Here is a 144,179-nt window from a genome sequence, read left to right on the forward strand (position 1 = left end):
CTTCTACAAAAAAAAAAAAGGAGGGGGGGACACGACATGGCATTCCTTAAATACTAAAATACTATTACATCACTACAATATGATGATAACAAAAAAGAATTTGTTACTTTTACAATATTCTAGAAGCTGAGGTCATTTTATACAGACTAGCCCCAAGAGGGCGGGCAAGAGAATGAGAATAAAACCAGTATATAAAATGCTATCCTGGCTCTCCAGTTAGGACCAAAAAACCCAAACAATCCAAAACCAAAACAAAATAACCACTCTCAACAAAGTAAAACCACCTTTAATTAAATTCCTACATAAAACAACATTTCTATGCAAAACAACCGTTTAGTCAAAAAGTAAATATATATGTTTAATTCTCTTTCAAATGTCAACAAGAATTGAGAGCTACCAGTGTTCTTTGGAGAACAAGCAGTAGTTAAAGTCTATCTTGCTGATGTTCAGAAACAGTATGTTACATCTTTTAACCAGCAGTTCCTATTGCACGTAACAAATTTGCTCTCCATTTAAGCACCTAAAAGCCTGGTACCTCACTAAATAAATTAAAACAAATCCAGTTTCTTCAGTAACCATCTTCAACACAGATATCTCGGTAAAGCAACATTACTGCAAGCTTTTAATAAATACAGAAAGATTAATGACTTCTCATTGGTGTTTTATGGAATTATCTTTTTTCATAGACACTTGCTTTCCAAAGCATTGTGGTTTTTGGTATGTATGCTCTAAAATTCACTGTACTATATTTAATGAAAATTTTCCATACATGTTTATAAGTCAGTACGTTTGCATGGCACACCTAATCTGAGGATAAGAATTTCTATGTATGGCTGTAAGGAATTTCTTGTTGAACCCAAAATAAATTCATCTCCTAAGGAGCTGAAAACAAAGCCCTACGGGCTGAATGGGAGACCATTATCAAGGGGGGATTTTCAGACATGTCTGGAATTGGCCCAGCTTTCTCTTACTGAAGGACTTCTTTTGTGTGTATTATGTCAGGGGAAGAAAACTGCGCAACCCTGAACATTTGGATGCTGCACCATTTTCAGAGGTGTCTCCCCTTTTATCACCACCTCCTCCCCCCATATTACAAATGCCTGTCTACTCTTTTGGCAGCAGTATAAGACATTAAGCAGCTCCCTGTAGTACAATGATACCGTGGTTGCTATTTACAGTAGAATTAATGCATCTGTGCCACTATGGCAGAATTCATATGAAAAATATACACACGGTCATTTTTAGCTAGATTAGAATATCAACAAAAATTTACTCTTCAAGTCCTGATTTTAAAACAAAAAACAGTTCTGTCAGAGGTCTTCAAACCTCCTAAGTGTGTTAGAGTACATTACCCTAACATATCAAACAAATATTTACATCTCCATAAAGTACCAAAGAATATTTAAAAATGCCTAGTAGCTCTCAGCGTGCAAAGTCAGCAGGAACTGATTATCCATGTTGTTCACTATTTGTAGAGACAGTCTTGGGATCAAGCATTCAGAAGCAGAGTGCAAAAGAATCAGAAATTATTTCAGCCCATTTCTTTTTGTTGTTGCCTTGTTTCCTTTCTTATTTAAATAAAGTTTCGGTGGTCCCTACTACAGATCCCATTCAAAAACACTTATCAAGGTAACATTCAGCTTAGTGCAAATCCAGAAATCTTCTAGGATCTGTAGTCTTTCCGAACAGTGTGAGCCATCCAGTTCACTTTAGTAGTCCAACTTTCCCGGAGTGCTTCATCAAATTTTTGCTTAAATTGCTTTAGTGCCTCTTCCTCACTCTTCCCTAAGGCAAGAGAGTCCTAAGATAGTAAAACAAGACAAAAACACACATGAAAAAAAAACTCTTGTTAGAAATTTTAAAACCATAGTTAGATCCTCCTTCACCTCTTAACACAATCCATGTTCTGCTTTTTTTTTTTTTTTTTTTTTTTTTAATATTTTGACACTTTTGCATCTATTATTCATTTAACAATGCATCAATGACATTTTCTTGGTTTAAAGGTAAAACTAAAAAATAATTAAGCAAGTTTCACCTTAACAGGTCTATGCTTGTGCATTGAGCCACGAGGCAAAACACCCGTGAACTGACTACATGTAAGATGCAGGGATGCAGAATTCATCATAGAATGGCTGAGAGGAACATATATTCACTGTTTCCTTTGACTCAGAGGACAAAACACAGACTTTGTTCTACAGAGCTGAAAAATAATACTTTGAGAACTCTATGGGAATCTTGAGAGAAATGGAAACCAATTAAAATTTATTCATCTTTGAATCAAAATTCATATACTGGAAAAATGTTAGGTCCTGATAAGTTATAAATCTTATTTTTACCTTGAGATACTGGATGTCCTTGACAGAGGTTAGCTCTGGAAGCCCTGCAGTTAACATCAGTGCAAAGAGTGTTATAAATAGATTTCCATGTTTTCGTAGAATCAAGTATGCTTCTTCACAATACTGGCGGAACCTTTATATGCAACCACAAAACACATGCCATCAACACAACACGAGAACCTACACAGCTGACAAACATGTAATCATTTCTAAAAACTGTTATCTGGACTAAAATATACATCCTAGGAACATGGTAGTAGAAAGGACAATCAACATTTATAGGAAAAAGTGCAGAGATGTCTAGAGAACCTCCAATGCATTACTACAAAATATCACATACCTGTCTAAAAAGTCCTTATAACATTTGTACAAAAGTCCAAAAGCTTTACAATAAGCAGAGTTCTTCAGAAAGCGCAAAAAAAGCCAGAGGTAATGCCAGCATTCTACCTCCCTGATAATTTGGTAGGTGAAATGCCCTGGTGATGATATGTAGTGGACCTATGGTGGAAAGTCAAAGGCTCTATAGTAGCTCCTGCCGATCCAGCCTATCCCTGTAAAGTAATTCCTTCCTGCTACCATGGTCAAAATTGAACTGACTGCCACATTTGGCATCAAGAACTATCATACAGACAGCTGAGAACTGTGGAGGAATTGTTAAGTGAGGCAGGACATGTGAATGTTGAGCAGTTGGGAGACAATGGGCTGGTGAAGCACCGTACTCAACTCACATGAGCCTTGGCACGTATGCAGCTGGCTGAGGGCCAATCAGGCTCAAGAACACGATGCCCTTGGGCCATCGGGGAAAGTCCCTAAGGCGGGACAGGTAGCCAAAAGAAGGAGGACCAGACTGAAAAGCCCGGGAAGTGTTAACCAATCCTGAGCTTAGTTTCTGCAATATGTATGAGTTGATTATGTTCAAACTAGATAAAAGACGACTGAGCTATCCATTAAAGTTGAAGTTCACTGTTCACTCATATTGATGTGCTGGGTCTTCCTTCCGTCGGCAACAAATTGGCGCCCGAACAGGGACTAGTCTGAACAGGATTTGGACACTGCTGGCAGTGATCCAGGGCCACGGTTGGACGGAATAAAGGAGAAGCCGGTCCTGCAACGCAGCCCAGGAGGTGAAAAGGACAAGAATCCCTGCACCCGCGCCGGGAAGGTGAAAAGGACGTGGAGTCCCCGCACCCGGGATGAGCCTATTTAGGGTCCCGCCGGAAAAGCGCCGCCGAGGTCTTTGCAAAGGCTGCAATCGACGTATATAAAGGTATGAAAAGATAAGCGGCGTATTATTTGCTCAAATGCTTTTTAGAAAAGCGGAGCATTTTAGATACAGATTGTAGAAAAAGATTTGCCAGGGTTATTAGTATATGGGCTAGCTAAGGGTTGTTTTACAAGGCCTGATACAGTTTTTTGAACAAACAGAGTGGCGTAAATTTGGAAATAAATTGTTTGATGATGTTAGGAACGATGTTAAGTTTACTGGGAGATTTGATGAGGCCATGGAGAATAGTGGCTAATGCATTAGCCACACATAAAGATGAACAAACAGTTGCCGCTGCTGCAACAGAGTGGTCAGGACCACCAAGAAGGGTTAATAGTGTTAATCCACAGCAAATAAATATGGAAGGAACAGATTGCCCGTTGCCACCTTCCGTTAGAACTTTTACTATTACACAGGGGGCCTCGGGAATTTCGGGGGTGCCTGTGACAATGTCCTCTGTAGCAGAGGAGGAGCTCTCACTACCAACAGCTCCAACTGCTCCAATAGAAAGTGAGAAAGGAGCAAGTGAAAGGCCATCAAATATAAATCCCTTCACAACGGGGGTGCAGGGAAGAGCAGGTCTATGGAGGCAAATAGCAAATGAGGCACTGCGTGAAGGGAATTATGAAACGGCAGCACAGTTAACACAAGCATTTCCGGTAGTATACTCGCCACCAGATACACAGGGGAATGTGACCGTTAATATGACAAATTTAGACTGGAAACTATTAACTCAATTACGATCTACAGTAAATGATTCTGGTTTAAAGGGGGAACCTACTCGGCAAATGTTAGATTATATTTGGGGAACTAATATATTGCTCCCCGGGGACATACGTGGTATAATGAAGCTGATCCTAACACAACATCAACAGCTTCTTTTTAATGCGCATTGGCAAAGTGTTTGTCAAGAGGCAGTAGCTGTGATAAGGGCACCTGGAGATCCGTTGTATGGTGTCACGTTGGAGGAATTGATGGGACTAGGACCATATTATAGATTAGAGACACAAGCGTTGCTGGGTCCAGACAAAGCTAAAGAATCAATGAGATTGGCTCGAAGAGCCTTGGACCAAATTAGAGAGCCAGGGGGGATACCATCCTATATGGGCATCAAGCAAGGAAGGGAGGAACCATTTGCGTTGTTTATTGATCGAGTAGCAAACGCAATAGAAGCGGCTGGGGTACCTGATTATCTAAAGGGCACTATTCTAAGGCAGTGTGCAATTCAAAACTGCAACCCTTCAACTCGTAGTATATTAGCTACGTTACCGGGGACATGGACAATTGAGGAAGGGTTGGAAAGAATGGCTCAGGTACCAGTAGGCCAACAGGCTATGTTAGTAGAGGCAGTAAAGCAATTAGGTGACAGCATGCGAGAACAGGCACAGGCTGTGAAAGAGCATGTTCAGTCTAGACAGAGTCAGGTCCTTGCAGCTCTTGCTCCTTTGCAAACCGCCGGTGGTCCAGTACCACCCCCTAGTAACCAATTACCACACCGCTGCCGATGTTATCGTTGTGGTGCTTTTGGACACGTGAGACGACACTGCAAAGCTGGGGCAGTATGGTGCTCAAATTGTCAGTCGAACAATCACAAGGAAGCGGCATGTCGACGCAACGTGCCGGGAAACGGCCGGAACAGCGGCAAGAGTCGCAAACGCCTCCCGTGGCCGCTCCGCTCCCAGCCCCGGCCCCGGCGCCAGCACCGGCCGGGGCAGCGCGGCCGCGGGCGGCCACAGGGCTGGTCCCGGTCCCTGTGCCCGAAGTTTCCCAAGCCCGCCCCGCCGAGGATGGTGGAGGCCGTGGACAAGACGAAGGAGAAGCGGCTCGACAGGCTGACCGGGGAGCTGGCCCAGAAGACGGCGGAGCTGCTGGAGGTGCGGGAGGCCTTTGTGCAGCTCTCGCAGAAGCAGCAGGAGGTGCAGCGGAGGGAGCGGGTGCTCAGCAGGCAGGTGGACATGGCAATGGAGATGATCGCGGCCTTAAAGCAGCGCCTCAGCAAGTTCGAGGAGGAGACAGAAAAAGAATTGCAGGGAAAAGCCAGGCTCCAGCACTTCATTGAGAACCTGCTGCAGCGCATGGACCTGGCAGAGAGGCAGCTAGAGTATTACCAAAACCAGCAGATCGCCTGCAGCTGTATAGCAGATGTTACACGCTCTTTCCTAACTAGTAATCATGTGTCTCATCCATTTGTGGTGAATGGTCAGTGGCAAAAAGAAAAGGGGGAGAGTAAGGGGCGGCAAAGACAGAAACGGTACCAGGAGGATGCCACTGACACTGACGGCACGGGTAATAGCAGTAGTATAAGTGACACAGGTGCGGGGCGGCGGGCACCAGTGTCCTGGAAATGTGATGGTGAAAAGGACTGTGACAGTGCAGAACATGAAGAGAATTGTGGCATTGTGACTTGTAGTGCAGCAGAATTTACATGCAGTAGTGGACAATGTATTTCCAAAAGCTTTGTCTGCAATGGTCAAGGTGACTGCTCCGACCACTCGGATGTATCTTTGGAGCAGTGTGGCTGCCAGCCTGCACCTCTGGTGAAGTGTTATGTGAGTGAGGTGCAGTGCGGCTCAGGTGAAAAAGACTATGACAGAGATCCTGATTGCAAGGATGGAAGTGATGAAATTAACTGCCGTTCTCAGACTTGCAGGCCAGACCAGTTCAGATGTGAAGATGGGAACTGTGTTCATAGGAGTAGGCAGTGCAGTGGTGTGAGAGACTGTCTGGATGGCACTGATGAAGCAAACTGTAACGATGTTATTCAGTGCTCTGGACCTGGCAAATTCAAGTGCAAAAGTGGAGAATGCATAGATATCAATGAAGTGTGTAACCAGCAGAGAGACTGCAAGGACTGGGGTGATGAGCCCCTGAAGGAATGCAACATAAATGAATGTGACTGTCCAGCTGGGTTTGAGTTTGTAGACAAGAGAAACTGTGGAGATTTTGATAAATGTCAAAACCCTGGTATCTGTAGTCAAATATGTATCAACCTGAAAGGTGGCTACAAATGTGAACGTAGCTGTGGATATCAGATGAATCCTGCTACAGGAACCTGGAAAAGGCCATACTGGTACAAAAATACAAATAACACCTGTGATTACAATGACGCTGCTAAGCAGGGTTTAGGGGTTCATAGCATGGAGATGATGAGGAACCACCCGCGACACGTCATTACATTAAGTCTGAAAATGATAATAAATGTATTATGAGAGTACTGTACCGAGATATGAAAACGGGACAATGGCTGGGGCCTGCTGATGTGATTTATATGGGGCGAGGTTATGTGTGTATCTCTTCCCCTACAGGGCCAACCTGGGTTCCTAATCGATGTGTTAAACCAGCCATTGAAGAAAAGTCAAAATCGATCCTCAAACCAATATCAAATCAAACCGGACAAAGTTCATTTTGCCTATTCCTCGCTTCTGCGTCTGATCCTTTCGTTGATGAGTTGGTTATGTTTGAAATGGTAAAGGGATCATACGCAAAAAATTGTAGTACGAGATAGTTGGTTTGAAGGTTGGTTTAAATCTGTTTTTGGGAACATGGGTGGATGTTTTTTTTCTTCGTCAAAGAGGAACTTCGTTTTCTACTTATAGTTATATTGATTATAGTTGCTGCAAAATAAAAACGGGGGAATTGTGGAGGAATTGTTAAGTGAGGCAGGACATGTGAATGTTGAGCAGTTGGGAGACAATGGGCTGGTGAAGCACCGTACTCAACTCACATGAGCCTTGGCACGTATGCAGCTGGCTGAGGGCCAATCAGGCTCAAGAACACGATGCCCTTGGGCCATCGGGGAAAGTCCCTAAGGCGGGACAGGTAGCCAAAAGAAGGAGGACCAGACTGAAAAGCCCGGGAAGTGTTAACCAATCCTGAGCTTAGTTTCTGCAATATGTATGAGTTGATTATGTTCAAACTAGATAAAAGACGACTGAGCTATCCATTAAAGTTGAAGTTCACTGTTCACTCATATTGATGTGCTGGGTCTTCCTTCCGTCGGCAACAGAGAACTTGCTCAGTATCCCTAGACAGGTCACTGTATTCTGCCCACTGTCTAATCTGTAAATTTCCACAGGAAACTGGAACACCCCTTCAGACTAAGGAATTACACTTCAAAGAAAAATTCTCTTCTGCAGCAATTTTCAGGCAAAAGTGGAATCCTCCTGCCATTTAAAGTACACCATATTCTGTAGGTCTTGCAATAGCACAGTCACCTAATAGCCTTTACTTTATGCTTTTAGAAATGGAGCTATGGGTTGATTTGGTCACTCTCCAGGAGAGAAATGGTTCACTGGCAGATTTTTTCCCATTCATCCTAGACACACCATTACAAATGTATGCATAGCTGCATCTTCCAGAAGTAGCCATTATATTTCTCAATCCATATCTAAATGCTTAATTTTATTTCTCTGACAGTCAATTCCTTCTGTGAAGACTGATAGCAAAGTGAGAGCAAAACATCCAGAATGACTGTCCCATCAGTTGGTGGGAGTGACACAGAAAGGAAAAAGAAAAATCTGCCTTAACAAGTGGGATCTAGGAGTGTAGTTTTCCATCATCACATGCCTTTGTTTTCAATTGTAGGTCTCTAACCCAAGATGGACTAGCACACTGAATGCACACTGATGGACAGAAAGCGGAGAAGGGAGTTTGTCCTTTAAGAACAGTGCTTCATCTTGCTTGAAAAATAGTCTGTGGAGTCCCTCCCAGGTGCCTAGTGCTGCTGAAGGTTTGAGTGGGAAACAAACAAACAAAAACAACAACAAAACAAGCACAGCAGAAGCTGCCATCTCCTGCATCATCTACTGAAGACAAAAAGGGACTGTACCTTTCCACTGCAAAACCGCAGTTTCTGATGCACAAAGTAATCTTTATACATATTCCAGTTTAAGTACAGATGTAGATTGTAACATAAATGTGTTGACAGTTACATGGGAAAATTAGCAAAACCAAATCCACAGAGGTTCTTGCTGTGCTGTATATTATCAGTGGAGATCATCTCAGTTACAAAAGGAAGAGATCAAATAATACTCACCGACCAAATTTTTCAGTGTTCCCTGTTTTTCCTTGTTGTATAACATGAATGAAATCATAGGTGAGTATGAAAGGTACCCGTTCCCTTTTAATTCCAAACTTGGATTTGAAGTTCCCAAGAATATGCCCAAAATCTATGTGAAAGAGCTAAAAACAAAACAAAACAAAAAACATAGAAGTGAATAACTTCTCCAATGAACAATTTCATTTTTCTAATACCTCTGCAGGATGCTGGTATCAAGAACAGTTACCTCATGATGTTATTCTCCATAGCCCATGGCTGCAACACTTTTGGGGTGTTTAGTTTTACAGTGTTTCAAGATTTATTTTAAAAGTCAGTGATATCAACACTTTTATGAGCAACCACTGCTACAAGTTAACATGGAAAAGACTAACTCAGTTTCAGGCTTCTGACATCTTACTGGTAATATCAGAAAAATTAGCCCAGCGATCATTGTATCCAAGGGCTTCCTACAGGCAGAAGCAAAGCTAGCAGAATTTATATTAACCCGAAGGAACATGTGACAGTTTCCCCATTTCATAATCAACGATAAGGGCATTTCAGCTTTCTTCTACTAGGTAAAGACTTAAAAGAATACTGGAAACATCTATAAAATTCTCACTTTTATAACCATTTCCAGTGTTTTCTAGGCAGGAAAAAAAAAAAAAAAAAGAGTAGAAAGTAACAATTCAGCAAGCAAATGCATTTTTATTTTACCTAGTTTCTAGGTTTTGAGGTTTATAGCCAAAGAGTAATACTGGCACTCAGCTGCATATTGAAAATTTCTGCAGCAGTAGGCTGTAGAGACTAACTTCAGGAGAAATACATTGCTTGGAACTGTAATTTGTGTATTTAAGGATGATCTTCTGCAGGATATTCTGAGAGGACTTTTATTCAGTGAATCTGAACCATTAACAGGCCTTTCAGATGCTCTGAAAAATTTCTACAGAACAGTCTCACAGACAAAGAATAGCTTACTAAACAGGCATTGGTTGTTCCTTCAACTAGTCTTACATTTAAACCTTTCTTTAAAGCTCTCCTCAATGCTCAGTAAATGAAAGAAATCCAACAGCTTTTAGACATAATTCTACTGAGACACTAAAGAAATCAGAGTTTTCAAGGTAACCCTTGTACAAAGGAGATGCTGTTGTTATTCTGCCTACAAAAAGGATTTTTACCTGGCCATTTTTTCTGACCATGATATTGTCACTGTGTCTGTCACCAATCCCCAACACGTAAGTAGCTACACAGTAGCCAGCACAAGACAGAGTGAATTCTTCAATGGCTCGATCCAAGTCATCTCTAAAAACACCAAAACAAATATTAGTGCATTCTACTAGTAATTCATGTCATGCCTTAACATCAAAAAGGATGTGAGAAAATATTGAATTGTGAGAAAATATTGAATTTGAAGAGAGAATACTGTAGAGAGGGGCTGCACAGCCACAAGCAGCTATGGAGAATGAGAGAAATCCAAATACTGTGAAAGGCAATGGCACCAAGATTTAAGACCCGTGTCGTTTTCTTGGGGTTTTTGTTTGTTTGGCCTAGTCTAGAATAACTTATTCAACAATATGAAACCAGAATGCTTCAAATATCAGAATTACGTCTGGACCGCTCTTTGAACTCCAAGGGCAACCTGAATCTGAGTCAGAGTTTGATATACTATAAAAAAAAAAAAGCATACCTGACAGAATAAACACACATTCCTTAACACCTATAGCTTATAGAAACACTTAGAGAAAATATTTACAGAAATTACCCTAAATTGTATTCCTTCAGCCAGTTTAAGAGAGCATCTTTGTTGAAGGCAGCAGCAGCAGCAACGTTGCTACTATTTAACTGAATATCAGCAATGGTTTCTGAACTAGAAACAGCCTCAATAAGGCCAGAGTGATCTCCAGTTGCTAAACAGCCATAGGGCAATATCCTGAAACAAAATGAAGATTAATGTTAAAAACAAAAATAGTAAGAATGCTTCATTAGTATATAGATACTTTCAGAGGGTTGAACATTCACTTAACTTGAACATTAAACTCTAGAAGTTAATATACATATATTACTTGCAAAGTTAAAACATCAGCAATTAATTTAAAACATTTATTTTTCCTACTGCATATATATATCTAGAAAAAGAAATTATGAGCAACCCTTATTTTTCCATTTTACTGAAGAACATAGTTACTTGTAATTTTATAGGAGAAACCATAGAGGGAGCCCTTTATTTGCATTTAATTTCCGAGCTAAACGAACAGCTGTTACACTCAAGTTTATTCTCAATTGTGTAAATGGAAACCAGGGTCTTATCCTTTTGCCCTATTCTTCCTAACTCAACTTAAAATGCTAAAAAACACTTTTGAAAATATACGCACAACATACTATTTTCCTGGTATCGCTAATTTTAAAGTGTAGAAAGCTAATGAAAAACAGGAATACATCTTTTGATTCACCTGATACATAGGAATATTCCTGTGCATTTATACACTATCTCTAATAAAAAACTCTACAACAATATTGTTGCATTAAAGACATACATAACCATTTGAATCAAGTGGACGTGTCTAAACAGGTAAGTGCATTTTTCCAAAGCTTTTTGTTTGTTTCTGAGGAGTAAAACCATCACATTTGCTTTCTTCAAAAGCACTGCACCACAAATAGAGGTGTCTACTTTCATTTTAGGCATCTTGGGTCAGGAATATTCTCTCAACTCTGGACACAGATCCACATATTTAAAAAAAAAAAAACAGATACCTATGCAAAATCTAATTGCAGTACGCAACTATAGAGTAGGACTATAAAGATTTGCAGGACATTAAATTTGCATGTGTGTATAGACAGAAGGCACTGCTGGAGGAGCTATTCTCATCTGTATTTATACACAAAACAGGTATTATGTTTGATTGATTCAGAGAAGAAGCACATCTCTTCACTGAGACAGCCTACTATCCCCTGCCACAGAAGAAAAATAAATAAAATTCCAGAAAATTTAATTGTGAAAACACAGCTGAAGGGGTATAAGCAGTAAGAGCCCTAGAGCTGGGGATTCTTTTCCACTGGCAACAAAACAAACAGAAAAACAAATTCAACAGGGTTTTTAGAAGACAGTTAACTTCAAACCACCAACAAAAAAGAAGTGCAGATTTGGAACCTTCTTTCCTTTAGTATTCTGATATATTTCCCAATTAAAAACCCCAAGTTTCTGTGCTGAAGGGTTCTTCCAGCGAACAGCAGGGCGAGTGCAATTACGGAACGCCAGCACTCAGGACACGAGGAAGCACTGCCCATCCTTATCACGACACGACAAACGTAAGCCAAGTATTGCCAGGTTAAAGTGCACGCTGGCCCTCTTCCATGGCATTTCAACCCACCCTACTTGCAGCTTAACTGGGCACCCGTCCAACAACTTCCCCTTCAAAAGCAAACAATGATGAAAGCCTTCGGCCCCTTGAGGACTGTATGCTTACAACTGGAGGAAAAAACATCCTTGTCAGAGAGACACTTTGACAGGAGTCAACTTAGGGACAAATCCTCTGGGTCCTTTCCATCTCATCCTGGTCTTTCTGACTTTGACATCTGTCAGCAGGATACGCGCCCTACTTTTTAATGTCGTATAAAGACCACTGACAGATCAATACAGCGATTCTGGATTGATAGATAGGATAATTTTCTTTCTCCGCTTCATTTTTTGTCAAGCACCATAAATGGAGGGGAAAAGATGCTTTAATGCTGATCTTTATTTCAAGAATTTAATTATTTCTAAGTACAAGCCCAAGTTCTGGGACTTGATCAACACCTTCTCTGAAACTTCGTGTGCAGCAGTTTCAAGACAATGACACACTTTAAACTTGTAACAAACATATTTTTCAAAGCTTTTGTGAACTCTGATTTCACTTGCACAAAACCACTTAATATCAGACTTCACACAAATCGAGGCAGTGAAAACAAGAACTCATTACAGACAGGCAATGAAATGAAAAAGTTGTTGGGAGAACTCCCTCTGTCTGCCCAAGAAGTATCTAGGTACTGAATACTTTTATGACAATTCACCACAGTAAAGATCACTCAACAACAATTAAATTCCTCAGACTTAGAAAAGCAACAGAAAATTCTAACTTCTCCCTTAGCACAATTTCAACGCTGCAATACAGGTAAAGCAACAGCAACACCTTTTGGTGCAAGGTCTGCTCTCAAAGCTGCACACTGCAGACCCCCCAGCATGCCAGGAAGACAGGCGTTCTGCTCCTCTGCAGTGACAGGTATTTGTAATAGTCAACTTTCCATTATTTTTACGAGGAATGTTTATGTCATCTGCTATGATTATGCCCACATGCATGACTTCAGACTTATTTTTGAAGCACAAATAACAGCTGTAGTTTTAACTTTTCAGGGGGTTGAACCTCTGAAAGTCTCCTTCTGTCACTCTGCAGCTGCAACCTCAATATAAACATCGTTTAAGTGAGTAAATTTGTTCCCTAACTGCCTATACTTAGAGTACAAGAAACAGGTAGAGAAACTACACAAAGAACCGAGGAAGTTTAGTAGCACATACCTTGCTAACGTCAGTTGAAATAGTTTGCCTAAGAAATTAGTTTGTAAGGTTTTTGTTTGTAATTTATATTAGAATTTAGTATTAGAATTAGTAATTTATATTATTATATTATAGTTTGTTTATAATTTATTCCCCCCCCCCCAATTACTCTGGTACTTGACTGACTAATGCCTAAGGTGAACTGAACTCTGAGTCAGCCTTCTCCAAATGACAGAGTAGTGTTCATCATTGCTGATGGCCTTTGCTGTCTAACGGTTGGGTATATACTCAGGAGCAGATGCAATTTGCACCTGAAGTTTTCTTCAGCTCTGCACTCCACAGTCCATCCAGTGACAGCCCAGGATGAAGGACCTACTGGAGAACACTGTTGCATCCTGCTGCACACACACAAATTTCCTTTTCTGATACAAACCCTGGTCTTGTTCCAATATTTAGTGAGAATGCACACACAGGAACCTAAACAACAGAACGTACCATGTGTGAACTTTACCCATGAGACAAATTAGTTGACAGTTAAAATCAAGCAAACAAAACCAAAATCATTCTCCTTCACCTTTGCAGATCTCAAAACCCACATATATTTGGTGCCCCTCTCCAGAGCTGAGAAATCCCACTGGGAATTTTGTGCTTGCTTTACACTTCTAGTAGCACACACAGACTGGTCTAAGATTTCATATTAAATTACTAATGAGTAAGTGATTGGGAATTGCAGCACAATTATAAGGAAAGTGATCCTACCCCGAATCCCTCAATGGCAGCATATTGGCTGCCATCTGATCCCTGCTTCAGAGAAGCTATAAGATCTGCTGTGACAAGATATTCTTGACTGGGAGTAACTTCTCGAAGAAGACAGAGGCAAGCAGCCAGTGTTTCTGCACTTAGATTTGTAAAACAAGTTAGAAGCCCTGCTTTTGCTTGAATGGAGTTATCAAGCATTCTGTAGTGGAAGAAAGCTGAAAAGCACAAAATCCATTATGCATCCACAAAAGGAAAAAGGGAAGCAACAGCATCAGGGAAATGTAAACCTCAAAGGATGATAAAGAGCAAGAAGAAAAGACTCCACTCATTGGCACTGATGTATGAAGTAGGCTTTTTCAGGAAATCATAAATATTTGACACTACTTTTTCACTTGATAGAGATGTCTCTTAACCTAAGCAAAGAGAGGTCATCCAAAAGTCCTGACTCATGAACAGGGCAACAAAACTCATTACTACTGCTGCTGATTCATAGATTTTGGACTCATCTCTTCTTAATAAGTATGTAAACTGCAAACATAGATTAGAGATCAAAGTCATAACTTAGCTGCCCTGTCATCCTCCAGGTGGTCAGAGGGCTGTTTTGCCCAATTCTGTTGCCAGTTAATGCCATTTCTGAACCTCTCCTTGACAGTTGCCTCGTTAAAATCTTTGTAAGATGTAAAACTATAGCCCTACCTCAATGCCAGGATTTTATTTTATAATCAGAACTAAGAAAGGATGAATGGAAGGAAGATGCTCACAGTTATGTAAATAAATGAAAGAGGCCAATTTTAGAACTGCCATTCTCACTATTTCCCCTTTCTACATTTTTCTTCTTATGAGAGTTTTAAGAAAAATCAGAGCCACATTTTGGTTTCCCTTTGTTGAGTTTAAAAAAAAATGCATTAGTCAGGAAAAGCACATTTGATGACTCCCAATCACTATTCCTGTTTGCTAGGCACAGTGTGTGGCCCTGGCTGGAACCACAAACTAAGCTTCTGGGAAGGCAGCAACTGAACTATGCCTCATCTGGGATTCCACAGCTGCCAGAGGTTGTCCTTGCCCCTAAATGCTGGATCAGTCTCCTCACAGTCTATTTATAATGATATAAATTATCTAGTTTCCTCAAATCAGTGTTCAACTTAAAACACACTCAGCTACCTCATAGCAAACATGCACTTCCAGAAACAATCTTTAATTCACTTTCCTATTTTATCCCATACTTCACTCTAAAGAATATTTCCGCAAGTAGCACATTTTCCTGAAAGGTTAAGAGATTATCTGTGGGCTGCTGTTACGTGCTTTGTGAAGCACGTAACGCTTGAACAACAAAATTTGAAAAAATGAGATGAAAAAATCCAAATGAAGTATTTCAAATGATATTTAAGGATTTCTAGCCTTATAAAAAACAGTTACAATTACAATTAATATAAATGATTTCAGCTATCTCATAGGCATACAAAATTGACCTTATGGTGTCCAAACAGTTTGTAATAAAATATGAATCTGATACGAACCTATCTTCATTAGAACTATTTTTCTATCAAGAAGTTAGAATTTGACAAGTACCTTAACTAAATCTGGTGCATAGATTGGCTGGAAAAGCTTCCCTCAGACTGGAGGGAAGTATTATAATGTTGAACAATGCCTCATACTCTTCGGAATAGCATTCCTATAAAGAAGACAAGCTTATCCTATCAAGTATATGAAGGTAAGAAAGCTGCTTTGGATAAGACTTCAAGATTCAAAGATATTCCTGGTCTGAAAAATGTTTTCTGACATCCAAATGGTGTTTTAACAATAGAAGAATGCTAAGTGAGACTTCAGAACGTATGTTAAAGGTGTTTACAATGCCTGCAAGCAGGAATGGAAGCTTTAACACAAATTATTATTGACTTCAACTTCATAAAAACCTCTTTAGTACTAAATACACTAGGACACCATGTTTATTCTCCACTGATTTTTATAATATTAGAACTACATCATTGAAATGGCATCAAAAATACATTTTGAAGTACAAATTTTGAGGAAGCTGCAGAGTTGTATTTTTTCCCAATATAGCAGTGGCTCTAAATATATCACCTTTCCTGCCAGCCTCATCTTACTACAGAATCTTGTCTTACACATGAATGATCACCTGTTATTTATCAGAATTCAAAAATACAACCGAAAATATGCAGTAATTGGGAATAGCAGGTAGCAAGCATAAAACAGATGGAAATACTTTTTCTTACCTAGAAATAACAAGATTTTCACCACAGGCTATTGACAAGGCTAAGAATATTAAAATGTTTAGACTCCAGCAACCACTTATTTGTTTTCAGCCTTCAGGCAGAGTATGTAGTTGCCCACCCATCCAGACCGTAACACCCTAACTCAGAGGCAAGAATAGCACAGCAGGCAGACTCAAAAGCATTGCTAAAGTCAGGGTAAGGACATCTCCTCAAATTCAGTCATTTTATCACAGAAGGCAGTCTGATTAGTCAGGCACAATTTACCCCTGGTAAATCCATATTGACTGTTCCCAATCTTCTATCCTATATAGTACGTAGAAGACAGACAAACCTGTTACATTTGGTAGGAAATTGCAAAATAAAAATAAAACAAAAACATACTTGGACAGAAATGTATTCATTTATGGCCATGGCTGTACAAACCATACGTACCATTAAGAAATAAGACCAATAGAAATAAGAAAATGTTAAAAAAGAAGAGGTTGATTGTTTGGCTATTCCACAACTCTGGTAATTCTCAACCAGATAGCGAACTTTTATAACAAACAGGCCTAACCTCCTATTACCCCACTCTCAGGTTAGAATGCCTAAAGTTGACTAATTTCTAAAGCGTGTTTTGCCTGCTAAAAAAGCCTGTGTATTCCAAATGCAAACCTCAATGACTAACTTTTAACCAGTACTGCTCAAACACCAGATAGATTACAGAAAGCCTTCACATAAAGATCTTTTCATTGGACAGAAGATTTGCATTTTACATTGGTACCTCACTCGCACACGCGCAGTAGAACCTAAGAGCTGTAATTCCCATAAATCACAAAGTGAACTCCCATTTTTGCATACACCTGAAAAGTCTATGACAGTTAATAGACACAGTAAAATGTTTTCATTTTCATTGCGGAGAGTGCAATTTATAATCACCATGGCGACTTAGATACTCTGTGAAAGATACAGTGCACAAGGACAAATATCCTGCTTGATAGTAAGTAAAAATCTCAATGCTTAACTTCACTTCTTACATTATTTCTTTTCATGGCTAAATTATTTTGTAATGTGGGCCATCTGGGGAATAAACTGCAAAGAGAAGCCATGCAGTTAGGTAAGTGCCTTCTATAGCCTGCTCACCTTGGCTATGACAAATGAAACCTTTTGGCATCATTCCAGATGTTTAGGGGAAAGCATATGAACAGGAAAGCTTTACTGGTAAGAGTGGACTCTCCACTGAAATAAACAAACCCTTAAGAGATCCTTACCGGAGATCCAGGCCAGCTTCTTTCCAAAGTATGTCCATCAAACGCAAAATCTGGAGTGTCAACATGTCCTGCCGGAGATCTATAATGGAAGGTTGAAATTGCTACTTCAGTTTCTCAAGAGTGTTGTAGATAAACCATCTAATATTTATAAGGCTTTCAGAAAAAGCTATCTAAAAATCCTCAATCCTAAATGTGAAAGCAGGATTAACCGTATCATTACGACTGATAACATCTGTAGATTGAAAACTAGTCAAAAAGATGCTTAATTTGTTTGCTGATGCAATAGTAAGCCCTGTTTAATTTATGGCAATACAGAGCAACAAAGCTTAAGTGCAAGTGTGAGAATAAAGAAAGAAGTGCTCAGCACTGCTTACCATCACCATTTTTAAAGATGATCCCTACAAGATCTCCTCCAAACATCTTATTGTTGTATACTATCCATAGAGGCTTCATTTTAGAATCCATATATCTACACTTCTCAACGCTAGAAGAAAATATAACAAATGCTATAGTCAACTAAAAATAGTTCAGTTGAACAGGACTAAGCATTGTTCAAAAACACAACAGAAAATGTAGATTTCCAGTTTGGAATTACTTAAACATTACCTCAGCTTTCATTCAGCTACTATGCTATCAGCACATACTGAGTTATGGATGAATCTGTCAAACATCAACTATGTTGAACACCACAACTGGCACTTTTAGACTTATATTTAAATATGTTTAGCTATGGTAATACGTTCACTAAGAGAGTATTAAGTTTCCTTGTGGATCACAATAATCTTCAGACTTTACTGCTATTTAACCTCGGGAAGATTGCCAACAGACCTTCTCTCACCATAGAAAGCGTTCCCTGTGACAGCATATCTGCTAAACAATACAGCCAAAGGAAGTTCAAGCACATAGGCGTTTCTACTTTAGTGTTCCCACTCAAAAGCTACAGTGAAACTTTATTCACTCATTCTTAACTTACTGTAGTTCTGAAAGTATAACAGAAGGATTCAGAGGAGACTGGAGGTCAGAAAGTGCTTCTCTGTAAGCATTTTGTTTCAAACACGTGTGCATTGCATCTTTTCCTTTTGCTTTGCTTTGTTTCATGGCATTCAGCTTAATTAAGCTGTTTAAAGTCTTCATTTTATTAAGGGCTTCCACCTGAAAGAGATATTTTATCTTTAAAACTTACTGGTTTGACTTTGCATGTAATACAATATAAAATTGTGTATGAAAACAAAAAGCAGTTACCTGAAATATAAAGCAATTTTACAACATTCTATAAAAAGGAAATAATAATCAGAAATTAAGATGGCATTTCTGAAACAAATGACAATAGACTTTTGGAAATTATTTATGTCCTGGAAGTACCATTTCTGTAACAAAAACATGGATGGGATGAAATCTCTGAAACCTCAAGTCACTTTTTAAAGCAGGACTTAGTATCTCCAACACAGTGACATTTTAATGTATGACAAATTTACAAAAAATCCTCCTTCAAAATTCAGTTTCCATCACAAATTAAATAAGGCATAGCATAGGTGCCTCAATCAATACTAAAGTCAACAGAAATTGAGTGTTTCATACTTCTACAAAAATCAAACATTACTTGAAGCAATGGATGAAGATGCTGCATTATATGCATCCAGTTAGTTGCAAACAACATATGGCCACATCACAAATTGCAGACATTTGTCACATACATAACTACACATGTTCAATATTTAAGACTCTGCTCTGCAAAAGTTTGTTCGTTAAAACCCTGCTGAAATCAGGCATAAGTTAAATGCTCTGATCAGTTAGGATGCTCCAAATCTGCATGCATCACCTAAGCAATATTTACTTTTAGAATGTGTAAAGAATAGTTTAGCTTTTTTTTTTCTTCTTCTGTTTTAGAAAGTTTTCTAAAAGTTTTCTACCAGTACAGTTTGTAAGAAAACAAGTAAACTAGCAATGTAAATATACATAACGTTAACAGATAAAAGCCCTTTGATAACAAACCTACATAGCATATACAACGAACATAGTTTCTACGCTGCATCTACATCTAAGCAACTTGTTAGCAGAATACGAAGTATACAACAATTCACGGTAGCCATAAGTTAACATGCTCAGCAATGTGCTGCAATATTCTCTAGCAAACTGCATCAATTTAAATAATTGTAAAAGATTATTTCTATTCAAGGAAGCCTCAGTCTAACTTATAAGGTGCTGAGTCAAGACTTACCACTTTTACAGACAGACTGAACCCTGTTAAGCAGGATGCTGTGGAAATTGTATGGAGTTTGATTATAAAACTGAGGCAATGGAGACCTGCCAGGTCAGCCATCTGTCAAAACTAAAAGCGCTCTGCTTTTCCACTATTCTAGGAGCTGTACAAACATCAGTGACAAGGGAACAAAATGGAACCTGTGTTGTACAAACAGGAACTTTTTGAAGTATTTCTACTTTGAATTTCTTCCGTGTTTGCACAGTTGGAAATTTTTTTGCCCCTTCTTTGATTGTACTGACATTTGTTTCCTGTGAAGTGCACAAAAACTTTACTGACCTTAGGTCTATTGCTTAAGCATTTCATCACCTAATCTTTTTATGATTTTGACAATACTAACAAGCACTCATGTAAGAGATGGTCTTTTCAATGGTCTGTGAACTGCAGAAATAAGGAGCACAACAGTACATGCCTGTTCTGTTTGTTTCTTGAAGTACATTTTCAATATTGACAATATCAAAACCGTTAGAAATAACAAACATCAGACTAACATTTACTGAGTTGCCTTTTCTGTCCTTATTTTTCCTTGATGTAGCAAATACATTAATTCCAGAGCTACAATTTTTAAGGATTTTATGTTAGCAATCTAAATTTTCTTGCTAAAATTGCATTACAGCCTTTAGAACATGATTTGCGAGTCTCTATTATTGATCTGCCAATAAACTTATTAGTCTGTTTAAAAGTAAATCTCTTTTTTTTTTTTTTTTTTAAATGGAAAATCTGTATTAACACTAAAATGAGTATTTGGTTTGCTTCAACACCTGTTTCCAGGGAGTACTGCATTATTCTACAAATAGAATAGACTTTCGCATTACTTTTTAGCAAAAGCTGTAAGAAGCAATCCAGGATTTATCCATATAAAGTTTAGATAGAAATGTAATAGTTTATATTAAACAAGCTGCTCTGATGGGATGGGGTGGAGGTTGGGGGTGTCACAAGTTTTAAGTGCATATAAACCCTTCCTCACCTAATAATCTGGACAGTCTACTTTTCTGTCTGGTTCGTATGCATAGTGCTGAAAGTCCCTGCACTTCTCAGAACACTATAAAAACAGGGCGCTGCCTCGGAGGCCCCACAGCACGAGCTGCCTTCTGTACCAGAGAAGACTGCTCCATAATTACAGCCATCTATTCAACCCACTCATTTCTCCCTCTCATTCATGCTTCCTTCTCTCCCCCCACATTCCCTCCTCTCTCCTAAACAGATGGACTTTGTCAAGGTAACCAATATGACCCATAGGAACACTGGAACAAGCATTTGAGTTACAAGCTAGACTAAGTCAAGTTTTAAAGAAGGAGGGAAGTTTATACCTGTTTAGCAAGCACTTTCATGTGAGCAACACTTCCTCGGCAGTAAGCTTCAAGTATCAAACCAAACTGTATTGAAACAGCAGGTATGTGAACCTCTGACCTATAAGGGAACATCACAGACGAAAAGCATCTTATCTATCAAGACAGACCACATAATTTTACAGACTGGCATTTAAAGCAAATAAAGTGGAAACAAAAAAAAAATGCTTCATGGTCATTAGAAAAAATAAAAAGGCAGATTTCAAAGGAATTAACAAAACACTCATAAGGAATGGTGAGTTTCAACACATGCTACTTGATTTTAGGTGATTTTAGGTCTAGGACTGTTCTGGAAGCAATAATGATAAGAGGTAGTTACTGGGTATTTGTTTTCAGGAACCTCTTTTATTAAAGAAAGTAATATTGATGGAAGATGATATTGAGAGTCAGGGCTGATGTTACACTGTGTGTTCTCAAATCTTGGTAAGGAAAAGCCAAAGTTTCCCTGAGGGGTACACTTGGAAAGAAACACTGAACCATATTTGCAGAACGAATTATTCTCCAAAACATTTTCATGTAGTACTTGCTCTTGTTATTTAGAAATATTAGAATAATTTAGTTGTATTTTGAAGACATAATCAACCTATAAATCCATCCTGCAAGATACCTGCAATTCATAGAACTGATCATCAAATGTAGCAACAACACGCAGAATTATTTTTATTTTCTGTTAGTCTTTGAAAAATAGTATTTTTCCCTGTTAGGTATAAATACTGTATTTTTACTGCAAGCACACTCAAAACAAACACTAAACTCATACACAAACCTAACTTACCAGTTAGCTAGAGCTGACTGCAGTTTCAAGTATTTTCTTCAAATAGTGGATTACAAAGCATAGTAATATATTTTAAATAAGAGTCTGGCTTTGATCTATAAATGCCAAAGGTAAAAAAAAAATCTTGATCTGCCTATGAGAAGCCTAATCTGGACCAACAGTTTCAGAAAGATGTAAGGGAAAAATTCTTACCTTAGATGCCAAAACAGCATCTGTCCTATTCTCCTATTAGCAAGTGCTCTCTCTAATAGAAATCTGGAGAGAGCGCAATCAAGAAAAGGTTCATATTTCAGGACTTGCACAAGTTGAAGAAGATACTGAGAGAGCTCTTCATCGCTAGAATGAGGTACATAAAATGAGTTGATAAAAAGGTAACTAGATTAATGACATTCCAGAAATTCAGATGCATATGCCAAACCCAACTATGCAAATCTAGGTTCAACAGGAAGTTTATCCTAATCTTTCAGTCACAAGGAGAAAAATAATACACAACTTAGTGCAATTACTAGATTGATCAATTTATCATTAAGTTAAGAGAATCTTAAAGTCAAACCTTTAAGTAAAAATGTCATTTAATCACGGGCCTTTACAAGATCAACATCTCAGCCTGAGCTCTAGGTTAAGCATCTAAGAGATTAATTATTTCATATGTTTCCAGATTGGACATTGGCTCCACTTCGACCCCTCAAGCTCTGATTGAGGAGCTGTATCTTTGGAATCACTGAAACCTAGCAGTCAGCTAACTCCTACAGGCACGGGCAAGAAGGGCACTTGAGGCAAAACTAAGAATACTTGCATACCTGTTCCAAAATCAGGAAAGCAGTATTCATTCTACTGAATGTAATTCATTGACATGTCTTAAGATGTTAGTGCCTGTTACCTGAAAGGTGTTAATTTATTAAGATAGATTCACAAACTGATCCATTTAGGTAAAATATTGGTGGTGCGTTACCAAAAACATAATGTTGTTTAGAGTATGAGAAAAATCAGAGACAAATCTTTCGGACACCAAGCAATGCCCAAAGAACTTATATTTCAGAAAGGCAAATTTAAGCACGTAGCGACAGTTCTTAAAAAAAAAAAAAATAAAAGCTTCTACGTTAGTTAACTACTGTAAGTAATACTGACAAAATAAAAATAATTCCAATAATGTTCTACGAAGGCTTGTACCTACCCCCTCCCACAAAAAAAAAAGCCAAAACAAACCTCTTAACATTTGACAGTTATGTTACTCCAGAACAAATCTGAACTTTCCCTGACTTTTTACATTCAAGTATCTTTCCTTTTATAAATGGCCTGAAGAATTCAGATTGTCTGCCTAGGATGAAACAGGAACCTTCTGCACATCACGGAAGGATTTCAGAGATGCAAATACTGGACTCTTTTGTTCTCTTTATCTTACTCTGAAACCCTTCAGTAACTTGGTCAAAATATTCAATCACACTGCATTGTATTTATTTTTGTCTACCGTTTTATTTCAGCTAATGGTATCACCTTTAGGTTAGAGTGGTTTTGTTTTTTGTTTTGTTTTGTTTTTTACCAGCTGCCTTTTTAAATAAGGTGGAAACTGATTTCTGATACCCAACTGAACATAATTTTGCTTCAGAACCAGAACTAAGAGTACTAGAAATAATTCCAGATGTACAAATTCTGTATTATTTGGATAGCCCAGCAGTTAGAATTCTTGTTTATTTGAAAGAAGTCAAAATATTTTTTTTTCAAATATATAGCCTTGACCATTAAAAAAAAAAACAAACAAACAACAAAAAAAAAACATTAAACTATCTACCACAGAGACTTTAGAATTCAAGGACAGGAAATGCAGTAATGCTGCAAATGATAATGTTAAACAACACATGCCCTACGTTACACTGAAGGGCAAAATTATGTGTGATAAAGGAAGAACCACAGATAGTACAGGCTACTATCGAGATCAAACAAATTAGTAATTTTTTAGTTTTTTTAATTGTATGCTAAAGCTTATGTTTCTATTAAATGATACAGCTAATACTTGACAAAATGACAGAGTAGATAGATAGCACTTCTTGTAAATATTTGATTATTATACCGTTTTGACTTTTCATCATTAAGAAGTTCTCACAATATCTGGTTCTCCCTTTGTCCAAGAAAGGAGTGAATACAACTCTCTCTGGGACAAAGGTACACTATTTTTTTCTTAGCAGCGTGGAAAATAATAGTCTTTGAATATAAGATGTCAGAGTAAAGGGGTTTTACGTGGCTTCCAATTTGTGTATCCAGAAAGACTGCTTAATGTGGTCATTATTCACAGCAGACAGTCCATTTAAATCTTTCCTCTTGGGGTTCTTTTTTCCTGTAGACATACAAAATTAAGTTTCTTCCCCTCGAGAACACCTTGTATGCTGCACTAATACGATATACTCACCTCATTTGCTTTAAACATCCCACTGCATATTCTCTCACGTACTGGTCTGGATAATTGAAATCCAACAATTCTAATGCTTCTCTAGGCAGCAGCTTGGGCCATATCTGAAGGAGAGCCTGAAGCTGTTTTAAAAAGAAGACTATCAGGTTACAGGTAAAGTAACTATTTAAGAAAACAGATGGGTGTAACTGCCCATGAAAACATTCATACTAACAGAAGAAGAGAAACAGACTGGTCTGACTGGATAAAAAAAAAAAAAAAGTGGGAAAATGGTCCCACTTCTGGCTGAGTTTAACAACCTTTAAAATTATCCTGATGATTTTTTGGCAGTAGACCTCATTCACATTTACTCAAAAAATCTGTTTCTTCATACATAGACAAGATGCACAGTAAACAATAGTTAGGTAATGCCAGATGTGTATTTTAGAAACTGAGTTTCAGTAAAATTTAGAGAATGTTGTATTAACACTCTCATAAATATGTAAACATCCTGGTAAAAATACAAGTTTGCTCTTAATAAAGGTTTTAAGATCATTTTTGTTAAGAGAGATCCTTACCAAAAATATATATCCATCTCAACCAACGAAGCATTTTCTTACATATACACAGTAATGGGCTTAAATGCAGAAAGGATGATTCAGATAGATATTAATAATTAAATAATAATAATTAAAACCCCAAATCCTAAAGACAACGATGTGCTAGAAAAAGTTGAAGAAAAACTAGTCTCTTATTTTGAACTAAGAAGAAAAAACATCTAGAGGTCGCATAAAATAAACTTACTGCATTTTATTGAGGCTACCCACCAAGGATATGTTTTAATTATATATATATATATATATATATATATACACACACACACACAGATATAGCAATAAAACTAAGAATACACTATTAGTCAAAATAAGTCTGAACGTGTAAATACAGTATAGAGTGTACACTTTTTCTTTTCTATGCTAAGAAGCCGTAAGTCATGATAAAATTTCTATTCAATCGTTAGCCCATGAGGGTCAAACACCACCAGTCTTTATATCAAGAAGCACTACAGCCATCAACACTTCCATATCATGAATACTTGTACTGAAATTCTCAAATAAATACTAACACTGAGCAGACACTTAATACCATAAAAGCAGATGTTGAAAATGCAAACAGCAGCTATGCCTGCCAGACACACAATAAGAAACTTCAAAACAAATGTCTCAGAATTTCTAGACAACCTACTTTAAATCAGGTGCAGAACCCACATAAACATAGAAATGTTTTGTTAATAATGAATGATCAAAATGAATGAAGAATCTGAGTTACATTCTGAAAAGACAAGTGTAAGTGGCATTACTTGCTTCAGAATCAGGCAATGAATTTTGAAAGCTGTGGTCGGCAGTACGTACATTCACTGTGAATTACATCTCAAGATACAGACCTCCTAACTTTGACTGCAGCAGTACTCAATTTTTGAAATAATTTCAGAAGTTAATAAAATGAGAAAATGTTAACTGATGTGACCTAGAGGAAGTGGGATCTAACTGGCCTATGACACAAGCAAGAAAATTCACCAAATACGCACTGCTCTGTTTACATTCTTCCTCGGAACTTTTATTAAGAGAAGCACATTCCAGCCAGCTCCATATCCCAGGTGCATTGCAACTGGCTCAAAAGGGCAGGTCAAGGGACATCAGAAACACTCATTGCATTTGGAGAAAAACTTGGATTATGAAACGCCCTCATCTGGTTAGACAGCAGAGAGGTAGCTCTGAAGAGCTTCCAAATGCATCTGATTTTTAAAGAACTTTTATATTTCATATGTTTCAGAACTTTTAAAAGTTCTCTACAATATCAAACGTTAAAATGCTACACACACGAATTACTGCATAATTCTCCTCACATGTGGGTTGAAACTCCTGACAAACTGTGAGAAAACGACAAACATTGAATTCTCAGCAATGATCTAAAGGTTTAGAGAAAGCTCAAGTCTGACTGGCCTTGCCGTATCAGTTCCACTCCCCCAGTGAAACAACCACAACTTCTTCCCTAACAAAACAAGTTTCCTATAAGAGACAACACAATTACAGAAAGGTCAGTAGTTTTCTTCCAGTTATTTCAAATATTTAAAAATTAACTAGCCTTTCTCTAGTTAGTGCCACTTCAGCAAGGCATCTAATTAATAATGTCTAATTTCCATTTTGAGAATAAATACTGTCTGTGAATCCTGTCAGACAGTTCTGCCATCCCACTACTCTGCTGAGTGAGGAGGTGATGGCAATATAAGGAAAACATATTTAGAATATGTTCAGTGCAACTATTCTATAATAAATATTGCAATACAACGAGAGCTTGGATGAAATCTATGTGATAAATAACAGAAGAAAGCTCCTTTGATCCATTGTACAAAAATTCATGGACCACTGAACTAATAGCTTAAAGATGGTTTAAAAATCAAACATAATACTCCATTTCTAAGAAAATTTACTACATTTGAGCTGCAATAAAAGAACAGGAAGATCAGAAAGTTCATTTTAGTTGTATAAACCAAAGTTCATTGTACCATTTCAACAATTTCTACACTTGAGGAAAAAACAAAACAAAAACTATTTACTAATGATTTGACTGCTGCATTTTTCCACCCCATCTTTGCCTTTTCCCTTACCTGAGCAACATCTTCAAGTTTGTTCCATTTTAAGGACAGCAGCAGTTTTGGCAATGATTGTGGAAAATTTTCACGACAGTCATATCGCAAAGTCCAAATAAGATCCATTTCATTTTCACAGAGCTGAGATAAAGGATCTCTTTCCATTATTTCTTTTAGCACAACAAAAAACTTCTTACCACCTCGACCCTAGAAAATGAGAAAAGTATAATGTTTTGATATATTCAGTAAGATTCTTATTTTTAGCACAAATGCTATACCAGGCAGAATATCAGATAGAAGTCATGAAATACAGGGGAACAATGATTACACCTTTCTTTCAGATTTCTGAAGCTAGTTCTAAGAACTGCAACTAGTACAGTTATTCAAAAATGCAGTGTACAGAAGTTTCTGAATAATAAATTCAAAATTAATGACACTAGGTGGCAATATTTCTATTTTCCAACTCCAATGGGGAAAACTCTTGTTCAGGATACATACACATGCTTTTTCCTTTCGTATTTCAAATGAGCAAATTTTATTGATATATAAATAATGCTTTTAAATTTTTACGCCAAAAGACACTTTTCCAACAATAACCAAAGGGAAGTACAGTTGCTAAGTGTACAAAGAGATATTTTTTGTCTTCTAATCCAGACTTGTCTTTTCCAGACATTTATCTCTGTTTCATCTCTCTGAAACATTAACATAACATTTGTATGAATACGTCTTCACACTGGCTCAGTTACTACCTCTATCCTCTTATACTCTCATGCAAGCTGCTGGGGCAGAAATTAAAGGAATAATATCAGCAACAACAGAATTCCATAAATTAAAGAGAGATGAAAAACTGCTGCATCTGAGTAAGGATGTAGCAGTTGAAAGGAGTAAATTAGTTTCAAGATAATATTCTGAAGAAAACAAAAAAAAAAACAAAAAAAAAAAAACCACGGCAAGCTTTTAATACCAAAGCCAACTTTATCTTCACAAAGCTAAAGGAAGTTTGAGTAATTTCAAGAGGTTGGCCAAAGGTCTTTACATTAGTGGAAAATGAAAGTTGAAAAAAGATGGTAGTAAAATCGGGACTGATAGCAGAAACAAACAGCTATCGTTAAAACAACGTTCTGTACAGGTTTTCCACCTGACAAAAATGTATATTTATGCACCTGTTGTACATACAACTTATTTAAATTTTAAAATATTGCCTTTAGTAGATGCTTACCGCCATTGCAGCATTGTCACTGCTTCTTGCAATCTCAGCTGCCTTTTCAAGTATCTGCAAAAAGATGTTTTTAAATACATTAGATTTAAATACAAATCTGACTGCATTGAAAGAATAAGTATAAAAATGAAGCAAATAAGGAAATTTCGCTATCTTTTAAATAATTAGAACACTATTAAGTTGTATATACAGTTGTATAGAATGAAAAAAGTATTGCTCCATCTAAAATTGGGTAAAGAGGGAGAAGACTTATATCAGCTTTAATCAGGCAATATGGGAAACCACAAAAGACTCAGTAATCAGAGACCAAATATCCAGCAAGTAAAATCGTGAACAAAGCACACATACCTGTCGTTGCCATTGCAGGTATTAAGTTCCTCTGTATGAAATGCTTATTAATGTCATAATCTGCTACTTGGCTTGCAAAGCCCACTCACATGTGCAAAACTGTGCAAAAACTTAAGTGAAGGAAAGTTCAGTGCCCTAATCCTGTTTGATGCTTGCCCCCCTGTGCTTCTTAGAGTTTTACTCTACTTGCAAATAAACTTTAACGTTTCTGCAAGTTCATCTTGGTTCAATTGAACTGAATGCCCCTCACTGGTGGGGCAGCAGCACAGATCAGCCCAATACATGACTCCTGCATTAGACAACAGCTTTCTTCTGAGTTGTTAACAGCACTTCTGCTCACTCAGCCCCAATACAGCTGTTCACTGCAAATGGATTGATGCTATGATCCAAAGATTCATCTATTTTTAGACATTATGTTTCTTAAAATAAACATTTGGTATCTGATTCTCTATTATCCTGGCAGAAACAAGAAGAAACACGGGGAAAATTAAAAGCAGCCATACACCAAGCAAGTCTCCTCTAGACAACTCTGAAAAGCAGATTCTCAGATGACATAATTTAAGCAGCTGCAACGTTGCTCCTGATTTAACTGCACCTTACACCAAGAGAATCTGAGACTGGGTATCTTGCCCTCTTTTCCAAGGGAGAAATCTCAGTATACCCACAGAAATGGAATGAAACGGGTAGTTTAGTGCTCTGATTTTCCCAGTGATGCTAGAGTTTATTGCTTAACAGTTTCTTAACTCTAGGGAATTAAAAGAAGCAAAAGCTACTGGGAAAAAAAAAAAAAAAAGAAAAAAAAAAGAAAAAAGGAAAGGAGCAGAATAGAACACATTTTGTAGCAGTTCCTCAAATGTGAAAACTTTCAGTGAATGTTTTGTTACCAGCTCTGCAATCACTTCATAAAAGTGTTCTGGGATTTTACTCTGATATACAAGATTTTTCAGGTAAGTTCAGGTAAGGTTCAAGAGGCAGCCAAATGAAAGTTACAATGGATAGTTAGGGCCATCAGACATTACCTTAAGGTTAACAAATAAAATAACTTTGTAAAAACTTTTGTCTGTGTTCACCTTAACGCTTTAACATCCTTGGTAACTCAGGTACAAAGCAACTAGAACAAACAAGTGTTAAGAAATGCTTTCACATTCCACTTCTGTATTTAGAAGGAAACAGCATAAAGTATTTATTTTCTAAAGAAAAAAGCTAGTGTCATGAGCAAAATGAACCATAAAGTATTACAAATAAAGCAGTTACAAAACTGAGAAATAAAAAGGCCTGTGTGAAGAGTAAATTGGCAAACCAAAACGAAGAAGGCAATTAGTCAGCACTGTTTTAGCTCTTACAGTTCGTTCAATCCTGTTTTATTACAAGAACATGTATTGCACCAACAGAGGGCAGTATTATGTAGCGCAAGTTCAAACAACTGCAGGAAGCAGGGAATTCAGCGGAAAAAGCAGAGCTGAAAGTAAGGAAGAAATAGCTATTTACATACAAGCATTCATGACTAATCTGTCACACCTTACCTTATCAAAGGGAGGGTAATTAATAGGATGTTTTGAATATTCTTGAAATTTAATGTGCAAAGCTGTTGCATTTTCAATGTAAGGGTTAGTCTGGACAGTTCCCATTGGATTTAACATTTCTTCAAGTTCATCTAAAATATTAGACAGAATAATTAATACTACAGGCCAGGCATCTATTAAAATAAATAAATAAATATTGAGTCATTGCCTTTCAGAAATTGCTTACTCTACACAGTAAACAGAGACATATTTTGCTGCATAGCACTTCTACAATGCACTGCATTTCTGGTACACACAATGTTGGATTATCACCAGTGAAAAAAAATGATTTTCCCTTTCCAAAAGAATCATAACATCAAGGGAAGCTAAGACATTGCTATCTGAGCCAAATCCCTAACTGCAGTCCCAAGATCAGTCTCTGTAAACCTGTATATTGACTACCTCTATATCAAATAGTATGGAAAAGAGTAAAAAGTTTTAAGCCACTTTTTTTTTCCAGCAATAGAGCCAGGTTGATACAGTATTTCTCAGGATTAAATTAAGAGTGACTTGTAGATTTCAGACTGTTGTCCTAATCAATCCAAATCATTTAGACCCTGTTTAGTTTAATATACATAGCACAAGGAACAAAATGAAACCTAAAATGCATTTAAAAAAAAACAACAGATAACAGATATAAACATGGATCTCTATTTTCAGGAGATTTTCTTTCCATAATAAAACACTGCGAATACTATTTTCAAAAGCAGGCTCTCATCTTTCCTCTTTCCTGATAAACAGGACTTTTATGAAAGACATTAAGACTTTACATATTTATCCACATAAAAAAATGTGCGTAGCAAAGAGATGATGACAAGAGAACTGGACATGCATGTAGTAAATATTCTACTATTTGATACTGGTCTTCTTTAGTCTCAAATATCTCAAACAGAAGTCTTAAAAATTAAACTTTACCAGGAAATGATGACCAGCTGTGCAGTACAAATTCTCCATTCCTCAGTTGTCCTTTATAATCAAATACCATGGTATTTACCCAGGCTACAGGATAGTGCTGTTAAAAGAAAAAAAATATTACATGGAATCAAGAATAAGAATCATTTTAATATTAATAAGAATTACTATTAATAAAACATTAATTAATAAGAATTTTAAGGATGCCACTCTGCAAACGTAAAAAAATACGTTTCCCTGAATGTGAGCCAAGATGCTAATTTTTTTCCTCATCATAACTTCTCAAGTTCTATGAGTTAGAACAAAACTAACTTTTAAAAATATAATTTGTTAAGCAGCCATTTGCCAACTTGCTTATAACCAAAATGTTGACGCCTTTTTCAGCGTCCTAGAAGAAATAAAAGGTGTTTTTTCATAGCAACATGGGATTTTTCATACATATGATTCTTAAATACATACATTTTTTTCATCTTGTATTCTTGAACACTGAAGAGAAGACAATGAAAGATTTTTCAATATTCAGTGAAATATAATTCAGAGGTACACACAGGGAAAAAAAAAAATAGACATACCACTTTTCCTGCTTTCCTAATGGTTTGGTATTTGGAGGGATTCATTGCCTTAGTTGACTTTTTAGTTTTCATCTTATCCATCACAGCATAAACTGCAAAACAGAGCCTCGCCATTCTTGGTAGATCACAGACATTTATTTCAAACTCCAGTACTTCATTCCAAACGTGGTCACTTCTCCCAGATATTTCTGTGCTTACAACTGTTTTACAAAGGAGCTCCGTACCATGGAATATACCAGCCCTAACATGAACCTGCAATAAAGAAATGAGAGAAAAAAATATTACAACTTGCCACCAAGCCTACAGATTTCTGCACAGAATACGACACAGAACATACATATATACGTTTATTCAATATTTCTAACTTGAAAACGAATGATAATTTTAAGATTTTAAAATTAAACAAGCAGTTACTGAGAACAAATTCTTTTTTCTTTGCTATTCATGTTCCTGGCCACCATGTCATGGAAGAAGAAATTACTTGTACAAACTAAAATTAGAAGATTGCCTCTATTAATGACAACGGAAACAGCCAGCACACTATTTAACAGATGCTGCTTTGTACACATGACAAGGAGTAAGACATACTTTGGAAAATAAGAGCTGTCATGGCATTTTTTCTATAGGAATTTTCCATATTTTTATAGAAAATTCTTTCCATAGAAATTACCTCTGCTGAAAATAACCCCCTCCCCCCCCCAAAAAAAAAAAATCTTTGTTCTGAGATACTTTTCAACTTACTCAACAACAGGCATAAAAAATAACACCCGGCTTTTCACGACTTATTTCCTCCAGAAAATATTCCATGCCTAAATCAATATTAAATTGCTTCTATATTGATTTCATCTAGAGAACAGAAATTATAAATAGTTCACGTGCTAAAATGGTAACTCCTCTTTGTTTCATCATTGAATTAGCTATGCATCCTCATCAGGACCTCTCCTTTTCCCATCCCCGTGTATTCTCACCAAAATATTTTAGAAACACAAAAATACTGGAGTACACCTCAAAATACATTTAATTATTCTTGCTCTGAGGACATTTTAAAACAGGGTAACAACAGAGATAACTTGAAAAAACAAAGTCCAGATTTTAGAGAAGCTAAAACAAGCAGCTACAGAAGAGATTTTATACCTATTTTTTAAAAACAAAGGTGAGTCACACTTAATTGGAGTAGAATAAGTTAGTGGCAAATCAAACATAATTCAATAGCAGAAGTAACAATGAATTACACAAAAGATTACTCGCTTCCCATCTGACAGTTGATATAGATAGAAAAATTGCATTTTGATAGCCAAATCAAAATATGCTGTTCAAGTAACATTGACATAAATGCAATAAATTAATATATAAATGCTTTTAACATACCTAACACTGAAAGAAAGCATAGGAAACAAGCAACAACAACAGGATGAAAAAGGTAAGACTATTTGTGCAAATCTAAATTCTAATCTCCAGCTAGAACCAATTTGTACTTCTAAGAAGAGAAAAGTTTGGGGGTTTTCCAACTTAAGGAAAAAATTATTTTTGATTTAAACTGTTTATAGACACATATGGAGGGATACTGATGACTGACATCAGAAATCACCTGAATGGTAATAATAACGTACATAATTCCCAGGAATTCTGTTTTGTCTTTAGCACCCAGAAACCAACAAGACCAGCTAGCTTGAACTATAAAAACAAGGAACGGAAAAGGTGAAGTGAGAGAAGAGAAAAAGATGGAGTTATTGGCACTGAAATTAAACACATTTTAGGTCAATGCTAAGATGCAGCTAATTCCTGCATTTCTGTTTAATAACATATGTACACAGAAAACTGCACTTTTCCAAGTTTCCACACTCTTGGATAGTTTCAATAAGAATGACAAGGAGGTCTTCATTTTTTGTTGCCAAAACGACAAAGTAAGAAATATGTCAACTTCTTTTAGGCGACCTTAGAAAATATCAATGGAGAAAGATAGGCAGTGAAGGAGAAACAGTCTATAGTCCTTTGGTCACCTTCAAGAAGAAGTTATCAACGTTACACCTAGAGGAGTAAAAGGTAAATTGGTTTTTCAGGTTCCTTATGTTCCTTAAACAGCCTTCCTAACATTCACTTTAAGCTATCGTTATTTCTGAGCACTGTCAGAGAAAGTGGGAGATGTTCATAATTTGGTATAATTTTTGGATAAAAGTAATTTAAATTACTATCACACATCAGGAGGTTGCTGTCATAGCACAGGCAGAGGTATTAGGTCTTGGAGGACACTGTAGGAAGTTACACTCCTCCATGACACAGGAGCTACAGGAATGTTCATTATTAAACTGATTCAGTTGACTTGCATATACATGTATACATATAATCCCAATTTTATTCCCAATCACTTAAAAGAAATATTCAATTTAGAAGACATTCACTTGATTCCCAGTGATACTCATAAAACCCACTTTTACCTATTTTTGGCATGCTTCCCCACTGTAAGTTAGGAATAGCTACATGAACATCCATGAAACAGAGAACACACTTTGAAGAAATCTTACTTCAGACAATCTAAGATGTATACAGAGTATATGTGGGCATGCATACATATACATAACTATGTATGTATATATTCATGCAGTCAACATTCCTGTTTACATTTACAGTTCTTTTCTAAATCTATTTACAGATTGCAACCTTATATTCTTCAAAAAGGAAATACTGTCTGTGGCTGATGCCAGAGAACATATTAAAATTGGTTTGCTGTGTTTTTGAAACAAGTCACCAGGCAGTCCTTTACTAACAAATTTGGAGATTTATTATATGTTCAACTCAGTTTACAACCAAATTCCTTTGCTGATTGAAAGCTATCTTATGGCACTATGATTACATTCAGTGCATTATCTGCTTGTGCTTTAAAACCAGTTAACAGTAAATGTTCTAGAATCTAGCTGATTTATTTAAAACCGGGGTTTTAAACTCACATTTGCATAGTTTTTGATATTGTTCTTTGACTTCTTGACATCTGATATTATCACTTTGTACGCCACCAGACTTCCCTGACTGGGGAAGTTTTTTTCATTTTGTAATTGTAAAAAGATGTTTTAAAATGAAAAATTCAAGTCATCAAATACAATTTGATAGTAACATAGCAGCCTGGGTATTTCTAGAACACACTGCTGTTTTGCCTGCCCTCGAGCAGTAATAATTTTATGATTTCCATTCCTACTAAATATAAGGGATTGGATTTTTTTTTCTTGTCACCCTGACACTCCATTTTTACTAATGAAACAGTGTTAGAATGGTGCAGCCAAATAGCAAGACAAAAAGAAAAGCGATTTCAAACATCATGTGTTTGGAAAATTGGGTGTTAGCTGAATGAAGTCACTGGGGCTCTAGGTGAAAATAACACAGTTCATGCTGGCAGAGTGCTGCCCCATCTAACAAAAATTTTGTTTCCCCACTACAAACACTGCGTGTATGAATTAGTGGTTTCAGCAAAAGTGAATATCAGTTAGTCCAAAGTACAGTGAAACTGGGGGAATAATAGCAGTGAGTTAAACATTACATTCTAAGGAATCAGAACTAGGAAACAAATACGTTCTCAATAGTGAAACAATTCCACAACAGCGTAGGTAGACAATGCAGAGAAATATGCACAAGCTTGCAAGATTAATGCATGACATTTGGTAACTACAGCACTTAGGTTTTCAAGACTACAATGCATTCAAAATGCTAAATACTCCTTAGATAGCGTCCACAAGAATCAACACTAAGGAACTATTAATTTTCATTGTTTCTCCTCAACATATTTTCTTTTTCCTCTAAATGCATATTGAAACTAATCAAACCTCGTATTTTATAAGCGTGTGTGGTATATACACATCTATATTTAAAATATATAAATGTACATATATATGATAGCTACATCACTTGTGGAATCCACCTTCTTCTCCTCCTTCCCTTTTATTTTAAAGCTCTAAGAGTCTAAAGAGTGTAAAGCTAAGAATACTAATACATAGCTAAATTATGGTTTAGATATAGAAAAAGAAAACTTCTGATTTTGCAGACATCCATTTCCATAGCCATGCTGTCTAATAGAGTAAAACTGTTCCATTTAAGTAAGGTCCATTTAGCTATGTAGTAAAATGGAGGTTGTGACAGTAGTTTTGAAGAAAAATGCACTGGGTGTCTTGAACAAAGCATCTGAACAGCAAACATCAATGGCTAATTGAATTTCTCTTGAACTTACTCAAATAATTGTTTGTCAAACCAAATAAAGGAAATTAACGCTGTTCTATTTCAGAGGCAAGTGTCTTTTGAGGTTTTAAAGTAATTGTACAAAAAGCTGCCACATGTTAACAACCTGTGGTCTGTAAAACAGTCAGTAGCCCAGTCATGTACATTTTACAGGAAGTGCTACTACAGCTTTCTTTTGTATGTGTGTGTGTGTGTGTGTGTGTGTGTATACTCAGCATGTTTAGACAATAAAAGACAGACCATACAGAAGCATGCTATCAGTGCTTAGACTCACAGAGAATTTATTCTGGAGTACGAAATTTCTTCAATTTCCCGTGGAAAATGTTTAGCATTTAATCTACTTTTGCTTGTCAGATGTTTATGGCAGTTTAGTCTGAATAAGCTTATTTCATACCATATCAGTACTTACAGATATCATCTTAAAAAAAATAATCAAGTACCCCATGAACACACATTTCATACTGTCTGTAACTATTAATAATGTTCAAATGTGCATATCCAACTTCAGACAATAAAGCAATACTTTCAGCAATAAATCAAGATCTTAAGCGATAGCACCAATATAACCAAGTGAAAATACACTTTCACTGAACTTAAACCGGTTTCATTCTGAGTTCACTACACATAGAAAAGCATTAAAATTATGAACAGAATGTCTTCTGAAACTAGAAGTAATTACTTACTTTGGCATTTTCTTCTGTATTTAGTTTATTACCCTTTAACAGAGTAATCTTGAAAGGGCTGCAAACATCCCACACACTCTGAGAAGGGAAACAAAGATGCAAGTTTTCTCATGATCAGTGTAACATACTTGGACCTATTTTACAAACTAAACATTTTCAGCAAAGCCATACATACAAACTAAAAAATACAGATTTTTTTTCAATATGAATTTGAAATCCTAAAAAATTAATTTGTTATCATAACTACACAAACATACCAGATGTTCTAAAAAGAAAGAAAAGGAGAAAAAACACTAAGATGAAGATACTGGAGGAAAAAAGAACATTCATTACATATTATTAGCTGATAATCCATAATAACCCTTCAAATGTATTATTCACTCTCAGTATATGCTAAATATTTAAGAGCAAAGCCACTTTCTTTAGAACAGCAGTACAGAACTTATAACTGGGCCGTAAAGCCATGGTATGTTTAACAATAAGGGAAGCACCACATTAAAAGAAAAGTTAGATTTATATGATGACAAAAGTTGCCGTCATTGAAGTGGCAACAGCATGCAAGACACATGGGCTAATATAAAAGAACAGCGACCACCACTGCCTAAGCTACTGGAGCCTGTGCATTGTGTTGAAGCTGCAGAATACTGATCTCTGAAATTCTCCAGTTGCTGGTACCAGATTATTACCTGCTCTTCTGGCTTATGGTTAAAAGTAGAAACAACAGCAATGAAAAGGGGACAGTGGGTCTTTAAGTGGAAGAGGGCAAGAAGGAGGCAAGAGTATGCAATAATTATCCCAAAAGGCACAAGGCCTGCTATTTCTGACAAGCAACTGGGGGCTCTGAGTAGACCAAGGAGACGTATACTGGGAAACAGAAGTAACAGCTGAAATCCCAGGCATTGTGATTTATATTCCACAACTCTCTTTTCCTTTTGGATACTGCATACTCTCCACATCAACTTACAGTTGTTGCTCTTGTTTTTTTTGGTGGCAGAGGAAGAGGAAGGTTGGATGATTTTCGGTTTATGGCAGCTTCTATGGCAATCATCTCCTGCTCACACATTTTCTTTATGGTACAACATTCAACTAGAGTCAGCTGAGGAAGAGTCCTGTTCATCACACAGTTGCGTATATACTAAAAGACCATGGAAAACAGTTATTAACAGAATATTCCTACAACTACTTTTAAATCAAAGAAGCTGTATTATATTACAAAGATACTAAGGAAATAGTGCATAATTATTTTACAATTGGAAAGTGCAGCAGACATGAGGAGGAAGCACAGCTTTGTTCACCATCTGATGGCATATGATATATGGTGAAATTTTGGCCAAGGCTCCAGAAACTAATAATTATATTAAGTTAGAAAGAGCTTTACGTACCTGAAACTGAATTAACGGGTGATCACCGAAAACGTACTCTAGCCTCCCACTAACTTGCAGCACATAATCAGCAGGATCAATGTCCTCATCTTCTTTTCCATGGATAGTCAAACGTTTTCGGATTGCCAGCTCATTCAACTTGATGGGATTCATGTTAGGAGACACCTGAAAACTAAATACATCCTAACAAAACACAAACAGGGATGCTGAATATCAAACTCATCACCATCAGACATACATGTACAAGGCTTAAACTGTAGCATACATTATGAATAAAATCTTAAGTTTTCAAAAATATCTGAATATATTAGAAATAAAGTAATTCAGATGATTTTTAAAACAGTTTGATACATTTGGATAAATCTTTAAAACAAGCCTCCAAGAAATATATAACTGATACAGATTTGTGCAACTTTAAGCTATCTTAAAGTTAAATATTCTCATTATGTATCTCTGTTCCAACTTGAGCATTCAGTGCTCAGTTAAAAATGGTCTACTTGAACTTTTTTATACTGTAAAGTGTTAAAATAGGCCGTTTTTAACCTCGACATCTTCAGTGCAACTGGAGCTATAAAAGTTCTCAAGACAGCCAATTCCCAAACTATTTTATTATCATAGGTATTTTTAAGAATGCAGGACTTTATCCAAATTCAAATAAAACAAATCCGAACAAACTATTTCAGATTTTTGTGTTATTTTTAGATTTTACTGAAGCAGAATCAATAGCACATTTGGGGAACATCTACTGATAAGAATTACAGGTACTGTACAGGTACTCTTTACAGGTACCTTAAAGGAGGCTGTAGCGAGGTGGGGGTTGGCCTGTTCTCCCACGTGCCTGGTGACAGGATGAGGGGGAATGGGCTAAAGTTGCACCAAGGGAGTTCTAGGTTGGATGTTAGGAAGAACTTCTTTACTGAAAGGGTTGTGAGGCATTGGAACAGGCTGCCCAGGGAAGTGGTGGAGTCACCATCCCTGGAGGTCTTTAAAAGACGTTTAGATGTAGAGCTTAGGGATATGGTTTAGTGGGGACTGTTAGTGTTAGGTCAGAGGTTGGACTCAATGATCTTGAGGTCTCTTCCAACCTAGAAATTCTGTGATTCTGTGTGAATTTGATCTTAATGTTAAACTTACTGTATTTAGCCCACTCTGGCTTTCAATTTGTGATTTTGCATGCTTTAAATTAAGCTGCAAAGAGTTGTTTCAAATTCATAAAAATAAATTTTAGATTGCTACCCATCTTATAATTTCTACTAAGTTACTGTCGGTTGTACTTGATGCATCATGGAACAATTCCAAGTCAAATGTGCATGCGGCTCATGTATATGCTTAAAATTCTTGGAAAACAAGTTCACATTCACAGGATTAGTCTCAATTATTGAAAAAGATAACTGATTCAACAGTGATTTAAAGGCTTCTAAATCAGGATGTTGATCTAGATTGATCTAGAACCTTACATTTTAGAATGCGAATGAGAGAAAAAAGTAATGTATAAATTTAATGGTATTTATCAGGATTAGATGTGTCATTTTTTCTCTTTTTTGGCCACTGCCTAATTATCCTCTATATATCACTGTACTCAGAAGAAAAATAAAGTTTCAAGTAATAAAGCAGAATAAACTGTTAATGTGATTTATGTACAGAAACACCGTCTTATCTGAGGGCAGTACAGAAAACAGGCATAGCAGCAAATACAACCATAGCATTCTGAATACAACATGGAAAAACTCTGCATTTCCAAAGCAAAATTCTAATCAAGCTTTTAAAGGCTATTTATGTATTTCTATAGTATCATTAGTTTTTGATTTCTGATTTTAAAAAGGTAAAGGTAAGAAGTTACTGCTTTTTAAACACTAGGGGAAAAGACAGGTTTACATGCATTTAAAGAAACATAAATGAAGGTCCTCTGTGAATCTTTTTTCTCCATTCATCTACCATATTATGTTTGCAAATATTGATTTCATCAAGTTCTGGTGCTTGCTTTTTATTCTTTTCGTGCACACATTCATGAACATGTAAATGTGCTAAGAGCAGTTATTTACAAACAAAGTGTCACCTGACTCTCATTCTGATTACTCGTGTTTTCTTTATATAGAAGATTAGCTGTAAGGAGCCAAGCAGCCCTAATGGAAAAATCTAACTGTGTAAAGACAGACAAAATTCGTTTTTTATTTTCTCAGTTTCTGCACGGCTCACAACAGCTTCCCCTGTTCCAAATTCTGCCAAACAGTGAAGCCTTTCTTCTCCTGTCATAATTGACAGTGAGTAGACAGGGAATGAAACCTTTTCTTCCCAGGAAATTGGTGCCCTGTGACAGCTGCTTTTCTTCCAACTTGTAGGTCTTTACATGTGTATCACAGAAATGGGGATCAGCTTCTTTCTCTTGCTCCAGAGCTGATTAGATTGGTTTTATATTGTTCTTTCTTTCTTGCAGTGTTCCTACTGAAAGGACACAACAGTATCGATACTTTCCCATTTAATTCTCCTGAGATGATTTTTAGTAGTCAGTGCAAGTAGTTTGGAACAGAGTTTACTGCTCTAAAAAACAGCTCTGATTTGAACTGCTAATAGCTTTGAAGGTCAGAACTGGCAGCAGAAGCATCTGAAACATTTGAAATGTCAGCAGCCTAGGCTATTACAGTGGCAGGCAAATGCATTTTGTACCAGCATGAACTTTTGCACTCCTTTTGTACCATTATCATGTGTATACATACACAATATTTTCATTAAAAGCTGACAAATACATATGCTTGTTCTTCCTGCAAAACTGCAAGTCCTCCACTAAGACGTAGGGGTTTTGTTATGTTGTTTGTGGTTTTTGTTTGTTTTTGTAAAAACACCTACGCACCCAACATCAGCTAGCCTTACTGGTTACCAAGTGTAGTCTTCATCTCCGTGCTTAGTGTTTCCGGAGCCAGCTATCATGTATTATTTTGCCTTTTTTTTTTTTTTTTTTTTTTTTTTTTTAGCATTAATAAAGACAGTATCAGAAATAATAAAGCTTCGCAAATCAAATCAGCTTAATCATTAGAACATCAGTACCTACCAACTAGGTCAAAATGGACAATATAAAAATAGTCTGATATATCGTACACTTCACTGTTATTAAAAAGAAGTGTAAAAATGTGAATGAGAATTGGTAGACTCAGGTAGAGTCAGAACAACTTCATCATCAAAACAATTAAGTACAGTAGTTTTACAAGGAAACTAATTTGTTTTTTCTTTCAAAATTGAGCTATGGGGTCTGTTAGCTGGACTACAAGAAACAAAAATGTAACTCTTGGTTTCAGTATTTATTCATTTTGGGAATAATAATTAATCTTTTTTTGCACTTACTTCTCAACGTAATTAGCAGATTAACCCCAAAGATGTTAAAAAATGAACCATGCACATAAAGAAACATTTTAAATACAGTGTCTCCCAATTCATCAGCATCTCCTAGACCAACAACTGATCCCCAGTGAAGTCACACAATAATAGTTGGCCAAAAAAATGTGACAACTTGGAAGTATGTTCTATGTTTTAAATGAACATGAAATAATACACAATGTAAGAGCTGTATATTTTCACTTTAAAAGCAAAAAAGCAGAACTACAATTTGACTTCAGAAGTTCAGTTCGTGACTGGCCATTGGCTTCCTCCCTTTCTTTTAAAAGTCAATCAACCTGGTAAAAGAATTTGCTTTCTGGATTAAAAAAAAACGTACCACTGATATTCTATTTCTCTTGCATGGTCAATCACATTCTATCTCAGATCAGAATTAAGAACAGCACGTTAAACATGATGAATAACCATTCCTACCTGGCAGTTATCAAAATGAACGGCCACTACAAGATTTCCACTATACAGCTTATCTTGGAAGTTCTCTGGGATAACAGGTTCCTGTTCTGGCGGGTATGTGTGCTTTAACCAGTCCATCCAGGAAAGACCCACGAGTGACTGAATTTTTTCCTCACTGATTCTCCGCATTTTAGCTCGGAAGTCATTCACTTCAGGATCTTGTAAGGCATCAAACTCATGAAGACCTAGAAGAGTAGAGTCCAAGTGATTTGTACCTACCTGTACAGATTATCTATTCACCTCCCCTCTCCAAACCTTTATTATCTTAAAGTAAGGTTGTGTAAGTGTTTTCTTCAGGTATTTCATCTAAAATGAGTGCTCAAAAGTGAGTTGGGTTGTACATTCTCCTGTACATCAGTGGACTTGCAAAGTTATTTCCACAATTCCCATGCATCCTGGCATGATTGCTTAAACAGCAAGAACCAATGCCTTGCTTAACATTAAATGGAAAATCCAACCTCACCGTGGTTTTGAAATAGATTGGGAAGTTTAACATCTCTCCTGACAAGAGACAACGCAAACAAAGCGCAGTAAATGCATCATAACAAATGCACATGGGAGGAAGTGTTTTTAAGCTATCATTTTCCCCCTCTGCCCTCTGAAAGATGATAGCGTCTTTTAGATTTTGTTTAAAAGGCAAAAAAGGAGAGGGGGCCTGCAAATAGATAAATTTATTCTTGATTTTTCCAAGTGATTAAAATAAACCTTCTACTCAAGTAAAAGTGACAGGACTGAAAATTCAACCAACCCAAGTCCAATAAAGTTTGTTTTCCAAAATATATAAAGGAAGAATATGCAGTGGAGAGCCCCCACAGCTGTGGTTTTTCAGTACTTCAGGAAGTTTAGGACCTGCAAGAGTGTTTCTTTCATTTCTCCCAAACTTTGAAGGACATTGTCCAAATTGCAAAAAACACTAAACACCTTTTGAGAATGAAACACTGAGTTTATAAGCTTAGACTGGAAGACTTTTTCACTACTGAGGTACAGAATAGGGGTTGCTGAAAGAAGGATCCTGTGCAGCTACAGTAAGCAAAATATGCAACCAACAAATATCAATCTCACGTCATCTGTCAGAATACGCTTGAATGGTTAAACTATCTAACTGTTTCCATTGTTGGTTTTAACAAATAGGCAGACAGCGTACTGCTGAAATCTAAACAAAACCTGCAGTATCTATAAAAGAGCTAACAATGGTTCATTGTCTTAAAACAAGAGGTATGACCTTACATGACCCTGTCAATCTTTACTGTATAACCAGACTAATTTAAAAGCTGAAAATTCTGAAATAACATCAAGAACGAGTTACTGTAAAACCTTTAAAAATAGCTTTTCATTGTTTGCTGAAAATCAGCACTACAATTCAGAGCAAAACCAAGAATTACATTGTTAACCAACTCAGAAAACATGTATACCAAACCCATAGTAATTTCTAGTTCCCTCTGTGTATCTGTTTGTTGTTAGATGATAACACTTCTCAGGGATTATGCTTTCCATCACTTAATATTATAAATTTTTCTCCCACCGTATAAGATAAGATTTGCTCCTTTTGTGTAGTAATACCATACAGTGCTGAACTGCAATACAGAGTAGCTTTCACCAACTTTCAGACATCTCATCTTTAGTGTTTAGTTTATTTTAAACTTTATCAATACTTGTTTGAGAAAGGGAAATTTTGTCAGGGACAAAAAGAGAAGGAAAATATTTTATTTTTTCCATTGTTAGCAAACAAGACCCTCTTACAAAAAAAAATAAATAAATTTTGAAAATGAAAAGCAAATGTAATTACCTTTGCCTATGAGGACACCTATTTTGGAATCCAACTTTTCTCCCGGATCACAATTCCTTGTCACTAGTTTAAGGACAGGAAGAAAGGGTCTAACATCACAAAGTCTTCGTGTTTCATCCTCTAATTCTTCATGTACTGCAGTTTGATTCACACATGAGAACATGTAAGAGTCAATCTCCATAAGGAGATGGAAGAGTGGATAGCTATGTGCCTGCTTCCATAACAGCTGGAAGGAAAAAAAAAAAAAAAAAGTAATGTTTTTTAACTTGGTTCATTTTTATCCCTACATATCATTATACATTTGCTTTGTCTTGGTTTTAGTTTCTATCTTGTGGTTATTTATATGCAGTAACTAGTATGCATAAACATCCCAGAGGTTAAAAGTACACAGGGACAAGTAATGTGAGGTGATGAGAAGGGCAACGCTAACCCTCATTCTGATGCTCATCCTGGGACTGACACTATAAAGTCCCATTTCCAAAAACGTTGCAGGACCGTGGCTGTCAATCACTAGGATAATAGAGCATTACTGATTTTGGAGGCAGATGGTTTTGGTGCCAACCAGCAAACTGTCATTCTCCTCCACGCATTCCCCACCTCCTATCAAAGATCCTCCCCTCCTCAAGACACATCTATACCTGATTTTTACACACAAACACAGCTGCACCCAGCTTCGTGACGATCGTAATGTATGGTCAATGTGTTCTCACTATAGAACTGATTTCTAAATAAGAAATTCCCCGTTGTCTGTAGAAGCTCAGAGTAAATGTACTGAACTGAGTGCTTACGTAGCAGATTCCACCTTCAGTAACACCAATATAAATCATCATAAATTCTTCACAGAAATTAAATTAGGAAATAAAAAAGAACTCTTTTACCTAAATACTATTAAATTTTGTCTGTGAGAATGTTTCTGTCCTACTTTTAAAGGTTTAGATTTTAAGGATTTGTTTCTAAAACTTATTTTGAAACAGGAATTGCAGGATCAATAACGAACAAAACCTTTCTTGATAAACCTTAAAAAAAAAAGTTGAACTGAACTCCTTTTGCCAATCTGAAAACACCTGCATATGTTTTAGAGATTCATACAATCAAGTCTGCCTTCCAAAAACGTATCTCAGTACACTGTGCCTATCTGTGCAAAAGCTTTGTTTGGCCTAGAACAAAAATTCCTATTTCAAAGATATCAAAAGACACCAAATCTATGATTTCCTCTGTGTTATCCTCCATTAGCTAATTACATTAGTTAAGGATCTGTGGTTTCATTTTTGTTTGAGTTGCCTACAATTTCCAGATACTAGTACTTATTATAACCCTTAAGCATCATAATATTTATAAAGAGGAAGTTCCCAAAACTGACTCCCACTGAAAGCAGCCACTGTCCATCACCCACACTACAGTTCCTGATAGAATTACAGTGTCTGCAGAAACTGATATATATGTATTTTTTTAATTCCTCAGCCCTCAAATAATGGCTATTTTTCATTTTTCCCCCACTTATTTTAATCTTAACAGTTCCTCATACAAGACAAATCCCCTATAATCGCTCTCAAATCCTCTGTTTATAAATCCAAATATCCCCAAATTAGGGTTTGTCACAGCAATGTGCTGGGAACAAAGCTGTTAAGACACCATGCTAGGTTTTCATTTTTGTTTTAAATTCAGTGATTTCTACAAAAGTCCTCCTTTTCTTTCCAAAACAGCTAAGTATCAACAGTACCTGTTTATAAGCACGTTAAGGTTCGATGTGTCGCAAACAACAAGAAAACCAGACAGGTCCCTTATTGTTGGCACTTACATACGTGTTTCTTAATTTTTTTTTATCAGTTGCAATTACTATCAGCTTTTTCACAGTTTTACTCACAGATTGTTTGACCAACTAAGCCGTTGTTGCCCAGGTTAACCTTTTACTACAACAACGTCATTTTTCTAGTTGGAATTATTTCAACTATTTGAGTATAGCACAAAACATAGATCACTTCAATTCCTAGTAACATTTTCATTCCTTCTACAAAACCAAGCGGTCTGCTGCTTAAAAAAAGACATTTTACCATCTAGAAAGTTTCAAGCCAGGAGTACAATCAATTACTTAAAGCTACTACTTATATAAAGAAAATGATTTCTATCAAGAAGTGATCACCGTCAGACTGAATAGGAATTAACAAACAACATGTTTGCTAACCAGGCACTGGATTGGAATGAGAAATCATCTTTTTCAATTTTCTTTTAGAAGTTTATTATGCTCAAGAAGCAGGTTACTTGTTATTGTAAGTCATCTACTACCTTTCTCCAAAGTTACCCCCACTTGGCCACTATCCAGTGAAAGGTCAGTCGATTATTCTTTAAACCTGTGATTATTTCCTTACATACCACGCTTCCTTCGCTTCATTTGGAAGTATTCCCTCATTTTTTAGAGTCAGCTTTTAAGACAATCCAAAACAAGAGGAGCTTTTTGTGAAGACAAATTTAGAGGAAATTCTCCAAGCAGTTGACTTGCCATTTCAGCTACAGGCTTCAGTTTTAAAGAAAATTTCATTTAACCCAACCCCTAGTTGAGCTGTGAGTCAAGCACTCCTACTTTAAGTAGTAGGACTACTATTAACTGCAGGAAAGACAACAAAGCTGGAAAAAAGAACTAGTTCTCTGTGCTGCTGACATGAAAAACAGAGAGACAGCCACTTCTGTGTCATTTTCAGTGTCACTCTCTGGTGTTTAGTGATGTTCCATTAACATTTATTTTTGATGCTGAAGTCTAATGTTTTCCCCCAGCAAGCATCCTGCTTGATTCTCACAGCTAGTCATGCTGAATCTTGATGTTGAAACTTGAATTTCCGTCCTTCTTATGCTTACCAAGCCTAGAGGCAGTTTTCACTTGGAAACAGCAAAGTGATTCAACTCTTAATATAACTCTTCATGAGGAAAACTGCAAGAATTTACTTTCAGTATTTTTTATTATTATTTTAATGAAAAAACTAAGTTGGTACAGAACAAACAAAACATTATTTTCTGTGCATAATACACACCTGTTACTAACCTGCCTAAGTTCAGAAGTTCTTCGTGTTTATTAAACTTGAAGGAAAAAAACAACCCTGTTACTAAAAGGCTTTAAAGCAAGTATTCTCACACATGTCAAGCTTCAATAACAAGCCCTTTTTCAACAGTCTGTGACTTTATTACTAGATGGCATTACCTAACAGCAAGACTCCAATCTCAATCTGTATCAAAGGAAATGGTTAAAAGTAACCTCTTACATGCAAGGCAACCAGATATTTACTATACCACTTAAGAAAAATAAATTATTTTAATTAAGGAATTCCATGGAATGCTATGCCTAAAATCCTACAAGTGAAATTTGTACTAAAGGAAGAATTACGAGTGATGTGTCTAAATTAAAGCTGAGAGGAAAGGAAGAGCAAAGAACCTGCAAGTCAGTAAAACAAATTCACACTATTTTTCCATTAACAATATATTTCACAGGAAAAAAAAAAAAAAAAAAGATAAATGCAAGCATGAGATCATGAATATTCTGTAAGAAGTTAAATGGAATCAGCCTGAAAAAGGAAGACAACAGGAAGGTCTAAGAACCCATAGTTAGGTGAGCTATTTTAATGCTAGCTTCATATTATGAACATTTGCCTGGCAAAAGGATGTTAGAGTTGTGAGAAACTATTTTAGATTCATGACTTCTAGATCTAGGAAGCTACAGTTACATGTACACTTTCAAGATTTAGGTTAGAAGTCTTTCCTTTATCCTTTCAAGTAATTTTTACTGCCCAACTTCTGTCTTTCACATAGTCCAGAAAGGAAAGATGGGCTGAAGGCTAAAGGTACCACACTCATCCTCTAGAGATCTGCTTCCCTGCGCAGCACTGCCATGAATTCCCTCTGTACCAGAGGGTACACCTAGCCTAGGCATTCTATTGCCGTGCATTTTTGACCACAGACGTAATTCCAGGAAACGTAACTGTGATAAAATGATAGAAGTATTTCTTCTAATAAAATAAGGGATCAATAAAGAGAGATCATAAAGCGCTAATATGTGACGGGCTCAGATAAGAATGCACATAAATTTGTACCTCCCTCTTGACTGTAAGTTTTGTAAGCTCCCTGTTTGTCCTCATCAATTTTATTTTGAACACTTTCAGAGTCAAAACAATGCACCAAATTCACCAAATTTCCATAACTTCAGATGTATGTTAACAGCACATAAGTATGAAAACTAACACGGAAGTACTCTTACCCAGTGTTACAAACATGGGCTTATAGAGTGCAGAAGATGTTATTGTTACTGTGCTATCCCCTGCTAGGCATTTGAAACACACCAAAAACAAGAACAGATCAAATCCACTGCTCAAATTTGAACAGAAAAAAAAAAAAACTTGGAATTTTAGCAGCCAGATTTTATTAATTCCATCCTTTTACAATTACACAAGATATCCTCTGGGTGAACTGTTTGTAACACTGTCTTTCAAAATACAAAATCCACAGTGCCATGTCCCTAAAGAATTAAAAACATTAAAAAAAATAAAAAGGTCAGTGCCCTTCTTTGGTAAAGAAAATTGTTTCCTTTGAATAAACAGACAAGGATTTTTCACGCTCATTTTAGAAAGAGACCTTTCGCACAGCAAATAAATCAAAGATTTCATTCTTTTTTTAAGTGATGCCCCAACTAGGCACTTGTACACAAACTTAAGAAGTGGCATATGTAGTTTTTAAGGCATCCACCTTTGGTGTCAATCAAACAAAACAGGAGCACAATATATGACTTCTATATTAAAAATCAAATCAGACACAACATCTCCTGTTTCCACACTTATCAAAGAAATGTTAAATAAATGTACAATGAATTAATGGTATGTTAAAAGTTTAGATGTAGCAATTCAGTATTAACATAGAACTATCATGGTAATCTCTGCTGAAGTGTACCATCAGCAAGAAGTTATTTTTCTGAGCCTTGACATCTGCCCCAAAACATTCAGAACCCTCAGAGACATGCATCTGTATCAATCATTCTGCTACGAATGCACCTTTAATTTCTTTTTTATGCCTACCCACATTCACTACTTGATTTGCCAAAAGGCACATAAAAAATCAGAAACAGAACACATTCCGAATTATAAATTAATTGGCCATTTGGTATTACCTGTTTAATATGAGATATGGTGGCATCTCGAGGGACATCCAGGTTGATGTAGATTCCAGTGGGCAATAGGAAGTCCACAGATATTGAGCCATCAGCACCAATCTGTGAATCCACTGCCCAGATGTCCAGGCTGTCTGTCACGGCAGGAGGCATTATGGAATCTCAACAATATCATAACCACATGGCCTTAGGGAAAAAAAAAAAATCAGTATATTTAACCTTCTATAATAAGACACACATTTTAAAGCTTTTGGAAAGTTTACATAAGTCTGCTTGTGCAGCTCAGCTTGCAAGTCTAGGGCCTCAAATGCCAGTATTGCAAACACACATTCACAGTTTTACTCATTAATTCCATTTAGTATAATAAGAGCACTTGCCTGATAAAGCACTTTTGTTGTGGTGTTTACATAACTTATACTAAGCTATAAGAGAAAAAAATAACTGATTAGAGGCTAATAAAACGAAGTCAGAAAATAATTTTAGATAATCATCTCCTTTAAATTCAACTCACTGTGTAAACTACACCCACTGCAGGGTAGGGGAAAAGCCTTTGCGTCATCTTCTTCAGTTCACTTCCCTGGATTCTTGATTTCTTATGCTTTATATTTCAGTTTTTCAAATTACAGTTTTCAATTACTCTTAATAGTATTAGTAGTGTTTTGGACCTTCCAAGTCTCATCTTTTCAATTAATTCTCTACAGATGAGTGAATAGTGATTTAAAGGGAAACACAAGTATTTAGGTTCCTCTTCATCCAGACCATGTCCTTCAGCTGACAAAGAGGTGGGAATTTGTAAAAGATTGTACCAAAGGTTTTTCCAAGAAGGACAGAAGAATTTAACTCCACACCTGTCTAACTCTTGTTAGACAACAAGAGATGAGAAATCACCACTCACTGAAAAAAAACAAACATAAAACAAACCAACCCAAACCACCAGATTGTGGTGCAACTCCACTACTACTGCAGCTTCCCCCTGCTTTCATCACTCCTTCCCGTCTCTTCTGGATCCCCTCCCTGCTCTGAAATCAGGCCTTCTGCTTAACAGAAGCTATTTCCCTCACTGCAGTACCAGCAGAAAAAGCAAGATGCAAGCAATACACTGGGCTGCTCTTTACAGCATCACAGAGCATCATCGTGAAAACAGAAAAAATAAAATGAGCACAATGACCATATGAAATCCGGTCACTACCAGTGATTACGTGGCAAAGAAGTCTGCTTAACACTTCATTTTTACTTTTAAGTCACTATGCAAAATCCTTCTTTAAAAAGAAATTGTTCTCCAGGTGCTAAATGTGTATGTATACCTTCATCAGTACCTAACTGCTTCACTTGGTCATGCCGTAGGGCTATAGATAATTATTGTGCTGTGCAACAAACTTCCCAACGTCTATGCAACACATTCATGAATACAGTTTTCCAATCCCGAAGCAGCTTGTTACTGTTTTTCTTCCCAAAGCAAGCAACCAAGAAACCTTAATAGCATACAGTGGAAGCGGCCACCAAACTGCACGAGGCGGACTGTGTCATAACAGAGGTGCTTCACTCCCCTCCCTCTCTAGCTTCTCATCCTTTTTCTTTGATAAAACAGCTTCATTTCAGAAAAGTCACAGCACCAGTAAATAAATCCAGACGTTATGAGGCACAGAAGTTAATGCTTCGTTAAGCTTGGTTTGTTGGATATTCTTATTTCACCGAAATTCAACTCAATGTAAAGCTCTTTAAAATTGCTAGGCCTTTAAACCAAACAATCTGCTGTCGCATGCATCGTGGTCCTCACTGACAACAGGGATGTGGAAGTGCTACTTCAGGAAGTCTCTTTGCAGACAGCTTGCAATGAAATAAATCAAGCAGAGCCAAGGCTGAACGTGCCTACAGCAGGTAACGCCATACAGCAGCAGCACAAAACCCACTACACTGCATTGCTTGTTACTGACAAATAAGCTGTTAATATTTTGTACACGTTACCAAGGGCTGCTCAGGGGTATTTTTACTGATCATCACTTTTAAACAACTAGTACCATTTGAAACCACCACTCCAAAATATTCCCAGTCCATATCTTAGAACTGGTTTCTATCCCTTCAGATTCTGGAAAATTATAAGACGGGTCATTGTGACATTTGGGAAATTTTAGGAGATGAAAACCTCCAGGACAGAGAGACTGTGCTGGCTAGAGGGAACTGAAACCGCTGAAAGCTCATCAGTCACCAACGGAATAGCAAATCTAAGCCCCGCATGGTGCCCAGCTAACTCCTGAAAGCAGCTCCTTGGTGCCACGGCTGTGCTTGCAGCTTGCCTGCTGAAAGCTGGCGTAGGTACGAGGCACTGCACGCAAGGCTCACCGCAACCTGCCAAGTAAATACACTGAGCAGCAAGACCCATTTGAAAGCCTTTCTGTTCAGCCCTCCTGAAGCTGTGGAGACGTTCACAAACGTGAATGCTACCAGCGTATTTTGTTACTACGCTAAAGATATGGAGCTCAATACTTTGCTTGTACTAGATAAAATTACAGTTCATTTTTTAGTAAAAACAAACAGGAAAAAAACTTTTAACTTTCAGAAAACAGAAATACGCAATTAAACATTTTTACTCAACAGATGCAACAATTCGGGAGCTTTTATTATCATCATCATCATCAAACCATACTTTATTATCATTAGGTTCTTATTTCCAAAAAAATAATAATAAACATTAATTTACATGGAATCAAAACCAAAGATTGGGGATGAGTGGGAGCAGGTAGACCTGGTGACAAAAACAAGTCAGGCATGAAAATACCTTATCTTAATTACTAGATCTTTACAAATCCATCCCTTCACTCATCCACGGACTTATCTCAGTGAGTGATCTCTTTAAGTTGGCTAAAGGAAAGAAATAAAACTTAACCCCGTCATGCAACACATAACACTATAAAAAACAAACATAGAACCCAAAGCCTCAGGAAATGTGTAGTTCCTCATTAGCAGTTAGTTTATCTTCAGTGAGCTACTCCTTAAACGGGGTATTATTATTCAACTTCTTCTATCCACACCTTTGCTTCAGTTTTGTTGCAACTGACAATAGCAGTCACAGAAAATTCACTGGAATGATCTAAACCTAAAGCTTTTTCATACTTGTGCTCATACTGGTGTAATCACAGCCTGCTGGCAGCTGCTTTCCGCAGCCATCACGGCAAAGCTGACTTACAGAACGTGTAGCTTGCTGTAAAGCACCAGGTTAACAGGAGAAGCAGCAAGGAGAAACAACGTTAATCTGTTCTATGTGGTTATTTCACTTGTAATTTCTATTTTAACTCAGCATGAGATATTACATATCAGAATCCTCCTCTGGAGGTTCTCCTAAGCCATCTGTGATGGCTGCAAGGTAGGTGCACCAATGCAGGTTGAAAATCCAAAGCAGCAGGACTTCAAAACGCCACTACGTACCTCTAACCTAGGCAGCACGAAGCAGAGATAGAAAGCTCTTCTAAGATACCTGCTTACTATTACCGACTTTCAACAAAGAATTTAAGAAGCCTCTGATGTCTATTTACATTTTCAGCTAAAAAGGGAAGAGCCATCGTTACACCAATCTGAGCACGCTGGGAAGCTATTCTTGCCTTCAGGCACTTACTTAACGTTTCCTTCCTCAACGAAACAGGTTAGTGCCTTTCGCAGTCAGCACCCAGTTTCCACCGGGAGCTGACATCACAGGGGTGAGGAGAGAGCAAGTACTGATGTGGAGCAGAGCGCTGACTGCCAGCCCGCGGTGGCTGTGAGCGTGAGTCACGGACCAAGCTGCAAAACGCCCCGAGGCACTGCTGCCGAGCCAACAACATCCCCTCCAGGAACCGAAACAAAGGCAGAAAGCCATCTGCGTTGGGAGCAACAGCACACAGGACATCTTAAACAACTTCCAGCTAAGGGGAAAAATAATCAACAATCAAAATAATACTAAGAAGCTATTTCAGGCTCTTTACCTCATAGCTATTTTTGTCTGCAGTTGCTGTAAAAACAACTTCTTATACAAAAGAAGGAAGTAATTAAAACGGTGCTTAATCTTGGCAACAAATACCTAATCAATGATTGCTTTGATTCAACAGGGGCAGAGCTCAATACTAAACGTTTTTCTTATGTCACAGGTCTGTAGCACAGACAGCATGCAAACTGTAGATCTGCTCTGAACTTTGAGTTACACAATTCAGATTTAAATATATGTTTATGTGAAGATAAAGCTCAAAACTGCTCAGTCTGTATTTTACTATATCAGAAGAAAGAGCTGCTAAGGCTAATGGAAAGAAACGGAACACAGTTCAGTAGATCATCTCCAGAACAATAAGAGGAACAAAATTTAAGCCTCATCTTTGTATTTATGTATTTAATGTCCGCAAACAAGAGGCCCTACAACCAGGGTTATCAAACCAAGACAACTGCCTGCAATTTTTCCATCTGTAAATATGTGTATCTGGTACGTGTATCAAGCATTAAGACTGAAGCAGAACTAACCTAGATGCTGAAATCTTGTAGGATAAGCCTCCACACTGTGCCATGAGATGGTTCATACACACACAGCATGGCGTGGTCAATACAGGGGCTGCGCCCCCCCTGCTGCCCATGCTGGAGGGAACACTTCACCTTCTGGGGCAGCCCAGACTTAAGCCATGCACCAAATAACATTTCAGTTGCTTTCAGCAGCGAGAATAATTCCCAAACAAAAAACAATTAAAGTACTAAATGCCCACACTAATAATAACAGAATAAATAATAACAGAATTCTAAATACCTTATTTATGAATTCCTGCAGAGCGTGAGAATTTCTTCTGTGAAATCAGTGTGAAAGTTACAGAACTTAATTTTTTGGCCTTTCTCTGCACTATGACCTTGATCACAAGATAATCAGACAGTTCAAGGAGGCGAAGACAGACAACAGACCACAAGCTCTGAGCAGCTAACCAGAATGGCTGTGTGTTCCCAGGCACTTGTGTTCTTTGCTGTCGTTTCTTTGTTTTCAAAGGACTTACCATGTCTAGGCAGACAGAAGAAATGGCTTTAGAGCTAAGTCTTATTCCAGAAGCCAAGAGACCTTGTGGACCTTGCAGGTCCACCCCCCCGCCCCTCCCCACTCTCCAAAAAAAGGCACCTCTCATCATCTAACAACTTTGAAAGGAAAAAAAATAATAAATGGTTACCACAAGCAGGCTGCTTCTTCACTGATTCCTAAGAGAGCTTCGGGAAAGATGACAGTCAAAACCAAGCTACGTATCTTTCTGTAAATTGCTAGCCACATGTTTTTTCCCCCCCCTAAGCAAAACATGGAACTAGAAAAGTGCATGCCTGGGCTATACAATGAGGGGTCTTTTTAAACAAAATACAGACAACGCTGTCAGCAAGCGTCAGGCACCAGCAGAACCACTGGGATGTTTCACAGTATCAGGTAACAAAACCCACACGTTTAGAACTTCCTCACGCATTACAAGACTTATATTTTAGACTAGAGGATCAGTAGGATTTGAGAAGGTAGGCGAGATCAGCTTGCAGCAAACTCAGTTCCCTAGCAAGTACTTCAGAGAGCCCCAAAGCACCCAGCTGCAAAGGTTTCACACCTCTGCAGTAAGTGATGGTAAGCTGAGTTGTACCTGTGTCATGCAGTTACCTTGCTCACGCAAAGGAATTAGAACCAGGAGGTGCAAATAGCTGACATGAAACCAAGTGCCATCCAAGAAGATATGAGGGGCAGAGTGCGTTTAGCAAGGGAGTGGAGATTTCACAAGGCTATCCTGAACCAAAGAGCTGAACAAGAGTCCTAGCACACTCAGAGGATCTGTCAGGAGGCACTGCAGAAGGTTAGAAAAGGAGTAACAATGCAATGAACTTGTAAAATGTGCCCAGGGAATGTCTAGAAAGCCACTACAGGTTTTTTTGTTTTGTTTTGTTTTGTTTTTTTGATGAGTGTCATCAAATACTAAAGCAGGCTGCCCAGAGAGGTTGTGGAATCTCCATCCTTGGGTATGTTCAAGACTGCTGGACAACTGCAGGCATGACCTGCATGAATACTGAAGCTGAAATTCAACCTACTACTTTAATAGCAATCCATGCAGAACAACAAAGGTAGCAGAGAACAGACCCTTATCATTACCCAGGAAAATTATAGCTACTCATTTAGCAGAAGAAATTTAGAATCACTTCCAGTTCTGAAAGATAGGCTAAAATTAAAACAAGTGGATGGTTTTACATGCTTTTATATTTTCTTCTCTTTCTATTGTCACCTCTGAATTTCTCCATACCTCCTCATTCCTCAATCGTATCTCAGAGAAAACAATGTTTTATGGTCTAAATAATTCCAGAAGTTCTTGGTGTTCATTCAGCACAATTGGATCAACATCAGCAAGTTGTCTTCTGAAGAGTGAAAAAGCTATGTTGACTTATAGATATGGAAAAGAAAAACAATTGATAAGATAGGAGACAAGAGGAAATTATTGGTTTTGTTTCATCCATTAGATAATAAAACTAGTCTTACTTCTCTTTAAAATACATTGTCACATCAGCTAGAGACCTAGACATTCAGAAGTACCCACAAATTCACATGGATCATAAGCAACAACCAATATTAATCCGCGTCAGGTAAGTTCTTCTAAAAGTGACGTACCGAAAAAAGCACAAGTTCTGAAATGTCACACTATGCCATTAAGTTAGAAACGCTCCTTTATCCCTGTGACCTCACTACTAATCCCTTAAGACCCATCTTTTGAGGTGTATTTTTCTGTTATTTCATATTAAAAGAGCACCAAAGTAAAATCTAATGCAACATTTGATCAATTGTCCTGAAGCATAAACAAAAAGAAACTAGTAAAAGACAAGTGAAAGAAGCTGTGAGGAAGCTGCTAAATATAAAAACCCACATGACAACGTTGGAGGAAAATTCCAGCACCTTCAGTTACATCTCAGAGAGTCAATTCCAGGGCTGCCTCCTAGCACCAAGCCAAGGGAGGGTTTGGGGGAGAGGAATCTCTCGTGTATGAGGAGGGCGGTTTCCATATGGAGAAGCTTTCATTTACTTACTGCTCCATCTACTATTTCAAACACAGGCACATTTTAAGAGCACAAATACACACAGCTTCTCAGGTTAAAAGTCATTTACATTTGCTAAGCTACAAAAAAAAAAACAACTCCTGAACATGGCCTTATTTTTTTCTTTTCACTATGAATATTAATATTTACGTGGATGAGGGGCAAAGCAGAAACGAGCTTATTTCGATCATGTAAAATCTAGAGAGCACTCTGCTCATCCAGCTTTTTGCTTTATATACAGTTATTACAGCTGCTGTGCACCACGTTCCAAGATGACCATCACTGTGATCAATACTGCCTTTTATCTGCTGCTTGCTCCATCACATGGCAGTCAAGGGGCTAAAAAAAAGGCTTGCAGTAGTGAAAGCAGTTGAAAAAGGGCCACCCCATCCAGACACACAAGAACAGTGTTGAAACAATACCTTACTGTCCCAAACAGACTAGATGACAATCTGACCACAGTAATTTTCTAGGAAACAGCAGCAGCATATCACGTAGTCTAAGCAGAAGAAACACTAAGCGCTTACACAATATAATCTTTGTAATCATTTTTCTAACTACGCAAACATCTAGTACTATAAAAAGATAAACATGCTACAGAGGAAACATTTGAGAACAAATAAGGGAAAAGAATCTACCAGCAAGGATGTAAAAAGAGTAAGAACATGCAGGAAGGCTTATGTCCTATGAAATTTATGAAGAATTAAAAAAAAAAAATCAAAGGCAAAACTTCTCCTTTATATTTGAAAGAATCCAGGTTTCTTCTGGAGACTCAGGTGAAGTCAAATACACAGAGGAGGTCAGTGTGCCTGTTGGTGGCTCTGGAGAGCAACATCCTCTCCTGCTGCAATGGTACCAAGCTCCCAGCCGCTGCCCCCGCAGAGCCGGTGTGCCCCAGCCGCCTGCCCTGCAGCTAACAGGCCGGCACCAGTGCCAGGCAGCTGCACGGGACTCCCACGTTGCCGATTTCCACTGTATTTGCACTGCCTGGAACAGGATCGCCTCAGACACCTCTTTGCTCTGCCAAGCCCCTTTCTTTCCCACGTGCAATCCCACCCGATGTGTAGCTCGCTGGGAGAGCGGTGCACGGTCAGACCTTCCCAGCCCCTTGCCCACCTCCCCGGCCACACACCACCACGGCTCTGCGGACAAACACCGCTTGTTTGCCCTGGAATCAGGGAACAACCTGACTCCTGTGGCGTTCAGGCACTGCAGCTGAAGCAAGGGCAGCATGAGAACAGCGCTGCTGCCTTCAGCAGTAGCCAGAGATGAAACAAAACTGCAGCCTGTTTGTTTAGAGGTTTAAGGGACGGGGAAAGCACCTGTGCTGAGCAATGCATGAGCTAATGACTACTTTCTGTTCACTGGAACTCACAGTTCACACCAGATTACCAGGAGCCCTCTTTTACAGATGGGATCTGATCCACAGACAGAATCACCACAGATGATCGCAGAATGGCCTGGGTTGGAAGGGACCTCAAAGAGTCCCTGGCTGCAGCCCCCTGCCCCCAGCCCAGGCTGCCCCCAGCCCCATCCTGCCTGGCCTTGGGCACTGCCAGGGATGGGGCAGCCACAGCTGCTCTGGGGAAAGTAGAAAGTCACACAATAAAAAGTTAAAGTGTATTCCATATATCATGTAAAACAATTCTGGCCTGCTGCAACTGGACAGTCCAAACTGCTTACAAATTTAAAAATAAAATACAAACAACTTGATTGTAAATACAATTGCCTAAATTAGCAAAGCTAAGATTTTTCCACTCCAGGAACGTCATGGTTATTTATCTATAATAGCAAAGATTTTAAGAATTTAAGATATCTACATTGTACCATGAGAAGTTACTTTTAAAGAGCATGCATTACTATAAATATTTCCCAGCAGTTTATTTCAATGCTGGCCCTATGGAGTGGAAAATTAAGTGGCAATTTAGCCAGGATTTCTTCAGAAATCAGAATAAAAATATCATTTCATTTTCTAAAAATATCTACATATAAAAAACATAAAATGCCTTATTTAAATGTCTTTCCCTCACAGTGCTCAAACTGGTAGCAAGAGAAATCTCTTAACTATTCAAGTCTCGATTCTCTCGTTCTCCTCATGAAATATAGATAATTTTCCACCAATAAAATATAAAATTACTGGTTTTTTTTTCCATAGCCATGAATTATTTTATCCGTTCATCTTGTGTAACTTCATTTCTGTATCAGAATTCCTTTGCTGTACCCACAGCAGCATACATTAGATTTTAAAAATTGGAGCAAGGGTTTTAAAACCACCACAGAGTTTTTATTATGATACTAATGCCTCTAAATGAAAGTGGGCCCACTTTAAAAAAAAAAAATGCTGAGTGCTTGAATTTGCAATTGACTTCAGCAGGATTTAGAGACAAGACAAAAAGCGAACATTAACTGACTCCAAATTAAAATATAATTTAATTTTAAGCAACCTGATTTGAGCAGGTGGTTATTCTAGATGACCCCTGGTTGTCCCTTCTTATGGAAATTATTCTACAATTCAACGACAGCATAATTTTTAAAATAGCACGTAAATGAGATTATCATCATCAGAAACTTTTTCCTGCAAAACAAGCGTACAGGTAGAGAATGGCATTATTAAAATGGCATTCCAGACCTGGAGACTCACCAGAACTGGCAGGAACAATGAAGATAAGAGGAAATTGCTCCTTTATGCTCAGGTAAATAAGCTTTGTTCCTGCTCCCTCTAAAGGTTATTCATAATGAACCAGACAACTGAACAAAACTTTAGTCCCAGGCTTTTGATATTGACTTCAGACAATTCACAGGGAGTACAATATTCATGAGTACAAAAGTAACAAAGTTGTTTCTCTCAGCTAATTCATGGCTATAGCTCGTTTTATCTTGAAATTGGTATATAGATGTTTTAGATCTATAAAATTTTAGGGGTGTGTGTGTATAAATATATATATATAAATAAAATGAGCTGCCGACCATCTTTTTGTATTGTACAATTAAAGTCAGTTGCAGAGAGAAGAACTTATTTCACCTTTAAATGCTACTGTCTGAAATTGTCTGCAGGTACATTTGATCACTGGATCACACTGAAGCTGGGACCACTACAAGAAAACATCCTTCCTCTTTCAGTGCAATGGAATCCAGTTCTGAATGGTCAAGAATGGAGAGAATATAAAGAAGTGGAAGAAAGCAGCTGATTAGGAAAGCAGCATCATATAAATAGCAGGTAACGTGATAGCCTTGACCAAGTCAGGGAGTTGGATAATCCGGTGTTCTGTGCTGGTAAGAACATATGTGGACATTCACCTTTGGGAAAATTAGTAAACAGCTCTCTTCAGAGATTTCAGGTGGTTTCAAGAAAAAAAGTGGTAGACAGAGTGGGACCTGACGTGAAGGCCAGTGCATTCTGTACTAGCGTAGTCCAGCTCAGTAAAGCGAGACTACAAATTTGGCAGATTAGACCTGGTTAGTTCCAAACCTAGGTAATTTGCTTTTGGTACTCCAGAACAATGTAAGCATTTTATGTACCAGGGAAAGGTTAGCATAAAGCGTTAGGATATGTTGAATTCTGCTTAAATGTCCTTGAATTACTCAGAACTGCCTGTTGGTTCTGTTTTATAATATCTGTATTTCATATAGCCCTATATATATGCACATATACATATTTATATATATATAAATTCACATATCTATTCTTGAAATACAAATACTTTCAAATTAAAGCCACACACACCACCTGTGTGTATATGTGTCCATATGTATATAAATACATATGCAAAATGAAAAATCAGACATAACAAAAAAGGTGAATGGAACTGGCACACGAAAAAGAAGGACTGGGCAGTCAGACTGAAGCAGGAAGGAGGAGAAAAAGTTGAACCTTAACACAGAAAAAAGATGTCATTTTAATACAGGTGAGACTAAAAAGTTTCTCGGGTTGCATACCTGAACATAAGTTTTTTTTTTCTTATTTCAAAAGACTACATAATGTGTCTGTTGTAAATCTGAAGAGATGCATTAAAATCTGGAGTTTTGATTTTATTGATTTATCTTACAAAGCAACTTGTAGCCTCCCCCCTTCTTACCCTCAAGTTCTATTGTTATACATGAATTGTACAAGATCATTCTTCCTAATCTAGCAAAAAATAGCAAATAGTAAATCAGTACTAATTCTGCTCCCTGGTGTTTTCTTGCCTGTTCTATCATGCAGGATAATTACTTGTTCCACTGTAAACAAGAAGGAAAGGGAAAGTAAACACTCCACTTAAAAGGCATTCAAATATATAACTGGTTAATATTTCATCTCAAATTGTATAAATGGACCTAGACCTTCAAATTTCACCAGCAGCCAATTGTTTCCTTTAGCTATTAAAATGTTACATCTCTAAATTATGTGCTAGATGACTTCCTACTATAAAAAAAGACCAGAAATTGAGGTTTTCCTATATATAGATTCCTCTTCACACAGGGATTAGAAGATTCACTTCTCAATTATTTCTGATCTTTCAATCAAAACCTCTAGGAAAGAGGGTTATCCTCCAGCAGACAAACTGTATGCATCAGAAAGAGGGGTTAAAAAAGTAAAATAATTAAAAACAGTGGGAAATTAATTAGGAGTGAAATTTTCTCCAAAAAGGAGGGCACACATTAAAACACAAAACTATCACATAAGCAGACTGTGCTTAGGATTCAAATACGGAGGTGCCATGGATTCTACAGGTTAGAAAGATGCTCTGTAAGGGGAGGAAAACAAAAATAAAAGAAAAAAATCAGACTAGACATTTTTCCTGGTGGGATCTTTTTGTTCCAGAGATCAATCTGGTCTGAATTTCTAATTTGCCTCAAGACGCAGGTTCTCTTGCTGTACCAGCTTCATTGTCACCCACTGCACAGATTCAGAGCTGGCTCTTCACAGCCATTTGTTACATTATCGGGACTGTTCATGGCTGAACAAGCATTGAAAGAAATACAGCAATTTGTGTCTAATGCAAACAGCTGGATATATTTTATGTACCTGTTGTGACATCCATAAAGGCAACTTGAAATATCATGCCAGTTGGAAACATCAAAATTCCATGCAATCAATATTTTTGTCATGAAGTTAACAGAATAAAGCTGAAAGAAGCCCTAGCCATAAGGACCAAAAATAATTAAGATAATTAAGATTGTCAAAGAATCACAGAATAATTTAGGTTGGAAGGGACCGCTGGGAGTCACCATGTCCCAAGCTTGTTGCAATATCCAGTGTAAAGCACAGTTACTTTGCCAAGTCTCCAAGGACTGAGGCCCCCCCACACACATGTTCAGGTGCTGACAGCCTTGTAGCACTCGCTCCAAGTTCAAGTACTCAGAGGACGGGAACTAACATGCACATCAAACACTTTAAACACTTGTTTATTTGAAACTTTAAAGTTATCAGTACGTATGTGTTATTCTGGCAATTAAAACCACTTTGGAAAAAATATCGAGTAGGAAAAGTTGAGCTTGTCTGACAAGGTTCACAGACACTTTTCTACCCCTATACACATCCCTTTTTTAAGAAGTTGTGAAGAGTCATTTCCTTTTGGCAATAAAAGCAAGATGCCAAAATACACTTGTTGAAAACCAAAATAAACCACTCCCTTTCAGTTCTAATAGCCAGGGCTTTTTCCTTCCTGACTATGCATTCAAGTGTACTTCCAGCAACTTTCACAAAATTACATTCACATCACACAGCGTGAATAAACCCCGTCCCTCCAAAAAAAAAAAAAAACACAGACAAAACATTATGCAGATTTTTCTCCGTTTCTAACCTGTACAATGATGTTTAAACATCCCCCATCTGATGCAAATAAGTTGATATAAAAAATACTACAGTCCCATTTCAAGCAACTGAAGCACACAGTAATTAAGAATTATGCTTTGTCAATTATCTACATTTTTAGGTTTCTGGTACCAAAACATGCAATTCGCAGTCCCAAAGGTAGGTAGCTAAGCTTCTCATACCATAAATGAGTCAAAGTTGAGCTGGAAGTTAATGTGACACAGTGCAGAAAAACATACATCTGAGATTCATAAACTGAAGACTTTTCCTGGGTTGATGGCTGATGGAACTGCAATACAGGATGACACTGCCACTGACAGCTAGACCCATTCTTCCTCCCAGTCCCAGCCATTCATTCCTTTCCTTGGACAGTCTAAGAGTTCATGTTGTACTGATACAGACCCTGTCTAAAAACTGATAGAGACTAAAAGCATCTGTTCTGCCAGGTTCGTTATAACTTCAGTTGGATTCACAATCCATTTCACTGCATTGACACTTGTAACAGCGGGATGGGAGACACAGAGAGCAATTACTGTCCAGAAGAAGGAGGGAAGATGCAGCTATAAACAACCAGGCTGGCTTAAAACAGTTATCCAGTGATAGTGACAATGGCAGACTCGTATCACTGGCTTGCAGGGAGGCTCCTATATCACACTGCTACATATATAACTTTCCCTTCCCTGGAGTGAAGTACATAAATACACGTCCTAGTGTTTTGTTTGTTGTTTTTTGTTTTGGGGGTGGGCAGGTTGCAAGGGAGATGACTCCCCTCTCAGATCTTTATGCATTCATCAGTCAGTGACGGGATGAAGACACCAAGGTGAGGGGCAGCAGACATCAGTGACACTCTCCATGGTGTTCAGATCACCAGGTTACACGCTGTTCTACGGTGGAAGGACTCTGTCTCCTCTACATTCAATCTGTATCACTTTGCAAATTAGAATTCAAATTTACTTGGCATAGAAAGCCAGCAGAGAAAACAGCACAGCTATTAAGGGCTAACTGAGAAAGGAAATATTTGATTCTTTAATCTAATTCTAAACATTGGTGCCTACCAGAAATTTTTAGCGTAAACACTGCAAACCTAGTAAATTTTCTTGTGCCTCCTTTACATTTGAAAAATGTATACATATTATACTATATTATACTATATATAGAGAAAAATACAGCTTCACTAAAGATGGAGCATGTTTACTCCCACCGAACAATGTTATCTATTGAAAAGGAAAAAAAAATTACGTTAAACATGAAATACTCTGAAATATCAAAGCCACATACAGAACTCCAGAAGTGGAAAGTTACAAAAAACAGTTTTCAAATTCTATTGGAGATGCAGGCAGGGCTTTAATATTTGCCAGCAGCTCTGGGTTTATACGCAATAGCCTCTGCAGTAGGCCACTTCCTGCTCAAAACCATGCCCAGAACAGACAGGATCCTAGAGAAAAGTAGAGATGAAGCCTATCTGAATTTCATAAGGTACAATTGCTACCAAGATGGCAGGTGCTTCAGTAGGAGTCCAAACGAGTGACCGTTAACAACTGACTGCAGTGAGTATGGAGTCATTCATTTTTTAATGCAACTTCAAAGTTAAATACAATAATAGCCCAATAACTAGGCTGACTTCACAAGATGAAAAAATTAACTGTAATACTTACTTCAGAGAACTTGTTCCTGTTTCAGTCCAACTGTGTAGTGAAGTTACTTCTATTAAACATTGCTTTCCTACTATTTCCCTTGTTTTCTCGGAAGGTTATTCAAGATGACCCAAATGTAACCTAAAAAAGAAAAACAGAAGATAATGTAATTCACATTTAGTTTAATGGTGTCGTGAACTGTTTGTGCAGAAATTTCTAGTTAATCACATTTTCATTCTTTTCAAATAGTATAATGTCATACTCATGTCACACAATCTATTTACTAAATGAGTGATGAATCCTCAAACTCAAAGGAAAGAAAAAAAAAAGGAAAAACATAGAAGAGGCCATTTCTTCTAGCAATATAGGTATAAGAATAACTGTATCATCTGCACATATATCCAGGGTCGCTCCAACCCAGGAGCAGAATCTGGCACTGAAATGTAAACCAGGCTCTCAGCAAAATTAAACAAGCAAACAAAAACATTTAAACTGGCCTTGGCAACAAAGTGGTGCTACCAGTTTGCATTGATATTATCTGCAGATCAAGCCACAAAACACCAGGCAGGTAACTAACTACCTTCCTCCTCCCATGAACGGTTCTTCTAAAACACCCTGACTAGTCTGTCTACGTTGTGCTTGTAAGAACTCAACGCAACTCAGCGATCAGGGGCAAGGGCTGCCTTTCCCCTGTCCCATGCAGGGCAGAACCTCAGTAGGAATTGGCACTGTAGAGCCCTGGGAAGCAACTTAGCTTTCTTCAGCGGCTTGGGGGCAAAATCAGTTGCTGCCTCACCTGCCTACATATGAAAAAAATAAATTACAGCTCCAGACACAACCTTTTGAAAGCAAAGTTTTGATATGAAAAGGTGTGAACTAGTCCAGAAACTTCCCATGATTAAAGCCTAAGCGCCTACAACAGCCAAATAGGAAGACTAGAGAAAAATGAAGGTCTTGCAGGATATAAAACTTGTAAGGACACAAGAGCAGTGTAAATGTCTTATAACCAATGCTAACGTACCAATCAGGCATTAGTGGAACCAGATCAATCAGAACTAAAAACTAGGGGCCAAAAAGCAGAAGTTTGTGAGGGAGTGTGAAATTCATCCCACTACAAATACAAGACAAAGAGCAGTTACTCCAGAACTTCCTCCTGAGGAAACAATCTTTCAGCATCTGTGGCCTCCCAAAGGGAAGACGAAGCACGTGCATGCAGTCCCACGTGCTGGAGCAGAAGCAGGTTATTTTTAACTAAAAACTGGTTACTCCAGCATCCCAGAGGGCTCCTGTCAGGTGTTTACAGATCAGATCGTGTGAGCCTGACATGCATCCTACATTCATGAGAAACCTTTCACGGGCTGCTTGTCAACAGCAACACGGCGAAGAGCAGTGTTTTGAAACTGCACAGGTGACAGTAGTGGGGTACGTGATGCACGGTGACCCTGACAGCAACAAATGTTTCCAGAGAGTTGGCAAACCACAGCGAAGGCTCCCAAGTGGAATGTAGGAGCCAGAGGCCAAGTGCACAATACCAGCTTTCTGACATCAGCCATGATACAAAGGAAAAACCTGTGACCTTGCTCCTTCCCTAGGGTGTATTATCCACCCATGTTAAGCTTGTAAATGGAAAGGAATCAAGTTTGTAAAATGGGAAGTTTGTAAACGTACATAACACCGCAGTGTTGTTCAATTTGCTGATTAGAAGATTATTTGAAAAGAAAGTAAGCCAGAAGTTTGACACACAGACAAATAAGGTGCACTTTGCATTTTTTCTGGTGCATCAGAATTTTTCATTTTGCATCAGAATTAAAAGCAGGCAGCCGTATCACTGCTGCTCTTCCTACTCCGACTCTTCTGTCCCATTCTTCTCTTTCTCTTCGCACCAGACTGCGGACTGGGACCCGGAATGAGATGGCTGCTCGGCTCCTGTGATGCTCCCAATCATTCCCACCTCAGAAAGGGCCGATCTCCAGCACCTCACTGCACAGGCAAGGAGGGCCAACACCCCTCAGATGCTTCCAGGAGGCAGCAGCCAACACGCTGGTACTCAGGCCGAAGACTGTCCCGTGGCTAAGTCACAGAGCATCTGGGGCCCACAAGCCAGCACTGTGGGAATTGCTCCTGTCAAAGTTTATCCCCTCTCATCCTTCTCCAGAGTCCCTCGCTTGCTAGTTTCTGTTCATTTCACTCCGATGCCACCCTGGTGTGCTTTCTGCTGCTCCTCAGCCAGTTGCAGGCTGCCAGGGGGTTTCTGGCCCTCCAGACCTCAAGGCACTGCTGCTGCACACAGACCCTCTGCTCACTGCTTTTTCAGGTGTTAGGCCCACGCCCTGCCTTCATTACAGTTTTATTCTGCACAGCTTTATTTTTCTAGCCAAGCAACCTTTCTCATTTTCAGGCGACGAGAACAGAGGTTACAAGAGATGGTTATCGGCACAGACGCAGATCCCATCTGGTCACGACCTTTCAAGCAGCAGTACGCACTCTGCCTTCAGAGCACAAGTGGGACGCCTTCCACAGGCCGGGGGCTGCAGTGCCTACAGGCCGAGGTACAGACTGGGCCTGCCAGCCAGGGAGAGCCCCAGGACCCCACAGACATGGAAACAGCCTCTGGGGACACAGGAGAGCTCAGAAGGACCAGCAGGGAGACTGAAGCAACTGCCTCGAGCAGGGAACATAACCTGGGCTCTGATGAACACACACCTTTTCCCCCACTGTGTCTCCCTGGGGAATGTGGAAAAAATGGAGTTGTCAGCAGGACATCAGCACTGGGCCTCCCACATCCCACACGGCTCTGTCAACCCTGGGCTTAGCCAAAACCACAGCACAACACCTTCGGCACCCCCCTGTGGGCCCACCCAGAGCACGCTGCAGAAAGCACTGGGGACCCAGCAGGAAGCCAGCTGTTTTCCCTTACACATGAACACTTTGCAAAATAATTGTTCGTGTGAATCTTTTCATCACACCCTTCTTACACAGATACATTTTTTATGTATCTTTATGTATCTTTATTTTTTATGTATTTTTATTTAAAAAAATGCCATCTTACAAAATGTTTCAGCAATCACTAAACTGCTGGGTGGTGATCAAGATCTGTGGCCATACAGTGTAACTTCCTAGAGCTCCACAGCCCTCCATACTCTGTGATGTCCACAGGAACATTTCCAAACGCATACCAAGAAATTGTACCAGAATGGAAGGGAGGAAATGTACAAGCAACCATTGCTTAAAACTTGTGTTGCATCTAATGTAAACCCAAAGCAACTGTAAGCTGAAGAAGTGATCCACTCAAAACCAAGTAATAATAAGAAAAATATAAATAAAAATCCTTCAGAAGCAGCATAAGATGCCACCCAGGAGTTACTGGGCTAAGCTCCTGGCCCTCCCAGTCTTCTCCACTCTACCAAGTTCTTGACCTGCCAGGCAGCCTCCCCTCTGCATTCTGCTGGAGCACAGGAAGGCAGCTTTTGTTAGCACGCTCCAGGTGTGCTTTAGGTAGCGGGACTCTGCGGGGGCTGAGTGGGTGACACAGGACAGCAGTTTTTTGACCGTTTTCCTCTCTATAGACAGCTCTCCTGCTCCAGAGGAACATGCTGAGGAAGGTGTCAGGACATCTGCTGAAAGCACTGGCAGCTGCTTTGGACAGTTACACAGATTGAAACAAAGAGCTAGGCTATTTAGCAGCTCTGGGTTCACATCTTCAGCTACCTCAGAGCTGTTGCTTGCATTTCATGCTCTCAGTAGCACTGAAGACTGGACAAGAGAATGTCAAGCTGCATTAGGTACCGTAGCATCCACAGCAATGATGAAACTCGCTTTTACTGAATGTGAGATGAGGAGATTAGCTATCAGCAAATACACCAAACAAATACCTTCCGGTGAACACAACACTGAGAAAAATAAAGCAACATTTTCTCCTCTCTTTCCTAGTCCTATGTTTCAGCAATGACACCCAGAAAATTGTTCAAGAACTCTCAGAAATTAGGCTATTGTACCACAAGTTCAGGAATTAAAGCAGTGAGAAAAAGAAGAGCTTGTAGAAGGCACATTTGGTTAAATCCCCGCAACCTCTGGCTTCTACACGCTGCACATTTTAACACGAACATCGAAAATCCAAGTTAAAGCCTGAATTGGATAAAATGATGTCCAAAAGCTTGCATAGTATTGTGCACAGACTGATCCAAGCCACAGCACTGTAAGCATCACCCTAATTATGCAGTGACTGTGGTCACTTCAACAGGAGAGACCACTTTGCCCTTCTAGAGGTGGCACTGTTACTTCTGCACTAATACCGTGATAAAATATTTCAATCAACAGCATGCTGGTTCACACACAGGAGCGCTTTGCCTTGTGTTCTACTTTTGTTGGCATTTGTAGTTGGTCAAAAACACTATTAAAAAAAAAAAAAAAAAAAACAGCTCAGCCTGTTCTGAACTACCTCACAATCCAGAACCACCGGCTGTTCTGTGAAGCCCACCTATCTCATGCAGGATCTTCTTAACCAAACCAAAATAGGCGTATTTGTCAAGCTCTCATCATGTGAAAACAGCCACAGAAAATAAATAAATAAAATAATAAAAAAAAAAAAGCAGAAACGGAAGCTTCAGGATACCAAGTTCTAAGCCAAATGAGACGAACAGGAGATACATGTCCAAGCTACTGGGCAATGACAGCCTTGATCCGTTTTTCCTCTCTTAATATGGACAGAACAATGACCACAGAGTTATCATGAATAACTTTAAAAACTATGGGGCAGTGTTCCTCTGTAAGCTACACAGATAACAGCCAGAAGCGTGATGTGAAGCGGAATTCAGTTATGTGTCTTCATTGAGAATAAGTTGATGTAGTGATTGTGTTTCTCGGGGGGGTGATTCAGAGCGGGAGCCCTGCTCAGGCTGCTCTGACTCACCCCCATGAGCAACCACCCTCACTTTACTCAGAGGGCCACAGCCTCCTGAAGCCACGGCTCTGCTCTGGGAGCCCCCTGCAGCCTCCAGCAGGTGCGTTTCAGCCTCCACGCGTTCTAGCTCATAACGAGGTGTGACCGAAGTGGAGGGCAAAGGATGATCTTTTGCCCTTACAATAAAGTCAATAAAAAAGCAAAAGACACAGGGTCCTTACTCTCACGGGGCAATGAAGGACCTTCAACTACAGGAGAAAAGGACAGTGACATTTTTGACCCTAATCTGACATCTGAAACAAAAACCTAAACAAACAAAAACCAAGCTTTTTTTTTTTTTTTTAAGCCGCAGACAGGGTTTTTTTTCTGTTTTGTGTTTCAGAATGATTCAACTGTTTCTCTTCTGCTCTGCCACCTTGAAAAGAAATGCCTCTGGGCAAAGCAGAAGTGGAACATACCACTGTTAATGAAGCTTAACTAAAAGACTCTAAAAGATAGCATGTTTTTTCCTCTCTGGCTCTGTTTGCCAATCTACTATTCTCTGAATTTGAGGGCAGCTTGCTGAAATCAAGATTAGCAAAGTCTCTGCAAGAGTGGGAGAGCCTGCAGATGCGCTCCGTGTTAGAGAGGGCTGGTGGCTGTGCTGGTAGCAGCAGTCAGCGAACACCAAACAATCCCAGGAGAGATTCTGGGCATGAGAGCAAGCTGGATGTAGGGTACTCTGCAGTTTAAAACACACAAAGTTCTAGGCTGCCTGCGACCGTTTTTATGATTTCTGATGACTCACAAACAAGTGCTTAGATTTGCTCTGTATTGGTTCATGAACAGGGGGGTCATATGAGTAACTTTTTCCAGCTCATTTCCAGTTCCAATCCAGTTTAGGGCACAAGTGGTTACTCAACTGGTTGGCTCAGCAGCTCCAAAGCTGGTGACAAAGGAACAGTTTCAGACTCATCCGCACAAAAACACAAGCTCCTCCGCCTCCCGCCAGAGCCCACACCTCACCTGCACCCCCAGGCTGCAGCATTTCTCCAGTTCTCTAGACCTGGACCATGGGAGTGACGCATTCGAGGCCACGGTCGCTGAAATGTCACCAGCAGCGCCCCTCTTCCCACGAGTCCATACCTGTACCCGTGCGCAGAGCGTGAAGCTCCAGGGCCTGAGGCTCAGTTAACCGAGCCACTGAGGAGGAGTTGAGGCAGGTGCCAAAGGACCCAGTGCCCTGTCACAAGCCCCTGTACCACCCACGGAGGTGTCTGCAATAGTCAATGAGCTGCCAATGACTGCTCTGCAGTCACTGCGCACCCTCAGCGCTCACAGCACCCAACGTCATCTTCCTGAATACTAAAATAGATTGAATGCCATAAAAAAAAGTTGATTTTGTGTTGATTTTCATTACACCTAAAGCAGTATTTGAGAACGTGCAGAAAATCACTAAATACAGAAATGTTGGGGGTGGAGGGCACTGCCAGCAGCACGGCAAATCCAGTGCCTGCGAGACTTGGAGCGATGCACTGCGAAAAAGTCTGCAAAAGACTTCTTAGGTGCATAGCCCTCCCTGTTTAGGCAATTCATCACAATTTTGGATACCTGAATATGACCTTTACGGGTAATGCGATTTCTTCTCACTGCTGCATCACAGATGTAAAAACACTGCAAAATAGGTCCTATTAGTCCCATCTCAAAGTTACCACCAAATCAACAAGGATGTACTTGCATTTTAAACAGAGAAACTTAACAATGAGCCTTCATCTTGTCTCCGCAGAGATCTTGTAACAATTAATTAGTTACTTGAAAACGTTATTAAGAATAGGACTACTCTTGATTTCTATTTCTTGTGATCTCTTCCATGCACTCAGTTTTCTTCAGTACTCCACATGCTGATGTTTCACTTCCCAATTACATAGTGTTAAATGCCTAATATGGTGAAACTCTGCAGATTTACTGTTGTTTAGTTCCCAAATTCTGCTTTTTGTAGTATATTTAATTTTATCATAAATGAGAACACGCTAGCAGAGTTAAATAGGCTAAACAACTCATTTTTCAGTAATTGTTAGGGGCCGTTCTGTGAAGCTACCTACTTCCCACTTTGCTCCAGACGCGTTTTAAAGGCTTTGTTCTCTATGATTAAAACAAGCTCCAGAGTGTAGATGGCAACAGATTTTGAACGTGGTAGTGTTTAAGTTAACTTCAAAGACACACTGCTGCAGTCTGACTTGCTGTTCCAAACAGTATTCATGGTAAGTGTCAACGGTGTTTCATCAGTAACTTGTACAGTGAATGTGATCTGAACTAGAAGTAATCACTAGCAAAGCTTGTGATGAAGGAGGAAAAATTCCAGCACCTCACCAACGCCATTTACCCTCAGCTCCATCCAGCACTCCAAAGCAAATCTGCTAAGCTCTCCTGGGCGCTGAACTGCAGTGCATTTTCTTGTTCCCCACTTCATCCTCTTTCCGTTAGTGAGACTTCTTCTATTGCTTCATACTCTGCTGCTGAAAACCCAGGGCGTCAAAGAATGACACGTTATAGGCCAGAATGTCCAAATTGGGCTCTCTGTGGGTGTATAGAAACCCTCCAAGAGCCTCAGCTGTGATACAGCACAGAAAGGGGAACCTGGAAGCAAGATGAGCAGGGTCTGAAGAAAGCGAATAGAGCCATGCTCCCGCTCACACCAGCTGTTGGACAGAAAACCTGACCTGCACTTAAATGGGTGGGGAAAACAGGCAAAACTGAACAGAAAACTAGTAGCAAGCCTGAATACAAGTTTGGGCTCTGGCTTAGTTCTTACATTTTCTCTGAAACATGGAAATGACAGCAGCTTTATGATCTCCCTTTTCTTTCTTGTCCTTATGTATGAATTTACAACTGGCAGTACAATGGTAATCAGTGCACCATTAACAATACAAAAACATAACTGGAAGTGATTTTGAGACCCAATTTTCTAACATAAATGAACACAATCACATTTACAGCTTCTAGCAGAACCCTTTGCATTAATAATTTTGTTTACAGCAGATTATTTTATCCTTTCATTAACTACTGTTTCTTCAATACAATAAAAGCTGCAAAGCAGAATATATTGCTAGGCTATCTCCCTTAAAGCCTCTTTCCATAAAAGATCTGATCTCAATCAACTGGCACATCCATTATTTAACAGGAAAAAGTGTGTGATTATCAGAGACTGCTGTCTTAGAGCAGACAAATAACTCCTAGCATCACCAACTTTTTTCTTTTTAAAAAATCAGCAACAAAACAAACCTAAAAAAGCTACAGAAGTTGTCCCCTGCCCCTTACACCCCAATACTACTAGATTTAATAGCTCTCAGGAATAAGCCTGATCAATTAAGTACCAAACACAGGAATAATAACTCAATGGCTATGTTGATACCAGGCTCACAGTAGGGGTTCTGTTTGTTTGTTCTCATTTTGTTTTGATGTACTGTTAGCGATTGCTTTTTCCAGGTGTCTGCACAAAGAGCTAAGCAGCTACGCCCCTGCGTGATGGCAGCATTGGTGCCCCACAGAACTGCCTGGGGAATACACGGCCCTCACGAGAGCAACCTGCCTGGCACAGGTGGATCTCCAACACCAGTGAACTACTGCTGCAGATGCTCTGTTGGATGAACTGCTCTAAGCACACGAAGAACAGCTCTGTATTCAACAGGATCAAATGGCAAAGCAGTTCTTGACACTGAGCTGAACCACAAGCAGTAAGAAAGAATAAAACACAGCCTTCTTAACTGTCTGCATAACATCTCTAAAACCATAAGACCAAAGAGGAGCCCAAGGAAGGCTGGACTGAAAACAACGCACCCAGGGCCATTTCCACAGCAAGGTGTAGGAGGACTAAGGAGAGGAAGCAGTGAATGCCTTGTAGCAAACATCTTTATCCTCCTCCTAAACAAGATTGACAATAGGTCAGTTTCTGGCAACAGGCACCTAAATGTTCTCTCCTTCTGGGACAAATGAGAAAGAGCTCCTTCCTCCAGAGCAAACAAGGAGAGCCCTTCTCTAGCGAGCTGCTCTCCCCTCCATCAGAACAGCTTCCCCTGCCACAGCCTCACCTCCAAAGAGCAGCAGCAGCACACCAGGGGTATGAACCTGGGAGCGTAAAAGAGCCCTGCAGCAGCAGCATGTGCAATCAGGAAAGGAATTCTGATAATATGCCATAAATTCAGTAATCAAAAAAAGCGACCCTTTCAAACAAAAGCAAGGGCTTTTCCATGTTCACAGAAAAAATAATGGTTTGGCTGTAATAAAAAATCTCCACCATGCTTGAGCAAAAACTTGATTTACAAAAGGGTGCAATTGAAGACTGAAATTCAAGTTCTTTCCCATGATAAGTCAGAAAGAAACCCTGGAAGTCCCTCCATAATCTGATTTTACTTCCCACAAGTAAGTCACAAAGTAAAGCACATCACAGACCAACAGAAAATTACACAACTCTTGGACCACTTCATTGCCATTGCATCCCAAGAAAACTTTCTTCAGGGTAAACATGTGTTAATCACCTACATGCAGAAGCTTGGGCTTGAAGTTTCAGGAATGTCCTTATTTCTGAAAATTTCTCCTTACAAAAGGGGTCACACCAATTACCTACGCAGCAACCCCTTATTACTCCACAAATGGAGTTAGAAAACACAGCAAAAAGTATCATGCTACTTTCCTGCCCAGCAAGGCCCAATTAAATTAACAAGGAAGAATCACCTCCTGGCATCAAGAGGGTGGGAAAATTTCGCAATAATTGGTTTGTATTAGGTCTGGCTCCAAGACACTTTTTATTTTCTTCACTTTTATCAGTCTCCAGACTATCAGCCTTGTGTTTGAGCTTTATCAGTATGGCACACAGTCAGCCTCTTTCATTCCCATGAGCCAGTAATCCCAGAAGATCAGCCTTAAGCCGCAATGTAGCAGTATTTTAAATATCAGCAGGTATTGACGGGAAGAGACAAGTATCCATCAAATGCTGAAGGCCTCATCAGATCCTGTACTTGTACACAATGGAAGCTGATGAGTGATCAAAGTGCAAATAAACCTGAAAATACAGCAATTTGATTTGTGAACTTCACATGAAGAACGTAACTTAGGGACCCTATAATAATTCCCTGCACTGAGAGGCGTAGGCAACAACTGCTCTGCCTTCTCAGAAATTTCCCTAGACTTTAACTGGAACAGGAATATTGCAGGAAATGGCTATAAATAGAAGGGGGTTAATCACTCAAATGTCTACTCCCATGACAGCAGTACACTAAATATTCCAACTTCTAAATCTTTTAATATGATGCTTTAGAGACTTTAGCTTCTGTACTGCTGTCTGCTTCTCCCTGCTTTTTATGAATAATTTCTCCTATAAAAATAACAACAATACAATGAAGGAGGTTTTCTTTCACCAAAAGCATTTCCCCAGAGACCAGGCAAAGTCAGGCTGTGCATCAGCTGGGACAATTTGTCATTATGGGGCAACTTAAATGTTGTTTGGTGGTGCTGGATGGTTTTAGATGAGGCCACTTAAAAATACATTTACAGTTTCTTCATCCTAATATAAAGAAAATAAGGCTTATCTGCTATTCATTTCAACTATCAGAGCTGCTACAAAGTATTTCTCAATTAAATGTCTCCATTTATCTTAAAGTAGCATCTCAAGCACTTTACGGTCGGTGGTAGCAGATACCATGTATCTTCAACAACATAATACAAGAGAAGTTTATCAAGCGAGACACTAAAGAAAAAAAAAAAAAAGAAATAGTCTCATCCCTGACGCACAGATGAGAACATACAATGATAGCCAGGCTTTTCCAAGCCCAAACTGCAGCTGTGTGACACACTTAGAAACAAAATCTAATTATTACAGGTCCCCAGCCAGTACTTTCCCCACAGCATTTCTCACCCAAGAAAATTAACGTTGAAGCTTTCACATTAAACAAAATGGAGTAAAGGAAAAATTACAGAGACCAAAGTTCTTTATTTAAAAGGTGGAAATAGATGAGGTCTTCTACTACTTGATCATAAATAGCGAGACTGACATTTTATGATAAAAAATGAGTGATTTGAACCCAATGCATTTGAAGTGATAGAAACAATGGAAGCAACCAATACGTAGATTCAATTTCAGGAGACAAAGAGCTGCTGCAAATCTCGACAAAATTATTAAAAATTCAGATAAGAAATTATGAGGAAAAAAAAAAAAAACTTGATTGGGGTTTTAATATTACTTCTAACTTTTTCAGTGGTCTTCACATTCCTGGAAACTTTGCTTTTGATGAAAAGCTTAAATTCCTACCAAATAATCTTCTCTTTTTATACAGTACCTGTCTGCTATTCTTATCACTTTAGCTTTTCATACACCCATCTTATTTACATCATCAGAAGTAGAAGCTACCATAGTCATCAAAACAGACTGCTGTATAAAAAACATTATATACTTGTAATGCCTGAATTCCAACTAGCTTGGCAGAATCATATTTGGTAGTAAAAAAAAAAAATGGTAACCCAATACCTTAGCAACAATTCAGTGAAGGAAAATATTTTTATTATTACTTAGATAAAGAATAGTCAGATCATTACCTTGCACACAGTAGAATTGTCAACATACCTACGTATCAGTATCACCTAATTAAAGCATAGATAAACATTTTTAATTTAAAAAAATGACTTCAGTACATCACTACCACTAGCAGTAGATGTAAAACAGTAACTCTGAAGTGCTGGGAAACAAAACTAGGCTGGGATGAAGACTGACCATATTCTGTACAGGTTTGATGCCTGTCTCCGGAGCGGTACCCCTTTAGCTTTAAACTACATGGGAAATTTTGCAACACTACAATGTTGTATTTGAAACTGTACGAACACAGTGAAGTTGTTATTTGAAGAAAAGTTAGTAACATAGATGGATGCAAACACTCAGTATACTAGAAAGGTTTTCATTATTATTATTGTCTTCAACCAAATACAGAAGGCTTTCTGCCACAGGCACTGCGCGTCTCTTACACGGATGTTTCAAGGAAGCCCAGCAGCGTCAGCCTGCAGAGGACTGACAGGCGGTCCCTCCTTACTTGTACTGCTAACAGCAGAAAGGAAAGTTTCTGGTTTTGCTCCAAAGATTAATGTATCATTTGCTGCTGACAATCTGCCAAACCAACCATGCTTTTCTTCACTCCAGAGAGTTCACAAATAACTACTCACCTTCCAGTCAGCATTTACCACACACGTTCCCAAATATACTCCTCAAATGAAAAGAAAAACAAGACAGCTCTCCTCCACACACATACACACAACCTTTTGCCCTGAAATCATTATGAAGAGTAAACAATTGAAAATACTTTGCAGATGCAGACAAGCATTCTTCATCTCCTCACATTATGGCTCAATCCTAACATCACACGGGTGCACAGAAGACTCAAGAAACTTTAATTCAAACCATATATAAGACAAATACAAGAAAAAAACTATGGTTCAGGTTTGGGCTCTTCCCCCTGTCCATTTCAATAAATTAGTTACCGGACCTGCATGCACTTTGTCTTGCTGACACCTCAGATGGCTGCGCAGGCTGCACACACACACAGCCCCTCGTTTTACTGCTGGCTGGGTACGAAGAACTCTCTTCTTTGCCGAGAGGAATCCCGGTCCTGACTCGGCTGATCTTCCTTACACAACAACTTTGATGGCTTGAACTGTTGCTCAGACCAGGGCACCCAGAGATAGCTGGACAGTAAATTCCAACTTACTGACACTGAGCTTACTTTTCTAACACACGCATCAAGTTCCCCGATTTGACTTATTCCTACCTCTCCTAAAATTTCAAATCCAGCGTACTGCTCCTCCCGTACAGTTGCTGTGACTTCCTTTTTCTGGAGACAGACAGTGCTATGGGCTACACATACAAATACTCCAACCACAGTGCCACAGAAAATCCCATGTTGGATGGGACCCACAGGTACCACTGAGTCCAACCCCTGGCTCCGCACCCAAAAACCAAACCCTCTGTCAGAGACCCTTGCCACGTGCCTGGGGAGCCTGTTCAGTGCCCAACTGCCCTCCTGGTGAAGAACCTTCTCCTGACACCCAGCCTGACATAGCTCCGTGCCGTTCCCTTGGGTCCCTGGTGCCCTTCCCTGCAAGCCCAGACAGTTTTCAGAACACCGCAATGGAAAATCCCCATATATATCCCAATACCCAACACCCATGTAATTCCAAAGGGAATGGATGAAAAACACCACCACCAAACTGCCCCACAACATCGTCAAGCACCGAAACACCCAGGATCCGAGCGCAGACCTACCAGACCATGACTTCCAGCACAGCCTCGAAGCCTCCCTGGTGCACCTCCAGCGGCAGGCTGCCAAGCCCTTACTACAGCAGTCTCCTGGCTTGTTTCCTTGCTGGAGCTCAGCTGTGATAACTGGTTCCCTTCCTTCCCACCGCTGTCATCGAGGAGTGCTTTCTTATCCTGGTTCCATTTTACAGAATCACACCCTTCACAAAACATGTCCCTATGAGAGGGCCCCACAACAAGGCACCATAAGGGTCACAAGCCGGCACTGCCAGGAAACAGCGGTCTAAACCCAAGGCAGGCGATGCAGTGTCACTGGCATGTTGATGTTCACCTATGCACCACACTGCAGTACTCAAAATCAGTCTTTTGGGGGTTTATTTACAGTCACATACGTAATTATCTTGTTTTCAAACCAGAATGCTTTATATTCTTCTGCTAGTAGCATGTTGTATACTCTTGAACATCAAAACGTTAACTGTATAAAAACTAGAAAATGAAATGATGCAACAATAATATCAAAACACAAGCACCTTGCTTACAAAAGATAAAAAAGGCATTGCTCAATAAACAGCTACCACAAGAATTTCAAGCACCACAATTATTCTGTTGTCTAGTTGTGTGTTTTGTTGTTTTTTTTTTAATATTTTCCAAACTAGGCACTTACTCTGATTTTTAAACTGCTTCAAACACTCTGTAACTGAATCCAAGCAAAAGACTTCTGCGTTAAATCTGTCACAAAACACTCTGAGAGCACGACTGCAAGCCTCTTAAAACGTTGGGTCCATCCTACTGAACGCCAGCTATTGCGTATTCCACACAAAAGCTTTGCTAAATTGGCAGTTCCTGCAATTACTGCTGAAATATTTCATTTCTTTGCTTAAATATCCTTTCTGTGTATTCAAACAGACAAATAGAGGACCTCCAAACCCACTGAAAAATCAGCAAATGCTTTGTGCCAATATCATAAACCAAAGACATGCTAATATTCTTATTAATTAATTCTTATTAACTGACAACATCCCTAAATGATTTTCCATGTCTTCCACACAAGTACTACCTCTATGAGCTAAACAAGCTACCACGCACCTGCTGCCGTGAGCTCCAAACTCCAGACTGGCATCACTGACCTCATCTTTGAATCCCCGCGTACTCTTGTAAATCCAGTTGGTAAGTACAGGGCTGGGAGCAAGGGGAGCACAGAAGTGACACAGCGCAAGGGCAAACACTGCAAGCTCTTCATAGACTCCAAACCACATAAAAGATTTCATCAGTCCCAAATTCAGATGTCACCAGAAGCCTCTGCTTTCTGCAGTGGACACCAGAGGGAACAAATGCCTCAGAAAAACCTTGGGAAAAGAAGTTAACAGCACTCTAAGACTTTGGTATTCCTCAAAAGCAAATTTCCAAAATGTAGTGACATAAAGATATTTATCATTCGTAAGGCTCATAAAAAGACCTCTCACCACCTCTTCTTAAGAGAAAACTAATAAAAAGAAGAAAGATGCCATAACATACATACAGATGCAAAAATTAAGCCCACAACACAACTTCTTTTTCCATTACGGGGCATACCTTTCCCATTCAATCACCACTATTTCTGTAGAAAAGCATATTCATACAGCTATTTTATGAGCAATATTCCCAATTCTTCATGATCTCTTAGAAGCATTTATTTGCAGAGGCAGATCTATCCCATCAGCTCAACTCACTCCACCCCTGCCCCAAGGAACCATGTATCACTTACTCAACAGTTCCTGTTAAAAATTAAGAAGTGAAGTAGCAAAAAATAAATAAATCTGTGATCACATGTCACAGGTAAAACTATTCAACATTACAGCAACACGCAGAATAACACAGGCATAAAGCCAGAAGCTGGTCTCTTTGATGGAGGTAAGATATTTTGATGTGGAATTCACAAAGTTATTCTAAAAATCCAAGTAACTCTGGCAAGTAATGACAAAGTATACAGAAGTAGAAGATCTTTACAATGCAGCAGTCCTTTACAATTCATTTTCATAGTGAAAATGTAATGCAAGACTACTTATCAAAAGCATGCATGTGTAAAGATTCTGAAAGGAACAAAAACTAAGCTTTAGATAGTGAAGTTTATATTAAGTACATTTTGCATCAAGAAAATAATTATAATACCTCTTAATGCTCCTTTTAAGGTATGTAGAAACAAGTATTTCCATACTGAGATTTAGGCCCGAAGACACATAGTGACAGAGTACAACCCATTCCCAATTTTAAGTCAGGAGTATCTAAGGTAAGAAACAGTAACTGAAGTTATCGCAGCTGCCCTGACTTTTTTTTTTTTAATGCAACTATAAAACACTTGAGGGCATTTCTCCCTCCACGGCCAAAAGCCAAAGCCATGAACTGGAGGTAGCAGAGACCTGGGCCCTCCAGCTTCATACAACCAATGTTACCAAAGGTTCCTTTCTGCAGCACACAGGCAATGAAACTGTAGCCACCTTAAACTGCTGAAACCAAACAAAAAAAGCAAAGCAAACAAACAAATCCAGGCAGATGGTATGACTGCAACAACATTACTTCTTGTCAAAGGCAACTTTGTTGTTGTTATCAGTTTCACTATTTGTTTCTTTAAGCTTCTGAAGCCAGGGTGTAAATTGGGTTACTCTGTTAGTAACTTATTCACACGCATATTTACTCACTGGGGCCTCACCCTGGGACTGCAGTATGTGTCACTGGCACCGCATTCCTGAAGGTACTCCCACCAGGCTCAAGATAAAAATTCACGCTTGTAAAACTGACAGACCGTAAAAGACAGTCAAGCAACAACAACGTCCTTTGGTCAGTGCTGCCCATGAGCTAAGTGACACTCCAGGCATTGGAGAGGTAGGATGCTTAGTTTGGATTTTTCTCTCCTGCACTGCTTTCACAGAAACTGGCAGCTATGAAAAAGAGATAACTTTTAGTTTATTACTTACACTCTGCTGCTGTCAAGCATGGCAGTCAGAAAACCCATCCGAAACCTAAGCATTGTCATGGACTTTGCATAAAATGTAATGTCAAATAATGCCTGATCCACAACACATGGCCATATTGGCAACCCATAGAGAACCAAGGAGAGTTTCCTTGTGCATCTCTAAATCTATGAAAAAGCACCTGAGCTACTTGAACTCTGCCTCTGGTCACCAAAACACACCACTGGCTTTCTAGCTAAACAGCCAAACGCTAGCACGTGTTTCCACCTACCTTAAAAACAAGAACAGTTCATATTTTTCCTGTATCCTCCAGTATACGTAACATTTCTGGCAGCTTATGTTTCTATGGAATTTTGTTTTTAAATGTCACGTTTGCCAAAAAGAGTACAGTGCAAACATATGCAAGCTGTAGAGAAGTCAGGCAACGTTCTACAAGCTTACTCTAAGTACAACTTCCAAGAAAGGGAAAGGAGTGAAATCAGAGGGAAGAGGAAAAATACGTTCTCTCCTTACTACAGCACAAGAACCCAAGAAAGAGTTTTATTTATTTATTTATTTATTAGGAAGGTTTTCTTACTCTACGATTTGGAGATCTGCCAAGGCTCTATAGACAATTGGGGAACTGGCAAATCCGTGACATCAGATATTCCAGGGAAGTGAAACCTGACTTAACGGAAGAGATTTTCATTAAAGAACAACAGATACTTAAACTGACTCTAAAAAGAAAAAAAAAAAAAAGTATTTTAAGACCACATAGAACTTTTAAAATTATTTAAAAAGCCCTTCGCATCACCACAGGCAAGAACCCCAGCAGAACACGTTTCCAAGCTAACCCCCGGCGGTTACTCTCCATACCCCCCGGACCCCCGCTGCTCTCCGCCCCCCGCAGCAGGGCTCAGGGGTGCCCGAGCCGTTTCTGCTGAGCGAGACTCGCTCCTGCCCGGCCTCCCCCGAGCCCTGCTGGCTCCGGAGCTGCCCGGCCGGGCCGTGCCTCGCTCCCCAGTGCCTGGATCCCTGGTGGGAGCGCCCTGCCCAGCGGCCCCGCAGCCCCCCCACGCACGGCCACCCCGGCCCCCCGCGAGCCCCCCGATCGAGCACCCACCGTGTGGCGAGGCGCCGCAGCCCGGAGCCGCCCCCTTCCTGCCGAGCTCTCCGTGGCGGGGAGGGACCCGAGGGAGCCGGGGAGGGGCCGCACGGCGCTGGGGGAGCCCCGCGGGCAGCGCGGCCGCAGCCGCCCCTCAGCCCCCGCCGGCCCGGCCCGGCCCCGCCGCCGGTAACGGCCCCGCGGGCACTGCGGGGAGGGGGCGGTTGCCATGGCGACAGCTTCACCCCCGGCCCGCCCCCCGGCCAATCAGCACGCGGCTTTCAATATCGAGCCGCCGGCGGCAGCCAATCAGGAGGCGCGTCCCTCCCCGCGCGGCGCTGCCCGGGTCCATTTTGCCCCGGGGGCCGGGGCCGGGTGGGGAAGGGCTCGGGGCCCGGGGCCCGCTCCCGCTGCACTGAGGGGAAGCTGAGGGGAAGCCGGGCGAGGCTCGCCCTGCCCTGCCCTGCCCGCAGCCCCACGCGTGTCCCCGCTCCCCCTCCCGTTGTAAAACGCGGCTCGGTGCCTGCCCGGCTCCGCCCAGGCGCTGAGAGCTCATTACAGGGGATCAGGAACACCCCGGGGGGGGGGGGTCCTGCCTCAACCCGCCCCGGAGCCCTGCGGGCGGCACAAAGCTCGCCCCGCTCCCCTGGGGACATTTCGGATTATTTTGCGGGGTTTCGAAAACACCGTGTGCCCGCACGCTGTGTCAGTCGGCGGCTCTGAAAATGTATTCGCTACTGAAATGTGTTTCTGAAAATCCAGTACTCGTGAAACGCAGCATCACAAACAGTCCCAGACACGCAGCTTTTCGAGGCAGTCTCATTCCTGTGTTTTTCACATTGCTTATTCCAGATAGTCTTGGCCCGGATACTCAAACCTTGGCCGCTGGTTGGCCTTCGTGATGACAAATGGTTTTGTGTCTGCCTATTCTTGGAAAGGCTGGGCAACATTTTTTAGCAAAGAGCTCTTCACTCAAGATTTTGCAACGTGACATTGTTGTTCTACAGGCTGTGGTACAGCCTTTGGAAAGTGTAAAGCAGCTCTGATGCCACTGACTTACTGGATTAACCGCAGGGCTACAATCCAGAAACTTTAAAACATTTCCTGCGCTGCCATCTTTCAGGTGAATGCCGATGCCTTGCAGTGCCTGTCACACAGGGCCACAAGCACCTACACCTTGTCTTGTAGACACCTTTTGCTACAGGTAGATTTCAGTGAACCCCACTCAGAGTTTTTCTGTAGGTTTGTGACCCACACTTCAAATCTCTTTGTTGGATTCTCTTTTCTGCTTTAATGCCTCAGTATTTAATGGTGGGAGTGAAGAGACCTCACTCAGAAGTTACCTACATACTTCGTATGACAGTCGAGCAACTTGCACGACATTCATGTTCTTGGCAGACACGGAGCTGCTCTGCACAGTGCGTGCAACATGGGTAACAAACTTGTCTGAAGCATCTTAAGTAAACATTATTTTTTTTTTACTCTAGATGTCAGTGAAAAAAAATGAGGTTTTCAGTATAATTTTAATTTTCAATTTCCTTATTTTTAGATTCGCTCCCTTCCCCCTTCACAAAACAACAAGTGCTCTATTATTCTACCCCCCCCCAGGCTATTGTTACACATGTTCTCAGTATAACAAAAGGTTTTTGTCTAAAAAGACTGTATCTGAGTCATGTCTTTGCATGTGAAACAGCTGTACACCTAGGGCACATTCTTGGTCACTTGAAAGTGTGTCATTTTTAGCATTCTGGGCTTACATTATTTTAGCTCTGTGCAACTGCAACGATCAGGAAAGGGAATTAACACCCAAGCTGTCTGCACATCTGCAGGCATCACAGAACCGCCACCGCAGACCTTGGCAGAGGAGAAAGAAAATGCGAGTGGAAATGCAGCGTGAAGGATGTTTGGCCAAAAGCAGAAAAAAATAGTCTGAAAAAAAAAAAAAAAGAAGAAAATCTAAAGGACGATGATCCAAAACAGCCAGGAGATGCCTAGAAATCATTTATAATAAAACTTTAATGCTGATGGCAACTTACTAGTGTCCTGTATTCACTCCTTTTAAGTCTTCATCTGTACTAGAACAAATAGCCTCCAACACCTAAGGTTGTTACCATGTGGAGGAAAGAAATTTCAGCGCCAAACAAGAAAGAGTAAGAGGTGCTAATAAGTAACCAAATCATTCTGGTGTGACAGTTTTGTGCCTTGTATTTAGAAAAAACAAATCACAGGAATCAGGTTTAACTAGCAAAGTTTATATTCAGTCTCCTAAAAAGAAAATATTAAAGACATTCCTAAGGAATTTGGTATGTTTACTAAGCCTACCCACGACTGACTGCACGAGGTCAGTCTTGCAATACCATCTAACATGCCACAGCTTATAAGCGACGTGATACAGGAGGATATGGTGTGAGTCTCAGCTGCTAAATAAACCTGGTCGGCTGGACTGGACCTTCCCGGCCTCTGCAGGTGTTGGACCAACCCAGGGGATCAAAGCCGCCTGCTGCCACCAGGGCCTCTGGGGTACGCTGCTATAGTGCTAATGGCTGCGATGAAGACCTGATGACCCTCACCCAGCTCCAACTGGAAAGCAAAACGCTCCCTCCGAAGGTGTTCTGCGCAGCTCCGCTCCTGTAAGAAGCTGCTCTTTGTTCTGCACAATGACTGCAACGAAGGGGGAGGCAACACCACATAATGGACTGAGTGACACTCAGTACCAGACTGCAAATGCAGATGTCAGACAAATGGATGCTGAATTTGGCCAATGAAGCTACAGCCTGCAGTGAGAACAGGCAGCTTTTAACACTGCTTTGCTAAACCGTGACTTGGTATGTGCAAAATGCAGTGGGAAACTTCTGAGGACTTGTGGCATGTGTAGAGGGGCAAGCTGTTACCTAAAGCAGGACCTCAAAGAGCACTGACACCCAGATACCTGTCAGCCTTGCACTTCACTGTTCTGCCGTCTTCACTGAATTCAGTGTGAGGCCTGTCACTTTAAAGCTGTAAGCCTAACTTAAATGACCTAAAGCCACTTGAGACAGAGGGCCTCTTCCTTAACCTCCCTGACCTCTGCTGACCACTGTAACACGCCAGCAGTACGAGCACATCAGCTGATACATCCGTCAGGGCAGACAGAGCCCTGCTGTGAGCGGGTGTGCTGAGCTCCTTCCCCTTTTCCCCTCTGATGCAAGCTGCAGGAGCTGGCATGCCGGGTTGGGTCCGAGCCGGAGAGAGGCCTCAGCCCACCAAAGCTCCCCTGCTTGCTCACAGAGCAGGGCTGCCACTCTCAGGCTCCCAAAACCCAGACCACGGACTGGGGGAGTTGGAAATGAGAGTCCCTCTACACGGAGCCTGCAGGTGTGCCTGGAAGAGCTGGGAGTGAACCCTCCCTCCCTATTCTGTAGAACCACATCAGGAAGGTGCACCACAGTATTGCTTCGGATCACAGAGAAGCCATGACTAGAAGCACTCGGGCAGACACTCTTCAATGGTGGCATTTTTGATCATTTATGCCAATTCTGTGCCAACTATGTGGTAATAAAGCAGCATTTTTGATACAGCTTACCTATAGAGGAACTCCTTGAAAGCACATCGTTGTCACTCGTTCTGTGCCCTAGCATTTGTCTGCACGGTTGCTTATGTTCTGCACCTGCTCATGGCAAACATGTTTCTAGGTATGGCCTTGCTTTACAGGACAGCTTGCTCATCGGGCATGTGGACGCACACGTTGCCTCAGACAGTGAAGATCAAAAGAAGTTGTTCAGAGTTAGCAAGACTACGAGCCTTGCAAAGAGCAAGCGCATCCTGAAGTGGCAGAGTGACCTCGCTGCTATATATAAAAGACAAATACTCTTTATAAATAATATTTAAATATTTCTACATACTTCTTAGTTCTGTCAGTTTCCTAACGTGGATTTTGCAAAACCAGTTCCATTCATCAACACAAAATAACATTTCATCCAAAGCACAGGCAGATCTCCCGCTAGCTACTGCCTCACCTGCCCACCTGCTTAGCGGGGCTGAGCTCATACCCTATTATTAACGTTTCTTTGTCATAAAAAGAAGCGCTGGATTGTTAGGATTGCCACTTTTTAGATGAGACACTGAGTTCCCTTGTGTTATTTCTGCTGACTTTTCTAATCAAATATAAAGATCCCATGACACATTTTGACAAAAAGTAGGGCACAGCCAGCTTATTTATTCCTTTACTAAAAATAGGCTTCAATGTCCAGCAGGTTTTAACGTGTTAGATAGCACTTTAAGTGCAATAGCTGCCACGCTTGCCTTGGTACACATATATTACCAGTTATGTTCATCTTTGCAATGTGCTAATTATGAAAATCAAGCATCAGGTTTCACAACGAGCTTAGTAGTTCCACTTCGCTAAAATGCTTCCTAGGATTAGACTGTCCAACAATTGAAAAGGCAATAAAAGAGGTTCTTAGCCTTACAGGAGGAGCTTGTGACACCCCTCCAAGCACCGCACGGCATGTCTTGCATCCCTGGGGTTAATGGTATATTACTGTTCTCAGCCACGGGCAAGGACTAGGGAAGAAATGAATTATGAGAACTGGAACAGAAACGGCCTAAAGCAGCCCATCTCTCCCCCACCTTCCTTACATATTTATTTTCTGGATGGCCTTTCTGTTAGTGCTGTTCTGAAAACAGAAGAGATGTCACGACTGACAGTGAATAGAGTACCGACGATCACAAATACCACTGTGCACCACACTTTTTAATGACTGTGGCTCTGGAATGTGCTAAGGTAGGCTTGTTTCTGAACCTGGCATTCCGGAAGACTTTGAACTCGTGTTTTGTCAAGTCTGCTTAGAGATCATTGTCCAGTCACTTATGTCAGTGCTGTAAATCAGAGTTAGCAAAGCTTCATTTTGTGGACAACTGCTATAGGAGAGCAGAGTCTTTAGCCTTTGTCTTTAACCTTTTAAAGGCCCTAGTCTTTAACCCACACCAACGTGGTTACCCTTTGAGTCAACTACATTTACTGACCCGCAGCACACATTGAACACCACTTCTGAATTTGGTCACGTGCCATTTGTGAATCATGAAAGACTTGCTCAGAAACAAGTCCTTCTTTATCTCCCACAAGCTGTATGTCACATATAAACCAAAGAAAGAGATAAAAGCAAATGTGTTTTATTACTGCTCCCAGCACAGATACTGCATTAACATTTCACTAGCCCACAGAAAACACGATCACTTCAACCCCATTGATAGTTACACACTACTAGTAAGCCAGTGTAAGTACATGTATCTGTGCCTACGTATTAGAGCAGACTGAAAAAAACTATGTGAAATTTCAACATCAATAAACACAAGAAAAATAGCATATTACATGCAACATCATTCCCCTTAAAATATCTATTTTTAGCTAGAAATGGACTATAATTTTGAAACCCTATTTAAAATGTCAGATTTGAGCTTCCTCACACTTATGAATAGGTTAAGACTTTAATACTACTCATGAGTTTCTATTTTTAAAAGGACTATCAAAATACATGTAACTAGCAGTTAGGCATTCAAACGGAATTTATGAATTCCTTATTAAGAATGTCTTAAGTGCCTATAAACCTCTCATACTAATTTACGAGCACCTATTCATATCAATGTTTCTTTTGCTATAAAACTGTTCTTGAACGCTAAGATGGTGCAAATAGTCACTAAGATGCAGTGAAATCAGTGAGAACCAAGAACATGCAACACTGGTGGAACAAACTGAAGCACTTCCATCTCATGGGTTTATAAATTTAACTCATCACCATCACAAGCCTTGAGTTCTACCCTCAGAAAAAACAAACAAACAAACAAACAAAAAAAACAGTATCTGATACATTTCAGAACAGCATCCACCAAGTGTCATTAATAGGCGCTGCACAAACAGTGCTGCAGAGATTCTGGGAATACTCCTAAAATGCCAGTACATAGTTTGAAACAATCCCCCAAAAAAGGTTTTGTTGCTGGAAAGTGCAGTCAGCCTGAATCAGGAAGACTCATATTATTTCTAGGAATTACAGTTTAGGCAGTTTCTTTGAGCTACATACACATCATCTTCATTTTCAGTCCTAAATAGTCAGTGTTACTGAACCTGGCCAGATGCCTTAAGAAAAAAATTCATGGCAGCACTGAAAGCATATCATCGTTACTTTTAAAACTCACAAATTCAGCCTCGTCTTACTATATCACAGCTCCATGCTTTGTGCTCAGTCTCCTTCCAACACTGTTTCCAGGTATTGATTAACGAAATCTGAGTGTGTGCCTCTTTCACCCACTCAGTCTGGCAATATATCACAACAAAGGTGAAAGCTTCATTTCTACGAATCATACCCCAGCAGATTCAACTACTGTGCAAATGATGCCAATCTTCTATCCATCATAGCGCTGTCACTGAAACAAAACATACAGCAGGTGAATCATGACATTACTGTCAGTTTGGATGCCAAATAAACACAGAGGCAAGCTGAGAGGTGCCAGCTTAACTTCATGCTTCCCAGTCTGTTTCTCCTTCCCACCTCCTTTTCTCCTGTATCACGGTGACATTGCTAATATGAGCAGATGAACTGTTTTGCCCTTTTCTCAAGGCACTGCACATTTGGCTGCAGTTCAGGAAGTCCTTTAGACACATCAGAAGACCGAAGCACACGCTGAAGCAGCTTGCCCAGGAGAGTGCTTGCTGCTTAAGCCTCTGAGAGGGAAAGTGGGGTTTCGTTTCCAGTGTGAAAACCACATCCATTTAAGCAGCTCCACCACTTACTGCGTAGCTCTCCTGCTTGGAAGGGGCTCACTGAGAGTTTCTGTTGAAATTCTGCTGTACAACAAAGCAAGATATCACTGCCCAGGGCCAGGCTAGCCTTCTGCGTACGGCTGGGTCACCTTTGCAAGAGAACACATTCCAGAAGTTTATAAATATGTGTCTGAAGAGTGTTTTTTTTTTTTTTTTTTTATTATTATTATTCCTGGAATGTCTCTCATTGCCAAAAAAACGTAGCTATGCTCAGGAAAATATTCCACGGGGAGCAAACATTCTTCGGCAAAGCCATTCCTCCCTGCTCCACCCCAGATAGCGTTACACAAGTGAATAATGCATGTCAAGGTATTAAGTACCATGTAAACATTTCCAGTAAATGTTCCTGCTGCAGGCCCCGGCTTAACTGCTATTGCTTTCCTCTGTGACAGTGGAAAAAAATAACTTCCTCTATTCTTCTGAACCTAAAGCTTAATATTAATGAAGCATTTCCTCTTACCAGTCACTGACTGGAGGCTTCTTCCTTCCCTTTCTCCCAATATAGATCTTAAAAGCCTTCCCAAACGAAGCTTTACTCAGGAAAGGCTCTCTCTGATGGCCTCGCAGCCTCTGCGATGGAGTAACTGGATGTTCCAGAACGCTGCAGTTATGGTACTACATTTAAGGACAAAAAGGCAAATTCCAGTCGGAAGCATGTTGGGTTCTTCTCCTCTTCTCATACCACTGAGGATGTTTTACATGAACCTCTGGCTTCCCATCACAAATTGTCCAGCAATTATCCCCCCCCCAGCTCTGAGCCTATGTATTTTCACATATTTTCTTCTCAGGGAGTGAGAGCACAGTGTTGGGAAGCCACAGCCCCTTTCAGACTGGTAGAGGAAATCCCCTTGGAATTCAGTACTGCTTCAGGCATGCACATGTTTGCGCAGCGTGTACCAGTAATTCCTCTTCCTTCACTGTCTCTGACACTCCACAACAGGGGCAAATGTGGTTCTGAGCAAACTAGCCAAAAGGGGACGCGCTTCCAAGGCAGGAATGGAAAAATGCTCAAATATCACTGGGATGAAGATAGGCTTTTAGATTGCTCCAGTGAGACTGAAATCCATTAGTCCCAAAGGAGAACTGCCCAAGAAAATTTCTGGGATTTTCCACTGGAATTTGTACATTCCCAAAGGATTTGCTGTAGGAGACCAACCTAGGGTCAAGTATCTGAGGAACTCCCAGCAAACAACACCAAATTCCAATCTGAAAAGCACTTGGGCAAAAACCTCACCTTCACACTCAACAGCTCCATTCACAGTCATGCATTTTCTATAACATTTTCCAAGTATAAATTATTTCTTTTAATGTCTGTTAGCCGCACAGGGCTGGCCAACAGTTGCAAGACGAGCTGCACTGTTCTCCTTTGCACAACTGAATCGTTTTGCTGGCAGTCCTGGGGCCTGACCGGGGCCATGGCACCAGCAGCACTGAGCATTACTTAGAACCAAGGGTCCCACTGATCCTGCAAAATCTTTTTTTAATACACCAAACTGTTTGGAAACAAAAGAGCTCAACAGGTCTTCAAAGTTGAAAGTATGACAAACTAGCACAGTGTTTTAACAGGTTTTTGTTAGCCTTTCATAAGCAACAGCACGCACGTGGCTTTCTGGCATAGCAAAACACAAGAACATCCAAAGCCAGGATATTAATAACCTGTTTTGATGTTTACTGATCATTTGGCTACAATCAAACTTTTTGGAGGACTGTCTTAGAGTGCAATGAGCTCCCCCAGGCTTCATTATGGAGCTGCAAGAAGACTGTTCCCAGAGACAAACGGCAAGTAGTAAGAAATGTACTCCTGTTTGGGCAATAAATGGAAAGCAGAAATACCAGAAAGCAACCTCCTCAAACCCCTCTCTGTCCCCATGCTTACATCAGCAGCCTTTTTGCCTGGTCGCCCAGACGTGGATGAGAAGCAGTGAGCTTGCAACACTGCCTAGCACGGCTCCAGAGCCAAGGCTGCCAGCTCGCAGGCTTCCACCCTCTGCACAGCAGCTGCAGCACCGATAGCTGTGACTGTTCAAAGAAAATAGAAGCACATGGAAACAGAAATCGTGGCCACTGGGGCAGAATCAGGTCACAATAACATGAGAACTGTTGTGCACATCTCAGTACCTGATATGGGGCTAGTCTTTGTGTACGGGCACAAAGCAAAACCCACGCCAGAGCGAGCCGGTCCTGCTCAGAAAACTGTTTCCAGCAACACAGCAGCGAGTTAATGATTGCTATCACAGCTACCACAGGAATGCCAGTGCTCAGTACGAAGGGTTTTGAAGTAGGGCTTTTGAATGCTGAGCTCCTTGCTGCTTTTAGCTCCCCCATAGACGTACCACCACTGGAAAGGCCAAACCAGCTGCAAAAATCTCTGGAGAAAGTTTTGTCTCTCCACTGCTTCCTTCCTAAGGATCAGTAACTCACTGCATTTATAAATCCCCAAAGAGGTGAGATAACCTCTTTTGGTGTAAGAGGGATAAAACTTCTGATTTCTAGACTTCAGAGAACATTACTGCCAGGGCTAGGCAGACTTTAAGAAGGACCAGTGGCTTCTAGGCTTTTCAAGAAATTATTTTCAACTAAAAGAAGTTCATTTCTCAGTCAGGGTGCTGAGGGCACCAAAGTCAGGTATAAACTCCCTGTGCAGAGGAACGAGATGCCAGCAGAAGTGCATTCACACTCACCTTCTCCCCCCAGCCCCAAGCCACCCACCAAAAGCATGGTTCCCCTCCTCTTGCCCCCAGGAACAGGGGACGACCTGCAGGCCCCCACGCTTTCCAGCCCCCCACCCCTGCTCCCCCCACCTTCACAGCAACCTGGCCCCACGTACAAGAAAGGACGGACGCCACACGGACGTTCCCCAGCATCCCCGTGCCATACAGCAGTGCCTGGCAGCACAGCAGCAGCCCCCAGCCCTCTTTGCACCAGCTCGGCACAGCCGGGAGCAGCCTCCTTATCTGGCACGTGACGGAGATGACATTAGGCCAAGACTGGGTGGCAACAGCCCGTACCCACTGGGCGTATGGCCGTGTTTACATACCTGCCTACCCAGAGCTCTGTACCCTCACTACGCAGGGTTTCGAGCGGAGGACTTTGGCGAGCCTGTTCCAGCTGCAGGGATCCACATCCCAAGCCACAGCACGCTGCTGGCACGGAGCATTGCTGGTAGGAGAGGGCACGCTGCCTTCAGCTGCTCCCTGCAACTCCCACTGCACTTCTCATGGCACCATAAGGTTGGTACAAACGCAGAGCTGTTTAATCTGAAAGATCACGCACATTGCGTGTCATTAAACTATAATTAAACATTTTTCTGTCAAAGACAACTTCCAGTTAGGACCAATCAGTTATAGTGCAGACTCAAGGGGTATTTCATGACAGCGAAAAGCATCGATTATCAGCTCTCATGCACCTTAAAAACACCATCTTTGCTCCGCAGCACTGTTAACAATAAACAGACCCAGTACCTACAACAGCCACATATAGAAAAATAAATCTCTACGTTGTAAGGAAAAAAATCTGTTTGTAAAACCATACCTGTACATGTAAAGTCCATCCTGTGCCTATTTCTTCAAATAACGTACTCAAAACAACCTCTTAACACACTAAGTTAAATTATTAAAGGAAAGCACTAATGTTAACTTTAAAATGCAAATTTAATCTTTGAACCTTGACTGTAATGCAAAATACTCCTGTGAGAAAAAGACTTGAATAAAGTATTAGAGAAACGTGTGCTCTCATCTCTTCTAAGCTAGTCGCATCTCAAACTATCATTTTTCATAGGTATGTGTGAGCTTAAAAAGAAATATACACACATCAGCAAAATGAGGCCCTGTTAGAGGATGCCAGGTTTTCTGACAAAAATGTGCCATGACACTTTGTGTCTTAATCATTTTACACAAACCTAAGAATTGTCAGTGCTCAGATAAATTATCATTTACCATAAACTTATCTTGCAAAACTGAGCTTCGTTTTCTTCTGTTGTTTTCTCCCCTTCCCCCTTGCCAACAGCTCAGGGAATAGGCATGCAGCTCTGCAGTGGGTTGGCCATATGAACTCTATTAAAAAACTTATTATTTCAAGTTGTTACAGATCAGATGATAACCTCCCTCAAAAGGAAATGAAAAATATGAATAGACTCTAACTGGTATCTAATAAAGAAGTGGAACTGTTGCACTGTGTAAACACTGAATTAGAATAATAAAAGAGGGAGACTCAAACAATGATGCTTTGTGTTTCTCATTACAACCAGTGATAATTCCTCCAGAGGCCTGCTCCTTCCAGCCCTGTAAACATGCAGAAGATTGTAATAGAGTAATATTATTTTTCCACGCCCTGATAAAATATACCTGAAAGGCGTTTCTGGAGCATAGTTTAAAAGGACAACCTGGTTTTCCATTCTGCACATATTCCCTGAAACAACACAGTTTGGAATAAACCCTTCTGGGTGGGCTCCGAATAAATCACCCCTCCAGTAAGATAACTCTTAGAACAACCTCCAAGCATGTGTGTTCAGAGAGCATGTGCGTGCACCTGTGACATTACCTGCAGACTCTCACAAACCTTAGCTATCCTGACGTGTTTATCCCAGTCTTTGCTCTAAACGTGAGTTCTTCTCTTCTACCTGTGCCTTGTACCGAAGCAACAAGAAGCTGCCGCAGCTGATACACAACTGGGTCACTCAGTAGCAAACAAGTGACCTGCACATTAGCAAAGTACTTTGCACTTCGCAAGTAATAGCACACAAACGCATTAGCATTAGATGTAGAGTCGTGAGACTAGGAACAAATGCCTGCGTAACAAATTTATTGCCAGTTCAAGTTCTTTGACAGATAACGAGACACCTAGTATCCTAACCAGCAATCTGCCTTTTTAATGCACAGAAAAACAATTTGCCTCCCGTTGCAGGTCTGTATTGACTGATTCCACATACCCCCACACGTAACCTTACACGTGAGCAATGCTGAGGAGCTGAACCATCTTTGCAAACCAATACGTGCTCAGCGTGTGCAAGGTTCTGTACATTTTGCCCTTTCGAATTCATCCCATCTGTTTATACCCTTTCCATCTATAGTTGACCATAATTTTCCAAGGTTTCAAATTCACCCTTTTCCTTTCATTTTTTCCTATCTGATGTACATTGTAATGATATTAAGACTTTTTTTTTTTCTTTAAAGAACTAGCTTAACTCAATTTCTTTCCACATTGTTTGTCCAAACTGGTTGGCTGAGTGTGACCTTTTCTAAGGTATTTGGCAGAAGCCTGTCATTTGTCAAGTTATTTTTCCAATTTCAGTCAGTGTTAGTTTTAAAACTGGTATCAAATGATTTTTGTTACATCTGATCAAAAAACACTTTCTAGCTGAGCTGACATCCTTTAGTCCAACCCATTAACACTGCAGGAGGCAAACGAAGTAGTACGTGGTGGAAAAACACACAAAAGTCTGGTTTGTGGCCAAAATTCCACCTAGACAGAGCAGTAGGCGGAGGAATACTAGGTCTCTTGAGCCGTATTCCCCAAATCTTGTTAGGAATGATTTTCTTTCCAGAGCAGAAGGTAGACACAAAGCAACAACGCTAAATGTGGGCTTGATGAGATCTGCTGAAGATACAAAGGGACACCACCTTATTCTGCTGCCCTGACATCTCCCATACGCCTTGTAGCCATGGCACATGCAGGGCAAGTTGCTTATTTCTTCCAGCTTTTATTAAACACCAACTGGTGTGTTGGTTCTGGATGCTACTAGAATCAGGAGAGACCAGCTCAAATATCTTCTTATTGTTGCTGCTAAATCCTTACTATTTTGTAAGATTGAGTATGACAGGTCAGAGAGAAGAACAAAGACTTTTATTCATGAAAAACCCTACCAGCCTTCAAAGCAAGTCATATGAGAGATATATGAATACATATTTTTATATCTTGTGGTTAAATTAGAAACAAGATTGAAAATGTTAATGTCCCTCACAAACTCGTTCCATTCTCTCCACATTTTCCTGCTCATTTAAAATGACAAACTGTGTCCTTAATTTGTCCCTCCTCTTACCCCTACTTGTCCTTTGACTCTCCCCTCTTCCCCTTCCTACCATTTCTTGACTTCACATTCACCTACAACCACCAGCTGGATTCTGAGTTGCAATACGCCAAGTCCTGGCATTTGGGGAATCTGGCAATTTGCAGCTAGGAAAAGACCTTCCCTTTCTTGGTTCCCCCAAGCAAACCATAAAGAACAAGCACGGGAGAAAAACATCAACACCACCTAAGACTGCTAAAAACCCTGCTGTTACCTGTCCCAACTGTTCCCAGCTTAAAGCAGAACGATCAGAGTACGCTGACAGAAGCCCGTAACAGGTGCACCTTAAGCAGTCTGGGATTAGTTTTAACATTGAGTTCTGGAAATACCCAGAAGCCATAACTACACAACCGTGCCAGAAATCCCAAGAGACTGAGCTGCCTTCTCAGGATGCACCTGAAATCACCAGCCATGCTGCAGGCTCTGGCTCAGTTACTTTATCTCCGCCAGCCCGCCCTGCCCTCAGTGCAACAGCAGTAACAGCGTGTTCCCTCCTGGGACTTACACTCGCTTATACTTGAGAGGTGAAGAATGTAAGACTGCCCCAAGTGTGCCCCTGCTACTTCAGCAGAGTTTCACAAACCTGCAGAACTGTGGAGAGAGAAAGATCTTGTGGCCGGCAGTCCCAGCACGGGCTGCTCCACCACCGAGCGCGGCCTGTGAGGACAGGCTTCACCGCGAAGCTTGGGCTTGCAAAGGCGGACACCATGTGGAAAGAGGCTTCCTCCTGGTTCGTGGGTCACAACAACGTGCTTCAGAACACAAGCCTAGCACATGTCCCCTGTGCTTCAGTTTGCAGGTGTCTCCTCTGCCTGGTTTGGCCCTCACAGGGCACATCCTTGGCCTGTGAAGAAAGGTGGGCGCAGCCCCTCGCCAGCCCCTCCAGCTGCTTCAGGCAGTGCTGCAGCAGGGCCGTCATCTTCCAGCCTGTGGCTATGAGGACAAGGGGCGCACACGGACCCGAACAGCAACATTCAACCAAACGGACCCATGCAGAAGACACAAACAGTCCAGTGCTAGCCCAACAAACAGAGCACGAGGCCAGGCTCTAGCTCTCTGATAAAGCTATGTTCAGACAAACTCCATGTCAAGGAATGAAATATGTCGATTTAATGCAGTAGACACAACTGAGAAAAAAATGTCTGAGGTAAAATTCACTAAGTAAAGACCGTTTCCTCTGACTTTTTTAACTAGACCAGAATAAGGTATCTGTTTGAGGCAGAAGTGCTGGCCAATTCAACCAGCTGAACATGGTGGAGATGGGGGAAGAAAACAAGTAAAAATTGTCTGCACACGAATGCTTGGGGCCATCAAAACTGGGCACCTATGTTAGAAACCACATTTGCTCACTTGCAGAATTTACGTGTCGAAGTCACACAGGGCAATTTAGTAAAACACAGAGAGCAGCTGTTGTGACTTCGAAAGAAGAAATAACAAGAGGCAAACTTCTAACTGGATGAAACACTCTGGCTACAGGGACAACAGCCTCTAAAGGAGGCAAAGGAACTCAAAGCAGCTACTCAAATTAACAGCCATATAAATGAACTGAATTTCAACCAGACAGTTAGGTACCTCTGAATGCTACCGACTGCTTTATTGGTAGACATAAACAAGTTTACAGCCTCAGAAGACTGCAATCTCCCTTGCCATACAGGAAAGGAAAATCGTTTCTTTTAGAGGAACTTGGAGTTGCTCAACAAAATTAATCTAACACAGGAAAACCCTGCCAACACAGGTGCAACTATAATACACTGCCTGTGCAGCTGGGGAACATGAAAATGGGATTTCCGTGTTCCCATCTCACTCACTAAAGACAGAGCACAAATAATGTAGGTAACACATGCAGCTGAAGAATCTGTAAAAAACAAGCAAGTAGAAAACTTGACAGGACTGCAGAAGTCACAAAGGTCAATCATAAGAAAGTTTGCTAATGTATTAATTAAGGTTTGAGCCCTTCTGAGGAAGCTGCCTTTCACTGACAGCTTAGCTGCAGGGCAAGGAAGAATCATCTGGATCTGTATTTTAGAAAACAAAGTTGAGAGGACATTTTACAGACTTTTGACGCAAGCTGTATTCCTGAAGGATAAATATAATGTGTACTGATAACACTGGCTTCTCTGCAATCTCTGTGTTCTCTGTAACTGGTATTTTTAAATACAGATTACATGCACACAGTTACTAGCTGCAACCACACGTAACAGAAGGGACATACAACAAATGGCAGAATAGACTCTTTGCTATCAAAACACTACTTGGGTTAGAAGTCAAGACAAGAAGCAGACATTCCTGTTTACTATTAACTCATCTGCAGCATTTTAATCAGAGATACATGTGGAAAAAAGGGACATGGGCAGCTATTTGCATCGCTTCCCATTTCTGTGTTTCTAACTGGAAGCAAAAAGACTGCAGGACATGTGAAGATGACGTGTGCCATCACTGCTTGTCAGCTATGCCTTGTGCTCTGCTCTGGGCGCTGAGGCAATACATTCAGCTTCAGAGAAACAGTATTTTTCATGACAGCTTATCTCAAGCTCCACAAATCTGTCTGCATCAAAAGAACAACAGAGGGCAGATTTCATGGGAACTAAAAGAAGTGTCTACACTGAGAAAAACTAACCCAACTGGCAGCACCACAACTTTGTTTAGACTATGGGAAGTTCAGTAAGCCACTGATAAAGATGTAAGGGTCGCACTGCAAGGGTGTGATACAGAAAGGTATGTTTTCCTCAGAAGAGCAGTGCTTCTGTTGTAAAACAACCTGAGTATTTCTAACCCTACCAAATGACCCTCTCACATCTCTTGCCCACACACGAGTGAGTAACTAAATCAACTGACTGATGAACTTCCTGTATCTACAGATACAGCATCACCCCACCCGCCCACTAAGGGAAAAGATATTTACTATTAATGAAAAACAACACTGGCTACCGGCAAAGTGGCTATAAGAGACAAAAGTGGAAGGGAAAGGATGAGAGGTTTGATGGAGCTGTGGAGTATCACGGTCCCACAAACCTGGGAGCCTTGGGGGAATAGACTTTTTCTCCTTTCCTACAGATACAGGAGTAGCTCTCTATTTAGACTCTCAGCAGGCTAACTTTTCACAAATACTTTACAGTCAATACAATAGATGGGAATTCGCATTCTTATGCTACTTTCTCATGAATTTGTGTTTTATTGCTCCATTTTCAGAAGCCATTGACGCTTTAGTAGTCAATATAATACGGTACTGCACAGCAAACACATGAAACACATGTTTGGAAATGACCTGGAAACACATAATGGAGAGGGTAGAATGAGTAAGACTAAATAGCCTTTCATTTCAACCTGGATACTAGTGCCAGCAAGAAAATACAATGTATTCTCAAAAAAAAAAAAAAAAAAAAGCCCATCAAAGCCACAAAAGCAATATTATGTTGTGGAGCTGTGAGTAACCTGACAAAGGAAGCTGTAGGTAGATTAGTGCAGGTCGGTCTAAACATCAATTGCATTCTCAGGCTGGCCTCTGATTCAGGCTGCTACCCTCAATATTGAAAGTTAATACATAGGAACAATGGAAAACAACTTTCCTCCTGGCCGTATTGGTGAGGTTTAATTGAAGCAGAAGATGAGAATCACCCTGTGATTTAACAGACACATTCTTCCTCTTAGGACAAACTGGTAAGACAGAATTTATTGTACAGTAGTTTTGCAGTGTTGAGATATCATCATCATGTTCTGTTTTCTACAAGTCAAAATGAAGGCCCTGCTTCTGGCTGCTATGTTAAATTGTATTTCAAATAAAAAGCCATCCTAAATTCCTGGCAAAGTACAAGGTTTAGGTCAGTTCTGTAAGGAATTTTTGTCAGCTGGAAAAGGGCTTCTACATGAAAGATTAGTAATAACGAATACCAGCCTCTTTAAAAAGTAATGCTTGTTGAATTTATCATCACCTGCAAGACTGGTTATGTTAATAATCCTTCACATTATGCCAAGTAGACTGAAAATAATTAATAGTTCACAAACAACCTTCCCACAGAAGTTTCAGTGCCAATGCTGTTTTTACTGATTAGAATAAATTAAAAATATAATCCCAAATATTCAGGCCTTGAATACAACTTCCTTATACCCAAGAAACTACCATGAAAAACTTATTATAAATCTCTCACAGCATTACCCTGTCAAGGGTGATCAAGTTCCTAGATCAAAGGTCACTGGGGAATTTCAGTCTCACCATTCAGAATTCTTAAAGTCCACTCTGTTCACAAAATGTAAAAGTTAATTCAATGTATGCACACAGAGGTTCCACTGAGCGAGCTCTGCTGAGCTTCCACAAACGCTTAGGATTCAAAGGGTGAGACCCAGCGTTGTGTGATGTCTTCCAAAAATAAAAAATAAAAAAAAATGGACCTTAGCTGATGTGATATTGAGGCGGTACTCATTAAATCCTGAAGGCTCTCCGTCTCACTGGGCAAGCTCTTTCCTCCTCTTGTATAAAGTAGCTGCGAAACAATGCTCAATTGGTAACATGTCTCGAGCCAGCAATAAGGAATGTCTGCAAGGACACAGGCTTGTGAGAAAGGATGAAGAGGAAGAGAAGGAAATCGAGAATAAAGCAAAAGATGGAAGTGAGGAAGGTCAGAAGGTTGTTTACACATTTACAGCATCTCTAAAATAGAGTCACACCCCAGAGAGATGCAGGTGGCAAACTGATTTCATTAGAAAAACCACAATGGTTCAGAGACAAGGTTCATTTTTCCAAGTATCCTGTTTCCAGCACTGCTCATACCCAGCTGTTGCAGGGGAAGGCTCTCAGACACCCTGCTTGGCTGTGTTAAATGGGATTCCCACAGGACAGGCCTGAAAGGTTTTGCTAAAATTCACCACCAAACTAAAGTAACGTTACCCAAGGCAGAAAACAAGATCTGCTATTCAGAGCATGCCAGGCAAGGTCATAAAGTTTAGAACCAGCTCAGGAAATGTTTCCCCAAGAACAGCAATGTGTATGGCACACAACATGCCAACGCAACTCCCAGGTCCTAAAAAATGTTCACATCTGCCTCCACAGCATGGAAAATAAACCTGGGTACTCACTGCTCTGCTAGCCTAGGAACTGGGTACTGGCCTACAAGCAGCACAAGCCCTACCCGGGTGTGACAGGGAGCAGCATTACCACATACACCACGCGGGCTGCTGGAGCAGAGCACGCAGCTTTGTGCAGGGCTCCTGCTCACGGGGAAGGAAGCACCACACCAGGATGACGTGGCTGTGGGTGCTTCACTCATGGATGCTGTCAAGGCAAGAAGCAGGCAAGATCAACTGCATTTGTTTCTCAGCCCTCCGTGAACTTTGGATCTTACGAGCTGCTACCCAGAGCTGCTCAAAATACCCTTCAAGAGGTTTTTCTCCTGACAATTGTGGCATTAATCAGGAAAGAGTCTGTACACTAAAGCTCTCACTCTGCCAAGTCTTTTATTTCTAAAAATACCACCAAAAACTACCACAAGATCTACTATCTTCTCTTCATTTTTTAATTTCTTTCTGCAGTGGTGCAGGTGGGCCAGGGCCCACTTTGCACCAACCTCCTTGGTCACCACCCAGCCAAGGAGGCTGGTCTGCACTTGAGTCAACGCCATCAAGGTCAAAACTGAACCATACATGTACTACTAGTGTTGACAGAAGTCATATGCTTTGCTTTAAAATGTTCTGCAAAATAATCCAGTTGGTGATCAGATCTATGCCTCATCACTTCTGGGGCCCCTTGAGATCGCCTCTGCTGAAGATGATCCAGGACACCGGAGGCTCCAACAACAGAAGCCAGACCCTGAAGCTGCCAGACTCTTCCCACGCTTGGGAATTGCAAGTATTTAGCTGTTGCTTCTCCATTTCTTCCCCTCTCCAGCATCTCAGCTCCAATACCCATCGACCCTTATTGTCAACAGGGACTGAATTCACCAGGAAATCTTCTGCATCGCCCTGACCTCTGCATAAAACGTACAACAGCTATTACTGGAACATGGCACGCGAACATTTAGTGTAGATTCTGACCTGAGGGCAATGTATAGCCCATATGGCCTCAGCAGTTTTCTGAGCTCTCTTACAGGATATGTCTGCAAGAAGCAAACCCAAGTCCACGTATGCGTATGCAGTGAAGGCTCCGCTCTTATCAGACCCCTCCCAGTCCGCTCCTGCTTTTAGCAGGTCACTGCCCCAAGTGACCTCCAGCACGTTGCACTTGCCAATAAAAAACAATAGCCTGAAACTGGAAATACCTCGGGTCTAGCGTACAACAGGACACTCGCTGATTGTGTCAGTGCTCCAAGTGAGCAGCTTAATGGGAAGGGAAAAACACGGCGATTAATTACAGCTGGAGAAAACACCTTGGTACAGCAGACAGACAACACTCGCTCTTATTCAGAAACTTGAGGTTACAGTTCAGGACTGCACACGTGGAAAGTATTTAAGGAAAAAAAGCTGAAATGCGGTTTAACTGGCGACCTCTCACCCACAGCCCGAGCAGCCGGCCACAGGCTGGAGGCAGCGGGTGAGAGCCTCAGCCCCGCGTCCCCAGCCCGGGCCGGCAGCTTCCCGGGTAAAGCAGCCTCTGCGCTCACGTCTTTCTGGCGCTCTACAGCTCTCTTTTTCTCTGGTTCCTGTCCGATTCTCCACCAGCCACCCTTCCTCCATCCCACCCGTTCTCCTCACCCCTCTCCTCCCGAGTCCCACGAGGGGAGAGCCCCAAAACGCCCCCCAGGGACGGGGCCGTCACCTCCCCGGCCGGCTTCCCCGAGCGGGCAGGGGGCCGGCTGTGCCCACGCTGCCCCCAGGCTGTCCCCGGGCTGCCCCAGCCCAGCAGCCGGAGGTGCGGCGGAGCTGCCCGCAGCGCACCCGCCCGAGGCTCTCCCCCGGCGCTTCGGGAGGCAGCGCCGAGCCCCCAGGGGCCGCTCCGAGCCGGGGCAGCCGCAGCTCGGGGCCGGGGCCGTGGGGAGGGAAGGGGCGAAGGGGCAGAAGCGAAGCGGCCGCGTCCCTACCCGGCTCCGCTGGCGGCGGCTCCCGCAGGCTCGCACCGACAGGGCGGGCACGGCCCGGCCCACCGGGGGCGGCTCGGCTCGGCACGGCTCGGCTCAGCCCTCTTCTCCTCCCACTCCTCCCCCTGCAGGCCCGGCCCGAGCGGCATCTGGAGGCGGCCGGCTCCTCGCAGGGCGAAGCCGGGCACCCGCCACTTGCCCCCCGGGCGTTTCTCACCTCGGCCCCGAGCTGCGCGGCCCCGGGAAGGGCAACAACAGCCCGCGGGGATCGCCACCAGCACAGGGCTTTGTGCTGCTTCCCCCGATGGATTCGTGACCTCTCCTTAACAACTGCCTTCTTAAGGGAAAAATAATATATCCTGCTGGTCTCCTCCAGCAGCGATGAGCCAGCAATCGCTTCTGTGTCTGGAAGTGGTTGCTTAATAACCTAAATACAGACACCCATCCTAACAGCTATATAAATCCAGAGCAGCTGTGATGAAAACCCTACAAGCAGCTGGGAAGGAACAACTAGGAGAAACAATTCTGTTCCAGACTTCATGAAGTGTCTTGCACTTCAGTCTGTCTCAGAGACTTCTGGTGCTTTTGAGTTTATATCCATAGCAAAATTCATGGATTTTGACTGAGGTATCTCTCCAGGACTGACTCTTGGCAGCATTTTTCCAGCAGCTTTTATGGCATCTGTAGGTTAAACCATGCTCTGAAAGCACACTGCTTCCTTTCAGCACCCCGGTATGAACCAGAACAATGCACCTATACCAAGGGAGCTCGCGTGCCAAGTTAAAGCCAGAGAACAGCCAGCAGTGAAGGTGCTGCTGGCTCTCGTTTTCAGCCAGATGTTCCTACGGCAGATCCTAATCCAGACATCCCATTTCCACCTACAGGACATGGACAAGACTTCCCTGCTTCCACCCTCTTCTGTCCCTGTGCAGACGGTGCTCTCTTAGTGGGTGCTGTTGGGCAGGCACAGAGCACAGCTGTGGCACCAAAGCGGGGCCTGGAAAGGTGGAAATAAGTACTCAGCTGCTGGGGGACAAGGCTGACTCCCTCCGTTGTGTTTTCTCTTGCCTTTGCTGTGAGGAAATCTTTGAATGTCCACTAGCACAGCTGGTCTTTTCAGGCTGCAGGCAGCTCATTTGCCCAGCACACTCAGCTCCTGACCACACGTTTCCTCTTGCCTCATTGTCAGTTATCAGCGCGTTTAGTATTCTTCTGATACAACAATCCTATGCCTCTCCCCCACCAGTTCCAAGCATCCTTTGTATTCTCATCACTATCTATCACTGCCTTCTATTCTTCTTGCTTTTTCTTTTTACTCTCATTAGACACCTTGAGGAGGGCAATTTTCCTGGAAGGCAGCTTACTGAAATTGACCTTGCCTCATTATCTGAGCAAGGCCCCAGGAGCTATTTACATATTTTCCTGATAAGAAATGAGAATGTCCTGATGATCCTCTGAAATCGACAAGGAATTGCCTTAGTGTTGTTCAGTGTTTCTTGCTTGTCTGCACTTGCCTAATTCTCATCATGTAACAGTACTGAGTACAGTTACAATATTGTTATAACACTGTTTGAAGGAAAAAGCAGTATCATGCTCTTGAATTTAAGCACTGAAGATATGTTGTCAATACCTAGCACTTATAGATTATGTAAATTTGGAAGGAAAATTTTTCATACAGATTTTTAGTTAATTTCTGCCTGTTAGGTTACAGCTGCATCCCATTTTTAAATATTTTTTTTTTTCATGCAACCATTAAGGCAAAAAAAAATTAAACTACAATTGCTTACATGTATTTTTTTTAAAGATTGATATTTTCTTTTATGAACATTGCTTCAAAGACCTGGAATCCTGCAAGAAAACCCAACGCAAACACCCCCTCTCTCTCTCCACATGTTACAACCAGCTTCTGGCAGCAGCACCGAGAGCTCCCCACGGCCAGCACAGGGTGACTGCCCGCACAGGGCTCGGCAGCGCTCGGCTTTCTGCCTTCATGGGGGCAGAGAAGTCAGCAGGAGCAGTAGCCCCCAGGCAGTGGGGAGAGCCAAGACCAAGCTGTGGGCAGAGCAGGGGGTCTGAGCCACACAGCCCTCCCGGCAGCCACGTGTCCTGGGCAGGGAAACACAGGGCAAGTGGGCCTGTTACTCCCAAACACTTGCCTTGTGTGAGGGGATCTTTGCCCTTTACAGCTTTGGTCAGCGGTCTGGCCTTGACAGTCCCACTCATCCTGTCCATGGCATTCACCTGGGGCAGGCCCCTCAGATCTTACTGCAAGCAGGTTGAAGGGAGATCTTTGAATTTATGGTTCCTCTAACCACTGAAGTCAAATCCTGCTATGGGCATTTCCTGAATTTGGAAAGGCTCATCTAGATGCTATCTGAACACAAGACTGACTTAAAAGCTCTACGGATACATCATTAAGATGAGAAACACCTACACAGATGATCAGATGGCAAGCTTCCTGCCAAGGAGCAAATTCCACCATCCTGACCCAGATGAGCTGTCCCTAACACAGCACTTCAAAGACTGTAAAGCAGATGCCTAGAACATACAACTCCACACGTCCTTCTGCAGCTGTACCAAATCTGTCCTCATGTGTGAAAATCCTTCTGAACTTGGGTTTTGCACAGGTGCACTCGTTCATTTCCTGGCAAGCTGCTGATGGAAATGGTGTGAGTTCTGTGCAGTTCTATGTGCAACACTTCATTCAACTGAACATTGCTGAGCTGTTTCCTTATCTGGCTATACCCAACCTGAGCAGTGCTGGAAACAGAATAGAAAACTGCACAGAACAGAGCAGGGGTACCTGAGGTATTGGGGAGACATCCTCTGTTACAGATGCAGGATAGTGCCCACCCTCAAGGTCTCTCTGTCAGCAAGGTTGACAAAAGCATTTCTGGGTGCTGGCGCTGCTGGAAGGCAGGTGCTTACCTCCTGCCTATGCGAAAAGGAAGGGCTGGCTTAAGGAAGCCCTAGAAGCTGGCCTTAACCCCCAGCATCAACTGTGCCAGCTGCTCCCTCTGAACAGTAGCTGGGGTGCAAGCCACAAGGCTAGGGTAGCGCAGCTGCCCACTTGGGGACCCTGGGAAACAGGCAGCAGGGCCAACAGATGCATGAGGGACACATGGGCCGCGTGGCTCCTAGGCAGGTTGCGAGTACTGAGGAAAGCGATGTTTTGATGCATTAGGTACTGCACAAGCATGTCATAAATAATCGCCCCTGTACCACGGACCTCGCAGGCTGAAAGGAAGACTTGCACTCACAGCCCCATCCATTAACAGCCTTGACCTTGACAAGGTCCTGAAAACAGGGCTGCGGAGGAACGAAGCAGCAGAACATTTGCAAGTAGCTGCATTCAAGCGGAAAGACAACCCTCCGGCACGTCCAACCCAGGACAGCCGACTGCTGCACAGTTCTGCCACGCTGCGCAGCCAAGCGCGGTACCTCTGGGAGGGCAGCTCATGCAGGGCTGTCTAGAGCAGCCGCTCACCTCTCCCTGACCCTGCGGCTCAGTCAAGCAGCACGGGGAATTTGAAAACACGCTGTACTTGCGCTGCTGAAAGAGCCAGCCGGCTTACTCACCTGTGAGCTTTCTGTGCGCAGCGCCCAGGCTGTTCCACCATCAGCAGCTTTGTGATGTAAAATGGCACTCATCCTGACAGACCATAACAAGGTGGGATTTTTTCCCCCTGCAAAAACACAAGGACACTTGTGGGGTTTCCTTTAACACAGTCATTGCCTGCAAAGTCACTGTAATGCTTTCTGTATTCCCTGGGACATTTTTCCACTTGTTCATTACAAGATCTAGCAACTGCTACAGAATAGCAAGGATTGTAATAATAGCATTACACATTAAGGATGGCTTTAATTACGTGTACAATATCTATGTAAATGCCAGATAGCATCTTCCGCATGAAAGGCAGGGTTGGTTTGTTTGCCTCTTATCCTTGCAGTATGGAATCTTATTGCTTCTTATGATGTAATATTCATTTGGTTAGACTTAATTATGTAGGCTAGTAATTAAATTAACCTTGCTTAAATTAAAGAGAAATACTTTGATACAGTTTTTTTCTATCATGGTGGCTCCTAAAATATCTCCATCAGGACCAGATCCCTATTGTTGAAGGAGCTGTAAAAAAGGCACACAGGGAAAACAGGTCCAGGCAACCCCATGTGCCTGATAATGAGAGGAAGGCACTGACGAATGACATGCGCCCAGCAGCTCTGGAAATGAAGTGCAGGTGTCTGTTTAGGTACCCAAAAGCAAAAGGTGTTCTCAATGCGATACCAGTTTGAAAACCTTGGCCTGACTGTCACACCCAGCATTACACCATAACTCACTCAGTGCAGCTCTTCCACGTGTTTTGTTTAGCAATTTTAGCCTGGTTGAATAATTCCCCAAATGTTCATAGTGACAATGCTCCCATGAAATCCAAGTCACAGAGAAGTGAGGTAGCTTAGCCAAGGTCATGGCTAACTCTGTGGTTTACCTTTAACTGTTCTGCTGTCATAACTGCACCAAGCAGTCATTAGACTCCTGTTTGAGCACAGGTAAACAGATCAGGCCCTTGCTGAGTCACTGGCACAGTCAGAAGAACTCCAACATCCTGCCATGAATAGCAATGCTTAAGGCACAAGCCAAAAGGGAATGGAAGTCTTCAGCTGCTCCAGAGAAACAGCTTCCACTAATGTAGTCTGGCCAGCCAGGCTTGACTGTGTGGTTTGAGTGAGAAAACAAATGTTACCTCCAGATTAAACACAGAAGTCACAGAATAAAACTGTATGATTATGACTACTCCAGAATACTGCACATATAAGGTACAATGTCACAGGCATGCTGGAGAAGCGAAACCAATCCCACAGACTGCCAGGACAAGGGTTGCCAACACAGCTTCAGCTTAGTCCTCCTCTATACACACAGCATGGCACAGCCTTGATTTCTTATTTCCCCTGTGTAAACTGATCAGTGAAGCTTGATCCCAAACTCTCCCTTGTAACTCTCAGGAGGAGGTTGCTCCCAGACTCTCTCCTCCAGATGAGCAACAAGGGAAACATTCAGTGTGGGCCAGGAGAACACAATCCGGCAGGGAGTTACACAAGCGTTTGCTGAGACAGCACTGGAATGTCAGCAAACAGGATCTTTGGGTCTAACCCCAGCTCTGGAGGCAGCAAGCAGCTTAAGTCATCATAAACACCAGGCCCAATCACACCAGCAGGTAGATTTGTTTTGAAAAGCAGACGAACCTCACTGCTTTAAGAGCCACGGTTCTGTTCCCAGCTCCGCATGCAGCCCACTTGCTAGACTATCTGCAAAATAAGTGAATGACCTCTGCCTCCCTGCAGGAAGGATAACTGGCTTTTAGAAGTACAGACACCAATGGGAGCAGTGCAGCATGTGGGACTCAGTGGACTTCTGGGCAGTGGAGCATGTGGGATGTCGTGGACTTCTGGGCGTTGGTAAATGGTGTTATGAGGGTATCTCACTTCCCACTTTGTACTCTTTCTGTGGGCTGGCAGAAGACCTGTTAAACGTGTCAGAGCCATGTAAAACGCACAGCACATGCAAGCTTTGACCTTGTGGCCCATAAGGCGATGGTCATGTCTAAGACACAGACCAATCCAAAAGGAAACAATGAAGATCCTACCCAGACCATAGAGGACTGCAGGACTGGTCCCAATTATTTGTTTACTCTGTCATGTTTTAAACCGGAGAAAAAATAAATTACAGTAATAACAATCAAAGCTTTTGAATTCTCTGTGTATAGCAGTTCTCTTATATCTATGCACTGCATGTGCTTGTTGATGCCAATGCCCTGTAACCGAACGCCACTGCCGTCTGTCACACACAAGTCCTCATTATGTTGCATAACAAATTACCTTTGTTGCCCAAGAGAATGGCACAGTGGATTTTGTTGTTGCCTCGCATAAACTTTAGTCCTGAGAATTCCACTTTGCACTGACGCATCGCTTCTGTCTGATGAGTGCTTTATTTCTGTTGTTAAGCAGCAAGCTTCATGATACGCAGGCAGCCACAGATCCTGAAAAACAAGTTTAGAGATACATAAATACAGCACCATTATGTCTGCAAAACAATCGGCCACGTGGATTCTGACTGCTGCCATAATGCTGGGTTTAGAGGCTGCAGCTACACGTCCTGGGAGACAGCTCCTCTGCGTATTCATGGCTATTGTCATCCGATGTTTTCGTTGGCAAGCAAAAAACAGTATCGTAAAGAAACAAAGAAAGTGGCAGAACAGCAAAGTAATTTTAAACCAAAGATTTCATGGCATTTGCATTTTAGTGTTATACTACTGCTTTTTTGTGAATTCAACCAACATTATCTATTGTTTTCAGTGTTTAGCTACTGTTTAACTGAACAAGATTAATTAAATAGCTCATCTATTAAACAACAAAGCGTGAAAAACCTTTACAAATTCATCTACATGATTACAAAATGTTAGACCTCATTAGATGTTTCTTCTGAGTCTTCTTTATTTATGTTCAGTACATATTTCAGAGGGGAAAAAAAAAAACATTTATTGCCAGGCTTCAAACAGTGTTCCCTTTCTTAAAACATTTTGGTTGGCAGGTTTTTCTACTGGCCTATGACCAATGCTCTGTATAAGTGGAAAAATAGTGGTGATATCTATGAGCCATATTTTGCTACATCTTATAAGGAGTAATGCTATCTTATTTTCATATGTGCTGGCTGTACACTCTGCTCAGGGCACTACTGGAAACCCACTGATAGCCGTTCCCTACTTTTCCTGGACAAAATCCATGGGGGAGGGAGGGAAACAGTCATTACCTAAGCCAACTTCAGGAAAGTCTGAGCTGGCCTGTTGGGATAACCTTAAATAAGGGTAACAATATCTGGATGCCAGCTGGTTTGAAGATACGTATCATGATGTATTCTCCTAACCCTTCTAGAAACATACATTTCAGTCTCCAGTATACAGTTGTCTCCTATGCACTAAATCATTCAGCAATAGTTGAATCTGCTTTTTCATCAGTGCTCCTATCTGTCCTAATGAACATCATTTCCACTGCTCGCCCCACGTTGTTTGTGGCCAAGTAACAGTCATCAAATAAATCATTTGAGACATTGCTGGACAATGGGTGAATAAGTTATTGCTGAGGGACTGGGTTTTGTTTCTATTTACTGGCTGTAGCTAGAAACACTTCAAGCCAAATTTCAATTACAGGACATAAGAAAATCCAGTCTGGGCTTTTTAAGAGAGAGTTGTACTTCAGTAATTTTTTCAGTGTCATTTTCAGACACTGCTGCTCACAGTTAATGATGCTAATACAAAATCTACCTGGGTATTACTGCAGACAATTTAGGAAAGCCTTCATGGGAATGCATAGTTATGATCAAAGATGCTAGGAAGACACATGGATGCTTAGGGTACGGAACAGTGAAAAAATATCGTTGTAGGAAGCTGAGAGATTTGAACATGCTACAGCTGAGATTACAGGAAGTTGTATGGCTGCTCGTACTGCTTGTGGAAATAATCGGTAGGCAAGCTAAGCGGCACTAGGGAGGGAGGGAGACCACAGCCCTGTCTGCTTCAGCATAAAACACCAGCCCTCAATACGTTGGCTCCTTCCTCTCAGCAAAGATGCTGGTAATGCAGGGCCTGGGAAAATTTCGAGTGAAAGACTGAAACTTTTCAGGTCCTGAAAAGAGGTGAATAAGAGAAGACTCAGTATAAGCATACCCTGGAATAAACGGGATTGATGCAGTAGATGGGAACTTATCTTCATGTTTGAATGGGAGGCTATGCAAGGAAATGAAAAGAGTGGAAAACTCAAATCTGAGGAAAAGGAAGCGTGTTTTCACACAATAATCTAACGTGAGTCTAGACAGTAGCGTGGGTGGATAGCGACAAGTCCTGGTTACGCTTAATGCATTGTGAAACTGACCTTAAACTTACCATTCCCTGCTGCCAGCTCCAAGCAGTGACAGCAGCACATCCCACCACAGCACCACGCTCCCGGCACTGCTTCCTCACAGGCACGAGGGCTGGGCTCTGCAGGCCCTGCTTGAGCCCTTCCTCGCCAGCTCTGTTTTCCTGAAGTAGAGGCCAAAATCCCGTGGCTCTGTCCCTAACAAATACACTGCCTATTTAAAGACCATCGCTGGGACACAGACCTGCCGCTGAACAAGGCCTCGGAAGGCTGTCATCCTCAGAACTGTGGCCAAGCCATTTGCATTCATTTTCAAGTCATTTTCAATCATTTTCAAGACCTTTTCATTTTTCCAGTGAACCGCATCAGAGTTGATGCTGAAGCATGACGACCTCAGAAACCATCAACCAGGGCTCAGGAGCATCGCTGCTCTTCCTAGGAACCAGGGGGTGTTGGCACTCGCTTCACACACCCCGGCACAGCCTTACAGATGGGGGAGGCCTGTGGGGGTGACAAGGCTGGGACAGGCTAGATAGAAAGCGTGTTTGAGGAAAATTTGAGGGCTGCAGCACTGCGCACCCCAAGGCTGGGGATGCCGCTCACCGCCACCCCCGGGCCTCCGCTCCCGACCCGGCCCCGCCGCCACCCCCGGAGGGCCCGGCAGGATCCCGGCAGGATCCCGGCAGGGTCCCGGCAGCCGCTCGCTGCCCCCTGGCGGCCGCAGCCGGGCCCCGCGGGGTGAAGGAGCCAGGGCAGGGCCCGGCCCCGGGCTCGCCGTGCCCTCAGCCCGGGGGGCAGCCCCGAGCCCTCACCCCAGCGCCTCAGCGAGCGCGGCCGTCACCCCCGCAGCGCCCTGCCCTGGTCAGTCACACAGCGCCGGTGGCCGCCAGTTTCAGAGAAAGCTCCACAAAGGTCCCGTGGCACGGCCACGGTTTCACACGCAGAACAGCTTGGGTAACTGAGCACACGAAGCTCTTTTATTCTTTCGCACGGCCGAAGCAGAGGTTTTGACATGGAGTCACTCAGTAAAACGCGCCGGCCTAAACGGCGACACAACAGCAGAACATGACAGAAAGCGCACCCTGCCAGGCCTGGAGCACAACAGCTTGTCAGAGGAGCCTGCGGCCTCTCAGGCGCAGAGGAGATGGCAGCAGCAGATCCTCCTTCAACAAGTGTCCGACCCCATGAAACCAGCTCAGCACGAATCTAACCAACCACCCCCTAACAAACACCCAAAGCCCACCCTAACAGCCATGCTAGAGGTGCTTCCAGTACCCTGGCTCCAGGAGCACCCCAGGTGCCTGTGTTTTCACCTACCCGTGCTATAGCTTCTCGTGGCCCCACATGCAGCCCCCCTGAGCCCTCAGCCCAGGCGGGGAACGGGGCTGGGTGCCAGGGGGAAGGGGACATGTCCCCTGGCAGCCTGGGCAGCAGCTTTGGGCTGGGGCAGAAAGCCCCTGAGAGCTAGGGGCTTATCTGAAACGCGTGAGCCCAAGCGCCTCCTGGAAGGAGAGAAAGCAAGCCACCCTCACACTGCCTTGCAGCCCTGATAGCTTTAAGAGCAGCCTTAGCATCCTCTGCTGGATAGAAGAAATACTACCGGCAAAGCACAGGTGAACAAAGAAGCGAAGGAGAGCTGGGAAATTACGTTACTCTTAAAAAGAGACAAAACACAACCCAGAGAGCAGCAAAGAAAGGAACCTAGAAGGGAGAACCAACTTTCAAATACACTAATTACGAATAAATATTGAAAAGCCGGGGAAGGCAGAGAGGAGAGTTTTACCATTTTTCTCTGCAGTTTATCTCCACCTGCTAGGACACCCTGACCTTCCCAGCACAAAGCTGCCTGGAAGGAACTCCTGCACCTCACGCGAGGGAATTCCTTTGCCTCCAGACATAACTTGCTTCCTCCTCAGGAGGACAGGGAGGTTAGGTGTCGGACCCACCTCCCATATCGAAAGGCAGCTGCTTCCTCACTACTTTACCAACATACCAGGCCCTGTGGCAGTCTGTGAGGCACATCCACAGCAACAAGGCAGGTTGGAGGCCAGGCTGGGACATCACCACATCAGTTGGGGTCCAGATCAGTAGGATCCATGGCCAAGCACATTTGGGGCTGAGCTGGAGACGAGCACTCACATCATGGCACTCAGGCAGGGACTGAAGGCACCACGAGGAGCTGAACTGAGTTCCTGGGTCTACAGGCATGGGTGTGGGATGGAGACTCCAGGTAAAGCTGATCAGGCTAATTAGGACCTATTAGTGCCCTCAGGGCCCTGACACTTACAACAGGAGTAGCTTTGCTGACTACAAGCTTGTGGTGATTCCGGAGACCTCACTAATAGGCAAGAAGGGATCTGACAGAAGACAGTTGAGACAGAAGTGTGGGGAGAGACTGTGCTGCTGTGGAGTAAGGTGACTGCAGCAAAGCGGTGCTGCATCACAGCCCCTCCAGGCCTCAGCAGGAAAAGCTTGGGTTGCTTAAAGATAGCTCTTGTAACAGCAACAGCTCCCTCCTGAAATGACTAGAGAGAGGTTCCGTCTCTGACACTGACATCCTAGGAGACAAAATTAAGGAACAACATATTTTGAGGGTAACTCAGAGAAAAAATAAACAAAAAATTAAAAAGCAACTACCGTTATTTCAGTGTTTTACTATGGTATGTGTGATCCCACAGTTAAGCAGGGTTTGGAGAACCAGGCACAAGTTTCTACAATTTCAGTTCCATTTCAGAAATGTGCTCTGCCTCCCTCCATTAGCAACCCAAAGTTTCAAGACAGCTCACACTTCATTGTGCTGGATTTCCTCAGCCCCCCTGGAAAACATTCAATGTGCACATCACATCTCTCCAGATATGATTCTCGTTCCAAGTCTGCAAGTACAAATATAGCAACATCGTGCTCTCCCCATGCGCAGTTACAAGATGTGCTGAAATGTCAGACGCTAAGCAGTACAAAAAAGCACTTTACCACCTTCTCGTTGATGCATAGTGTAACAGAGAAGGCAGAAACTGCTTTAACTTTTGCTGATGTATTAGAGCCAAATGTCCTTCTTCTTTCATATGGCAGAAGTAGAGCTATTAATGCTGCCTCAGTTTCTACAGAGCTTGCAACAGTGCCCTGGCAAGAACATAACTTGAAAACAATCTCAATTCTGCAGGACTCTGAAGACAGCTCCCTCTGCCCCAGCTGGAGGACTGCAGGAAGGTGAAGCTGGCAGAGAGGAGCAGACATGCAGGTAATCCCCCTCCTGCAGGGAGGAAGCAGGGGAGAGGCTGGAAAGCTTCCTACCACCGCAGCTATTGTCTGCCTGCTTCCTCTGGCTTATGGCTAGGGAAACCATCGGTGACGCAGCTGGTGTGGCTGAATGAGCGCAGCAGCAGTCGCAAGGCTCGGCCAACCTGCCCAAGGTCAATTCTTGACAGTCGGTGGTGCTGAGTCAGTCCAGTAAACCAGTGCAGGGTCACTGCCTGTGGTGGGCACTGCTTCTCACACTTCTAGACACGGCCGGTTGGCCATATATCCTTCTGCATGTTTGCATCACCACAAAACCCAACACCACCCAAGTTTTTGAGATATCAACGTTTTCTTTTCTCCTCCTGGATGGGAAATAGAATATTTTGACATACTGGGAATCTTCAATGTGAAAAATAAATAAATAAATACATACATCAAGTGTTTGTTCTGATAAATTTGCATTTTCTCAGGAAGTGAAGGGCCAGGGAATCACTTTGTTAATGTTTCCCATTCGGCTCAAATAATAAGGATATGACCTTGAAGAAGTCAACTGTGACCCGAACATTTTCTCATAACAGAAGATATAATCACTACCTTACCGTGGGCCTTAAGCAATGGGACTGAGATGTTGAATACTGTCCAAAGGAGAAAATGTGTGTCTGAAGGGCAGCATCTTCTCCAAAACCAAAACTCAGTGTAAAAGGAGCTTGTCTGGGAGCTCGCATGTCCTCATACTACCTTTAGTTCTGCCCCATAAGTGACATCACCTACCTCCTCTTGGAGGAGCTTTCAGAGAGGGAATATCTGCCGTGGGTTGATGCGGTGTTATCACGGGTTGTTGACGTGGGCTTTCACAAGGGTGTCTGTACAGCCCCCAAACTGGTCCATTGCCCCCTTCCCTCCAAGGCCATGGGCACAAATCCACTCTGTACATTGGCCGGGCAGCTACAGCAGCTGTGGAAATCCTCAGGCTGAGAAAACTGCAAGGACAAATTTGCTTGGGGTCAAATTTGAACTTCGCTGTGGGATAAGCACCAGGTTAAGCTGAACCACCTCAGAGCATCCTTTAAACAAGCAGCCCTCAGTTCTTCTCTGCTGGCAGGAAGCCTCTTGACTTCAGTGTATCACTTTACTCAAATACTCTCACATTTGCCTGATGTTGAAATTATAAACTGCCAGAGCAGCTAAATACAGGAACAAAATAAACTAAGTATACGAGAAATAAAAGACTATTTTGTATCTTTTCTGATTTTATTGGTAATATTTCTTTCCTTTTTGTAGAGTTCCTTGCAGAGCAGGAAAAGAAATTCTTGTTGCCAAATCGGTACTTAATCTGATGTTTCTCTTTATATATTTGTCATGTGTTCTTTCTTTCTTTCTTCTTTTTAAGGTTCCTCTGTGAATGCAAGTTCTCCACCCTGTCCTAGCCACAATATAACCCATGTAAGTGGGAACTGACCTCTTCGGTGCTCCAGGAGCGAGTCTCAAGGGATTTTTCTTCAGTATTAGGTCTCCAATACTACAAAAACTAACAAGCGCTGCCATTCAGGTCTTTCATATTCTGAGTACAAAATTTAAACTTCTTGCACCTGTATTTCTGGTGCTGGTCTCCGTGGAGATGTCACTAACAATTTCCCCCCCGCAAAGGGAAATGCGTGACCTGTGCTGGCTGCAGCGCTTTGTACGTGGCAGCTGCATCCGAGCAGCCGCTTGTGCTGCCTGGCACGCTGTGCCTCCCCTGGCACAACATGCTGCTTTACCTGGGTGCTCCAGAGACGACTTATTTCAGTGGGTTTGGGGCCAGCTCTTCCGCCTGGAGCACTAGACGAGTGGTGGCCTGAAAATGGAGCACAGCACAGAGAGCCCTCCAGCACTCTTCTCCATCTGGCTGCATTAAGTCCAGCTAACTTCTGCCATCTTCTGAAGGAAGGGAATAAAATTAGGATTCTCAGTTTTATGTGTGCTTTATCGAACCTGAGACATTAAATAAGCTACCACAGCCCCTTTCTCTAGTCACGCTGAGCCAGATGTTGCAGGTATCCCCAAGAAAGCTCAAGCTGTGATGTGTTACACACACTCCTCTTACTCACTTAAGGCTCTAAAACTGAGGATATGACTCATTTCTGCATTATGCAGGCATGACCATAACTCTGTACTTTATTTAGCTGTTTGTCATTTTTCTGCTATTCTCAAAAAGATCACTGAGCTTGCAGACTTTTTTTTAACCATTTTGACCCCTTTCTCCAACGGTCTTTTGGTTCAGCCTGACCCTAGAAGAATCTTTTATCTGGTTGATTTGTTTTGTTCTGTCTCTATTTCTCTCTCATTTTGTTAAAACATTGGGGTTATTTTAATGCCATCCCTTTAATTTCCTCAAAAGCTCTAACTTACTTTTTTTTTTTTTTTTTTTTTTTTTTTAACTATATTTAGTGGTAACAACCCTGACCTCCAGTGGCTTGCTGATGCCTATGAGTAAGGGTGTCTAGGTCATTATAATGCCCAGAGGCAGGTCAAAGCTGAAAACAAGGTAAAGGGATACCCAAGGCTGGATGAGGGAGGAGGGTGCTCTGAAGAGGCCAAGCAACAACTGAGTGGGAACTATGGACTAGTACAGGTGGGATCTGAGCAGACACTAAAAGCGACACCTCTGGAAAGGAAGAGTACAGTATTTCTTTCTCCCTAGCAAGCCTAAGTTTGCATCGCTGAATTCAATAAGAATTTTACCATTGACTTTGATCTTTGTAAACTATGAGCCATTTTCATCACTAGCTTAATCAGAAATACTATCAAGGTGCACAGGGTATGTAAAGGGCAGATCTGGGGGTTCCTGACAAGACTTTCAGTATTGCAGCCTAATGGAAAGAAGCGCTCAATGCAGCAGTGGTGCATTTCCCTCAAATAAAATAAAAATCTCCTTCACGGGAGAGCTGTGCTTTCCCGTGGATAGTGAACTCACTTCCTTCTGCTTTGTTTATAGCTGCATGGGAGGTTTTTCCTCTTCCATTCCCTTTTCCAAGAGCAACGAGACAATAAGGCATTGTTAAATATTAAACATCCAGGTTTCTGTTTCTTTTCTTACAAAATAACAGAACTGTTAGAATTATGAAAAATGAGTTGAAAGATGGGCAAAAATGGTAAAATTCCACTCAGACTTTTATGTAAAAGAACAGAAAAGACATTCAGAAACAGTCCAAAAAATTGTTGGAAGCTCCCTCCCCCCCCCCCCCCCCCCCGAAAAAAATAAATATATATATATAATTTATATAATTTTTAACAAATCTGTAAGTCAGACCTTTGCTAGAAAACCTTGTACCTCAGTAAAAGTGATTTGAACAAGTCAGCTGTAACTGGGCACATGACCTAAGCATGCAGGTCACTAACAAAAAGCAGAGATGCCATTTCCAACAGCACCAGGGAATAAAGTTTCCATCACCAAGCATGCTGATCCCTTGGACTCCTCGGAAGGGTGCCCTCCCTAGAGGGACAAGGGACCTGTGCAACCAGAGAAGGATCTGAAGTTGCCTTTGGAGATGAGGAAGCTCTCCACAGTTTATGAAAGAAAACTGAAGGAGTCTGAGCACCCTCACACCCTGGGCAGAGCCTCTAAAGCAAGGCAAAATGGAGCTGGAATGGCTGACAGAGAACTGGGAACAAGTGCAAGCCTGGGAGCCAGCTGGAGGGGAATGCTCAGCCAGGTAGACATCCAGCAACAAATCATTGGATGTGCAAGAGAAGGGGATTTTCTGCTATCCACAACACACTGTCTGTGGAGAGATGGCTGATGCCAAATATTTTTGTTATTTGTGTTAGCAGCAATCTGGCAAATAGCCTTAAACCCCACAGCTCCCGTCTGTGTGCATGCGTACAGACTGCTGTTGCAGTGCAGAAAGCACAACCAAAGTCTGATGACATCGAGGTCAATGGATGTGATAACTCAACCTGAAGCAAGGGACCGCATTCAGGGCCCCTGGGCAGCTCCGAAACAAATCTTGTGATTGGCTAGGAAAACACAAAAAACGTCTATTTGGTTTGCTGAGAAGAGCCAGCCCCGTGTGCGGGTGGGTGGGCAGCAGGGAGCACCAGCAGGCACCAGGAGCTCCTGAGGATGCTCAGCTCTCCTAGGGACATGGGCATCACACCACCCTGACAGAGGCAGAAGCCCCATCTGTTGTTCCCAGCTCCCTGGCACAGCCTTCCTGAAGCTAGGTGGATGATTGTGTCAAATCCATTTTGGCACCTGTTACTCTTCAGACAACCACAGACCACAGCTTCCTGGGCACAAGTATAAAGACTCCTAGGCAAAGGTATGCAACCCAGGGGCTCAGCAGCCTCCAAGCCAAAGATGGGAGATGGTGTTAAAATAACAAAGGGCCTGTTTTAGAGGAGGCACAGGCAGATTCTGATCAATATTTACTGCTGTTAAACTATCAGACAGCATTGCCTTAGATTAAACTATAACTCGGGGACTTTTTAGTAAAAACAAAACAAAACAACAACTTTGAAAACGAATGGCAATGTTACCAGCAGGTTACAGGCAGAGAGATGGAATAAAAATACCCGACTGATTCAACAGTCAAACATTTGACAAGAGTGGGAACAGCCAGCGTGTGATGAAAATATTGCCACGAATATCAGCGTCAGGAAGCAGCAATGGCCAGCACCGGCGGTGCCTCGGCAGGCAGCCCTGAGGTCGGAGGGGCTGACAGGGAGGTGAGAAGCGGCCTCCAGAGCTGCGAAAGCGGGACAGAAACCAGCGGCGAGGCGAGGTGAGGCAGAAAGCCCCGGCTCACGGTGTAGCATGCGGGAAGGAGGCAGTGCTGCCGGACACAGGGTGGGGAAAACTGCTTCCAGGGGACTGTGCAGGATCCTCAGAGAAACTGCAATGAATATGTGGTTTCATTTACATAACTGCATGTGTATAAATACATAACCACCAAAAGACCCCCCCCACATACTTTTCATATGTAAGTAGTAGCCTTTAGGTGTGCTCTAGCCCTTTGTACACCTAAAGTGCAAGCTGCCAGATTACACAACAAAATGACATTATTTTTCTCACTACTCTCCCTCTCTTTCCAATCTCATATCCTTTCTTCATTTTTTCCTCTTATTTTTTTCACTTCTTTCCTTCAACACCTCCTATGCCTGGCTCTCCCTACCCCCTCGATTAGCATTTCATCCCTCCACTCACTCCTGCTTCTTTCCTGCTGCTTGTGCTCCTCTCCCTCGCTCCCAGTCACTCATTTCTTTCATACCGAATTAACTCTAACCCCAGTCTATGCCTCCTGACAATCTATCTGTTTTTAATTGTTGCACTAAACTGAGCTGGACATTTCAGAGAGACGTGTACATTTAAGCAGAGGACCTTTTCAAAGTCTTTGTAATTCAACTTGATTCCATGTACTTGATACAAGAGCCATATGTTCGGGGCGATCACGTATTGTTTCGCACATGTGAATACTTAGAGAACAGACGTGTCCTCGGGTATCGGTTGCTTGTGCTTTCTGAGCTGTCAATTAATTTTGTGCCATGTAATATCTCTGATACTTTGAAAGGTGCAGATTTTCTCCATTCTTCTCAAAATGCCCTGCAAATTGAATGACTGAGGGCTCACAGGGCTCAGGAGTGTTGCCTGGCCCTTCACAGGTGAGAAGGAAGCACTCGCAGGCAGCTCCCCGTCGAGACCCTCATGGTGGCAGGGCTGGAGCAGCAGCGAGCCCAGAGCCATGCTAACAGCTCCGCACAGACACCACCAGCATTTCTAAGCCTTATTGATTCCTCCCAACAAACCCACATGAAAATAAATCTGAAAATAAATTAATAAATCTGTTGCCTTCTCAGGGCAGACCCAATAATTCTTACTCAGACACAACTTTCCTGCCTCGCACCCTGGCACAAAGTCTGTAAAGAAGGGAAGGAAAGAGGGAGAAAATCGTAATGGATTGTGGAAGAGGCACGTCAGAACTGACATTTCCTTTTCAGCCATTAGAGCATAAACCAAATGTTAAAAGCCTGCCCTAGGTGCGGGTGTCCCCCGCACATCTTTGTATCAAATGTGTGCATCTCTGGGGAGAAGTGGACAGAGACTAGCGCTGATCTAAGTGGAGGGGAAAAGTTCTCACACTGATTCAATTAGGGGAGTATATGTTGTAATATAGCTTCAAGGGATAACTGAAACTTTTGGAGAGTGCTTCTTTTTTCCCCTCTCCCTTTTTCTTTCCTTTGGCTGCTGCCACATGGAGCTCATTTCACATTTCAGCTACAATGTAAGTGATACAGAAAAACACTTCTCACATTGTGTCAGATCCACTGGTGCCGAAACCACGGGCACCCTCCTCCGAGTAGTCTGAGAACACGGCCACGCACAGAGCTTCATCTCTTCTGTCCCACTCCTGCCCCACCTGGCTTTCAAGTAGGTGAGCCTCCTCCCTGACTGCTAGCTGGGACACAGCAAGGGGTGGCCAGAAAATGATCCATTTCTTTCAGCTCTCTGGGGAAAAAAAGGACAAGAGTAAACTCGTGACAGTTGTGCTCCGCAGCACGGTGACACAAAGCACAACATAACAAAAAAATACTATTAAAAAAGAAGTACCATTAAGCAAACGTGCCAATAGTGGTAGGAACCCACACCTTACACAATGAAGCTGAGCTGACTTTGTTGGTTCTGCACCAATATGTGCCAGTGAAGACACAGCGCTTGCAGTCCTGGCAAGTTCTTCATGAGCGAGGCTCTCCTTCATCTGGGGTGGGCAACAGCCTGAAACCACTACAGAAATATTTCACTGGCGACTCTCAGAACCTGGGGCTACTTCACACGCTGTGTTATTGCAGCAACACCCCAGTCTTGCTTGCACTGTAAACAAATACAACAGTAGCTATAAAGATAAACCGCAACAAAATTTCCCACTCCTTCTGGAATTCCCAATGTGACGTGAGAGCCTTCACTCAGGAGCATCCAGCTCCCACTCCCTGCTTCAACTTGTGGGTGCTCCACAATTCGGCTCTGCTCTCCTCTTTATTCACCACTCAGGAGATTAAAAAAATAAAGGAAAAACAACTGTGGAAAACCTAGGCACATCTGCTTGCTCACCAAATGATGTTCCCCTCACTGAGGCCTGCCTGTTGCAAAATAACACACTGCAACGTGGTCCTCAGGTGGCAGCACAGAAAGGGACGGTGGCCTCATGGAGCTGCCAAGTCTGGGCAGTTGAAGTCTCAGAGGATTCAGCTGCTGCCCATGCCTCTGTGCTGGCAGTGGAGGTGCCACCACCGCAGCTCGTCCTGCGGCAGGGACACCAGCGGAGGCACAAGGAGCAGCAGCACCCCTGTGCTCTCCCTCTGCCGGGCATGTGCTAGAGAGATAGGCTTGTCCTGGAACTCACCCCACGGGGTTTTCTGTAGCAAACTGCTTCTTCAAATACTTTATGCATATGCAGCTCCTTTTCAACCCAAAGGCGACAGCTGATAGATAAGATGAGCATCCACCTGGGAGCTGATGAGGTGTGAGCACCTCCAGCTGTGCTAGCACCCAGCACCCGGTGCTGCTGGCAGCAAGCAGCATCTGGGCGTTAGCGAAGGAGCGTGGGGAAGGGGGTGTTTGTGTGGCCCGGACCCTTTTATTCTATTTGCACATTTTGCAATAACAAACTTGCTCCTTAGCTCAAGATCAACAGCCCACACGCAGACTTTCCTGCTCTAAGGGTAGGAAATGAAGATTTACCACCCAAAACTTCAGCATACGAGCACAAAGCGATTCCTGAACCTGAACTACAGTGCTCAGGACTCAGTTGCAGAGGGAGGGGGTTTATGAAGGTGCAGTGCATCCGGCACACAGAGGTGCCGTGCAGGTGACAGACACCTCGTCCCGCTCACGCCGGGCGCTGCTCGGCGCCCCCCTCGCCGGCCCTCCCGACCTGCGGGGCTCGCAAGGCCCCGGTGCGCGGGGGGGACCCCGGGGGTGCACGGCACGGGCCGGGCCCGCGGGGGGGCGGCGGCGGCAGCCGGGACAGCAGCGCTGCGCGGGGCCGCGGCTCCGCCAGGGGGCAGCGCCGGGCCGGGCCGGGCTGTGCCGAGCCGCGCAGAGCTGTGCCAAGCCGTGCCTAGCCGTGCCGAGCCATGCAGAGCCGGGCCAAGCCATGCAGAGCCGTGCCGGGCCGTGCCGAGCCGGGCCAAGCCATGCAGAGCCGTGCCGGGCCGTGCAGAGCCGGGCCAAGCCATGCAGAGCCGTGCCGGGCCGTGCCGAGCCGGGCGAGGAGGTCGGGACCGCCGCAGGCTCCTTCCCGACCCCTGCTCCTGTTGCTGCCGCCTCAGGCTCGCCCCCGCGGCTCCCCCGGCCCTATTTGTGCTCTGGGCTGCGGAGCATCGGGCCGGCACCCCGGTGAACTCCCCGCCTCTAATGGGAAACAGCCGAGAGCTCCACCGAATCTGTCACTTTTTAACTGGAAACATGAAAAGGGGCTAAGATAAAACAAAACAACAACAGCAAAAGTTGGAATACTGCGCTTTGATTCAGATACCGAAAAATTTTCCTCAAGGAATGGAAAAACTGATGGGAAAAAGAAAAAGGCAAGGCGAGCTCTTGCGGTGCTTGCAGCAGGCTGAGCAGACATTCCTGCCCGTAATCCTCTGACTCCCTTCCCACTCCGGGAAGGGAAAAAACCTTTCTGCGATGGCTCGCAGAGATTTGGGGACCTTGGCATGTTTAAACAAGTGGTTCCCATTTCTGCTCCCGGCCAGACTGCGAGGTCCGAGCCGGGAGCCCCGGGAAGGAGCGGGGCTGGCCGGGGGCTGCTGCCATCCTCCCCGGCACGGCGGGGGACAAGGGGCCAGCACCGCCGGGAAAAAAAGAAAAAACAAAAACAAACAAACAAACAAAAAACCTCCGAAAACCACTGCGAAACCTCGCTGCAAACGAACGGAGACAGGGCTGGGGCTGGCAGCCCTTAGGCTCCTGAAGCCCGGCGCCCGGAGCCCTTCCCAGCCTCGCCCGGTGCCGCCGGTTCCTGGCGTTGAGCCCGGCTCGGAGCGGGGCATTTGGCTGTCCTCGGGCGGGGGACATCGCCTCCCGGAGCGGGGAACAGACGGAGCCGAGCACATCACCGCCAAGTCTGCCTCCCGTTTGTTTTTGTCTTTTTTTTCCCCCGAACATTTTGTTAAAAGCAACACCTGAAAAAAAAAAAAAAAAAAAAAAAAAAAAAAAAAAAAGATGATACCTAGCGAGTGACTCCTTACTGGTTTTTTTTTCCCCCCTTTTGATAATTCAGGGCATTACCCCGCATGCTGTGCTCGACTTCCCCCCCGTCCTTTATTGCTTGTTTGGGTTTTCAAGGAACATAACGATAGCAAGAAAAAGGGGGCTGAAAAATCACGGTTGTCGTTGGGCAATGCGGGCGAACAGGCGCCGCATCTCCAACAGCCCGGCGCTAACTTGGCTGCTGGGCTGAGCCGGCAGCGGGACCCGGAGGCAGGCTCTCGGCGAGCGTCGCTTTCCCAGCGAGCTGAAAGCTCCCCGGGCAGCCTCCAAGTCAGGGACCGGCTCCCCGCCGGCTCCCACGGACAATTCCCCGCTGCTGCCCGGCTCTCGGTGCCCTCGCCGCCCCCGCCGGGAGCCAGAGGTGCCCGCATTTGTTGGGAGATGCTCTGCCGGGGGCCGGAGCGCAGGTTGCGGCGCTTTGCTCCGCTTCGCTTTCCTGGCGGCGTCAACGCCGGGCTGCCCAATTTAATCGAAAACGGTGTAAAAAGGGAAACGGGACGTTCCGCTCCGCTACCGTGTGACCGCTCCGAACGAGCTATTCGCCTTGTGTGCGAAAAAAATCCCAGAGAGAAGTCAATTAAACGAAGGGAGGTGACAAACACACGTGCCAGCAGGGCCGTGGCGTTTACACGGCTCCGCTCCGGCACCCCGAGCCTCCGCCAGTGGCAGGAGGAGGCTGCGCCCTCGGGGCGCCCCGGGGCGGCTCCAGCCCCCAAAGCGGAGCCGGCGGAGCCAGTGCTGCACCTCGAGGTCTCAGCCGAGGCTGGGTGAGCCCAGGCTTACCGAAAGGAGCCCGGCATTCGCCCTGCAACGCCCGGGGCCGCCCGGGCGCGCTCCCCTGCGCCGTGCGCTCTGGCTCCGTGTGCTCGACGGCAGCCCCGGGGGAGCGGGGCCGGGGCTCGGCTTTTCGGGGCGCAGCCCGGCCTCGGTGCCCGCCGAGGCTGCGTGTGCCCGGGCTGCGGCGAGCACGCGGTTTTATCGACAGCCGGGCTCCGCTTCAGAAGCACGGAGCTCATTTGGAAGGAATTCCCACCAGCCCGGCGAGCCCTGCAGCTGCTTGTTTGGCTAATGAACCCCCGTGTGGTTTCCGAACTTAGAGGCAAAAAAGGAGAAAGACGTCCATCCGAGTAAACTATAAGTGAAAACTCATTGATTACCTCCGCCTTCCTGGCTCGGATTTGATTAATCATTTGCCATCGCGCTTTTCGAGCCACTTCTGTGTTGGTTTCCCTCCGCCTCAGTTCTGCGAGACTCTTCCAGAAGGGCGGCCGCGGTGCCGAGCCCAACACGCTGTAAACAACCACAAGAAGCAGAGCTAATGTTTTCAATACAGCTCGGGGACTAAAATAAACTCCTCGGGTTAGGCCAGCCCGAGCGATTGTTTTGGGGAGCGCTTCCCAGGCCCGCTGCTGAGCGCATCCCCGGGGGCTACCTGGGGCGGACCCCCCCGGCCGCCGCCCGCCCGCTCCCGGCGCTGGGAGCCCAGCCCGGGGGGGCCGCACCCCGGCAAGGAGGAGGCGCGGGGGCAGCGGGCACCTGGCGGCCGCCCCCGGCCCCCCCGGCTCCGAGCCGCGGGGCTGCGGCCGCCGCTGGGGCTGCGGAGCGCCCCGGGGCCGGCCCCGGGCATCGCCCGTCGGGGCCCCGGGCGGCGGCCGGGCGGGGCGCACCGGGGCTGGCGGCGCTGCCCGCCCGTCCCCGCGGCCGTCACACACGCAGAGCGGAGATTTTTTTAAGTAACAAACGTACTTTTTATTTCTGAAACCAAAATATCGTTTTCGGCTTAACAATAGCCGGATCTCGCTGAATGAAGCCTTTGCATATTTTCCTGTTTTAATTGGTTGTATAATAAACAGTCCTGACCCCGCACTCTCTTTTCAATGAGTTCAGGGTGAAACGCGGACCATGGGACTGGAAATGACTTTTTCACGACTTAAAACACGGACAAGAATACCAGGAATCAGGCGGTATCAAACAGCCGCAGCGGCCGGGGCGGGAGGGGGCCGCAAGGTGAGAGCCGGCTGCGGCCCCCCCCCTCCCCCGCAGCTCGGCCCGGCTACGGCGACAGGGGCCGGGGCGCCCCGGGCCACCCCGCTCCCGGGGGTCCTCCTCAGCTGCCCCGGCTGCAGGCAGAGGGCAGCCGTGCCGAGCCGTGCCGGGTTGTGCCGGGCCGTGCCCAGAGCGCTCCCGGCGCCCAGGGCTGTGCCACCCGCGGAGCACCGGCGGGGCTCGACGGCTGCGCCAAGGAGCGGCGGGGAAGGAGAAGCGGCGGCCGCACAGCAGCGCCCCGGGCCCGGCACTGCCCCTGGGGCGGCCGGGGGGCGGTGGGAGCCTCGGGGAGGCTCCTTCCACGCCCGCTGCGTGCAGGGAGAAAACAGTCCCCGCTCCTCTGCTTTCATCTCTCGCCAGCGTTGCACAAATCCGGGGCCGCTCCGGCAGGGCCGGCGGCCCCGAGGGCCCCTGCCCCCGGCCCGTGGCTGCCGCCCGCCCGCGGCCTTCGTGTAACGGGGCCCGGGCCTCGCCCTGCGCGCAGAGCCGGCTCCTGCCGTCAGGCCGGCGCTCGGCCGCTTTCTTTAGTAAGGGCCCCGGGGCGAGGAGACGCCGTCGAGCCGCAGCCGTCCCCTCTCACCCCCCCGCGCCGAGCAAAGCCCCGGCGGCAAACCCGGCCCGGGCTCGTGGCCACGAGGCTGCTCGGCACCGGAGCCGGTTACGGCTCGGTTGGGGCCCGATCCCGCGCAGCACCGTGGCTGCCCCAGGCCGGAGAGGTCCCGCCGGGAGCTGAACGGGAGCCGCGGACGCTCCGGGAGCTGCAGGACGAGCCGGGCCCCGCTCCACCGCCCGACGGCACCCGGCGAGAGCGGGCAGCCCGGCCCGGGGGTGGCGGGGCTCCCGTTCGGCTCCCGGCGGGGCTCCGGGGCTGCTTTCCCCCTCCCCGCTGCGGCGGCGCTGCCGAGGACGCGGCCCGGGTCCCGCCGCCCCCGGGGAGGCAAAGCTGGAGGCGGCGGAGCCGCGGCCGTGCCCAGGACACGGTGTCTGCTTAATAAACCACGCGGGTTTCCATCCAGCATTGCCCTTGTTTGTAACACACGGAGAACGACCGCAGAAACATCCCACGGGCGCGACGGCGGCACCGGCTGACCGCGGGCCGCGCTGGGGCCGGGGAGCTCGGGCGAAGAGAGCAGGGCCCCGGCGGGACGAGCCGCCGCTGCCCGGCCCCCCCCCGGCACCCGGCAGAAAGCAGCCCGGGGCCTCCCTGGCCCGCTCCCCGCCGCTCCCCGCTCGGGAGCCCCGGGGCAAGGAGGCCGTGCCGCCCGGGGAGCCCGTCGCCCACCGCGGGTTGAAAGCGCGGCTCCCTGGCTCCTGCTACGGGCACAGCCGGCTGCCGGGCCACGCAGCGCCGGGCCGGGCTCTGTCCCTGCGGGGTCACCGCCTGGGCACGGCACCGCTCCCGGCGCCGTCCCTGGGCCCGGGACCGGCCGCACCTCGAAGCCCCCGGCGGCAGCGAGGCCGGGCGGCCCGGCGCTGCTCCGCCAGCCGTGCGGGACGCTGCGGCTCCGGAGCCCGGGCTGGGGCTGCCCCGGTCCTCCGAGCAGGGAGGCTGCAGGAGGCCCCGGGATGGAGGGCGAGCGCCGGGGGGGGGTCTCCGGGGTGGTGGCGACCCAGCGGCACCCCCGCATCCCCGCACCGGCCCGGCCCGGCGTCCGAGGGAGGGCCCGGTCGGGAGAGCGCAGCGCGGCTCCGCGGCCCCGAGCAAGCGGGGCCGAAACGAAAGCGGAGCCCGGAGCCGCGCCGCGGCAGCGCCGGTGCCCCGGGCAGCGCTGTCCCGCCGCGCTCCGCCGCCTGGCAGCGGCCCCGGCCGGCTCCGAGCGGCCCCGCTCCGCGCCCCGAGCCCGGCCCGCGCCTGCCGCGGCCCCGGGACGGCTCCGGGAGCGGCTCCGGGAGCGCGGAGCTCCGCCGCCTCCCGACCGAGCAGCAGCGCGGGGGAGCGGAGTGAAAGACAACGGTATCGAGAGAAAGAAAAGCGTTTTATTGGAGACTTTACAATGCTAGAAAGTACAATAAAAGTGCTAGTTCGCTCTAGAAAAGTTGGTCCCAAAATGGTACTATGCCACAGCATCTATCAGCTTACATAAACACTTATAAAATCGCTATGAACTGGCCCCTGTATTATAAACGCTATTTCTTTTCACATTAATCTATGTAAAATCGAAGGATCAAAACGTTTCAAGAAAAAGCATTCAAAAGCAGAACCTACCGAAAATCCATTTTGGGCCAGATTTGGGGTCGAAAAATACGAAGATAGTTTAAACTTTCATTATTAATAATAATATGCGCTTGGAAAAATATTCAAATTTCATAGGAAACCGTCTTTTTTTTTTTTTCTTTTTCTTTTTATAACATCAGAATATTTTTTTAGACCTGTATAAAATTACTTTTAAGACCTCAGAGGACATTGTCTCCTTTAAAAATACATCTACCGCTGCCGAAACGTTTCACGAGTGACCCTGGCGGGTTTTGTTTGTTGGCTTCTAACAACCAGCGACATCGCACTTCTCCTGCGGCTACGACAGTCCCCCCATCAGCACTATTTCGAAGAGAAGGCACAGCTCGGAAGAAGCGCAGTGTTTTTGCAGGCCGAGGAAGCAGAAAGAGAGGCCGAAGGGGAGGAGGAGGCCGAGCTCGGCGGCGCACGGCGGCGCCTAGGCCCCGGCCCCGGGACCGCCACAGCCCCGGGCTGTGGAGTTCACCGAGAGCGCCGAGGCCGGCTTCGAACGGGGCAGAGAGTTGAGGGGTAGCCGGCCTGCTTGTCATCGCGCCCCCCCTCCCCAAAAGCACCGAGAAAACAAGCCCCAGGCCCCGAGGAACGAACGAACACACGGACGGACAGAGCGACAGACAGACAGACAGACAGACAGAGCGGGGAGCAGCCCGCCCGGGCTCCGCGCTTAGGCAGACGCGGAGCAGGGGGGGGCTTTTCCCCAGCGCCACGCTTCGGGCACAGAGAGAGAGGAGAGGGAGGAAGAGGAGGAGGAGGAGGAGGCACACGACAGCGCACGGAACGCGGCGGGAGCGGAGCGGGGCCGGGGCCGGGGCCGGCGCCGGGGCTCTCTGCGGCGGCGGCCGGTCGGAGCCTCCCTAGATGTCTATGCGGGAGTGCAGGGCGCTGTGTTTGCTGTCGTGCTCCCAGTAGGAACAGTGCATCATGGACAGCTCGGCGGGCTGGCGGGCGCAGGCGAACTGCAGGCCGGCCCCGTTGGCGGCCGGGGCGGCGGGCGGCGCGGGGCTGGCGGGGCTGAGCTGCTGCGGGTGGTGGGCGTGCGGGTGGTGGTGGTGGTGGTGGCCCATGCCGTTGTAGGAGTTCACCATGCCGGGCAGCGCCATGCTCTGCACCCGCGAGTAGGGGCTGTAGGAGGCCGGGCCCGAGAGTCCTTTCACATTGACGGGGCTGACGTTCCCACCAGACATCTGGCAGGAGGCGTAGGGCATGGGCGCGGGGGGCTGCGCCAGCGGCCACGAGTTGTTCATGAAGGTGGACTGCAGGTACTTGGGCGGGGAGAGGTAGCCGTAGCTGTCGGGGCTGAAGAGGGTCTTGCCGGGCTGGAAGTGGGTCGGGGGCGGCCGGAAAGGCCGCTTCATCCTCCGCCGCCGGCGGTAGTTGCCCTTCTCGAACATGTCCTCGCAGGCGGGGTCCAGCGTCCAGTAGTTGCCCTTGCGCTCGCCGCCGCCCTCCCGGGGCACCTTGATGAAGCACTCGTTGAGGCTGAGGTTGTGGCGGATGCTGTTCTGCCAGCCCTTCTTGTTCTTCTCGTAGAAAGGGAACTTGCTGATGATGTACTGGTAGATCCCGGACAGCGTGAGCCTCTTCTCCGCGCTCTCCCGGATGGCCATGGCGATCAGGGCCACGTAGGAGTAGGGGGGCTTCTGCGACGGGTCCGGCTTCTCGGGGCCCTTGTCGGCGCCCAGCTCCTCCTTGCCCCGCTCCGGTTCCTTGCTGCCGCCGCTGTCATGAGCCAGCAGCGCCACCGCGTCCTCCTCGGCGTCCGGGTAGCTGCTCATCATGGTGCCCCGCGCCCGCCGCCCGGGGCGCGCAGCGCTGCGCGGTGCCGAGCGCTGCCGGTGCGCGCTGCGCCGAGCCCGCTGCTGGCGGCCGTCCCGTGCGGGGCTCGCCGGGACCGGGGCCGGAGCCGGGGCCGGGGCCGGGGCCGGGATGGAGATCGGGAGGCGCCTCTCGCGGCGCCGCTGCTCCGTGCAGCGCGGCGGCGGCGGCGTCCCTGCCCCCGCGGGCTCCGCTCCCCTCTGCCGCGGCGGCCGGGCTCTTTTCTGATTTGTATGGGCCCGGCCGAGTTCCGCTTTCGTCAGGAGCCCGCTCCCCTATCGCCGCCGAGCCGCTGGGCACGGCCGAGTTCACTCCGCAGTCACGGCGCCGCGCTCAGCCCCGCGCACACGCGGCCCGACGTGGCCCCGCCGAGCGCTGCGGAGCGGAGCGCGGCGGAACCGCCCCGGCCCGGCCCGGCCCGGCCCTGCCTCGCCGCCGGGGGGGCCGGGGGCCGCCGAGCGAGCCCCGCCGCCGCCGCCCGCCCTCTGCCTCCCGGGGAGCCCGGCGGGGCCCGCGGGGGGGCCGCCGCGGGGGGGCGGCGGGGAGACGCGGCGCTCGCCCCTGCCCCTGCCCCTGCCGCGGGGCTGTCAGGGGCCAGCCGCACACGCCGCCGCCTTTATGCGTCCCGGCCGCGGGCCCCGCCGCCCGAGCGCGCCCGGGGAGCCCAGGGCGGCCGCTAGCGCTGCCCGCCGCCGGGCCCCGCCGCCCGTGTCGCGGGGGCGCCGCCCGGAGCCGCAGCGCACGGCCGGCACCCGCCGCGCTGCCGCCTGTCCGCGCATCGCCCCCCGCTGCCCTCCTCTGCCCGCGGGCAGCGCCCCCCGAGCCGCGGAGAGGCAGCGCGAAGCGGGCCGGGCACGAGCGGTGTCCCCTAACCACAAGTGGGTAACGGGGCGGCTCTGCCCGCCGTGGCAAAGCGGGCGGGCGGGCCCGAGGGTGCTGGACAAAGGGGCCGAGGTTCCTGCTGCCCCCCCGACGGGCACGGCCGGCGGCCGGGCCGAGCCCCGCAGAGCCTCGGGGCCCCGCTCTGCCCTGCCCCGGGGTCCGCCCGCAGCCCGGCCCCGTCTCCCCGCTCGGCCGAGAACACCCCGGGGAGCCCCTGGCACGGCCTCGGTGGCTGCGGCCGCCGGGTCCCGGCCCCCAGCCCCGCTTCTGGCTTTCAGGAGCGCGGATGGCAGCGCAGCGCTTTCCCCCGCCCCACCCGACTTAGCGTCCCGCATCGGTTTCTGTAACCGCAGCCAAGCCCGGAGGGACGGCAGCTCGCCAGCGCCGTGCCCGGTGCAGCCGGCGGCTCCCGACGGGGCGCGCAGGGGCTTTGTGCACCCCCCCGGCCCCGGGCCCCGCCGGGAGAGGCCGCTCGGGGCGAGGGCAGCCCACGGTGCCCGAGCCTATTTTACCGGAGCAGTGTGGGTGCCCTTCGCGGGCGCTGTTACAGTCTCGGTTAAAACACCTTTCCGCACCTTCGCCTGCGGCCGTGTAGGCTGATGGCTTGCCTCACGGCGGCCGAGAAACGTGGACCCAAAACAACGAACTCCGTGCGTGTGGCCGTGGCAGCGAGGCGCGCAGAGCCGGGACGGGCACACGAAGCCCCCTCGGCAACCCCGGGCAGAGCCCGAGCGGCCGGGACGAGGCCGGGACGAGGCCGGGACGAGGCCGCCCTCCTCGGCTCTCTGCCCGGCTCCCGGCGGCGAGCCCCGCGCAGGGCAGCCGGGGCCAGCTGTGCCGAGCCGTGCCGGGCCGCGCCGTGCCGGGCCCGCCGAGCTCCCCAGGGCCGGGCCGAGCTCCCCGCTGCCGGCCACCCAGGCTGCTCTCGGCGGCCTCCTCGCAGGCATTTCCGCGGCGAGAGCCGGGGCAGGTGCAACAGCACGGCCGCGTGTGTCATCACCTCCTCCAAGCGGCTCCGACCTCCCTCCGCGCTCCCAAACCGGGCGCGCAGCTCCTCTGCAGGGCCCGCTCGCTCACACAGGACATTTGACATCCAAGGGGCTTTTTTTTTTCCCCCTCTCTTTTATTTTTCTTTTTTTTTTCCCTTTCGGCAGCCCCACGGAGGGGCATGCCGGCTGAACGGGAGCTCGGCGCCAGCCGATGCCGTCGGCCCCCCCCGGGCCGCCCCGCTGCTCCCTGTCCCGGCTGGGGCCCCGCCGCAGCAGCGCCGCTGGAGCCCGGCCCGGAGTGGGTTTTGCTGCGGCTGAGCCGGGCGCTGGGGTCTCCCCGGCCCCCAGCAATGTGGCAGCGGGAGCACTGCAAGCAGCAGGAGGGGTGGGGGGCGGCGGGCGCTGGTCCGGTGATGGGGTGGGAAGGTCCCCGCGGGCTGCCCGCCGGTAACGGTGCCGGTAACGGAGCCGGGCTAACGGAGTGCAAGAGGCGGCGGCGGAGCTGCCCTCGGGGCGCGGGGAGGACGAGGGGGGGCGAGCGGCGGAGCGGAGCCACGGCGCCGGCGCCCGGTGCCCGCCCCGCTGCGGCGAGGGGCAGAGTCCAGCGGGGGTCCCTACGGGGCAGCGGGAACAGGGCTCCCGCTGCCTTCCCACGGGGGCCGAGCGGCCCCTTCCCGGTGCAGCACGGCGGGGACGGCGGTGGACAGAGCGCGGCTCAGCCCCGGCCGCGCACCGCCGCTAAGACGGCCCCCGAGGGGGGCTGCGCGCCGGGGCCTCGCCCTCCTCCTCCGGCACGGAGCCGGGCCGGGCCCCCCTCCCCGATCGGCCCCTCCGCTGTGCCCCCGGAGCCGGTGCCGAGTCCGGAGCGAAGCACGGGAGGCGGCGGGGAGCGCGGCGAGAGCCCCGCGGCCCGGCCACCCCTGCCCTGCCCCAGCCCCGCGGCGGGCAGCACGGCGGGGGCAGCGGGCACGGCCCGGGGAGAGCCCGGCAGCCCCTCCCCGCCTTTCTACTCACCCGGTGCGGGCAGCGGAGCCGATCGCTACCTGGAAAGTTTGAGGTTGGTTGGGTCGGAAACGTGGCAGACTTTGTGTCCCGAACGGTTTCTTTCTTTTCTTTTCTATTTTTTTTTTTTTTCCCTCCTGGAGAGCAAACGAGCCTCCGGCGGGGAACTCCCCCGAGCGGGTCCCGGGGCAGGGCCCCTCCTGCCGCCCGCTGGGCTCCGTTTCCGCGCAGCCCCGAGCCCCGGCCCCGAGCCCCGGCCCCTTTCGGCACCGCCGCGGCAGCAGGAGCGGGGCTCGGCCGGGCTCACCGGGCTCCCGTGGCGGGGGCACGGCCGCGGGTGGGCCCCAGCCCCGAGCCCCCGGACCGGCCGCTTCCTCGGCGCGGCTGCTGCCGGAGCATCCGGGAAAGGGGAGTTACCGTGACACCGTCGCAAGCATTTCTGCCTTCTTCCCTTTCCCTTTCCTTTTTTTTTTTTTTTTTTGCTTTTTGTTTTCCCCTTGTTCTTCTCCCAAAGCCTTTAAGATCGCTGACTCTTTATTCCCGCACCAACCTTGTGTAAAACAAGGGCACGGCGCCTCCGGGTCCCGCACCCGGCGCTGCGGAGCGCAGCGGGACGCGCAGGGGGACGCGCAGGGGGACGCGCCCCGCTCCGCCACCACCCGCTCGGCCCCGGCCTGCCGAGCCCCCGGCGGCGGCACCTGGCCCGGGGGCCGGCTCCCGGCCGGGGGACGCGGTTTGCTCGGCGGAGCCGCGGTGCCGGCCGCAGCTTTCGTTCGGAGCCCGGCGGCTGCCGCTGCCCTCGCTGCTCGCCCTCCCCGGCCGCTCCTCGGAGGCGGGTGGCGCCGGGACAAGGGGACATTCACCTGGACAGGGTCTTCTTCTGCATGAATGAGTCTCATTGTCAAACGCCCGAGCGCGTGTAGGTGCAGACACGTTCTGCAGCGCAGAATTGAGTTTCTCGTTTGTACGGCAAAGCTAAAAATTCGGGTAGCTTCGGGCTTGTTTTTACAAGCTCCCAGCCGTAGAAGGCTTTCTGTTTTTACAGGAAAAATTAGGCAGTCCATAGACCATGATGGCTGCACATCCATAATGTGAGCTTCATGAGGAACAGAATAACTTTATTATGATCCGGACTGTAATCACATTGAATAAAAGCCGATCTAACAGGGCCTGAGGGAAAAGTCACAAACGGGCTCAATTCTGCACTGCTTCCAACGGGAATTTTAGAAGGAAGGGTCTGAAGATCAGCAGAGTGGATTTTACCCTTCGGCTGACACCGCGGAGATACTTTGCACGGTCTCTTTCATTTCGAGCCTGTTCCTACTGCCTGCATATCAAAGAAATCTATCTCGTTAGAAAGGAGCCTTCAACCTTTCCCCCTTTGCGTTCCTCCTTTCCACCCCTTCTCTCCCCACTTTCCTTCCCTGCAGCATGAGCCGCAGCCCGCACTCCTGTGTGTTTGTTTATGCTCAGAGGACAGGCCCACAGGAAAACAAACGATATATTTCACTTTGTCATTTGGTAGTTTCTCCCTTTCATCTGAAAACACAGCCCGATCCAGGGAAGGTTCCTGAATTCACACAACCGGTTACATGATGAAATGCAAACAGTTTCTCGTGGTATTAAATGGCAGCCCGCAGCAGAGTTCAGGTTGGCTGTTATGGATTCACTAGTTACGGCTCTGCAGGATAATCCTGTGTTACTGCCATCCTGCCGTCAGTGGCCTACAGCAATGCTGCCGAATGCTGCAAATAAAAACAAACAAGCCAGCCTCCTCTTTTCAGACAAAGTAGAAATTATGTCTCTTTAGGAAGCTCGAAGCAAAGATCGTTTGTATCAGGCTGACAACTTCCAAAGCAAGCTGCTCTTTCTAGCACTTAGAAATCGATGCTTGTTTTTCTACAAAGCACGGGTGAAAAAAAAAAAAAAAGGAAAAGAATAATACAAGTCCACTTATGTCCAGATCACCCAGAAGTTGCAAATTAATAGTATTGTACAACAAAATTAAAGCCAAGTCAGCCTTCTCCCACTGTTACTACAGAGACACACTGTTTAACAGACCACTGCTTTTAGGCAATCAAAAATCTGCACGCTTGTTTAGACTGTTTCAAAAATTGCAGTGTTTGATAAAGATCAAACTAGGGAAAGTGGTACAAATTTCAGATTATTTGAAAAAGGAGGCTTCAGGGAAAAATCTTCCAAACAACCTAGGGACATCAAAGAGAATTTATGCCTCCCATTATTTCTCAGAGCACGCGGGTCCCCAGCTACAGCCGTGATTCCTCTCTGGACCCATGTAACCTACTCAAGCCCGTTTTCACCCCGAGCCTCGGACGTTACTGCTCTGAGGAAATGACATCTGAAATGTCATTCAGGTGGCAAGCTGAAGCTCCTAAATTCAGGAGGCAAAGCTCTGCAACATAACAACACGACTGCGCTGCTAGTTGCTGGGAGAGGAGCAGTCCCTCCCTCACCTGCTAAACCTATGCTGACAGAAGCCCTCTTAAACACACGGCCGTGCTGGCAGAGCTGTTTGCCTCTCGTGAGCCTGAGGCTGCAACAAGCAACAGGAGCTGGCAGCCTCAGCCACGTCCACGCCGGGAGGGTTTGCTGCTGCGGTACATGGGGCTAGGCGTTCTCAGGCTGGGGCTGGGGGGTTCCCGCTCCTACAGCAGACCTGGCCAGATGGGGACATGCTTTCTCATGCTTGCAGCTAGGCTAATTTTAGTATGAGAGAGTTGCTCACAATGACTCATTTGTGCTGCTGAATTCGGGCACCGTACCTGTGTGCCGAGAATTCGAGTTTTCTTTTTAGCAGCTCCTTGAGAACTTGGATGGCATGCTCAGAGCTCTCTGCCCTCTTTGTGCAGGCTCCTGCAGGGGAAGTGCTGCCCTGGGAGCAAAGCTGTATGTATGGATATGCCAACATGCTGTACAGCCTGCTTGTACACTGTGATTTTACCATCTATATTACTATGACCACACTATTCATGTTCCTTTTCCATTTCTGAGCCACTAGAAGCAACAGGACTTAGTAAAGCTATGCAGTGATGCCCCAAGCTCTTCCGGAGTTTGCAGAATGGGCCAGGCTAGCCAGGAACAGGGTGCCTGGTTTTAACATCAGACTGCCCACAACTGACGTTTATGTCTGTGCTACCTACATTAACAACTTGTGAGTAAGTCCACAAACACACAAACTTCTTATTGAACAGCAGCCCCAAGTGAGGCACTCGGAGATTATCTCGCTAGATGCAGAGGGCAGAGCAGCAGTGAGAAAGGACTACCAGGCACCTGGCTGCAATCACTTCCTCTTAAAAACTGGACGTGTTACACGCAGCCCATGTTTGGGAGCAGTACGTGGCGCTGCCACACTGACGTACAAGCAGCCTGCAGGAACCGGAGCCCTGAAGCCATTTCTGCTTTCTCTGCTCCCTGGTCAGAACCGGTGCACTTGACAACCTCCAGCCCCAGGCTCTAGCTGTGCCCTGCCGAGTGCATGCTACCCTTTAAAACAATCAGAAGCACAGGTAAGTTTCCTTTTAAATGTAACTACCATGCTACTAAAAGATTATAAGATTTTGAAATTACATAAATAGATTTGATCTGAGAACAAGTCTGTTTTGTTGGCTCAAACCACATACAATCTCTAGAGAATCAGGTTAAAAGTGATGTGGTGGAAGTGATTTTCTTCCTTCTGGAGGAAAGGAGTTAAGCTTTGGCCAAAATCAACTTCAGATTACATACAGTTCCCTCCAAATTTGAATGCATAACTTTAAAGCATGCTACCATTGGAAACACAGGTCGTGATGTCAGGGGATGGCGGGTCTGACCCTTGGACACCTGTAAAGCTCCTGCATTGCCCCAGCCAAGCAGTGGCCTTGCAAGCGCAATCCAGTCCCAAAACATTAACATTTCCTTGACAGCAAGAACAGAAACCTTGAAGAAGCTGAATATTTCAGCTTAAGCTCAGCCACCTCAGTTCCGAAAATAGAGTTTTGTCTGTGCAGTCACCCCGAGGTCCTTTTGTTTATCTCAATCTTAGTCCAACCTTTGGAGTTTGTAAACCTGAACTGGAAATCTACCAAACAAGGGAGCATGCATGACATTTCCAGCCTGTTCTGCTTTGGACCTGGCCAGAAACATCAGCATATCAGACTTGCTTGCAGTTTTCCGGCGTTTCTACTCTTGGTCACAGTGAGAGCAAGGAAATGCAGAGCAGACCAAACAACAACAACAAAATCCCAAACTTTCTTAGAATCTCAGAGGGGTCTTGGTTCAAATCCAGTTTGAGACATAGATAAAAGTTCACCCTGTTCATTTTATTACAGTTTGTTTACTTATAATTTCATTTTAACTTATTCTCCTTTCTTCACTGATTTTGTAGCTATCCCTTGCAACAAATAAAGGAGATGCAGCCATTATAGGGCTCAGAAGCTGCTAAGCCCCACAGGCGAGTCCAGCCTATACTAAGCATAAGTAATTCCAGCCCACAACCCCTGAGTTCAGGCCAGAGGTCCTGCTGAAGGCAGCACAGACTGGGCTGATGGTGAAGCTGGCACAGAAGGCAGGGCACATGCCACATGCCCCTGACCCCTTTCCAGTGGTGTGCTGAGGTGTGGGGCTGGCTGTTGAGGCACCCAGGGACGACGCTGACTGGGCAGGGGGAGTTTGAAAGGCTCAGCCCAGCTCCTTGGCCACAGCCGCTTGTGCAGGAGCTGGCCACGCGTGGGTGCCCCGGGGGAGAGCAGCCCTCAGTGCTTATAGGAATCACAGTGCCTGCAGGGGGGGCAGAGCATAAATATCACTTGTGTTAGTTCACAACAAAATACAACCACTGCCGAAGTAAATCTCTGTCTCACTTCTTGCACATCCTGTTTGGTACTTAACTAGCTCCACACCATTCACCTCCACCTTCCTGGTGCCTCAGGGGGCTAATATTAAGCATGAAATAATATTATTTGCATAAGAAATCCAGCAGGCAGTGTGCCACGTGACTGAACACTGAGCCACTTCTGCTCAATGGCCTCATGTGCAGCTTAGTCCTCACAATGCCCACTACAGAAGCGTGCACTGCACTGAATGTATGCTAAAATATTCAGCAGATATTTGGAATCATTTTCAAGTTCCAAAAAATTACAACTTTTTTTTTTTTTTTTTTTTTCCTCCTGTGGTTCCTTTTTAATGGGCAGGGTGAAAGGCTGGATTTTTTTAACCTTGATTTTATCTGACTTAAATAAATAGCAGAGGAAATGAAGGGGTTTGGCTGTGGGTTTTTTTATTGTATTTTTTTTAATTTTTTTTTTCCCTTCAGTGATTTGTTAGCTTTTAATGCTTTGTGTATGCTAGCATCCTTATAGAGAGCAGCACTGAAAATGTGCAGTGCCTATCAAAGAATAAACGCAGCCTTATACGTGGCTTACAATCTGATGAGGAAAAATAGGCTTAGCTTGATGCGATAAATTAATCTTTTAATGATTACAACTCTGCTTAAAGCATGAGTCTCTGTTAGTTGATGCTACAAACTGGGATAACACGTGGCTTTTAGACAGCAAGACACATTTTGGGCACTTCAAGTATGTTACAAAGAGCGTTGTTGCTGGAAGGTATGGAGCAGAGTTTTGCTTGCTACCGGATGCTTCACTTGTCGTTTAATCTCACATTTCTCCACATGTGTTTTTTTCAGAATTAGGCAATACACAATATCGTTAAGTGTACCCGTGAATTTGTGTGTCTAAATAGTGGTCATGTTTGCTTATGCTTGGTTTGAAAATGTAGAATTCAGAGCTTGGCCATCAGATGCTTTGAAAATCAAGACTGAAGGCACTCTGGCATAGGCCTTCAAGGAAGCCACTGCTGCCACTGAAAGCAGAAAAAGAAAGAGAGAAAGTCAGCAATCATTTAATGCCCCTGAAAAAAATGTTCTTGACTACCACCTGTACTGACGTGTAAAACTGCTGTCCAGATGTAAAGAGATACAACTCCGTGTAAGAGAGGTATCTTCTCCCTGCTTGTGGGAAGATTGTGAAATGGCAGAAATGCCAGGGCTTTTTAGAAGGCTTTCAGAATAATAGGAAGTTAAATTTTGGTTCTTTTAAAGCTAAAAAAGGAATTTCCCTGTTGATCTCAAGAGCAGCAGGATTTCCCCTACTGTTTAAGACTCTTCATAGTGAAAAGGTATTTTCTGTTTCAGTCCTTCTTGTTGGGTGAGGTGTTAAGCCAGCACTGCCATGGCCTTGCAGCCATCTCACACATTTGCTAGGAATTATCAAAAGAAGAAACTAAATTTTATGGCATGTTTGAAACTTATTTTTTCTAGTGAGCTATACATTTACAAACGTTTTTTTTTTTTTTTTTTTTTTTTTTTTTTTTTTTTTTTACAGCCAGCTTTGGAGTTAAAGAAAAAAAAAAAAGAAAGGGCATTTGTCTTCCTTGCTTGAGTGTCTATAGGGTCTTGCCTACTACATCAGAGGCATGGCAAGCACCTTAATGTTACCTGTGCAAGGACTGAGGTGAGGGACAATCATGCCTTGTTGACTTGTGATTCGTGGAGCTGCTATAAGCCTGTGTTTTGAGAAATCATTTGATAGGAGGCTCCCCCCTTTCCAGAGAGACTGTGAGGTTTTGAATCTTTGTTCTACAAGCGATTCTTCCTTGAAGCTATTAAAACACTTTTGTTGTGAAAAGAGGAAAAAAAAAAGTTTGTTTGTTTGTTTGTTTTTTAAATAAACTACTCAACTATTTTCAGTAACAACATAATCAAAAATCCTAGTTTGGTTCCAGACTTCCATCAGAAATCCCATGAATTTTGACAAAAAGCAGAACCTCCCCACTATTGCTTTGGATGTGGGTCAGTTTCTCATGTCAGTGTTTCGGTACTGGGCTCCTGATGAGCACTGTCCCAGGTGGAAACGTGTGGTGGGCACGAGCACAGGGCTGTCCCTTGCTGCCATGGAGAGGGATTCAGCCATCAGAGAAGGTGTCTCAGTGGGGCTTTAGCTCATCAGCAGATGTCAGTGCTATCTACCTGGAAGGTCCTTTTGGCAGTTTGGCCCAGTATTTTACCAACGATGTGGCTGTGCGGCTCCTGCTATAGCACCAACCAATGCTTTCTGCTGGGTTAGAGGCTGCTCCCGTCTCGCAGCTGCAGTGCTTCCTGTGCAGGCAGTGGGGTTACTCAGTCACACTGGTTGTTTCCTTTCTTCCAAATTTTGATTTTTCAGTGTTTCTGAAAATTGGCAGAAAAGCTGTTTATCAGGATCACATGTCCATCATGTCAGGGCCATTGCATCACTGAGTTCCTGATGAGACCAAACGAAGGAAAAAACGGGCAAATGTAACTCTTCCTGACCTGCAGCGACCAAAACCAATCGACAAGACTGCTGTGTGCATGAATTAAGTCAGCACACTTCTGTGCCAGTCCTTCCAACAAAACAACTGTGCTGGAAGATTCAGGGAGGGTGGATGCTCCTTCTTACCTCCTTGTACCAATAATAACCAAATAGGTTCACCTCCTCTTCTTACCCCCTTTCTGAGATTTTATTTCTAGAGTCCCGTTATGCGTAGGCAGCAAGGCTTGTTTCAGTCCTTTAGTGGTTGCATTAGTCAAACACACAGCAGATGTCAGTGCATTACAAAACTTGGTTTGCGAATAATAAAAGAAGTTACAAATGAGAGTTAAACACGGAAGCAAAAATGCAGGGAACTGCAAAGTCCTGAAGCCATTGAGGGGGTCATCCTTCAGAGGCTGACACTACCCCGCCGAGCACTAACAGGGCATTACTGCCATTTTCACAGTTTCTCCTGGTGAACCCTTCTTAGGCTTTTACCCCCCTGTTTTTTTGGGAATGGCAGCTCATGCTTTCCAGCTAGCAGGGGAGAGCGATGCCTGGGTAGTTCTCCCCCCCTTTTACACAATTCAGAGCGTGGCAGTGCTGTAGGGTGGAATGGAGGGAAAGGCACTGCTGCTGCTCGCTTAGCTCTGTAACTAGAGATTCCCTCCCTGCTTTAGGAAAGCCAGTCTAAGCAAAATATTTCCCTGGCCTGGGTGTCACGGCTGAAACAGAGGTGGGTCATTTCGAGTCAAGCTGCACATACCCTAAACCAGACCTCAGTGCTGCTCCTGCACCTCCCGATTTAGTCGAAGCAGCAGCAGCCCAGGAACAAAAGCGAGATCCAATTAAACGCCTCCCAGTTCCCCCAGTGCCAAGCGCGCCCTGCGAAAACAAACAGCCCCCGGCCCCCCGGAGCTGCCCGGAGCGCAGCGTGAGTGCGCAGGGACCTGCGGGCGATAAGCCGCCTTCTCAGGAAGCCAAGGACGCACACCTCAGTCCAGGGGGCTTCCTCACTTTGTACGCCCGGTTTCCCCACTCGGCACGGATCATTGTCTGGAAGCAAAAAGCCTCAGCTATAGAAACCATCCTGCATCCAACTGCCTCTCAGGAAACCGCAGGGGGAGGTTTTTTTTTTTTTTTTTTCCTTCTTCTTGGAGAAGCAAAGCGCAATGTTTATCTTTCTTATCTCAGAAAGGAAACCTATGGGAAATGCTATGCCATACTCTCCACTGTTCTCCTGTCACATAATTATAATGCATTACACAAAGCAAAATCTTTTGGAAAATCCATTGGTCTAATGACAAGATGACCCTTACTAGAAGGTACTTTCGTTTTCTTGCCTAACTCTGCAAGTCTCATCAGAGCTAAATGTTTGTATTAGGAAAACACAGTGCACCCCCAAGTGTCCCGTGGCATTAGGAGAATAATTGTTACACAAGGCAAATCTCTTTTCCCCAAGTAACAAACCTAGGCCAGATTTTTTTCGGACTTCAAAGAAAGAACACAGTAGGGCCTTTCCACTGCCAAATTGCTAAGTGGAATAAAAAATTGTGATTTTGCCATTAAATACTTGGTATAAATTCAAGAGGTTTTTAAAACAGCGATGCTATGACACTGTTGGAAAAGGGTAAGGGAGGATTTCAAAGGCTCTAAGTGGTTGCTGGAAGGAAGCGGGTGCGCGGCAGCCCTGCACCACAGTGCACAGCCTCTATGACCGCGCAAAAAGCCACTAAGCCACGTTCTCTGTGCTATTAAGGTCAGCACGGGCTGCACCAAAGAAGTATCTTCCATCAGTGTCTGGTGCCCACGCAGCATTCTGCTAACAGAATTTTCCCTTGAAGATTTAACACAAAGCTCACAGTATTTCTCTAAATTCCACTGCATTAGGTTAAAAAACAACAACAAAAAAAACAAACAAACAAACAAAAAAAACACAAAAAACTGCAATAAATAGTAGGGAAGGCTGATGTACGACAACTTCAATGAACTTATTTTCTTAGTGAAATGCTTAATGAAAATCTGATGAGGAGGTTATCGAGACTTTATCAGAGGACAGTAATAAACCCAGCTGTTCAGCAATGCAGTAACTGCAAAAACTAAAGAGCTCAGGGCTAGGTTTCAAAGAGCCAAGCACACACAGATAGGTCCAAAAGGATATTTTAAGGAGTACTCAGCACTCAGTTGTACCACTGTGACACTGAGGAACAGACTCCAAAAATAAAATCTAAACTGTTGAGCTCTTTCCCAATTCAGCTGCTTAGTACCAGGCCTAAATGGCAACCCAAGGCCTCTGAAAGAAGGTACACGCCACACTGCTTTCCATTTCTGCAGCCTGTAGTTCTCAGGACTTCCTACACAGATGCACTCAGGAAAGTACACTGAATTAAGGTTTAACATGGATTAACTAATCGGCTTCAACCCCCAACTTATTCACAATCAAAATGCTTTCAAGTTACCTAAGTCAAAGCCTGTTTAGAGCACTTGGACTGAAAAGAACTCAGTCAGAGGATTTTAATGTCATCGGGTCCTTACCCAAGTGCAGGCCTGACTTTCAGTCTCCAAGCCCAGCGCAGAGACAGAAATCCATTTGGGACCACCAAAACAACTTCTGATGCTCAAGAGGCTTTGATCAAAGACTGCTGGAGCTGGTGGGAAAGTTCCCATTGGAACGGTTGCGGGGCTGGTCCTGTGTGAGCACAAGCCCCTGACTTGAGCCCAGCGTTAGGCCATAAGCATGAGCCAGCAACCCTGTACCAACAGGGTTCCTACTGCAGCCTCTCCAGCCTGGGTTTCCTGATTTTCAGCTGAAAGCAGGTGAAAAATTGTATGTTTCCACCTGGTGATATCTGTGATCTGGACGTTCCCTGCCTGTTCTTCTGGAATCTGTTTTGTAGGAAAACGGGCCTATTGCTACAGGTCCTTCAACAGTTGCTGAGGTCTGCTGAATTCACTACTGTCAGTTTTTTTGTATGTGTGTGTGTGTCAGAACTTTTATTTACTATAAAAATGCATCTCTCATTGCTTCTCTTTTCTCCCTTGTTCCTTAAAAAAGTGGTTTGTGTTGATTAGGGTCTATTACTTGTTGGCTGGCTTCATGTTATGGTTCCTTGTTACACCTCAACAGGAAAACCTCAATTCTTATTGCAAAATGCTGCAAAATTAAAAGCATAAGTAAGGTATATGGGAAGTAAATTATTTATTCAGACCTCAATATGTGTCATACTTGCTTGCATTAACAATGCCAATGTGCAGAAGCACACCACCAGAGCAGCGGGCAGTGAGAGGCTTCACACACTTCGGATACAGAGAGCAAAGTTTGCAGGATGTTTCTCTGAAACCTGATCACAGCACCTCTGCGCAGTCCTGAAGTCCTCCTTAGATTAAAACATAATCAACATAAATGCTGATCGCGCCTCCAGAGGAAGTCTCAGAAGCAGCTGGTTTTAACTTATGTTCCTTCACGTGGAACTGTCACCAGTACCTGAAGAATAACGAATGACATCTAGAGACCAACACAATCTAGATATTCCCTGAAGCAGTTTTTTTTTTTTTTTTCCACTTTCATTTTGAGAGTGAAGCTGTGGTGCCTTTTGCTTCCAATTACTGCTGCTCTAACTACTGTGGGAACCGTCTCACTGTCCCTCCTCCAGCAGACCTGTCCGTAAGGTGACCAGCAACCAGATCAGCCCTCTACTCACACGGAACAACAACTCCAAGACGAGATGCGCATTTTGTCTGTGAGAATATTGCTTTATAATAATAATAATAAAATAATCCAGATTTACACACCCTTTAGAAACAATCACAGAAAAAGCATTTTTGTTACTGACTTGATATTCTATTTCCATTATAGCCCACTAGATACGCAGGACAAATTAATTACTTAAAGCCCATTTACGGTGTAATTCAGTGAACTGAAAAAGAACCACCCCCATCCTACTATCAGATTTCATCTCTGTATTAGATTTCATCTGCCTATTCCTCGTTTGAGAGCAGAGCTACATACAGCCACCACAACTCTGGAATAAATAATAGAAATAGAAATAGAAAATGTTTGTCCGGGAGCCTGCACCTCTCAATTACAAAAATGCTGGTTACCATACAGTTCAGCACATGAAAGATGGACTTAATACATCGAAAACCACTCTTTTACTGGCCATGGTTTCTAGCAAGACAAGCTTTTTTTTTTTTTTTTTTTAATTAAAAAAAAGCATAACCAGGTTTGAAGTTGGTAGAGAAGATATACTGCATTGCATGTATAGTCAGTAGTCTACAGAAAGATTTCACTGGAGCCTTCAAAGCAGTATTAAGACAAACTGAAACAAAACAAGAGCGTCTGTAGGTTAAGCAGTAATTTAGTTTTTCTTTTGCCTCAAATAAAGGTAATCCTATCAAATAGCTACTGAACATACAGCAGAAATAATAATGGAAGTGCTATTTGTTGGTTATGTTGTAATGAAACTAGTTGCTGCCTCCCAGCACTTTGTATACGTCATGGGATCATAATGTGGTTATCAGACATGGAAAATAGAACTATTCAGTCTCTGCTGTCAAAGCATTACTCCTATTCAGGGCAGGGACTTCCTTACAAAGCTATTTCCAGTGTGTGTTAAACTGCTTGAATGGCAGCAGGTAACTGTTATTTGCACTGCATCCATGTAAGAGCACAAAACGGCGCAAGAGGGGAGAAGGCTGGAGATACTTGTGTAACTTGAAAGCCATCAGACCAGTGTAAATCTGAGGTTAAATGTGCTCTGCTGCAAAATCTGCTCTGCAGCATCAGCTCTTTGAAAGCACACAGCTCTCACCTGGGCACACAGGCAGGCTGTGTCAGGCAGCACTGGCTCCGTCAGAAATTTCGCCCCTCATGTGGACTGGAACTGCTTTTTAAGGGTTGAAATTATTCTGTATGTGTGCAGTTCCTGATCATTCAGATAAGGACAAAATTAAAGAGTGAGGTTCTTTTTGTTACACACCATTTCTCCAGGTCCCTCACATACAGAGGACTCAAGCTGGGACCGCAGTTCACCTGCTTCTGCTTTAAGCTTTAAGCTTGCCTGACAGATCTCATTTGCTAACTCAGGCTTTTATACAAGCCTGAAACCACAGCTTCACTAGAGCAAATGGAAATTTACCATTGACTTTACAAGGTCAGTAGCACATCTCTAGGTTAACATGAGGTCTTAACAACAGAACCCAACTAAAATTACAAGAAATTGCTACTCCAAAAATCACAGCTCAGAATAATTCACTGAAGCACAGTAGTTTCATGTAGTTAAGAACCTAACTGGGTGCTTACAAGTATGTATGAAAATGGTTGGGAAAAGGCTGTATCATTTTAAAAAAATCAATGTCACAAAACTGTTCGCTTCCACAGAGTTTTTTTAAAAACACAAAATCATCTTTGGAGCACAAATACTACTTGAAATTAATGAAGTTTGTTTGTGGTGCATCTGAAGGCATCTAAACCCACAGTTATCATATAACTCCTATTGAAAAATACAACATATAACACTAAATAATGAAGTATCTAGCATTCACATATATATAACAAAAGTATTCAGTGTCAGTTTCCCTGGGTATATCATCATCAGAGAGAGAGACATATCACTTAATTCTCCAATTTTTAATTAAAAAGTTTATCCCCTATAAAGCTTTTAAAAGCCACACAAAAGAGGCTGTCAAAACAAACAGAAAGGAATTGCCGGTTGGTAACACTCACTGAAATGGGAAAGTGTATTTCTGTAGCTTCATAAAATTTTAAATCTGTGCATGGTGTTGGATTTCCTCTCACACTGCCTCCAGCTGCCTTGTCCTGCTCTGCTGTTTCCTAGAGCGACCCAATTATCATCACCCAATTAGTGCTGGAGGAAAAAAGGAGCTCCTGCCAGACAGAACTCCTTAAACTGGCTAGCATAGGTCCATAAGGGCAGGAATTAGCGCTTATGACCTATTGTACAGATTCATGCATCAAATGCATTCAAATTTGTGAGACAAAACCAGTAGAAAATGAATTAAAATTATTTACCACTGAATATAGTGAGGTTTGCGAAAATATTGGCAGTAGAAGCATATAGAAGAGATCCTTATCACAGCAGTTCAGCCACAGGTGCTTCCCCATATTACTACATTATTCTTATCCAGAATAAATATTTAATGTTAGTATTAACAACGAAAATCTGTAGCTCCAACAACAGTCTCTGTGTATTTAAAGCTCAGTGATGATTATCCACTTTAAAATCAATCAAAAAGTATGTGTTAAGCAATTTTACACAATACACTTTTTCAAAATCGTAACAAAAAAGCCCCCAGGTCCCAGAGACCCCTGCTCAGACAGCAAGGCCCCTGCCCTGGCTCTCTCCTCTGCCCAGTGAGCTGTTCCCAGCAGTGCTCTTTATTTCCCTTCACTGACTTTTCTTTTTCCATGGATGTCTTCAACATGCACAAGGGATGGATGAGTGCAGCGCATCTGCATGCTCCAGCAGAGGACAGGATTCCTGGCAGGAACCCATTACTCGCATTTTTCTAGTGGTCCCACTTTACCTTTCAGACTTTTCTCTTTCTTCCCATGTTCCTTGGTAAATTCCCTCTGATATTGCCTTAGATAAAATTTTTGCCTGGCACCCAAAAAGAGCCTGTGGCCACCCTTCTGCCAGTCATGGTGCTTTGGTTTTTGAGAGGAGGCAACCAAGAAGCCTCCTCGCAACATTAAAACTCCTCAGAGCATTAGAAAGATGCTGCAGTCAGCAGCACTGTGTCCTACCCAGGGAAGGCTTAAGCCCACATCTGTCATGCAGAAAATACTAGGAAAGGATTTTTGGGTAATTTTGGGCGTCAAAAGAACAGAGAACCCAGTGCGGGCAGTGTTGCTCCAGGTATGCTGTAAACTTCACTTCCAAAAAATTTACCTGGTGGAATGAGAAAATGGGCTTCCTGCCGCAATGCTCTCTGAGATGCATGAGTGCAAGCTGGATTTGATTGTTCTGGGGGCTGTTTACATACTATTAACTTTTTCCCCACTCTTAAATTGAAAGCTGTCAATATGCACCTAAACACAAACCCGCCCTATCCAGAAAGCTCATCTCTTTTTTTCTAAGTCAAAAGGTAAGAGTAGTAAATAAAAGGAGCAGAGGCACAGGCTTCTACTGCAAAACCTTTCCACTTTTCTTTGTCTTACGACTTTCAGGGCTCTTCACAGCCTTTAACCTCTTTCTCATCAGTTTCTTCTGACTGGTCTTTTATTACCAGCCCTTTCTGGCTTGACTTTCCAACCCTTTCCTCTCCTTTCTATATTCTGTGTCTTGCACCCAACCGCCTCTGTGTAAATGTCTTTCCCTGCACCACAGAGCGTTACGGACACACATCCCTCCAATTAGTCCATTTCTGTGGAAACATGACAACTTTTCTCTTTGCCTTTCCTTTTTCAAAGGAAAAGTGGATCTGCCTGGATTT

The 144,179-nt window shown here is 43.8% G+C and overlaps 2 protein-coding genes and 1 long non-coding RNA gene across 7 annotated transcripts; all 3 read right to left on the reverse strand.

The window, feature by feature from the left end:
- Positions 1 to 268: 268 nt before the first annotated feature.
- Positions 269 to 110,152, reverse strand: PIK3CB (phosphatidylinositol-4,5-bisphosphate 3-kinase catalytic subunit beta). Of its 5 annotated transcripts, XM_068691578.1 has the most exons (26): positions 109,936 to 110,152; positions 105,909 to 106,069; positions 103,614 to 103,720; positions 62,985 to 63,104; positions 48,492 to 48,677; positions 43,349 to 43,574; positions 41,524 to 41,747; positions 37,723 to 37,905; positions 37,305 to 37,475; positions 36,341 to 36,418; positions 31,437 to 31,688; positions 30,868 to 30,964; positions 29,914 to 30,044; positions 28,043 to 28,096; positions 26,842 to 27,030; positions 24,195 to 24,316; positions 21,983 to 22,126; positions 20,977 to 21,076; positions 18,380 to 18,558; positions 17,781 to 17,890; positions 17,407 to 17,485; positions 10,398 to 10,565; positions 9,814 to 9,937; positions 8,636 to 8,781; positions 2,337 to 2,469; positions 269 to 1,801 (listed from the first exon to the last, which is right to left on the reverse strand). In XM_068691578.1, exons 5-26 carry the CDS (start codon positions 48,642 to 48,644, stop codon positions 1,664 to 1,666), a joined length of 3,201 nt encoding a protein of 1,066 aa, XP_068547679.1. In that variant the 5' UTR covers positions 48,645 to 48,677; positions 62,985 to 63,104; positions 103,614 to 103,720; positions 105,909 to 106,069; positions 109,936 to 110,152; the 3' UTR covers positions 269 to 1,663. The 5 variants fall into 5 exon arrangements, with proteins under 5 accessions (XP_068547679.1, XP_068547678.1, XP_068547676.1 ...); XM_068691577.1 differs by lacking the exons at positions 103,614 to 103,720; positions 105,909 to 106,069; positions 109,936 to 110,152 and adding exons at positions 90,004 to 90,223; positions 90,498 to 90,556; XM_068691575.1 differs by lacking the exons at positions 103,614 to 103,720; positions 105,909 to 106,069; positions 109,936 to 110,152 and adding exons at positions 79,664 to 79,749; positions 80,189 to 80,386.
- A 5,262-nt stretch (positions 110,153 to 115,414) lies between these two features.
- Positions 115,415 to 118,970, reverse strand: LOC137860850 (uncharacterized). The gene is made up of 4 exons (XR_011099227.1): positions 118,267 to 118,970; positions 117,769 to 118,029; positions 117,471 to 117,666; positions 115,415 to 116,056 (listed from the first exon to the last, which is right to left on the reverse strand). It is a non-coding gene; the product is annotated as an uncharacterized lncRNA (long non-coding RNA).
- A 5,462-nt stretch (positions 118,971 to 124,432) lies between these two features.
- On the reverse strand, positions 124,433 to 126,958 carry FOXL2 (forkhead box L2). Its single transcript, XM_068691580.1, has one exon. The coding sequence runs from the start codon at positions 126,484 to 126,486 to the stop codon at positions 125,563 to 125,565; it is 924 nt and encodes a 307-aa protein (XP_068547681.1). The 5' UTR covers positions 126,487 to 126,958; the 3' UTR covers positions 124,433 to 125,562.
- Positions 126,959 to 144,179: the final 17,221 nt, after the last annotated feature.

This window comes from Anas acuta, chromosome 9 (assembly GCF_963932015.1).
Source record: "Anas acuta chromosome 9, bAnaAcu1.1, whole genome shotgun sequence".
NCBI lineage: Eukaryota > Metazoa > Chordata > Aves > Anseriformes > Anatidae > Anas > Anas acuta.

Bases quoted from the DNA above. Each gene is read 5' to 3' on its own strand.
- PIK3CB (XM_068691578.1), bottom strand. From the start codon at position 48,644: ATGCCTCCTGCCGTGACAGACAGCCTGGACATCTGGGCAGTGGATTCA. The intron at 36,419-37,304 runs GTAAGTTGATGT...TTCCCTTCTCAG, and splicing joins AAAAAACAAGAGCAACAACT to AGTGTGTGGGATGTTTGCAG. The intron at 30,965-31,436 runs GTATGTCTATTT...TTCTTTTAACAG, and splicing joins TTAGGAAAGCAGGAAAAGTG to CACTATCCTGTAGCCTGGGT.
- FOXL2 (XM_068691580.1), bottom strand. From the start codon at position 126,486: ATGATGAGCAGCTACCCGGACGCCGAGGAGGACGCGGTGGCGCTGCTG.